The sequence below is a fragment of the Sceloporus occidentalis genome, unplaced genomic scaffold, assembly GCF_023333645.1.
Source record: "Sceloporus occidentalis isolate IW3139 unplaced genomic scaffold, rSceOcc1.0.p SCAF_527, whole genome shotgun sequence".
In the NCBI taxonomy this organism is placed as follows: domain Eukaryota; kingdom Metazoa; phylum Chordata; class Lepidosauria; order Squamata; family Phrynosomatidae; genus Sceloporus; species Sceloporus occidentalis.
Window position 1 is genome coordinate 1 of NW_028317507.1, and position 128,139 is coordinate 128,139.

Sequence of the window (128,139 nt, forward strand, 5' to 3'; positions counted from 1 at the left end):
CAGTCTCTGCGCCCCCCGCCAGGTAACAGCGAGGTCTCAGCGAGCAGCCCCCCAGCCTTCTCAGGAGAAGGTGGTCTTCAGAGGCTCAGTGCTCAGGAGAAGCGGCCCCCCCGTCCTCTGAACCATACTCCGTGTACTTCTTAGCGCTGCCCCGGACCCTGCATGCCGGGTACTTCCTGGCGTTCAGTTCCAGTTTCTGGAGCGCCGCGCGGGGCAGATCCACTCGGCATTTCTCCGCCAGCTCCAGGAGGTAGATGAGGACATCGCTGAGCTCGTGCGACAGGGCTTCACGCTGCGGCGCGGACCAGCCGGGCAGACCTTCTGGGACTTCTCCTTGCCACTGACTAGCGAGAGACACACAGTTACCCCATGTGGCCATGAAGAACGACCCCCCCCCCAATATACCCAAAGCTACGGGGCGATCGTACTCACAATAGCTCCGCCAGCTCCCCCACTTCCCCAACGAGCGCCAGCAGAAGGCTTCGGGGCTGATGGAACCGACTCCAGCTTCTCTCCTGGGTGAACTGCGCCTGCAGGCGGCGGCTGGACAGGGAAACGCAGGGTTAATACGCAGGTTTATATGGCAACGCCGCTGATGTACCAAGCAGAGCCTGGAACCTAAACCATCGTAGGAAGAACACCCCCCCCCCCCATTATATCAAGAATGACCCCCATCGTAGGAAGAATGCCCCCCCCCCCCCTACTCACATGTCCTCCATCGTCGGGGTGCTACTGAAGCTGAATTCATTCTGTGGGAGCTCTGCGGGACCGTGAGCTGGTGAAGAACCCTGCAACACGAACACGCGTCAAACATACTCCGGGGCAGGGGCATCAGGAGAGAGAGAGTATATATCTATCATCAACATGAACACGCGTCAAACATACCCCGGGTCAGGGGCATCAGGAGAGAGTATATATCTATCATCAACATGAACACGCGTCAAACATACCCCGGGTCAGGGGCATCAGGAGAGAGAGAGTATATATCTATCATCAACATGAACACGCATCAAACATACCCCGGGGCAGGGGCATCAGGAGAGAGTATATATCTATCATCAACACGAACACGCGTCAAACATACCCCGGGGCAGGGGCATCAGGAGAGAGTATATATCTATCATCAACATGAACACGCATCAAACATACCCCGGGGCAGGGGCATCAGGAGAGAGTATATATCTATCATCAACACGAACACGCGTCAAACATACCCCGGGGCAGGGGCATCAGGAGAGAGAGCGTATATATATCTATCATCAACACGAACACGCATCAAACATACCCCGGGGCAGGGGCATCAGGAGAGAGTATATATCTATCATCAACATGAACACGCGTCAAACATACTCCGGGGCAGGGGCATCAGGAGAGAGTATATATCTATCATCAACATGAACACGCGTCAAACATACCCCGGGGCAGGGGCATCAGGAGAGAGAGCGTATATATATCTATCATCAACACGAACACGCATCAAACATACCCCGGGGCAGGGGCATCAGGAGAGAGTATATATCTATCAACATGCGTCAAACATACCCCAGGGCAGGGGCATCAGGAGAGAGAGAGTATATATATCTATCATCAACATGCGTCAAACATACCCCGGGGCAGGGGCATCAGGAGAGAGAGAGTATATATATCTATCATCAACATGCGTCAAACATACCCCGGGGCAGGGGCATCAGGAGAGAGAGAGTATATATCTATCATCAACATGAACACGCGTCAAACATACCCCGGGGCAGGGGCATCAGGAGAGAGGGATAGATATTACACACACACACAGTATATTATATATATTTATTACACACACAGTATACATTATATATAACACACACGGTGTATCTCCGCCAGTCATAAGCTGTTTTTATAAAGCACCATCATATTCCGTAGCGCCGTATGATGAGTGAACAGACTTATAACGGTGCGGTAAGTGCCCCAAACTAGGCTATGAATGTAAACATCCCCCACCAGTGAACCCACACTCACCTCCATCCTCCCCACGTGGATCAGCAAACACTTTCAGCGTGGGGAAATGCAGCCAATTATAATCAAGCACTCACCCGCCAATCAAATGCGCACAAGCACTGTCCAATCAGAGGGGGACGCTATTTATTTTGAAACCGAAACTTTATTGACAACTTGGTAGAGGGCAAAATGGCAGTAACTGCACTACTCTGGTGCAGATTGGCCCCAGTCTCTGATACCTCCCGAGTGTCCCATTAGGGGCAGAACAATCCTGATACATCCTCCCAACATGTCATATGACAAGAGAGGGGCAGAAACAGGCGCTTTCCCACTGCTTCTCATTTGTGCGGCTTTTGTGTAACTGGGAGGGGCATTTATTAGAAGAATAATGGGGTTTATTTACAACGTTTAGTTTATAAAGCCGTTTCCTGCTGTTTCTATACACATTATCGGGGCTTTTAGGGCTGTAGAACCCTGCGATCCCCTCATACCCAGCAAACATTCTGACCTCCTAGAAAAGAGGGGCATCGGGGAGGAGAGAGGTTTGCAGTTGGACTGTCAGGCTAAACAGGGACACTTGGCAGGTATGCCTATTTGACAGCGGGTATAGTAACATAGATCAGCGCTGTGCCGCGCTCTCTGTGGGACCGGCTGACCCTGCTGCTCATGCACAACATTCACATACTATGTAGTGTAACTATGGCTGAGCAACTGGAGGGGGTTGTCTAATGTATAACCCCCCCAATCTGTTTTCTGATCACCCCCAAGTGACCTCTGACCCCCCATGGTTAAGCCTTCCCCAGGTGACCTCTGACTCCCCCATGATTAAGCCTTCCCCCGGTGACCTCTGACCCCCATAACCTGCTGTTTACTTTCTGATAAGGTTGTTTGCAGGTATCGGCGGAGTGAAGGGCCGGAGTCGTGTAAGAGACGCGTAAGTACAAGGCGCGGGGTCGGGACACGGATACATGTGACGTGTTGCTGCCGGCACAGGTATGTGATGCTGCCCTGCAGTGTATGGGAGTGGATGCTCGACACGGCCGGGACCTCCTGTCTGAATGAGTGCCCCACTCAGACTCCTGCATGTATTACTTTACTATCCTTTAACATGTGAAATATCCATACGTGCAAATAAACTACATCCATAAACCACGGACGGGATCCCCAGCTTTACATCCTGTACACTGCAGGGGGCAGCACTGTACATGCGCAGTAACACGGGAGATCCAGTCAGTGTGTGGGGTGGCACGCTGTGTGAGAGGGGCAAAGGTTTAGGGGCTGAGGGGTAGTTCCACCTCGAACCAAATCCCTGCTAAATGCTCTGGGCCCGTGGAGTGTTGGGGGATGGGGATATGTGTTTGGGGGAGCAGTATGATTTGTGGCTATTTGCAGTGTCTGGATGGGCTGTGGCCAGGTGGGCTGGATGGGCTGTGGCCAGGTGCGGTGTCGGGATGGGGAGGGCGGCCAGGAGCGGTGTCGGTGGGGGCTCTAATTGTCTTCCTGCTTTCTCGCAGCCAGACAGAAAGATGGCTTCTGAAGATCTTCCTCTTCTCTTGCCCCGCCCCCGTCTGCAGCAGCTGGCCCGTGATTGGCTGGCAGAGGATGCTCCCTGGTTGGATATAGCAGGATGGGCAGCTTCACATGGGAAAAGGGGCTGCCAGGAGGAGGCGGTATTACTGTGTAAATCTGCGGGGGTCCTAGCAGGGAGCCCCTTCTTCCAAGCGGTGTGTGAAGAGGCCGGCTGCCGCGTGACCTGGGAACACGCCGACGGGGAACAGCTGGAGCCGGTGACACGCGTGGCAACCGTAACAGGTGAGCTGGTATGAGTTCTGCCCTTAGATCGGCCCTTATTACTTATTGATATAGCTCCATCATATTCCACGGCGCCGTGCAGGACGTAATCACAGTTTGGGCAGAACATAAGAAGCAGCCAGGTTAGGGCAGGACACGTTCCAGGTGAGAGGGGGAGAGGGGTTGGTGATGTCTGAGGCCAAAGGCGGAGGTGATAGACGGGAATTGAGAGGCCAAAGTGCTGTCCTCTGCAATGTCGTTTAGACTGCTGAGCGTGGGCAGGTGGCGCATGCTGCAGGGCTTTACCACAAAGTGTGTCGGTGGCCGTCAGACCTCCATTAAACTCCACCCCCGGCCCTGTCTCCAGGTCACATCAATGACATTCTCATAGCTGAACGACCGGCCCTCAATGTCCTATCCCGGGTCAGTGGAGTGGCTACTTTGGCGCGGCAAGTGGCTCAAGAGGCGAAGGTGTCGGGATGGAAGGGGCAAGTAACTGGGACTCGGAAAACCACCCCAGGCTTCCGTCTGCCCGAGAAGTATGGAGTACTGGTGGGGGGAGCCGGGACGCACAGATATGGGACCAGCGACCTCGTCATGTTGAAAGACAATCACGTGTGGGCGATGGGGGGAGTTAAACAGGTGAGTGTCTCGGGATGTCTCTTCCCTTTTGGGCATGGCCGGGGTGCGCTCTCTCTCTGAAGCATGAGGCGCTGACGGTCTGTGAGTCTCTGCCCTGTTGCCAGTCTCTTTCTGTTAGCGTGTCTGTCTCTTTCAGGCCATGGCCGGGGTGCGCTCTCTCACTGGACACACTCTGAAGGTGGAGATTGAATGTCGCTCTCTGGAGGAAGCTCTAGAAGCTGCAGGGTCTGGAGCGGACATCGTCATGTTGGATAACCTACCCCCGGAGGTACCTGTAGATTTAGCGCTCTCGGTGAACGATTCATGTATGTATAGTTTAGAGACACACGGGGCAGTTAGAGTGCTGCTTACACACGTGTGTCCTGAAGGCAGTTTATTGTAGAGTATGTGGAGGGGTCTCTGTCTAACTGCTGTGTTCTGCTCCATCTCTTGCAGTTGCTCCACGAAGCTGCGCTCTCGTTGAAGACCAGTTACCCCGGGGTGATAGTCGAGGCATCTGGGGGCATTTCTCCCCAAAACCTTGTGCAGTTCCTTGGCCCTCACATTGACGTTGTGTCCATGGGATGTCTCACTCAGGGGGCTCCATACGTCGATTTTTCTCTTAAGCTTGTGAAAGGCTTGCGTGCCCCCCCCTCCTAGAACGATGGTGGCCCCCTGGCGGCCAGTCCCCCATCAAATTGTACCCCCGGTCACCCCAGACAATCTCATTCATACTGATGTCCTTCTCCATTGCCGGGGGTCTCTGCCCCAGAATTAGGGGTATTTGTATCTCTTTTAATAAAAAGCATCCGTCTCTCTGAATACGTGTTTAGAAATCCCCGGCTTTGGGGCAAGTGGTCGTGAAACGTAGAAACCCCGCTGGGCAGATACCGGAGCTGAGTCAGGGGCAGTTGAATAAATGGGGTGGTATGCAGCGGACATGTTTGCAGGGTTAGGCACTGTAACAAGGCGTTTTGGTGGTTACTGGATGGCATTTGAGGGGGTACAGGCAGAGGTGGTAGGGATCCTGGAGTAGATTATAGAGGTTGGCAAATGTGGGGGCTGGAGGGTCTGTTCTAGGGGATTGTGGGTAACGTTTGGGGGTTTGTGTTATCTGGGACAGGGGCTGCAGGTTAAAGTTTAGAAGATTGGGCTGCGGGGCCAGGAGTGGATTTGGTGGTTGTAGTTATCGAGTTTGGGTTTCTAGTCATGGGATTGGGGTTTATGGTTGGGGTTTGAGGTGGTGGAATTAGGAGGGTTATGGTTGGGGTGGTGGGATTATTAGTTATAGTTATGGAGTTGGGGTTCCAGGTAGTGGGATAAGGGGTTATGGTGGGGGTTTCAGGTGGTGGGATTAGGAGTTAGGGTTTGGGAATTGGTGTTCTGGGTGGTGGAATTAGGGTTTTATAGTTGGGGAGTTAGGGGTTCGGGTGGTGAGATTAGGGGGTTATGGTTAGGGAGTTGAGGTTTCAAGTGGTGGGATTAGGGGTTAGGGTAGGTTGTAGTTATGTGGGATTAGGGGTTATGGTTGTGGAGTTAGGGTTTCCGGTGGTGGGATTAAGGGAGTTATGGTTGGGGAGTTGGGGTTTATAGTTATGGAATTGGGGTTTCAGAGTTTGGGATTAGGGGGTTATGGTTGGAGAGTTGGGGTTTGAGGTGGTGGGATTAAGGGTTATAGTTATGGAGTTGGTTTTCCGGGTGGTGGGATTAGGGATTAGGGATGGAGTTCCAGGTGGTGGGATTAGGGTTGGGGTTCCGGGTGGTGGGATTAGCAGGTTATAGTTATGGAGTAGGGGTTTCAGGAGGTGGGGTTAGAGGGTTATGGTTGTGGAGTTAGGGTTCCGGGTGGTGGGATTAGGGGTAATGGTTGGGGTTTCTGGTGGTGGGATTAGGGGTTAGGGTTGGGGAGATGGGGTTCCGGGTGGTGGGATTAGGGGTTATGGTTGGGGAGTTGGTGTTCCGGGTGGTGGGATTAGGGATTATGGTTGGGGTTTCTGGTGGTGGGATTAGGGGTTAGGGTTGGGGAGATGGGGTTCCGGGTGGTGGGATTAGGGGTTATGGTTGGGGAGTTGGTGTTCCGGGTGGTGGGATTAGGGATTATGGTTGGGGTTTCTGGTGGTGGGATTAGGGGTTAGGGTTGGGGAGATGGGGTTCCGGGTGGTGGGATTAGGGGTTATGGTTGTGGAATTGGGGTTCCGGGTGGTGAGATTAGGGGTTATGGCTGGGGGGTTGGTGTTCCGGGTGGTGGGATTAGGGATTATGGTTGGGGTTTCAGGTGGTGGGGTTAGGGGTTATGGTTGGGGAGTTGGTGTTCCGGGTGGTGGGATTAGGGGTTATTGGTCACAGTCTGGGTGCCGTCGGGTCTCCTCTGTAATAAATGAAGAGAAACATCCAGCAAGTAGAATAAAAAGTTGACTTTATTGAACTTCAGAGATTCCAGTTTAAGACGTTGAAGAGCAAAGTGTGAGGGAGAAAGTCGGCGACGGGGCTCAGTCGCTAAATAGGGCTCGGTCGATAAACGGGGTTCTCCCTTCCACCCACCCCAAGAAATAAATTACAGTTGTGTCTTTGGTGGGATGAATTTACAAAATAAGACGCAATATACAGCAATTTGGGGGTGAAGCCGGATGCCCCCGGGCGCGGAGCCCCTCTATTCCTGGTCTTTGTCCTCGCCGTGGGTGATCACGTAGCAGATGTTCTTGTAATCGACGTTGCCAGCCACATCGGGAGGGAAGGCTGTCCACATGTTCTTAATCTGTGAGCAAAGAATGAAAGGGTGAGGGGAGTCTGTCGCCCCCAAACTGCCCCCGCGCCCCCCATACGTCTCCAGCACTTACCTCCTCGGGGCTGAATCTGTCACACTGTGTGGTGAGCAGCTCCTCCAAGCTGGGGGCAGATAAACGGAAGGAAGATGTCAGAAGAACGCGGAACATACACTATGACTGCGGGGTTTGCTTTATGCCCTATCCACCTGCCAGCCGCTTCTGCTGCAAGGCTGTTCCATGCATCTACCACACAGCCCCAGACCCTCTAGTGTTAGATTCTGGTCTCTTGTTGTAACTTCCCTCCTGTCCTTTGTTAAACCCCTTTATGTATTTAAATATCTCCCTTCTCCCCATCTCTCTCTCCCACCCCCTCTCTCTTCTCCCCGTCTCTCTCTCCCAACCCCTCTCTCTCCCATCCCCGTCTCTTTCTTCTCCCCGTCTCTCTCCTGTCCCCTCTCTCTTCTCTGCCCTCCCCGAGGGTTAATAAGAGCGCCGGGGCGCAGGGACTTACAACTGCTTCTTGATGGATCCTTTGCCTTCAGGGTCAAGCACCTTAAACGCTCCGGTGATCACATCTTCTGGATCAGCACCTTGGAGAGAAAAATGGGGTAAATGGTGGTGCTCGGGGGTATCTGTGACCAATGAGAAGCCCTATTGGGGCAACAACATTCAGCTGCCTCTCACCCTTCAGCTTCTCTCCAAACATGGTCAGGAAGACGGTGAAGTTGATGGGTCCAGAAGCCTCTTTAATCATTTCTTCCAGCTCCTCGTTCTTCACGTTGAGGCGGCCTGGAGCAGGAGAGTCGTGCATTAGAACAGGTAAAGAGACAGGGAACCGATGCCAGGCAGAGGGAGACCATACTGATCTTTGGAGCCGGGGGTCCCAGAAGCTGATATGATCTTTAAACATATTTGTGTCTAGCCGATCGGATCTGCCTCGGCACAGACAGGGTAAATATTATTTATACAATCTACCAATCAGGAAGCGGCGTCAGTGAGAGAGAGCTCGGGGGTCTCTCTGTTATATGTGCTTTTGTATCTCTGGTGAACATTATTATTAGTAGGTGACACCTTTCAGTAGGCCAACACAGAAACAGGTGGTCTTTCCGGACCTCAGAGGTCTCCCGCCGGCACCTCCGGGCTCTGAACTCACCCATAGCTGCAAAAGTGTCTCTCAGATCCTCCTTATCGATTATGCCATCTCTGTTCTGATCGATGACTGTGAAAGCCTGAAAAGAGACAGACAGGGAGTAAGATCAGCCAGAGAGAGAGACAGAGATCAGCCAGAGAGAGAGAGAGAGGGACAGAGATCAGCCAGAGAGAGAGAGAGGGACAGAGATCCGCCAGAGAGGGACAGAGATCAGCCAGAGAGAGAGACAGAGATCAGCCAGAGAGAGAGAGAGAGGGACAGAGATCAGCCAGAGAGAGAGAGAGAGGGACAGAGATCAGCCAGAGAGAGAGAGAGGGACAGAGATCCGCCAGAGAGAGAGACAGAGATCAGCCAGAGAGAGAGACAGATCAGCCAGAGAGAGGGACAGAGATCAGCCAGAGAGAGAAAGAGAGACAGAGATCAGCCAGAGAGAGAGAGGCAGAGATCAGAGAGAGAGAGAGACAGAGATCAGCCAGAGAGAGAGAGAGACAGAGATCAGCCAGAGAGAGAGACAGAGATCAGCCAGAAAGAGACAGAGATCAGCCAGAGAGAGAGACAGAGATCAGACAGAGAGAGACAGAGAGCGAAACAGAGATCAGCCAGAGAGAGAGCGATAGACGCGCCGGTAGCGAGGTTTCTGGGAAATATTCATTACTTTTCCGTTAAAAATGAATCACAAATTAGGAAAATGTAATTTAAAATATTTCACTGATTGATGCATTTTGTGCCCAATGTCTCGGGGGGTCCTGTCTGCCCCTGTCAATCAGGCTAAATTTGGCTCAGACTCTGACCCCCCAGCCCCCCTACTCCTACACACACCTGTCCCCCTAACCCCCCCTCGGACACACACCTGTCCCCCTCTGTCACGTTCCACTGAGTGTGAATTACGCCCCAAATGCACCCTGTTAACCTCCACTCCTGCAGGGTACGAGGGACCCCCATATTACAGGCCTGACTATAAGGGAAACCCCAAAATTACTGTCCTGAGTATGAGGGGACCCCCAAATCACTGCCCTGAGTATGAGGGGACCCCCTCTCACTCCACTCACCTCCTTGAACTCCTGGATCTGAGTTTGGTCGAACATGGAGAGGACGTTGGATGAGCCTCCTTCCGCTGCCCTCCTCTTGGCTTTCTTTGCTGGGGCCTGAAGGGAGAAAAGGAAACATGAAGACAAAGCTACACGGGGAGCCAAGGGTTAAACGGGAATTAAAGGGCCCCTAATATAGCCGGGCGCCTAATGGGTTAATTACACTCCCTTAGAACTGAGGGGCATTTACAGACCTTCCAACCCACGGGCCCTTTAGCCTGATTTAACTATACATTATACAGGGCTTTTCTTTATGAGCAGCACAGCCTCCCAGTAGAAGTGGTAAAGGGTAATACAGTGAGGGGATTAAACATGCATGGGATAGGCATACGGCTCCTGAATCTAGATAAATGTAACAGCCTCCCGGCAGAAGTGGTAGAGGGTAATACAGTGAGGGGATTAAACATGCATGGGATAGACATACAGCTCCTGAATCTAAGACGAGACAAACGACTGATTAAGGTTTCAGTCTTTGCATCAGGGGCAGACTAGACCCTCCCGTTCACAGATGGTCCCCGAGCCTCCAGATTGAGCCCCCCGAGCCTCCACACTGAGCCCCCCCAGTCCCCTGAGTCCCCCGAGCCTCCACACTGAGCCTCCCGAGCCCCGTCCTTCCTGCAGCCGCTCCTCGCCGGGTCCCACTTACCATGTCCTCGGGTGAGCTGGGTGCTTGTCCTGGTGTGAAGGAGAGAGTGGCATGAGAAGGAAGCCCCCCGGCGGGGATTATATACCCCTCCGGCACAAGACGCCGCTTCTAACTTTAGCCGCATCCTCAACTTTGGCTGCAAGGAGCGGGGAGGAGGAACGCGGACAAAATAGTCCCGACCAAAATAGCTGCGGAGTCTCAAGGCGCCTTCTGATTCCTTTCTTGGACACACAAGGAGCAAAAGAACAGCTGCTGGGCCGGGGGGCCGAAGTGGGATCTCTGAAATATACTCACATTAAAAGACTGTATGGAGGCCGGGAGGCATGGGGAGGAATAACTATACAGAGACTGGGGGGCAATAACTGCAGAGAGCGGGACCCCGGCCTTTCCTTATAATACGTATCGAGACCCCCGGCCTTTCCTTATAATCCGTATCGAGACCCCCCGGCCTTTCCTTATAATCCGTATCGAGACCCCCCTGGCCTTTCCTTATAATCCGTATCGAGACCCCCCGGCCTTTCCTTATAATCCGTAGCGAGACACCCGGCCTTTCCTTATAATCCGTAGCGAGACCCCCCGGCCTTTCCTTATAATATGTATCGAGACCCCCCGGCCTTTCCTTATAATACGTATCGAGACCCCCGGCCTTTCCTTATAATACGTATCGAGACCCCCCGGCCTTTCCTTATAATCCGTAGCGAGACCCCCGGCCTTTCCTTATAATCCGTAGCGAGACCCCCCGGCCTTTCCTTATAATACGTATCGAGACCCCCCGGCCTTTCCTTATAATCCGTATCGAGACCCCCGGCCTTTCCTTATAATACGCAGCGAGACCCCCGGCCTTTCCTTATAATACGTATCGAGACCCCCGGCCTTTCCTTATAATCCGTATCGAGACCCCCCGGCCTTTCCTTATAATACGCAGCGAGACCCCCGGCATTTCCTTATAATACGTATCGAGACCCCCGGCCTTTCCTTATAATACGTAGCGAGACCCCCGGCCTCTCCTTATAATCCGTATCGAGACCCCCGGCCTTTCCTTATAATCCGTATCGAGACCCCCGGCCTTTCCTTATAATACGCAGCGAGACCCCCGGCCTTTCCTTATAATACGCAGCGAGACCCCCGGCCTTTCCTTATAATACGCAGCGAGACCCCCGGCCTTTCCTTATAATCCGTATCGAGACCCCCGGCCTTTCCTTATAATCCGTATCGAGACCCCCGGCCTTTCCTTATAATCCGTATCGAGATCCCCCGGCCTTTCCTTATAATACGCAGCGAGACCCCCGGCCTTTCCTTATAATACGTAGCGAGACCCCCGGCCTCTCCTTATAATCCGTATCGAGACCCCCGGCCTCTCCTTATAATACGCAGCGAGACCCCCGGCCTTTCCTTATAATACGTATCGAGACCCCCGGCCTTTCCTTATAATACGCAGCGAGACCCCCGGCCTTTCCTTATAATACGCAGCGAGACCCCCGGCCTTTCCTTATAATCCGTATCGAGACCCCCGGCCTTTCCTTATAATCCGTATCGAGACCCCCGGCCTTTCCTTATAATACGCATCGAGACCCCCGGCCTTTCCTTATAATACGTATCGAGACCCCCGGCCTTTCCTTATAATCCGTATCGAGACCCCCGGCCTTTCCTTATAATCCGTATCGAGACCCCCGGCCTTTCCTTATAATCCGTATCGAGACCCCCCGGCCTCTCCTTATAATACGCAGCGAGACCCCCGGCCTTTCCTTATAATACGTATCGAGACCCCCGGCCTTTCCTTATAATACGCATCGAGACCCCCGGCCTTTCCTTATAATACGCAGCGAGACCCCCGGCCTTTCCTTATAATACGCATCGAGACCCCCGGCCTTTCCTTATAATACGCATCGAGACCCCAGGCCTTTCCTTATAACACATATGTTTATGTGTATGTATAGAACACGTATGTTTATGTGTTTGTATAACATACAGATTGATGTGTTCATATAATGCAATTTGTGCTTTTAAGGCCCGAGGGCTTGGCATGTTGCGTGTTGCGTGTCGCGTGACCCCCTGAGGTATTTTTGTCTGGATGGCAGCTTTGAGGGACGGTCTCAGCTGTCTCCTGCCCTGTCAGCTGTCAGCCCCCATCCCCCGCTGGTTAAATGAGGGGCAACTCAGAAAGAAAAGCCCTCAGGAAATCGGAAAACGGAGACCCCACGGTGGGAAAGGCCCGGGACACATGGTGGCTGCCACGGGGGGGGCTGTCACTCTGGCAAACATACCCTAATTCAGTGTCAGATTCTCAGGGTTTTTACCCCAGTCTCGGGGTGAAGGGGCAGATTCTCAAGGTTTTTAGCCCAGTCTCGGGGTGAAGGGGCAGATTCTCTGGGTTTTTACCCCAGTCTCGGGGTGAAGGGGCAGATTCTCTGGGTTATTACCCCAGTCTCGGGGTGAATGGGCAGATTCTCAGGGTTTTTACCCCAGTCTCGGGGTGAAGGGGCAGATTCTCTGGGTTTTTACCCCAGTCTCGGGGTGAATGGGCAGATTCTCAGGGTTTTTACCCCAGTCTCGGGGTGAATGGGCAGATTCTCTGGGTTATTACCCCAGTCTCGGGGAGAATGGGCAGATTCTCTGGGTTATTACCCCAGTCTCGGGGAGAATGGGCAGATTCTCTGGGTTATTACCCCAGTCTCGGGGTAAATGGGCAGATTATGTGAACACTGGGAACACGATCGGTTTATATCTGAGCGTCCCGATTGGTCCTTTTCTCCCTGCTATATCACAGATGGAATCCCTGCTTGAAGACAGGTGACTCCATTCAGAATATCTTTTTCCTCCAGACAGGTCACGGTTTCCTTCGGGATCTCTGGCCACCGGCTACTCCCCATAGATTGTATGCTCCCCGGGTCAGGGTCCTCTCCTCCTTCTGTATGTAAATTGTCTGTTCCCTACCGTAATAGCGCTACGGCATGTGCTGGCGCTATACAAATACCTGTAATGTAGCGTTTAGAGGGGAAGCTTAGCTGCCGAGTGGCCCCGCAAGCCACAACCTGCGCGATCGGCAGGAAAAGGGCGAGAGAACAAGCCCCAAATAAAAACTCAACGTACAGACAGCGGGTAGAGCCGAACCGGAACAGAGGAAGCTCAACCATAACGGGGAGCCAATAATCCCGTTACCGGGACTCACTGTATTCACCAAAGTGCCACCCTTCCGGCTCCCGCGGAAGCGTATCAACTACTCCTAAGCAGTATTGCGAGGTAATGCACCGCGGCCACCTGAACGTCCCTTCGCTGTCACGTGACAGGCTAATTCCTGCTAAAGGAAGATAAGACGACGCCCGTGTCCGCGAAGGTGACAGGACCGGCGCTCACACCGATACCGGCAGCTCGGCCTGTAGGGGCCCCGCAGGGCCCAGAGCTGCGAGCACTGGGAACACGATCGGTTCTACCCCCTCAGCCGCGAGGGCCCTGGGGGTACGGCAGGCGGAAGCTGACAAACCGGGAAGTGTGAGGTGGCACTCCGCACACGAGCGGCTATTAAAGGGTTAGAATGACATGTGGGTGACGGGGTAAATCAGGGGTGCGAGAGCCTGCAAACAGCACCGGCCCCCAGCAGGGGCATCACAACAGGGCAACCCAAAGACCACAGGCCGCCATATCATCTATACCGTGGGCTCATATAAAGCGCTCCCTCTGCGCTGTGTGGGGCACTTACTGCGTCATGCAACCTGCACACTGCAGGGGGCAGAACTGTGCAGGCACAGGAACACTCAGGGTTAATGTCCCTGACCCGGACTCCCGCCCACACCGGGGATAGAGCCCCGGCAAGTATGTGCCGATTCTTTTAAATAAAGTTTAGGAAGCTAACACGGCACGAGCTTGTCCCGCCTTCAGGTCCGGATTGGCTGTGTTCAGCCTCATTGGTGGCGCTGATTGGTTGAGGCTCCGCCCTTTGTTATCGGGCCTCTACTTCCCTTTCCTGGTTCCGGGCCCCGCCCTTGTGCACACGGCTCGTCCTCGCGAGGTGATTGGATGGAAGGTTCCCCAGTTTATCCAATCGCACATTACGATACATACATATCACGGATGCTGTTGGTGTTGCGGGACGTGATTGGTTGAACACCCGTTCTGCTATTAGACACTGCCCCGCTTTGATTGGAGAGCACGTCCGCTAGTCCCAGCTCCTATTGGTCAGCCGGATTCCCCTGTCAGTCTGTCCAGGCCGGTGAGCGCTGCTGCTGCCACCGGCCTGCACCGTTCCGGTAGTCACCGTAGTGAGTCTAGGGGATTGAAATGGAGCCGTCTCCAGGCCCCTATCCCCCGTCCCCGGGGCCCCGGCCCGTTCCTCCTCCCCGCAGGGCCTCTGGGGAGCGCAAGACCATCATCAGTGAGGAGCACAGGGGATTCTGGGAGAGCTGTACTGATACCAATGACAGGGGACCACTGGAGAGGAGAGCCCATGCTGAGGGTGGCAAAGGCCAGCAGAGGGAGGTGAGTGGCATTATGATGCAGATCCATGGGACGCCTCACGCAGAGGAGAGCAACAGGACAACCGAGCAAGACACGGGGCAGAGCCAAGCACCACGGCATGATGCGGCGCAGAGCCAAGGGGCTACCGTGCAAGACACGGGGCAGAGCCGAGCACCACGGCATGATGCGGCGCAGAGCCAAGGGGCTACCGTGCAAGACACGGGGCAGAGCCGAGCACCACGGCATGATGCGGCACAGAGCCACGGGGCAACCGAGCAAGACACGGGGCAGAGCCGAGCACCACGGCATGATGCGGCACAGAGCCACTGGGCAATCGAGCAAGACACGGGGCAGAGCCGAGCACCACGGCATGATGCGGCACAGAGCCACGGGGCAACTGAGCAAGATGCAGAGAATCACAGACCACAACATGATGTGGTGCAGAGCCGAGGCTCACCTGGGCAAGATGGGGAGCAGAGTCACCCACAACAATGCGAAGACACAGACCAGAGCTCTGGACAGACACAGAGCGCTGCCACCAAGCAAGACCACAAAGCATCGCAGCAGAGCAGCGCGGGTGACAGCCATGTTATATCGCAACCGCTACACAGGGTGCCTGCGCCGTGGTCAGCGGCAACACCGAACCTCAACACTTCGCAAGGAGACAGCATGGCAACAAGCCACAAAGCTGTACAGCATGAGAACGCCGTATGGAGCGATGGGGCATTAGAACAGGAGAGCCGTGGGCCATCGCAGCAGGGCAGTCTGCCCGTGACCCAGGGGCCATCGCAGCAGGGCAGTCTGCCCGTGACCCAGGGGCCATCGCAGCAGGGCAGTCTGCCCGTGACCCAGGGGCCATGGCAGCAAGGCAGTTTGCCCGATAGCTTCAGAATTTCAGAACTAGATGGGGCTGTCCATAGTGTGACTATGCAGGGCAATAAAACCCACGTGACACAGCAGCAAGGAAATGTGGTTCCTTATCCACTAAGTCATGACAGTTCACAGCAGGACCGGACAATACTCCACAATCAGAGCGCCGAGCCACAACAGGAACGTGTTGGGCCGGGCTTCATGTCGCTTGCAGAACAATGCACCATGGAGGCAAGAGTTGCGGAGAATGGTCTTTCGGCAAGTAATTCTGCCCCAAGAAGTGACGGCCCTTCGCTGGCAGCAGAGACCACACAGAAGAAAGTGTCACATGTTGCGCCTGTTATACAGATAAGTGTCACTCAAGAGGAACTGACCCCTCAACCACAAAGCAAATCAATCCACAGTTCCTCAGAGCAGCATTTCACGCCAGAGAGAGAGCCAACCACTGGGGCATCATTCTTCACTTCTCCAGGGGCAGCGCCACTGCAGGTTGCTGGCACATCATCTCAGCCCTGTCCAGGAGTAGCCCAGCTCTCCACTACTGGGACACCGTCTCAGCCCTCTCCTGGAGTAGCCCAGCTCTCCACTACTGGGACACCGTCTCGGCACTCTACAGGATTAGCCCAAGTAGCCACCACGGGGACACCATCTCAGCCCTCTCTAGGAGTAGCTCAGCTCTCCACTACTGGGACAACCTCTCAGCCCTCTCCAGGAGTAGCCCAGCTCTCTACTGCTGTGACACCATCTCAATCCTCCCTAGAGGCAACCTCTGTCTCCACTGCTGTGGCGCGATCCAACACCGCTGCAGCGGCAGCCTCGGTCTCCTCCCCTGTGGCACCACCTCGTTCCTCGTCAGGAGGAGCCTCCGTCTCAACAGCTGGGGGTTCCGCACTTTCTCCTGTCCGTGTCCTTGATACTTCTAGTCCACATAGGAATATTTCGTCGAAACCCCCGCTCCCTACTCCTCCGAGGTCCAACTTGTACCCTGGCCCTCCTCCTCCTGTTGATGCTGACGCAGCCTTTCGCCATGAAACAGCCTCGCTGTCGAGTTACAGATCTAAAGGGCCGGCCCCCGATACTCTTAGCTACCTGGACTCTGTCAGCCTTATGTCCGGCACGCTGGAGTCCCTCTCTGTATTGGATGATGCCAGTTCTGTGGGCTCAGACTCCGAAATCAATGGAGCCGCGTATCGCAAGACCGACAAGTATGGCTTCCTGGGCGGCAACCAGTACAGCGGTAACGGGTGAGTGAGATGTGTGTACCGCTGGCCAGGGGCGTGCGAAGCATGTGCTGAGAAACCCCCTGCAGTCTCCTAGTGTCAGGGGTCTCGCCTCTGCCTTCCCGGCATGCAGCGTGGCCTGGCAGTCTGGGGTCCTCGTTCTGTATGATCGATTAGCCAGAGGTGGACACGCGTGTGGTTTCTGTGTGTGTGCGGAGCAGACGCAGGGAGAGGGATACGTACGGGTTACACACGCGTATGTACAGATTGTATGTATAAATGGAGCATGTGCCCTTGGTGCTGAGTCATCAGAGGCAGGTATGACGGTGCACATGTATGTAAACTGCCTACCACCAGACAGATGCCGGCGCGTTACAGGAAAGCAAAGCCGTTGTGATTGGAGGTGTATGAAGCTCTTCACGTTGAGAATCGCGTCTGATTCCGCCTTTCCTTTGTTCTCTTCTGTAGGGAGATGTCTATTCCCGTGGAAATCTCCAGGCAGAGGGAGCTGAAGTGGCTGGACATGTTCAATCACTGGGACAAGTGGCTGAGCAGACGCTTCCAAAAGGTGAGAGAGCAGAATGGGACCAACTTGAGTGGGAGATTGGTGGGTGTACTGAGAGTGTGGAGAGCAGGCAGGGTGGGCGGGCCGGGCGCGTAGAGGGGCCGTGCCGACAGGGTGGGCGGGCTCTTGGTTTAGAGGGGCCGTGCCGACAGGGTGGGCGGGCTCTTGGTTTAGACGGGCCGTGCCGACAGGGTGGGCGGGCTCTTGGTTTAGACGGGCCGTGCCGACAGGGTGGGCGGGCTCTTGGTTTAGAGGGGCCGTGCCGACAGGGTGGGCGGGCTCTTGGTTTAGATGGGCCGTGCCGACAGGGTGGGCGGGCTCTTGGTTTAGACGGGCCGTGCTGACAGGGTGGGGGCGGGCCTGTTGTTTAGAGGTTCCTCTCCCAACCTTAACCCAACAAATCCCGTTGCCCTGCCCTTGCATTTATGTGGGAATTGGGGGCTTTCACTCTAATAAAGCGATAACATGGGGAGAAGACGATGTTTTATTAAGACAGAAGGTTGAGCTCTTAGCTGGAAGGACTGTGGGGGCTAGGGGGCACCTGGAGCAGCCCAGACAGTTGGGATAATCTAACGGGGGGGGGGGGTTCCCGTGCTGATTTTTGGGGCACACGGGGTGTTTCTAGCTGTACGTTTCTTGTCATCAGGTGAAACTCCGTTGCAGGAAGGGGATACCGTCTTCTCTGCGTTCCAAGGCCTGGCAGCACCTCTCCAACAGCCACGAACTTCTCGCCAGGAACTCCGGCAAATTTGAGGTTAGTAAGAGAGAGAATTGAGTACAGAGCAGGGCACCGTTTCACTGGGGAGGAATAACTGGAAGAGCAGCTGGTATAGACAGGGTAACAATTTTTGGGGGCCCTTTGCAGGAGTTGGAAAGACATCCAGGGGACCCCAAGTGGCTGGATGTGATTGAAAAGGATCTGCACAGACAGTTCCCGTTTCATGAGATGTTTGCAGCTCGCGGAGGACACGGGTGAGTACCGGGCGCCGGTGGTCTGTAGGGTGGGGGTGCGCCAGGTTAAGGTTAATCTTGTTCCTTATTATCTTACAGGCAGCAAGATCTCTACCGTATATTAAAAGCTTACACTATCTACCGGCCCGAGGAGGGGTATTGCCAGGCGCAGGCCCCTGTCGCAGCCGTGCTACTCATGCACATGCCGGCCGAGGTCACTACAGCTTAGCTTTACACTCCCTGCCCAACCTTGTCTCCCCCTCCCTCCCTGGGGTAACTGCACCCCTACTCTGCCCCATCCCACCTCCCTCCTACATTCTGGGGTAACTGGACTGCACCCCTGCTATCTGCCCCACCCCATCTCTGGGGTCTGCACCCTCGCTATCTGCCCCACCTCATCTCCCTCCACATTCTGGGGTGGCAGCCCCCCCCCCCCCCAGTATTGGGAAATAAACTTTGGTTTCTCTTGCAGCAAGCCTTCTGGTGCCTGGTCCAGATCTGTGACAAGTACTTGCCGGGTTATTACAGCGCTGGGCTGGTAAGTACCCCGAGTGCGAGTCCGCCGAGCCGTCGCCTCGCTCTGCTTCACCCTGGCACCTTCTCCTTTTTTTTCAGGAAGCCATTCAGCTTGACGGGGAGATCTTCTTTGCGCTCCTGCGCAGGGTTTGCCCCATGGCCTACCGGCACCTGAAGAAGTTTAAAATTGATCCCATCCTGTACATGACTGAATGGTTTATGTGCATCTTCTCCCGCACCCTGCCCTGGGCGTCCGTTCTGCGGGTCTGGGACATGTTCTTCTGTGAAGGTGGGTGTTGGGGGGGCTGGTATTGCTGATGCGCACCCTGTTTGGGGTGGCTGATATTTACCCACGTTGTGTGTGGGGGGCTGCTTTTTATGTTGCACGCTGTGTGAGGGGCTGAAATGACGGGTTGGCATATGGTGGGTGACGGGGTGGTGTTACTGATGCCCCTCGCTGGGCATTTTTTTTTCCACCCCATGCTAGGAGTGAAGATTGTGTTCAGAGTGGGCTTGGTGTTACTGCGGCACACGCTGGGCTCGGTGGACAAGCTGCGGAGCTGTCAGGGAATGTACGAGACCATGGAGAAGCTGCGCAGCCTGCCGCCGCATTGCATGCACGAGGATATCCTGCTGCCGGAGGTCAGGGTCTGTCTGGCGTGAGTCGTGCCGAATGTCACTGGCCGTTCACCCCGCGTCTCGCCGTGCCGTATACGTGCTGCAGCTTCTCACTTGGGGAGTCCCTCGGCCCTCACTCTCCGTCTTCTCTTCCCACAGGTGAGTTCTCTGCCTGTCACGGATGCTCTGATCGAGAGAGAAAGCAATACTCAACTGCGCAAATGGCGAGAGAACCGCGGCGAGCTCCAGTACCGGCCGTCCCGCCGGCTGCACGGCGCCCGCCAAATCCAAGAGGAGAAGCAGCGTCTTAACCCGAGCCTCAGCGGTAGCCGCCTCAGCCTCGCCAGCCTCCGACTCGCTTCTCCACCTCCCACTCCCACCGTGGCCACGCAGCCAGAGTCCATGGTGGTCTCTGAGGGCCTGCGGCCTGTGCTGCCCTCTCCCACGGCAAACAAGACCCCGCTGGGTCCACCCAAAGCAGAGACCAAGAAGACAAAGGAGAAGCAAAGGGAACAGGAGAAAAGGCGGGAAAAGGAGGAGAAAGAAGAGCGAGAGCGCCAGCGGAAAAGAGAGAAGGAAGAACGGGAACGAGAGAGGAAGCGAGAAAAGGAGGAGAAACGGGCCCAGAAGGACAAAGAGAAGGTTGACTCCAAGCCGAAGAAGGAAAGGAAGTTTTCTTTTAGGCGGAAGGAATCCTCTTCTCCTGCATCAGATCTGCCTCGTAAGGGTGGTAAGGGGCCAGCGGATGGTGAGGGGGGGGGCGGTCCATGACACCTACTTCTGAGACCACCTTTACCCCATTCCGCTGTCTCCAGGCCTCCTGTGACAACCCCCCCCCCCCCCCCCCCCCATATGTCCTCACCCTGTTTATCACTATGGCTGAGAACTGAGTGAGGGAGTGTGAGCAGGAACTCTCCCTCCCTCTCCACTAAAGGGACCTTGCACAGAATCCTCATGGGTGGGGACAGAATGCGAGTGACAAGCAGGACAAAGTGGAGTGTCCCCCACCGAAGGGAGCCGAGGGCACTGCCGCTGGAGCGCAGGGTCTGCTACCCATCGGTGTTTGTGTATATAACATGTAAATGCACAGGGACCCCCCGAACCAAACCCCTTACGGGGTGGATTCTAAGCCTCCCAGCCTGTCATAGGAAGCCCATAGGCTATAACTGGAAGCCCTTCATGTCCCATTCACTCTATAGACTGGGGCCATGCACTCTGGGAGCCCGAGCAGGGCTCAGCCTGGCTCCCGCTCCCCTGTGGCACTCTGCCTCGCTGTCGGTGTGTTTACAGATGTGGGGTCGGCCCCTAGGCGCAGAGGTCGGTGTCTTGCTAACCCCTGCGCCTTGCATGTTTTTGGGGGCGACCCTGCACCCCCTGCTCGCATTTCAAGTGTTTGATTTGTACATATTTTTGGTCTGTTTTTAACCCTTGACATCTCTGCACTAACTGTATAGCTGCTGCAGAGCATCACTTCATTAACCCTGGAGCTCCCTATACACAAAAAGCTCATAGTCAGCCTCCTTTATTCTGTCTGAGAAGAAGCTGCTCGCTCTGCAGGGCGAGTAAAGATGTGATGCAGCTCGGCCGAGAAACCCTGTGCATGTTCAGTGCTTCCCGTCAGAAGATGCTACAGCTTTTAGTCCGTTCCGTCCAGGCTGCGGCCGCTGCTCCCCTTCGGACTTATCGTCGATGTGCAATCATGAAGACTCGGAGCTGGCGCGAGGGACGGCTGTAAAATGTGCGTTATTTATATTTATGTTCTCCGGAGCTTTGAGGAGCAAAACCGCCACAGCCTGGAAGTCGAAGCAAGTTGGGATTTGCCTCCTGGGGTGGTGGTGGTGCAGAGCTTGGGGCCAATTTGCTCTGCGGGTTGGCCGGCGGCTTCTCCTGCACTGATGAACAGAACTGGATGACTTGGTTTCATATTCCGTGTTTGAGGGGATGCGGGGGGTTCAGTGTGAAACGGGGGGAACCCGATTTGCTGTTACTCTCCCCTCCCTATAATCATTACAAAAGTTTAACTCACATGAGTGTTTGTCATCTGTTGGGTCGGGGCCGAGTGTGTGTGGAGTGGGTGCGGAGGGAGTCTCGGTGCCGCCAGCTGTCTGGGATTAGGCCGAGTTAATGAAACGCGTGCGCTCTCCCAACACATTCCACAAACAGTCTTTTATCAGAAAGCCAAGATGGACAAGAGTCACGGCAGCCCAAATCTTTTTCAGGACCTCAGAGGTCTCTTATTCAGAGGGACTTTTCCCTTTAAGAAATTCAACAGATTTCCAAAATGTTTAGAAATGTATTTAAAAAATGGATAAATCCCAGCCCCCGTTAGCAGCAGCCGGGGGGGGGGGGCAAAATCATCTCCATTTTGTGGTTATGTCTGTCAGCGAGCCGGACCCCCGGTCCCAGCGCCACTCCGGCAGTGAATGCAGAATCTATTAATATAGGACACGGCTTGAAATTTAGTTATGTCATTATTTGATTTAGATAGCACCCTCATATTCCACGGCGCTGTACAAAGGGGGAACAGAACATAAGGGAAGGAGGGTCCGGCGTGGATGATCTTACAATACAGGAGCGTAAGCGAGAGGCTGGGAAAGGGTTGTCGGAGGGGATGGTGGGGCGTGGTGTCTGACCAGGGTTGCCAGCGGGGATGATGGGGAGCGGAGAGGGAAGGGGATGGTGGGGTGCGACTGGAAGACGGATAAACGTGATGGTTTTATTATTTCTCTTACAAATAACCCAAAAGCCCAGATTTACAGACAGATCGGCTTCGGCTACCGCAGCGCCAGGATTTCCTCTCCCAGGAACTGGTGCAGGACTCCGAACGCCTCCTTCCATACTCGCTCCTCTGAGGGCCGCTCAGGAGAGCTTGCGTTGTGAGGTTCCTTTTGCCCGGCTGCGAGGCTCAGGTATTGCCCCCGTAGCTCCTCCAGAATAGCCTTGGTGTAGCCGAGATTGGCGCTCAGTAACGCTCTCACCCACCGCTCCAGCTCCTGCTGGCACTCGGCCGCCATCTTGTACACCCGGGACACGGTGCAGAGGCAGAAGCCGAATTCCAGCCGCGTGGCCCTCAGATAGACGGTGCTTCCCTCGAGCAGGATGAGGCCGAGGGGCTGGGGGTCCTCCTGTCTCTCCCAGTATAAGAGCAGATTCCCACAGAGCTGGAACCAGCGCCGGTGGTAGGACGCATGGCGGCCGCCCCTCTTCAGCAAGTAGCCCTCCTTCTGCGGGAGCGACAGAATCAGCCGCTGACTGACCTTCAGCTTCATGCGAAGACCTGGAAAAGTCAGAGTTTGGTGAATGAAACAAAGGCCTTCATCGGGGGAAGGGTTGGAGGCGTCACTCACCCACCAGCCACATCTGCGGCCAATGAGGGACAAGCGTTGTGTTCCGGGACGGCGCTGACAGGGAAGCAAACGTTTGCAAACCGGTCTCTCCTGTCCTGGGAATTTCCAGGCGACTTCCCTCTCCGGAGGTTTCCCTGGCGGCCGCTGCCGGTGAGCACTGTGTAACCCTGCGTTACTGCATCCCGGTTACCCACAACCCCCTCACTAATAAATCCACCCCGAGGAGCTCCAAACGACCCCCTCGCATCCTGCAAATAACGGCCGACGAGCGTGGCGAGAGGCAGACAGACACCGGGCAGCGAGAGGGAAAGAGACAGGCGCCGTGCAGCGAAAGGGAAAGAGACAGACGCCGCGCAGCGAGAGGGAAAGAGACAGACGCCGTGCGGTGAGAGACGCTGAGCGACCGATAGGGAAAGAGACAGACTCAGCGAGAGGGTACATTCTCCTCATCCCCGAGTCAGCCTAGGAGTCTGCGGGGCTGCAGAGCATCTCACCTGGCACTTCCTGCAGCTCGGAGTCTCAGGGACACGGTGAGATCGGTCTCTCACACAGCGACTGTCCCTCGCCTGCTCACATGTCACCTGTGTGACACACCTATGGGGAGAGACGCAATGCATTCTGGGGCGCGTAGTTTCATGTTGGGTTAAAGGCTGAATCACCTTATCCGGGGACCCTCACTCCACCCGCCAGGTTGAGCCCCATGGCTTGCGGGGTGTGAGGATATCACAGGGCCCCATAATGTCCATAGAAACAGCAGGATATGGGTCAGTTGGCAGGGGAGCGTGCGGCAGTCTATTTGCTATGAGGGGCGGCACAGAGCCGGTCCTGTATAACGAATAGATTAATAAAAGCGTTTCCCCACGCCCGGTTTTCAGTTCGGGAGGAGGGGAAACACGCTAACGTTTAACACAGGAACCGGCGGAATCTCCGCGTCTCACTCCGTGTCGTGAGGCGAGGACTGAGAGCCCAGCGGATTGAGCGGAGGAAAAGGCTTTCCTGCCTGTGCCCGAGGGAGGAGCTGATTGGCTTCCCGCTCATTTGCTCTACATGCATCTGAGGGGCGGGGTTAAGAAGCGAGGCTTTGGGCTCCTCCTGCCGACTTTGTATTTTTCGCTTTATATTAATGAGGGTGTGTCAGTCGGGATCCCCTCTCTGATTGGCTGCCATTCCAAGTGCGTCCCTCCCGGTCTGCGGTCCCTCACTTCCGGCGCGTGTGTTGTCGTTTGGTCTACGCCGCTACAACTCTCGATTCGGCCAGGTAAGTAACCCGGTCAAACACCGGCGGGTTACGCTAACCCTCCTTAACTATCCACAGATTACCCCCGCTAATAACCGGTACTAACCCTCCTTAACTATGCACAGATTACCCCCGCTAATAACCGGTACTAACCCTCCTTAACTATGCACAGATTACCCCCGCTAATAACCGGTACTAACCCTCCTTAACTATCCACAGATTACCCCCGCTAATAACCGGTACTAACCCTCCTTAACGATCCACAGATTACCCCGCTAACAACCGGTACTAACCCTCCTTAACTATCCACAGATTACCCCCCCTTAATAACCGGTACTAACCCTCCTTAACTATCCACAGATTACCCCCGCTAATAACCGGTACTAACCCTCCTTAACTATGCACAGATTACCCCCGCTAATAACCGGTACTAACCCTCCTTAACTATCCACAGATTACCCCCCCTAATAACCGGTACTAACCCTCCTTATCTATCCACAGATTACCCCCGCTAATAACCGGTACTAACCCTCCTTAACTATCCACAGATTACCCCCGCTAAAAACCGGTACTAACCCTCCTTAACTATCCACAGATTACCCCCCCTAATAACCGGTACTAACCCTCCTTATCTATCCACAGATTACCCCCGCTAATAACCGGTTCTAACCCTCCTTAACTATCCAGTTAATTACCTTAGCGAGTGTTGCCCGCGCCCCCTGAGGATGTCGAAGAGGAAGGTGACGTTCGAGGACGGTGCTGGTGACGAGGAGCCCAGTAAAAGACGGGTGGGTAATGGAGATGATGATCGGGGAGCTCCGTGATAACCGGGCCAGAGCCGGTTAACGGTTTGCTCTCCTGTTATATGATTGGCTCCTGTGCTGTTAGACCCCTCCCCCGGTAGACGTTACCATCTCCATTCCTTCCTCCAGTTGGCTGAGGATGTCGGCCGCCCCGGGAGCCGCTTTAAAGGGAAGCATTCTCTGGACAGCGATGAAGAAGAAGATGAGGAGGAGTGCGGCGACCCCGGTAAATACAACATGCTGGCACCGGAGGACGTGGAGGGTGAGTTGCTGAGTGATCCTCAGCCGTGTGTGTGTGTGGTCCAAAACACAGGTATTCTGGGCTTTAAATGTAAATGATGGGAATGTTTTAACGCACGTTTAACCCCTTGCAGGACAAGAGAGCGCAACCATAGAGTCTGAGGGGGGAGTGCGGATTACTCCATTTAACCTGAGCGAAGAGATGGAGGAGGGGCACTTCGACTCTGAGGGCAATTACTTCCTGAAGAAGGAGGAGCAGATCCGGGACCACTGGCTGGAAAACATCGACTGGGTAAGGCGTCCGCTCCTGCGCCGCGGATGGTTCAGTCCGGTAAGAATCTAAAAAGGTGTCTCCCGCCGCAGGTCAGAATCAAGGAACGGGCTGAGCCCACCCTGGCAGAGGCCGACGAGTCCGATACCGATGAAGGCCGAGCTCCTCTGGGAATGAAGGCTCTTCTGGAGGGGATATTGGAGCTGCTTCTTCCCGGAGAAACCGTTGCCAAGGGCATTCAGCGGCTTGGGGGGTCCGGGGAGAGGAGAAGAGGGAAGGGGAGGCGAGAGAGAGGAGGCAGGAGAGTGGGACGAGGGAGAGGACTGAGGTCCAAGGAACGTGATGACAGCCCGTCGGAGGAGAAAGGAAGGGCAGCTTCGGAAATGGATGTTGAAGAGAGTGGGCCTGATGCGGGGCAGGAAAGGCACGATGTACCGGGGGGGAAACAGGAAGTGCGCGGAGAATCCACAGAGGGGACAGAAGGCTGTCCGGAGGGGCAGAAGGTCTCCGAACCCGCGGTGGAGCCCCTGGAGCAGCTCATATCTCTGGCCGATCAGATGGTGGCCATCGGCGTGTATGAGGTGTATCAGGACACGTACGAGAAGCTGGCCTACAGGCTGCGGGGTCTGGCGCCCCCACGCGCCGTCGACATGTTTGCGGAAGAGGAGGAGGCCCGAGAGGAAACAAAAAGAGGTGAGAGTCCGCGTGAGGGCGCACTCACCCAACCCCCCCCCCCCCCGTGCTGCGCAGGCTTTAGTGAGGTTGTAAGCTCACGTGCCCGTTTCTCTCTCAGCCTCGCCGTCTGCGGATGACGTTCTTTGGGAATATAAATGGGAAAACACAGAGGAAGCGCAGCTGTACGGCCCGTTCACCAGCTGTCAGATGCAGGTAAGCCGCTGCCGGGCCGGAGGGGGCTTCTCTGCTCGGGGGGGGGGCTCATGCTTCCTCTTGTTTTCTCTGTTCCAGGACTGGGTAGATCAGGGGTATTTCCAGGACGGGGTATACTGCCGGCGGCTCAGCAGCTCAGGAGGGCAGTTCTACAATTCGCAGAGGATAGACTTTGATCTGTACATGTGATACTCGGCGTTACTAAAGACTGCCGCCGTGTGAGTGTGAGTGTGGGTAGGCGGAAGTTGTAATAAAATACTTTTATTTCGGTTGGGAGTCTTGATGCTTCTTGTTACCCCGCAGTAGGAGTCGTTCTTTCTCTCCACCACTAGGTGGGGGGCATGGAGCGTCTGAGTGCGACACGCATGTTGGGCCCAAGAGCTTGCGCTTGATAAAACACAGTAACATGTCGTTAATGGGAGCATGGAGGCCCCGGGACGTTTTCTTTGTAGCCATCGTGCGGCCGTTGTTTGAAATTAGAATATAATTATAGAATAGGAGACGTGGGGTGAGAATGCGGCTCCGGGAGCCGATGCGATTTCTCAGCGTTTCGCCGCGGCGTTTCATTCGGTTACCCTACAAGCTGTCAGAATTAGGGGTAAAATATATTGTTATAGCACCATCATATGCTGCAGCGCTGTATACTGTGTCCTGGGATTGGCGATCGGCTGAAAGGCAGAGAGTTAGAAATGGAAGATTCTCACGGGATGAAGGTGCTAAGCGGAGACCTGGGGGGGGAGGGGTCCGTGCCGGGGGTCTCTTCTATTTAATTGCATGATGAGCCGCGTCTTGGGGTTTGCTGATCACACAGGTCGGGTAATACAGCCTTGGGGTATAAACAAAGGGGCTTTTATCCAAAGGCGAGGAAAAGGAGCGATGACAGCGCAGAACTTCTATGTAACGAGCGGCCCATCCACATGCCTTCGCAGATGCAGAGTAGGCATTCCTTCGCAGATGCAGAGTAGGCATTCCTTCGCCGATGCAGAGTAGGCATTCCTTCGCCGATGCAGAGTAGGCATTCCTTCGCCGATGCAGAGTAGGCATTCCTTCGCCGATGCAGAGTAGGCATTCCTTCGCCGATGCAGAGTAGGCATTCCTTCGCCGATGCAGAGTAGGCATTCCTTCGCAGATGCAGAGTAGGCATTCCTTCGCAGATGCAGAGTAGGCAGGCACAGCCCAGCAGTGCAAACAAGTGAGAGGCGTTGAAAGCGCCTTAAAGGACCTTTGGGGCAATTTCAGGCGGGTTGCACGGCTTGGCTGAGCTCCGGACTCAGCGGGGATCAGGAATGTGGACGGTCCGCTTGTTCCTTTCGCTCCGTGGTTCTGTTTTTCTGGGAAGTCGGGTGGCTGCTGGGGGGGGGGGCTTGTTTGTTGTTGTTGCTATTATTACTCATCGCTTGTTTATTTTTGGGTTATTATAGTCTGTTTGATCTGCAGGAGGATTTAAACAGTCTGCTTCGGGGCTGCCCGTTCTACAAAGGACTATAAAAGTGATGCTAGAAAAAGTGTCCGGGGGGGGCTACGGACTGAGTGCGGGGGGGCTACGGACTGAGTGCGGGGGGGTGGGGCTCCAGACCGAGCGAGGGGTTTGGAAGATCTTATTTGTGAAGAGAGACTAAAGAGTTGCATCTATATATATATATATATATATTTACTTATATTTATATATAAGTATCTGAGAGGGGATATTATAACCCTGTATAAATATCTGCGGGACCGATCTAAATACCCCCCAGTGACCCGTTCATTAACTGTACAAAGAACGAGGGGTCGCCCTCTGAGACGGGAAGAGCGAAGATTTCCAGAACAAAGGAACTAATCCACTGCGGAGAGGGGGGGGGTTCTATCAGATACCCCGGCTGTCCCCAAAGGGGTAAAAGCAGAGCATGCAGGGTTAGGGTTAAACGCAATAAACAGTAATATTTACGGCGTCTCCATCCAATCCCATCAGCCTTTTGGAGTCAAGAAGGATTATTTTCCCCCATGTTCCCCCCCCCCCCCCCTTCCTTTCGGTAAAAAGCATGACTGATCAGTAGCCGGCACGGCTGCTTAGTGTGTTCTAAGGTCAATACATTCATATTCCGGGGCTCTGTAATACCCCTCAGGATGGCCGTAGAGATGCGGTTAGACCCCTGGCCCCCGTTGGCTCGCTCGTGTGTTACAGGTGAGGAGAGGTATCTCGGTCTCCCAAAAATGCTATTGCACAGTGAGGGCAGAACCCGTGTGTGGCCAACGCTGGACCCCAAGTCTGAGGTTTAGTGGGTGCTGGTGCGTGATCAAGTCAGGTGGGTCGGGAGGACCCCCCCTGCGCTGCTGCAAATTCGGCTCCTAGATGGTGGAGGTGACATCGGGCGTTCTGATAGGAGGGCGGCGAGAGAATGCTGCGCTGGGGAAGGGGCGCTCATCACCCCCTGCTGGGGCAGTCTCTGTTATTGGGAATTACCCCCATTTGCCCTCGAGGTTTAGGCCTGTGATCCATGCTCTGTAACGAAGTGCATTTAATGTGTGTGCAGTGGGGGCCGCGATGACCCACTCTTTGTCTCCACCAGCTGTGCGGCATTTGCCCCCTTTACCCCTCCCCCGGGGGGGGCATTTTATAAACCTTTTTGCATGCCGAGAAATTGCAGGATTTCCTGCCTCTTCAGCTGAAAAGGAACTGCCCAGAGTGCCCACACAGTGGATCGGCTGCGCCGGGACACCGGGGGTCGCTCTTGTGGAACCCGTTTGATCGTTTTGGCCCCCCCTCCCCCCCGCGACATGTTCTGCCATCGATGCACTCACTCACTCTCTTTCACTCGCACGCACGCTCAGTCATTCACTCGCACGCACGCCCACTCTTATTCACGCTCACGCACACTCACACTCACTTTGCCTCACACAGTATAATGACACAGATGAGCGAGTTTAAATGTGTGCTTTAATTGCAAGCGGCAAAGTCTCCCGGCCCCCGAGTCCTGCTTCCCGCGTCTCCGACTGCATCGGTGCCCCTGTGTCTCTGCGGCTGTGTTTGTTGCCCCCCCCCCCGCGTGCTCAGGCGTTGCAGAGGGGTTCGGTGCAGCAGGTCACCACCGTCAGCTTGCCCTGCTTCTTCTTCGCAGCCTGGCATTTCTCCATCGTGGTGCAGAGTCGCTCCCAGACTGTGAGGAGAAGAAACAGGGCGTCACGCGGTGATATCGGGGCGGAATAGGGGGCACAGGGGGGGGTTTCACTTACCCATCACCCCCTTGGTGGTGCTGGCGTAGTCGTTCCTGTCGTTCTCCGTGCCCGATGGATCTTGGATGGCGCGGTGGGTCCGTTGGCACACGTTCTCGCCGGCTTTACAGTTGGCCACGTTCCATTTCTTACAGGCGGGGGGGCCGACGCAGCTGTGGCACTGAAATCCTGGGTACGGAGAGGGGGGGGGGACGTTCAGAGGGCGCTCGCACGCTACATTCTGCCCCTTGCCAGGGGTATCTAGGGTGGGCAATGCTATTTTAACAACTGCATACTTTCTAGGCTCCATCTTTAAGGCGCGGCGGACAGGAGTTATTACCGCTGGGCGGCGGATTATTGCCCCCTCCAGATGTGGCACACCTGACCCTGCAGTAGATCATGATGTAATTGGTAAGGGCCCCGTGTGATCAGGACGTTTCTCACTTACCGGGTTTGTTTGCAGCCGCAGTGATCTCTGTGGAGAAAACGATCAGAATGAATGAGAAGCGGAGCTGCGTCTCCCCCCTCTCCCCGAGCAGTCCCGCTCCGTCAGTCTGTCTCACGGAAACGTCTCGTCAGTCCTGTCTCTCTCCTCCATTCCCCTGCCTCCCTTTTGTCTCTCCCCGTCGTCTCTCTCTCTCTCTTTCCCCGTCGTCTCTCTCTCTTTCCCCGTCGTCTCTCTCTCTCTCTTTCCCCGTCGTCTCTCTCTCTCTCTTTCCCCGTCGTCTCTCTCTCTCTCTTTCCCCGTCGTCTCTCTCTCTCTTTCCCCGTCGTCTCTCTCTCTCTTTCCCCGTCGTCTCTCTCTCTCTCTTTCCCCGTCGTCTCTCTCTCTCTCTTTCCCCGTCGTCTCTCTCTCTCTCTTTCCCCGTCGTCTCTCTCTCTCTCTCTCTCTTTCCCCGTCGTCTCTCTCTCTCTCTCTCTCTTTCCCCCGTCGTCTCTCTCTCTCTCTTTCCCCGTCGTCTCTCTCTCTCTTTCCCCGTCGTCTCTCTCTCTCTCTTTCCTCCCCGTCGTCTCTCTCTCTCTCTTTCCCCGTCATCTCTCTCTCTCTCTTTCCCCCGTCGTCTCTCTCTCTCTCTCTCTTTCCCCGTCGTCTCTCTCTCTTTCCCCGTCGTCTCTCTCTCTCTCTCTTTCCCCGTCGTCTCTCTCTCTCTCTCTTTCCCCGTCGTCTCTCTCTCTCTCTCTTTCCCCGTCGTCTCTCTCTCTCTCTTTCCCCGTCGTCTCTCTCTCTCTCTCTTTCCCCGTCGTCTCTCTCTCTCTCTTTCCCCGTCGTCTCTCTCTCTCTCTTTCCCCGTCGTCTCTCTCTCTCTCCCTTTCCCCGTCGTTTCTCTCTCTCTCTCCCTTTCCCCGTCGTCTCTCTCTCTCTCTCCTCTCCCTTTCCCCGTCGTCTCTCTCTCTCTCTCCCTTTCCCCGTCGTCTCTCTCTCTCTCTCCCTTTCCCCGTCTGTCTCACCTAGGATCAGGGCTGCCAGCAGCAGGACACACAGGACGGCCGCCTTCATGTTTCTTGCGCTCTCGGTCTGTGTTCTCTCGCGCTGTCTGTCTCTTTATATGCGGCTGTCCCACGCCCTAACCCTCCTCCAGCCGCTCACACCCAGCCTCTCCCTGTCCCAAAAACAACACGGGCAGTCACGTGCGAGACACTTACCACCTGAGGGATGGATTAGCCTCTACCACCTCTGCTGGAAGGCGGTTCCACTTACCTCCCTCCCTCTCAGTAAAGTAAAACTCCCTTCCATTTCTTCTCAGCCTCTGACTCTCTAGCATTAGATTCCGGTCTCTTGTTTTCTCCTCCTTTGAAATAAATTCCCACCTGTCCTTTAGGTATTTAAATGTCTCCCCCAAGCCGCACATATTGAGACCCCTCCGTCTCTCTCTTCTCTCTTTCTCCTCCGTCTCTCTCTTCTCTCCCCCAAGCCGGACATATTGAGACCCCTCCGTCTCTCTCTTCTCTCTCTCTTTCCCGTCTCTCTCTTCTCTCCCCCAAGCCAGACATATTGAGACCCCTCCGTCTCTCTCTTCTCTCTCTCTTTCCCGTCTCTCTCTTCTCTCCCCCACGCCGGACATATTGAGACCCCTCCGTCTCTCTCTCTTTCCCGTCTCTCTCTTCTCTCCCCCAAGCCGGGACATATTGAGACCCCTCCGTCTCTCTCTTCTCTCTCTCCCCCCCCGTCTCTCTCTTCTCTCCCCCAAGCCGGACATATGGAGACCCCTCCGTCTCTCTCTTCTCTCTCTCTTTCCCGTCTCTCTCTTCTCTCCCCCAAGCCGGACATATTGAGACCCCTCCGTCTCTCTCTTCTCTCTCTCTTTCCCGTCTCTCTCTTCTCTCCCCCACGCCGGACATATTGAGACCCCTCCGTCTCTCTCTCTTTCCCGTCTCTCTCTTCTCTCCCCCAAGCCGGACATATTGAGACCCCTCCGTCTCTCTCTTCTCTCTCTCCCCCCCCGTCTCTCTCTTCTCTCCCCCCAAGCCGGACATATGGAGACCCCTCCGTCTCTCTCTTCTCTCCCCCAAGCCGCACATATTGAGACCCCTCCGTCTCTCTCTTCTCTCTCTCTTTCCCGTCTCTCTCTTCTCTCCCCCAAGCCGGACATATTGAGACCCCTCCGTCTCTCTCTTCTCTCTCTCTTTCCCGTCTCTCTCTTCTCTCCCCCAAGCCGGACATATTGAGACCCCTTCGTCTCTCTTATCTCCCCCCCCCCCCCCCGTCTCTCTCTTCTCTCCCCCAAGCCGGACATATTGAGACCCCTCCGGCTCTCTCTTCTCCCCCCCCCCCCGTCTCTATCTTCTCTCCCCCAAGCCGGACATATTGAGACCCCTTCGTCTCTCTCTTCTCTCCCTCCCCCCGTCTCTATCTTCTCTCCCCCAAGCCGGACATATTGAGACCCCTTCGTCTCTCTCTTCTTCCCCCCCCCCGTCTCTCTCCTCTCTCCCCCAAGCCGGACATATTGAGACCCCTCCCTCTCTCTCTTCTCCCCCCCCCCCCCGTCTCTCTCTTCTCTCCCCCAAGCCCGACATGTTGAGACCCCTCAGTCTTTGTTGATTATTTTTATTCTGTAATCTGCTCCCTGTTTTCGCTATCTCTGAACTCTCTCCAGAATGTTGATATCCTTCTGTAGATGGGGTCTCCAGCACAGTATCCACTACCTCACATGAGGCATGTTGAAATTGTGCTTTTTTCCCTCCCGTTAATTTGTTGCTGATGAAGGGGATGTGAGTTGGCTTTTGGATGGGGCAGCTTTGGGGTAATAAGCAGAACCCTTACAATACCCAAACGGTAGTTGATACCTGGAGTGGAGCTCCAGCATGCTCTATTCTGACGATTAATTAGATGCGATGCAGTGAGGGTTGGCGTGGGCCCCGTGTGTCCTGGCACCCGGCGGCTGGAGCGGCCCCGGTCGCTGAAAGGTATTTTGGGGGACTCGTCGTCTGCTTAGTGAATTCTTTTTTTTCTTAGCTAGTTTCACGTTAAAGGCTTTTGGAATTATTCCTCCCCGGATTTAGGGATTACACGGCTCTGCCCTCCCTAATTATTGGTCCTTCAGAAGTCATCAGCACTGACAATGTGCGTCACGAGTCCCGCGGCAACTAAACCGCCAGGATTACCGGAGTCCATCTGTAACTAGTCCTCTCTAATCCCCACGGCAACTAAACCGCCAGGATTACCGGAGTCCATCTGTAACTAGTCCTCAACTAAACCACCAGGATTACCAGAGTCAATGTTTAACCCCACGAGTGACTCCTATTCCCGGTGTCGCAGCCGTTGCAGCCCCCCGTGTTGTGCGGCGCAGCTGTGTCGAGGGCAGGGTGCGGTGCTCAGAGAGACTGAACGGCGTGTCCCTAACATGTTAACACATGTAGATTGCAGGCATGGCCGTGGGCACAGGTAGCCGTGGCAGGCGTGTTCGCACACGTGAACGGCCCGCTTCATTCCGTGGACTCTGTTCCATCGCGCTCTTTGTTTATTTGTTATTCAGATGTTTGGACAGAACAGCATATAGTAGACTGGGCCCACGGATGCCCCGTCGTGTGTGTGGCTCCCACTGCGTGTCCAGGGGCCCCCGCTCCTGCTATGGGAAATGTTATTGGCTTTTCCCTGCACCGGTTAACCTCTTGTGCCAGGAAAGGGTTAAGTAGCCGCGGTGTTTTGTTTTTTTGGCCCCCGGGTGCCGCGTCCTCGCCCTGTATGATTCATGTAACAGCAACCCGGGCCAAGAAACATAAAGTCCCTGAGAAACCGGCCGCTCTCCGGAGGAAACTCCCTGTTTATTGGCCGCCTGATCCCCCGCGCCCCGTCCCTGTGCCCCCCCTACACGCCCGCCATGCGTAAACATCCCCCACAAAGCGGTCATTCATTGGTCTGCGCGGCGTGTGTGTGTCTGTACGGCGTGCTGCCTGCGCATGCTCACAATCGCCCCTTTATTCCAGGGCTCCCCTCACAGTTGCCCCCTGCAAGGGGTAGCTTCCTAGCGAATGTCCCAAACGGGCAGCTCCGGGGCTTCTGCTTCTCGTTTGCCCAGTGCGAGCCTGTGTTCCGGGGCTATATCCCGATTTGCCCCCGCGTGGGGTATGTGTGGAATAAACGGTCCTTGGCTGCCGGCAGAGCCGCTGTCTCCTCGTTGGGTATCCGGCAGCGACCCCTCCTGGCCGCGTGGAAGACGGCAGTCACCGTGGGCTGAGTGCCCCCTAGTGGTAGGGGAGAGGTTTCTGTCACTGGTGGAGCCCCCGGTGCCTGCTGGCCCTCTGGACATGTGGAAACCGATAATAATGGCCCCCAGTTTCTCCAGGTCCAGTAATCCCAGCCGCCCTAACTAATGCAAGGGGGGGGGGGGCAAAGCTGCTGCCGTATGTGGGGGATGTGTAACATGTATGAGATGTAACGTGTGCGTGTATAGGACGTGTGCTGCGTGAGACTGTTTATGTTGGGTGTCGTGTTACATGTTAGGTGTAGTCAGTGACAGAGTCTGCGTGGGCAGAGCTGGTAAATTCCCCATCGTGTTTCACGGGGTCCGGGTTCCTCTGGATATTGTCGGTGGTTGTGACGCAGAATCAGCTTCACGACCTGCTGCTTGTGGAGAATTGTGCCGCCCCGCTTATAATGGTACGGCCCCCGCTGCTGCTGCTTGTGGAGAATTGTGCCGCCCCGCTTATAATGGTACGGCCCCCGCTGCTGCTGCTTGTGGAGAATTTTGCGGCCCCCGTTGCCCGTTTAAATAAAACAGACGAGAACCCTGTACGAAACAACAGCTTTATTTAAAAAGGGAAGAGTCCGCTGCCGCCCCGGCAGTAATACTGACGGCCAACCCCGAGATTTACTATAAAACTTGTCCCTTTTACACACAAGCCGTGGGGCATGTAAAGTCCGTGATAACACGACACGGGATGTGAGCCGTCCCCAGCGCTCTATCCCAGGAGACGTCCCCAGCGGATAAAAGGATGACAGAGGGCGCCGGGGCCGGAAAATTTTTGCAGATCGAGTGTTGGGGTTATTACGAGACTTAGCGGGGGTCTCGGCTTCATCGTTCCGTTCCTGACCAGGAGAGCCAAGCTGTGGACGGGGCAGCCATGTTCCTTCCGATCCCTCTGGAGGCCGTGGGCTATGCGTCCTCCAATCGTGGTGCAGGATGCCGTGGGAGGCGATCTCAGCCAATCGCAGAATTCCATGGGGTGGGTGATCATCACAGCAAAGGATCTAGGCGTTGTGTAAAGATGGACAGACAGGCGCATGCCCGCCCACTCCCGGGATTAGATCGCGTATGTTCCCTGATCTCGCCAGGCGAGACACAGAGGTCTCCTTCACGCCTCAAATTTCTGGTAAATGGATTCAACGTACAGAAGAACTTTCTGCCAATCAGGTCCCTGCGGCTGCAGCATGTGATCCGGGGTCTGAGGGAAGAGGTCGTCGGTGAGTGAGGCTGGACGGTGGGGAGAGGGACAAACTAAGAAGATACTAAACTGCGGACTTCAGGTCAATCTACAAAATAACCACCTCTGACTGGGCATACTCCATGCGTGTACCACACCTTCTCTGATCTAGTCCCCACACTACTCCACTCCACAGACAGGACTGGTTGAGTGTTGTATGAGAGAGATCCTTGGCTCAAATGACCGGATCAGACTTCACTGGATGTCTTAATGGTGGTAGTGGCGTTGGCTCTGGGGCAGCGAGTCTCATGCATTAAGGGGCGGGGTCAGGGGGAAGTGGGTGTGACTGGGAAGTCAGACTCAGTGGGGCGGGGTCAGGGGAGGGGCGTGTAACTGGAAAGGACTGGGAAGTCAGACTCACTGGGCCGCACACACCAGACTGGTCATCTATCAGAGCGCACTCGAGTGGGAGTGGGGAGTGGGAGGTCTTACTAACCAGCAAGGACGGGATCCCCGCGCTCTCCGCAACCTGCAAGGCCAGCTGAAGATTCCTCCTCTGAGGAAAAGAGAGAAAAAAGAGAGATCGCCGCTAGCAACCTGCCGGCAGATAAGATTCATTCGCTCCGCCAGCGACCTCACGCACGGCCAGATTCCCTCAGTGTATTAACCTCTACCACTTCTGCTGGATGGCTCTTCCATGCACACACCACCACTAGTATAAATGTCTATGTGTATCTCTCGCAATATAGCACAGATCAGCTCTGCATGCTGATTGGATGCTGATAATGAGGATCAGCATGTTGTCTGGATCCACTGGCCAGCTTGGACTGCTGATTGGCTGGCGATGGCATTTATATGGAGGTAGTACCTTCTCCAGGGGGCGGAGCTGTGTGTACGGGATCCTTTCTGGAAGGTAGGAGTGCAGAAGGGCGCAGAGTGCCATGCCGTCCGCCCAGGAGCTGCTGAAGTTGGTGATAACCACGTGCTGAGAAGACAAAAATACTGCAGAGCATTTCACACCTCAAGGAACGCAGAGCGTCTCCCACCTCACGGGACGCAGAGCGTCTCCCACCTCACGGGACGCAGAGCGTCTCCCACCTCACGGGACGCAGAGCGTCTCCCACCTCACGGGACGCAGAGCGTCTCCCACCTCACGGGACGCAGAGCGTCTCCCACCTCACGGGACGCAGAGCGTCTCCCCCCTCAGTAGTGATGTCCGGATCATGAACGAATCGTTCATTTGATCCGATTCTTTTTAGTGATCCGGATGAATCGGTTCAGTAGACTGAACGATTCATTTGTAGCGGTTCAGTCTGTGAATCATGCAGCTGTAACCTGATCCTAGAGTCATCTGCAGAGCACTCAGACACAGACTCTGGGGTCAGGTTACAGCTCATTCATTCACAGAGGAACGATGACTCAGAGTCGTTCAAATGATTCGAATCTTACAGAGATTCGAATCATTCAGAGAATATTACTGATACCATACTTTTATAAATAAATACATTAATAATGTTCACACTGCCCCCAGGATTTAGATTCCCCTGAGTTTGCCCCCCCCCTTTACCTATAACTGCACCTTCAGTTAACTTTATTAAATTAATTAAATTAACCCTCAGTCATCAGCATAAAATTAACCCTTATACCCCATCAACCATAACTGCCCATAAATTAACCCTAAAGCCCCATCAACCATAACTGCCCCTAAATTAACCCTAAACACCCCATCAACCATAACTGCCCCTGAAATTAACCGTAAAGACCCCATCAACCATAACGGCCCCTGAAATTAACCCTAAAGATCCCATTAACCATAACGGCCCTTGAAACTAACCCTAAATACTCCATTAACCATAACTGCCCCTAAATTAATTGCATGTACTCCAGATAAATTACCTAATAAATTGGTATGGTTGATGGGGTCTTTAGTGTTAATTTAGGGGCAGTTATGGTTGATGGGGTGTTTAGGGTTAATTTAGGGGCAGTTATGGTTGATGGGTGTTTAGGGTTAATTTTAGGGGCAGTTATACTTAATGCGGTGTTAAGGGTTAATTTTAGGGGCAGTCATGGTTGATGGGGTGTTAAGGGTTAATTTTAGGGGCAGTCATGGTTGATGGGGTGTTTAGGGTTAATTTAATGGTGAGGGTTAATTTAATAAAGTTAGCTTAAGGTGCAGTTGCAGGTAAAGGGGAATGTAAATCCTGGGGGCAGTGATTATTAATGTATTATTTATAACAGTATGGTGATATTCTCTGAATGATTAGAATGCCAATGAAGGCAGAGAGTCATTCAAAGATCCGGATCTTACAGTGATCCGGATTTTACACTGATCCGGATCTTACAGTGATCCGGATCACTGTAAGATTTGGATCCCTGTAAGATCCGAATCTTTGAACGACTCTCTGCCTTCATTGACATCACCAGATTAGGCAGGCAGGAGGGTTCATTGACTATAATGAAAGGGGCGGGGCCAATCGTTAGTGTGCCTGCACGGAGGGACTGGGCAACAGTAACTCCTGTGAGTCACACTGAGTGATCCGAAGATTCGGATCATGAATCGGATCATTTCAGTGAACGAGTCTAAATGATCCGATTCACTTTAATGATCCGAACTTCCCATCACTACCCCTCAGGGGACGCAGAGTGTCTCCCCCCTTACGGGACGCAGAGTGTCTCCCCCCTTACGGGACGCAGAGCGTCTCCCACCTCACGGAACGCAGAGCGTCTCCCACCTCACGGAACGCAGAGCGTCTCCCACCTCACGGAACATTCCAAATGCAGAACGTCGCATCTCTTTGCTCACCTTGTAGCCACACGTCCGGTCCTGAGCCCAGCGCAGAAATACTCCTCTTTTAGAGCCCCCATAACGGCGGAAGAACGATCCGGAATCCTCTGTCAGATTCTCGCTGAAGGGGAGACATGGGGTAAGAGCAGAGGTCACAGGGTCAGAGGGCCTCGGGGTATTTATGGGGGGTGGGATGTGGCCCCTGTAGCGCGTGTCTCGTCAGGTACTCACGTGGCTTTGGACTCGTTTAGTAACGTTTCGAGGCTCCCTCTCCTCTCTCTGCGGGACACGGAACCTGAGAGAGAAAACACGGGTAAAAACCCACTTTATATGCTCATAGCTGCCGACTGTCCCTCTTACAGGTTAGCTATTAATAACCCTCTGGCACCCCGGCCACAGCACCCACAGGTGCCAAGGGTGACCACGTTTTTTTTCTGCCATTCAGGGACAAACAATGAAGCGGATGATATCACACACATGCGTATATTATACATATAACATATAACATAAATATATATATACATATAACATATACATATAACATAACATATATATACATATATACAATCATTACAGACATGAGCAGATTCAGAGAATTAACCCCTCTATTACCAGACATGAGCAGATTCAGAGAATTAACCCCTCTATTACCAGACATGAGCAGATTCAGAGAATTAACCCCTCTATTACCAGACATTACACACACAGTCACAGAGACACGCAGCTAAACACAAATACCTGGTGCTGGGTGCAGCTTACACTGAGTTGGTGTGAAGGAGGGACCCAGCCTATCAGGAGAGGCTTCTGAACCTCAGGCAATCAGGAGAGTTGAGAAGTCTCTCCTGATTGGCGGAGACCTCCTTCACTCAGACTTGTCATTCCTGGACAATGCATGTGGTCACCCTAACTTCCAGCACCCTCCAGCTCCACTTGTTACCCTGCACCCCCTAATTACACGCTATGCCCCACACATTAAAATGCCAAAGCCTTTACTCATCTGGGATCTCACCTGCCTCCTGTGGGGGTCGCTGGGATGGGGGGACACTCATTAAGCTGCTGGACTTCATAATTGGGTCCTGTAATGAAAGGTGAGTGATTGGGGGGTCAGCCAGTGTAGGTAATGCTGGAATGATCAATGTCCTGCCCCTTACAATAAGTGGCCCCATGCAGACCGCTCTCCAAACACTTTTCACCCACCCTTAAATCATCATTTACTCAAGTATGTGACCCCACTCAAATCTGTTCCTGCCCTGTGTTACAGTCATCTTGCGCCTTGTTTAACATGCAGGTCTGATTAACAGCGACTGCCTATGGGTCAGCCCCATAACATGTGAAACGTGCAGGCTCCTCCGCCGTCTCCGCTTTGTACTGTGACTGCCTGTGCTTGTGAAGAGCAGAAGCTGAGACCCTGGGGCCGATGTGTCAGGGCAGGCGCTGGCATGGTACCCTCACCCTCAAGGAGGACAGGATGACCCCACGAGGGAGGCTGTGATACCCCTGTAGGGATCCATTCACTGGGGGGGCGTCTGCCCAGTCCACTGAGTCATATCTGTGGAAAGAGGGTTATCAGGTTAATACCGATTAATTACCCCCTAATGCCTCATTAACCCCCGCCGCACATCCCTTAAAGTGCTGCTATCCCCAAATGCACATCTTCCACGAAGTAAAGTCATAAAATCTGTATGTGCTCGACATAGAAAAGACCCGGGGTTCCCCGAACCGATTTCTCACCCCTACCCTTTATGACTTATTTAAGCTCTGCCAATAACTGCCCCTGATCTGAGTTACAACACATCTCCTTATAGCAAATATGGCCTCAGTTGCCCCCACCCGGGGTTGTGCCCCACCTCTTGCTCCTCAGTCTCCGGTTCTCTGTCTCGGCTTTATCCAGTTTCTCCTGGGCTTCCTCGCGGAATCTCTCTGCCACGGACACGGCGGTCTGGAGATCGGATTGTAGGAGCGTCAGGTCCCGCACCTGGCCCTGCCGGAGAAGCCGGGGTCACGTGTGTGGCGGGTCATTAAGGGGCAGTATGTATAGGAAGGGGGTATAAGGTGTAGTATGGCACTATTTATAAATAAGAGGTAAATCCTGCCTCTCATTCTCTCTTTCCTCTTCTCTTGTCTCCTTCTATCTTAGCTTTTCCTTTCTTTCTTGTCTCTCATCTTTTCTCTTTATTCTCCTTTCTCTCACCCCCCCCAGGTCTTTCTGCTCCATTTTCCTTTCTTTTTTCTCTCTCTCATTATCCTTCTCTCCTTTCCCTTTTCTCCTCTACCTTTCTTTCTGGTCTCATCTTCTTCCCGTCTTTTACTTTCTTACTTGTCTCCCGTCTTTCTTTTTCTTCTTTCATAAGCAAAGTGTGCAGGAAATAGTTTGGCAAAAAGTGTTTAACCCCAGGGGCAATATCTATAAGAAAGGGGGACTTAGTATAGCTCGGGGGGCAGTAAGTATAGGGGAGGTAAGAAAGCGGGTGTAGGGTGGCTTATGATTCAGAATGAAAAAGGAGAGGGGGTATAAGGTGTAGGATGGGGGCAGTTTGGGGTACAGTTTGGACGGCCCTCACTTACCTTCAGCTCCATGAGGTTCTCCACTAAAGTTTCCTTTTCTTTCTCCAGCTGATAAATCCGATCTGGGGACAAAAATGAGACCATCTGGTATATCTGCCTGCGCTCTGCCGGTAAATGCTCTGCTTCCTGCAGATGTAAGCTCTGCTGCCTGCGCTCTGCCGGTAAATGCTCTGCTTCCTGCAGATATAAGCTCTGCTGCCTGCGCTCTGCCGGTAAATGCTCTGCTTCCTGCAGATATAAGCTCAGCTGCCACTGCTGGTATAAACTCTGGTGCCTGCGCTCTGCCGGTAAATACTCTGCTGGTATACGCTCTGCTGCCTGCGCTCTGCTGGTAAGTGCTCTGCTTCCTGCAGCTATAAGCTCTGCTGCCTGCGCTCTGCCGGTAAATGCTCTGCTTCCTGCAGATGTAAGCTCTGCTGCCTGCGCTCTGCCGGTAAATGCTCTGCTTCCTGCAGATATAAGCTCTGCTGCCTGCACTCTGCCGGTAAATGCTCTGCTTCCTGCAGATATAAGCTCAGCTGCCACTGCTGGTATAAACTCTGGTGCCTGCGCTCTGCCGGTAAATACTCTGCTGGTATACGCTCTGCTGCCTGCGCTCTGCTGGTAAATGCTCTGCTTCCTGCAGATGTAAGCTCTGCTGCCTGCGCTCTGCCGGTAAATGCTCTGCTTCCTGCAGATATAAGCTCTGCTGCCTGCGCTCTGCTGGTAAATGCTCTGCTTCCTGCAGATATAAGCTCTGCTGCCTGCACTCTGCCGGTAAATGCTCTGCTTCCTGCAGATGTAAGCTTTGCTGCCTGCGCTCTGCCGGTAAATGCTCTGCTTCCTGCAGATATAAGCTCAGCTGCCACTGCTGGTATAAACTCTGGTGCCTGCGCTCTGCCGGTAAATACTCTGCTGGTATACGCTCTGCTGCCTGCGCTCTGCTGGTAAGTGCTCTGCTTCCTGCAGCTATAAGCTCTGCTGCCTGCGCTCTGCCGGTAAATGCTCTGCTTCCTGCAGATGTAAGCTCTGCTGCCTGCGCTCTGCCGGTAAATGCTCTGCTTCCTGCAGATATAAGCTCTGCTGCCTGCGCTCTGCCGGTAAATGCTCTGCTTCCTGCAGATATAAGCTCAGCTGCCACTGCTGGTATAAACTCTGGTGCCTGCGCTCTGCCGGTAAATACTCTGCTGGTATACGCTCTGCTGCCTGCGCTCTGCTGGTAAGTGCTCTGCTTCCTGCAGCTATAAGCTCTGCTGCCTGCGCTCTGCCGGTAAATGCTCTGCTTCCTGCAGATGTAAGCTCTGCTGCCTGCGCTCTGCCGGTAAATGCTCTGCTTCCTGCAGATATAAGCTCTGCTGCCTGCACTCTGCTGGTAAATGCTCTGCTTCCTGCAGATATAAGCTCAGCTGCCACTGCTGGTATAAACTCTGGTGCCTGCGCTCTGCCGGTAAATACTCTGCTGGTATACGCTCTGCTGCCTGCGCTCTGCTGGTAAATGCTCTGCTTCCTGCAGATGTAAGCTCTGCTGCCTGCGCTCTGCCGGTAAATGCTCTGCTTCCTGCAGATATAAGCTCTGCTGCCTGCGCTCTGCTGGTAAATGCTCTGCTTCCTGCAGATATAAGCTCTGCTGCCTGCACTCTGCCGGTAAATGCTCTGCTTCCTGCAGATGTAAGCTTTGCTGCCTGCGCTCTGCCGGTAAATGCTCTGCTTCCTGCAGATATAAGCTCAGCTGCCACTGCTGGTATAAACTCTGGTGCCTGCGCTCTGCCGGTAAATACTCTGCTGGTATACGCTCTGCTGCCTGCGCTCTGCTGGTAAGTGCTCTGCTTCCTGCAGCTATAAGCTCTGCTGCCTGCGCTCTGCCGGTAAATGCTCTGCTTCCTGCAGATGTAAGCTCTGCTGCCTGCGCTCTGCCGGTAAATGCTCTGCTTCCTGCAGATATAAGCTCTGCTGCCTGCACTCTGCCGGTAAATGCTCTGCTTCCTGCAGATATAAGCTCAGCTGCCACTGCTGGTATAAACTCTGGTGCCTGCGCTCTGCCGGTAAATACTCTGCTGGTATACGCTCTGCTGCCTGCGCTCTGCTGGTAAATGCTCTGCTTCCTGCAGATGTAAGCTTTGCTGCCTGCGCTCTGCCGGTAAATGCTCTGCTTCCTGCAGATATAAGCTCTGCTGCCTGCGCTCTGCCGGTAAATGCTCTGCTTCCTGCAGATGTAAGCTTTGCTGCCTGCGCTCTGCCGGTAAATGCTCTGCTTCCTGCAGATATAAGCTCAGCTGCCACTGTTGGTATAAACTCTGCTGCCTGCGCTCTGCCGGTAAATACTCTGCTGGTATACACTCTGCTGGTAAATGCTCTGTCAGTATACTCTCTGCTGCTGGCTGTGCACTCACCTTGTAGTTTCTCTTTCTGTGCGCTCTCTTCCTTCTGTAGTCTCTCGTGTTTCTCTGCGCTCTCAGAGTCGTCCTGCATGGACTGGAAGTCCGTTTGGAACTGTGTTGTCAGACACTCTGTCACGTTCAACCGTTCCCGGCACTCTCGGCACAATCCATACCCCATCGCTACCCCAAACCATACCCCTTCCCCATCGCTACCCCAATCCATACCCTGGGTGCTACCCTTGTCCCTACCCCTGCCCCTACTACTGCATACTATACTTACACAGACTCTGCAGAGGCCTCCATATTGTGAATGGACTGGATAGGGAGATCTCCCCTGTGACCGACGTATTGGGCAATGGCTCACCAGGGGAGGGGGGTTTGGTACCCCAGGAGGGGATCTGCCCCCCCCCCCCCAGACCTGCCTTCCAAGGCCTCCTCTACAAACAGTCACAGGCTATGTCCCTCCTGCTGGTCCTCTATCTTCTCCCCATCTCTATTAATGTCTGTCTCTTTGGCAGTCTCTTGAACACTCTCACCTGGTTGTCTCTTGCACGTCCTGTCTCTTGTCCTCTTCTACATTTGGCACCTGAAAAACAGACATGAATAGTCCTAGAGGTGCCTGAGAAGGTCCGGTTCCTCCGGCTGCCTCATCTGGTTGGATGTCGGGTCCTAGAGGTGAAGCAGCTCCTACCTGCGCTCAGAGCCTCGTACTTGTCCTTGAGGCATCTCATTTCTTTGAGTCCGACGCTCAGATCGTGTCGCACCTCGGCCAAGCGCGCCTCCCATCCTAGGGCAGAGTCCATTATGTGTGGCCCCTCGCTGACCATTCTGAGGCTGAGCAGAGCGCCCAGCTGGCTGTGCATGCGCGCCAAGGCATCCGATGCATGCTGGATCCTTTCCATGGCCCGGCTGAAAGGGACACCCCAGGCCTCCTCTCCTTTGGACAGCTCAAAGTTAAGGGGCAGTTGGTCCGGGGAGGGGCAGCTGCCCGGGGGTTTCTGTTTGGGGCTTCCCGCTGGGGTGTAGAAGTGGTCTCGCGTGGGGGACGATGTAGGGGAAAGGTGCGGCTTGTAGAGGGCAGAAGATGAGGGCTCCTTGGGCGACTCTACAGGAAGAAAACCTGATTCTGCATCAACCGGACCCGGGCAGAGGATGCGTCGCCGCGTCTGCCCCGAACCCGAGAGCGGAGCACAATATTAGGACAGTTCCCACGTACGGTTATGTGTTTATGCGCGGCTCGCGAGGAGGTCATGGCGGCCGGGTTCAGAGAATTGCCCCGTAATGCACACATTGGGTCCCAAACGCCTACGCTTCCTCGTTAATATCAGCAGAGGGCCCGGCGAATCCTGCCCTACGCCACAACGCTGGTGCTGGTAGCCCAGGGGGCAATAGATACCCAGAACCTGCCGGCAGATCGGCCCCCATCCGGTCGCCCGTTTCTCCTGCTGTAACGACTCAAACCTTAATCAGTCGTTGGTCTCGTCTTAGATTCAGGAGCCGTATGTCTATCCCATGCATGTTTAAAACACCCGCTGTATTACCCTCTACCACCTCTGCTGGGAGACTGTTCCACCACCATCCTTTTTACTCCTGTACCCCAGTCTGTAGGGGAATTTTTGGGGTCTGTCCTAACCGTCCCACCTGAGTAAGAGTCGATACGAACCCCGTCCTCATCAGACTGCAAGTAAAGGTAATATAGAGAAGAGCGGGCAACCCGGCAGAGTCGTTACCTGCGTGAGCGTCCGTCGCGGTCTTTATGTTGTTGGCTCCCATAATGAACTGATGGATGCAAATCCAAAAACAGCAGGAGATCCAGAGACACCTGTACTCTAGACTAAGAACTCCCACTCACTGAGTGCCCCCACTCACTTTCAGCTCTAATTGCCCCCCACTCTCAACTCTTATTATCCCCAGTCACAGCTGTGCAAACCCCCACTCCCTTTCAGCTGAGTACCTCCACTCACTGTGCGCCCCAGTCTCTCTCTCCTTGTCCTCCCTTCGTACTCTCAGCGCGCCCTCCCTCTCGTCACCCTGCTTATTTTGTGGTCCCTCCTCAGAAAATCCTGTGTGACTGCATTACTGTTCACACCCTACTCGAGCGCAGGCCTGGCACCGTGACTCAAACTCACACACCCTGTGACAGGGACCACTCCCTGCGACATGCCCCGGCCTGCACAGCCACCACCGGGACCCTGCAGCAGGGAGATAGAAGCACTCGGCCATGAGGGGTCTCTTAGTAGCACAAGAAGCACCAATGACATCATCCGGCCCCCCAACGGCCCTCACCCCAAAAATATCAGTTGGGCTCCGCGCATCTGAAGGACACAACGCCATATGGGTTTCCTGCTCTTCTGCCCCAAGTAACAAAACCCAGGAACCTGCCAGCAGATCGGCCCCATTTGGCCCATCTAGTCTGTAAAGACTCAAACCTTAACCCTTTCAGTCCTCTTAGGTCACAGCGGTACATCCTAAAAGCCTGTGGCAAGAAGCCCTTTAGGACGTAGAGGTACGTCCTGAGGTCTATTGACAGCCTGGACTCTCCCGCCGTGGCTGGCTACCAACTGATCGTGTTGGCCCCGAGTGCCAGTACACCGTAAGTTAAGGGATCCCCAGTCACATGATCGGGCATTCCCTTCCGGTAGGCTGAGACCCACCCGAAGTTCACTTGAGGTCAGGAGACCCTCAGCAGGGGGTTTTTCTAGACCCGGCTTGGCTCTCCCCCTGCTGGCTGATCACAATTATTGCAATCGGCAATGCAGAACTATGGCGCCCTGCTCGCTGATCACAGTGTGATCAGCACAAAGAGAAGCAGCTTCTCCCCCTCCCAAAAAAAATAAAAGAAAAAACATAAAATGTATCAGATCCCCAAAGGGCTCTCCAGCCACACTGCCAACAGGGTAACAGTCCCAAAACACAAGAAAATTGAAAAGAAATATATATATTTCTATAAAACGCCCCTTAGTCCTCCTACTATAAATATTTAAAAAATCCATAAAAAATTTGTACGCGAGACCCGACTCATCAGGAGACGTTGCCAACACAAACCGGCGCGACGTCACACTGCGGCTTAGAAGCTTTGTATTTTTTTTTTCCGATTTTTTATCTCACTAATAGCCGCCCGCCCTTGTGCCAAACAAACCTTCATTTCACCCAAGGAAATATATTTATTATTTGCCTCTCTCTCTCACTTATGGCGCCATTCAGGAGAACTGCTTCCCAAACCATGCTGACCCTGACCCGATTTCAGGCATTATGCCCTATGGGCCAGAGAAACTACCCAGAGCAGAGTCTCCCACCCTGCAGAGGCGGTAACGGGCTAAGGATGACTGAGGTGCGGCAGTTAGACAGGTTCAGCTCTCACTCAAGTGTCTTCACCAAATTATTTCTTTGTAACAGAATTAACCCGGGACCGCACAGGGCCCTGCAGTCACCCCCCGGCCTGGAACCATCCTGAGCTGAGCAAAGGGAAGAGGCAACAAAATAATTCCACTGACTTAAAGGAAGGGAGCGGATACCCAAACTACCCCCGGGGGCAGAACAGGAGAAAGTTAGACTAAAATGAAAACACAGGGAGGGCTTTTACAGGGCAGGACAGGGAGACGAGGGGGTGGATAGGACAGCAAACAATTTGTTATGGAAATACAAAACCCACACATAGCGAACACTAACCCCATGAGCTTACACTCTACAACAGAAACGGGCAGGAAGCACCAGAGACGCAAAACAAGATTTATTGTGTTTAAAAACAAACAGAACGCGCTCAAAAAAACACTCTTCCCTCAACAAAAACAAAAAGGGGGCAATTAATCTGGAAAAGCAAGAAGGAGCCGAGGGGTGAGAGGGCATCGTTCCCCGCAGGGCCGCGAGAAATCTGCACTCGTCTTCATGTTGTCCCTTCTTCGGGTATGGGGGGACCACGTGCCGGGGGGGGGGTACATTGAGGTCTACATAGTTAAATGGGGTGCGAGCTATGGACCCCGTTAACCCCGTCACTTGCTGGAGGCACCACAAACATTGCAAAGTGCTGAGCTGCGTCGGGCCCCGGCAGGGACAGGGTTACATGGGGGAAACATGGCGGATGGGGGTAACATGGCGGGTGGTCTCCCAGGTCTCACTGCACAGCTTGCTCGTTCCCGCTGCCACTCGTCTCCTGCGGCTTCATAACGTCGGGGAGCTCCGGGGGGCTGGAGAAGGAATCCACCCGGAGGGGCTCGAAGGATTCGCCTACAAAAACAGGCCGGGTGTTACTGAGCCCAGGAGCAAACCACACAGGGTTAATGTGCCGGGGGAGACCCCGCTGGCTGCACAGGAGGGGGGTCACTCACCTGCGCTGCGGAAGGCTAGTCCCACCGTGGCTGGGGCCTGTGGGCGCGCAGTCTGACTGGTAAAGCCACAGTCCCCGAGGGTCTTGCTGTCATCCAAGAGCTGGTCGTCCTGAAAGAGAGGTGCGGGTGAGCGGGAAGCGGTGCATGCTGGGTAAGAAGGCAGTGGAGGGGGAGCTCACCTTGTACAGTCGCTGGTCCTCTGGGGGTCTCTTCAGGATGCCCTCGACGATCCGTTTCAGCTCGTACACCGTGGTGCTCTCCTTGGCATCGGTGAAGATCGTGGTTTTGTGGCGGCGGATCATTAAGAAGACATCCTGGGGAGACAGCGAGGGAAAAAGCCGCCTTCAGAGGACACAGGGGGTAAAGAGTGGAGGCACGGGGGCAGCTGCTGGCCAAAGAGCTAACCATCACCCCTGACCCATGGGGCAGGAATAAAGGGGTTCCCTCAGCTTAATGTATGGGGTACCCGAGGGGGCAGGGCATGGAGGGCTCCATGTATGCAGCACCCACAGGAAGGGGTATGGAGGGCTCCCTCAGCTCCATCTAACATGAGCAGCGCATGTTCTCCGGCTTCTCTACACGAAGCCGGACCCCTGAAGCAGCCGAAGCAACTAAACCCGCCCCAGGTAGAGGGACCAGCGATAGCAGCCACAACACAGCACACATTGGTGTAATACTCATGTATCACACTGCGCAGGGGCAGGAGGCAATTACCTCAATAATACCGGGGCAGGCAGTAATGCCCTGTATTATCACCATAGTGATATGGACACGTATGGATTGCAAGCTCCGCAGGTCAGTGTGACAAACGCCGCCAGCGAGATGCAAAATCCATACCCCTCACACAGCCTAAGAATTCTACATCCTGCCGGCCCCTTCATCTGACCCGCAGAGGAGCACACGTTCACCAAACCACCTTCAGAGGAAGCGAGGATTTGCCCCCAACCCAACGTGCCTGTGTAGGTCCAAGGGATGGAGTCAAAACAGCCATATTGTGAGGGGCAAGCTGTGGGCAATAAAACCGCCATCTTGAAGAAGGCAAACTAGACTACGAAATACAGCGCCATAGAAACGGATTCTCTCGAACAGTAAACCACCCAAACACCGCTCCCACGGGGCCCTGACAGCGGCACTCCCTGGACGCCTGGCTTGGAATACAAGTAGCCGCCATTTTGAGAAGGTCAAACCCACTCAACAGTCGAAGCGCATGTTTGGGCGCTTCCGGGTGAGGATAATGTCTATACCCCACTACCCTGGGTCTGGGTGGCCAGCGGCAACTTACTGCGGGTACAAGACATAGTTTATCAGGGAGTTGCCACCATCTTGGGAAGGTCAAGCACAGGCGGCCTAGGTACGCGTGAGTGATCTCAAACCAACTGTGAAAAGCTCACACTCTAAGCCGCAAACCCGGCACGACCGCCCTCTGGTCCCACAACTCACTCACCATCCCGATAATATCCGCCCTCGGTCCGTCTGACCCGGGCTGAGCAGCAACAAGACAAAGAGGAGCTGGCCGCGACTCCGGCTGCCTACACAGTGACCTCCCTCCCGGCGAACACCGCGTCCGCGCAGCCGCTAATTGAAGGAGAGGGCGCCATCTTGCGTATGGCAAAACGCCTATTTGCCAACCAAGCTTGGGCAGGTGAGGCTGTAGGCGGAGTCTTGGGGGGCGGTCAAACATGACGTAAACGACTCGCGACCGCTTGCGTTTGGCGCGAATTCTGAGTCAGTGACAGACGGAGCCAACGGATCCTTTGATCGCGTGGACCTCGCTCGGGTAGCTGCCCCCACCTCCCTGCCCGACCACAGCCCCAGTTACCCCATTTGATTGAATGACCGGCTGGCATTAGTGTCGCTAGTCTCTGTATCGAATGTCAATTGAGGAAAGGGGCCAGGGGGGTAACATGTTATGGTGGGGTAGAGGAGGGGGTAACATGTTATGGTGGGGTAGAGGAGGGGGTAACATGTTATGGTGGGGTAGAGGAGGGGGTAACATGTTATGGTGGGGTAGAGGAGGGGGTAACATGTTATGGTGGGGTAGAGGAGGGGGTAACATGTTATGGTGGGGTAGAGGAGGGGGTAACATGTTATGGTGGGGTAGAGGAGGGGGTAACATGTTATGGTGGGGTAGAGGAGGGGGTAACATGTTATGGTGGGGTAGAGGAGGGGGTGCATGAGGGGTGGTAATATGGCAGGCTCAGGGGGCAGGATCTCTTGCGTTGCTGATTGTCATGTATGTTTGTTTCAGTTTGACCCGAACGCTGGTACCCGGAAGAGGCCCACGGGTTCTGCAGACCGTCTGACTGGATCGAGAGGTAAGGATGCCATGTCTGCCCCTGGGGTCAGAGCCTCAGTGGGACCCGCGCTGCGCTCATCTTGCTCCCTCGCCCATAGAGTTCCTCGGCCTCGTTGGCCCATTTGGGATGGCTAGCACCGCGTTGGATGTGTGGTCGGTACCCACTCAGCCTGTGGAGTCTCATAAACTGCTGTCTTGGGGCTTTTCTGGGGATGCGACCCCCTAAGTTCTCGTTGTAAATGTCACATCTGTCAGTTAAAAAGGACCTTAAATCACCAAATGAGTTCCTCAGGAATCTTGGCAGCTACGGCGTCCACTGGTTGGTGGGATGGGAGATTTCTGATGAGGGGCTGTGGACGGAGGATTATCGGCGCTGCCATAAAGCGATCTGCACCTTGTGTGTGATGGGATGGGGGGGGATCGGCAGGTGAAGGGCATGAGCTATAGGGGTATAACTTTATTGCCCTTCCTTCCCGCAGGTTACATGTCATTGAGGCTGTTTGCTCCGAACGTTGGCTATGCCTGTTCCAAAAGACGAGATGGGGGAGCCCGCTCTGACACGCACCCCGATACCTGTGCCTGCGCACTTCCAACAGGCCGAGCAAAGCTTCTCGCTGAAGAAGAGGGGCCGCTCGCTCTGCTACACCCTTCCCCCGCGGCCGCCTGTAAAGAGCGTCCTTCCCGTCAGTCGGATCTTTCCCAACAGGCAGCGTTCGTGGAGCCAGCCTCGTCCGCAGAGCGTCTCTTTCCGCGGCCCCCAAACTGTTTCGCTGGCCAGCAAACTCTACGACCAGAGCAAAGGGGACACCTTCTTCAAGCAGTGCTTCCAGAGCATCTGCAAACTTGGTCGAGGGTCTTTTGGGGAGGTTTATAAGGTGAGGCCGGAGCCGCTGGAATCCTCGTCTTCTCGAAGGGGGTCTTGGGGGAAGTTTAACAAATAACATTCTGCCCTGTAAGGGGGCAAATCCCTCCCAATGCGTTTATGTATTGTGCCCCAGCCAGATCCTGATCTCTTGCGCACTCCATGAATATGGGCTCTGTATGCTGAGTGGTGCAAAGGGGTAAAGATGGAGCACTCTGTTGCCATGGTGATTGCCCAGCTTTATATTTAACACTCACTATTTGACTCTTAATACGCAATGCACTTGTTTTCCGTCCCGATAACTCCAGGTTAGAAGCCGCGAGGACGGCGCGCTGTATGCCGTGAAGCGCTCTGTTTCCCCGTTCCGAGGTGAGTCCGACCGCCAGCGAAAGCTGCAGGAAGTGAGGAAGCACGAACGCGTCGGGCAGCATCCAAACTGCGTGCGTTTTGTACGAGCCTGGGAGGAAAAGCGCCTCCTCTACCTGCAAACGGAGCTGTGCGCCTGCAGCTTGCAGCAACTGTCCGAAGAGGCCGGAGGGCCCTTACCGCCGCGGCAAGCCTGGAACATCATGTGTGACCTGCTGCGGGGACTCAAGCATCTCCACGACCGCAATCTGCTGCACCTTGATATCAAGCCGGCGAACGTCTTCATCTCCCACTCCGGAGTCTGCAAGCTGGGAGATTTTGGGTTGATGGTAGAACTAGACGGCTCGGATGGAGGAATTGGGGAAGCCCAAGAGGGTGACCCCCGGTACATGGCGCCTGAGCTGCTCGACGGCGTGTTTGGGAAAGCGGCTGACGTGTTCAGGTGAGAAGAGCTTTCGGTGCTGGGCTCTTAGGGCTTTCGTTGTGAGTTCCTGACTGATGTCTGACTTAATCTCTCAGCCTTGGTATGACTCTTCTAGAGGTTTCTTGCAACATGGAGCTGCCAAAGGGTGGAGACGGCTGGCAGCAACTGCGGCAAGGGCGCCTCCCGATGGAGTTCACCTCCGGTGAGTACCTCAGCACATCCGCTGCCTGCTGTCAGCACGTGGCCCCTGTACCATGGATACTTAAATCCCTTTGTAGTGCGTTAATACTCGTCCCATATTGTCCGACCTTCAGATCTGTCCCCGGAGTTCCTGAAAGTTCTCTCTGCAATGCTGGATCCGGACCATCGTCGCCGGGTAACCGTGGATTGGCTGCTTTCGCTTCCTGCTGTCCTGCGGGCCGAACGCTGGAGGAAGGCGGCATTAGCTACTCAGTGGACTTGGGGGAAGATTCTGGTTGTGTACCAGGTGAGGATGCTGTGGCACTGGATCCAGTGTGTCCGTGTTGCAGTGGCCCGCATTGTAACTGGCATCTCTCGTGTCTTCTCTCCCGCAGGTTTTGGTCTTGCTGCTTGCTGTTGTGTTTCAAAGTCTCACACGTCCTGTTTTGTGGCTTTTGCGCTCTGCGGGGCTAAGAATACCTGCGCGCTCCCCACCGTCCTCTCCTACAGCCAACCGGCTGGGTGACAGCAGCATCTCCAGCGACTGGGATGAGGACAGCCTTGGGGATGATGTGTTTGAGGTGCCCCCCAGTCCCCTGGCACCGGCCCGGAACCTTACGTACCACGGCCACGAGCTCCTGGGGAGGTATGAGTGTGACTCGCGGAGTGGCCCTGTCTGTATGTTCATAATGTTACAGAAGCATCTGTTCCTCATCTTTATTTACTTCCTACAGCAGCCGCCATTCTCCCGACCACTGCCTGTCACGGCCGTCGCTGGGCAGCACCTCGACCCCTCGTAACTTGTCCCCGGATTATGGAGTGAGAAGGAGGTGAGTGTGCCCGCTGCCTGTGCCCGCCTGCGCCTGCTGCCTGCCTGTGCCTGCTGCCTGCCTGCAAGTCTCCTGTGTCTTATTTGTATTTTTTGGTCTGACAGGTCGGCCCTCACCCTGACCCCGAATGTGAGCAGAATTAGCCAGGACTCTCCGGCCAGCGTGAAAACTCTCAGCCCTGACCCTAGCCCCAACTCGTCTGGTTTTGTGGAAGATGCCCCACGCTCTTCTTTTTTGCCCCGCAACCTCATTACGATGTTTGATGATGCCACTGAGCAGTGAGAGCTGTGGTGCCTCAGGTGGCCGGACTGTGTGCCTCTTCTCTCCCCTGTACATTATTGGACCTTTCCTCGGTGGAGGACGAGCTGCTTCTCATGGCCTCCGTGTGCTGTGGACGTAGTGCCCGGGGTGTAGTCTTGTCGTTGGGCATGCGCCGGCCCGGCAGGCCTCTCTATACTCTTTCATGTGCTCTCCTCGCAGATGCCTAGTGGCCCTCGGCTACCCTCCTCCAGTACGGCTGGTTAATGTCCGTTGGGGCGGAGGATTCGTGGGTCCAGCCCCAGCTTGCAATGACTGCGCCTTTTATGTAAAGCCGCCTGATTAATGCAGGAAACCGTTTGTTTCATTAATTGTAAAATATGCGTTTTATTTTTTAAATGTAAGGTGGTCAGACAGCGCGCCTTATGTCTTTTTTTTTTTTTTTGCCATCTTACCGAATGCGATCTGCGTCCTGTCTGTTGGGGGGGGGGGGGGGTCGGTCTCTGGCCCCTTATGGCTGCCTGTTGTTGGGATGCATGCGCAGGCAGGGCTGGACAGGCCAGCCACGGACTCCTCTTGGGTTTTCTCTGGCGGGAGAAGCCTGTAGAATTTACAGCTGCTGAACAGTCAGCTAAGAGAGACGTGGCTCTCCACACTGCATAAACCCGGCCGTCGTGGACAGCAACCACGTTGCATATTAGCAACAGCAACCTATAAGGCAAGTTGGAGGAGTGAATGGGTAAGATCTACCCTACCGGCCTTCACAAGGTGGCTTGTTGCGCCCAATGGTGCAGCCCCTCCTGTTACGATTGGATTAGCTGTACCCGCCGGTGCAGTAATAATGCGCTGACACATGCAGTAGCGGAACGCGTCTGGCTTTATTATTGCATTAATACTGGCCTCGTGCAGAGCCCCGTGTGATTGGCTGGCTGGGCTCCGACGCATCGTCTTTATAGACCGGACGCCTCCTCCGGCGGGAAGCGTTCACATTCCTTACACACGAGAACGGCCATTCTGAGCACATGCTGGGGCGGGATCGGGGCTCTGACCTTTCTTTAAACATAAGTATTTTAAATAATACATTCAAGTTTTTCTTACAAAGACATTCACTAATCTGAGCCCCGCAGGCCATTGCCTCGCACCCGGTCTCCCTTACCCCATTAACACCCTTTCTATCCCCAAAGGGCCAGCTCCGCTTACCCCTCTCCCTACCATCTTACAGTGTAAAATAAATGCAGCTGGGGAGGAAGAGCTGATTCCTGTAGGGAGAAGGGGCTGCTGGGTAATACCGGTGTTTTAATATGACATGGAGTGTGATGGCTGAGGCTGTAAATACTGATATGTTGTTAACCCGCAGAGGATCCTAACACCCCCCACTTTGGCGGCAGAATCTGTCCTCGCAGATGCGGCTTTCCATCCGGTAGACACGGAGGCAGGAGGCATCTACAAAGTGCTCTACAGCTCATCTATCCTAAACCTGATCCAGGAGAAAGTGGCTCTCCACCTCACTCCAGGGGGCAGGAGTAGCTTCCGATCCACGCGAGGTCAGAGGTCACCCCCCAGTGCAGGTACAGGATGCTGATCACCACTAGCACATGCATTATTTGGTGGCTGTTGCACCAGTAGTCAAACTTGCCCGGCCTCAGCCTCTCGGGGAGCCGGGAAATGTTGATGATCCCACCGAGCAGAGCCAGGCAGTCCATCAGGAGGTAGCAGCGCAGGGACGACGGGTGACCGGATCCCAGTCCTGCCCATCGCAGGTAGAAGAAAAGGAAGCGGAAGGCAGCCTGCCACGTGAAGGAGCACAGCCGGCTGACGTTGCTGTGAGCGCTGACGGCGCAGAAAATCACGTAACTGGAGAGGGCAGAATACGCCAGGAGCGCCAGGCTGCGCGTGGCCGGGTAGCACAGGAGCGTGCAGTAGATAATCGGAAGGGCACCTGTGGGGTAGAAGCTCATGATTAAAAAGGGAGTTTGCAAGACAGGAAAAGTCAAATCACGACGCGGAGTCGGGAGGAAGAGCGAGGCCCACGAGTTCTGCCAAGCGGTGCGTTACGCGACCAAACGCCACTGGGTCTGCTTTAGGCTCCTGCCGTGTCGGGCTTGGCTGTTTCTTTGCAACCATTTTTGGCTCCGGCTCTTAGATGCCCCCTGAGCGCTTCCTATAGGCGATCGCTAAACATTTTTGTGGGCTAGCGGGACTGCCCATTAGCTCGGCCGGAGTCTAACGCACACAAGACTCCCGTTAAAGACAGCGGCCTCGTGTTTACATCTAAACGCTTACAACGTCTCTGAAGCAGCAGCTTCTCTGACTGTATAATAAAAAAATCTGATCCCCGCCGGCTGTCACGGCGACAAACATCAGAAAAAACTCCCTGCTAAAAAGAAACCCCACCACGCTTTTTTTTTCGGCCCGGAAAGTGCGGTAACCGCTATCCACGGAACGGCGTCAGGGAATCGCTCACCAGCGCCTCGCTGCAGCTTCCTCCCCGGATCTACAACGTGCAGCTTCCCAGAGAGTGCTCACGTGGCTCCGCACGTTCTAATCCATGCAATTTATTCCAGAACTGACTGGGATCGCCAATAAAGGGACGCCCATTCCTGACCGTCCACCGACGCGCTCAGCCGCCCCAGCGTTTACACCACATACCCCAGATAAGAGCGGCACGGACTCACCTAACGTGTTCACCAGACAGATTCCGCACATGTCGAGAGTGAGAAGCTTCCGGTAAACCGCCGCTCCGCCGTGATGGTTCATGAAGAGATGATAGAGGACGCTGCCCAGCTGCGGGCTCACACACGCCAAGTAATGCACCACGCCGAGCCACGGTACCGACAGCTGACGCCATGGAATCTGAAGAGGGAGCAGGAAGAGGAAGCACAAGAGCGGGATCCCTGCAAGAGAAGCACAGCGGTCACTGCGCGTTTCGCCCATGTCTACAAGAGAACTTATACGTCACACACCGAGGAATCTATGCGCCTCATACGGAGAACACAAAGTGTCCGGTCAAAAGCATCCCACCGAAGCGAGCGGAAAAAAACGTCCGCTCTAGAGTACCGCGGACTCCCCATCGCGTGGTCAGGACTAACCCTGACAGGAGAAAGTCCTCCCACTGTTATCGGGCGACACGCGTTCCTACGGCTGCAGCACACGGAGATAATGCAGCTTCTAAATTATTCCTAAGGATGTTCGTGTCGGGTTCAGGTCTGAAGTTTTACACAAATGATGTGACCAAACCACAGCTCGGTGCCTGCAATCAAGAGCGTCGTGAAAGGGAGCGTCGCGGCATCACGAGCCGTGCAGATTTATTTGGCCCGTATGACGCGCGCACTCACCCTTTTATGTATTAATTATATATTTATATAAACGCACAGTCAGGGTGTACGGGGCCGCCTGCTCTCATGCAGATTTTGCAGGTAAGACTAGCTGAGTTTGCAATGTCCTCCTAATTCCTAGATCAGCTTTCTCATGAACCCGGACGCTTATCCTTGGCGATGGAAAGACGTTCGCAGCCATCTCCAGCTAGACCAGTTTACATGGAGCTGCCTCCTCGCAATACATCTTAATTTAATCGCTGTACACGTTTGGCAGGCAGTATGGCGGCCTTAAGGGTATCTAAACACTTCCGAAGGCCTCTGTCCGAGCCACTAGCCCGCCCCTGAACCGAGCAGAGGAACGTAGCTTTCGGGAGTCGTTGGGAGCAGTTTGTATAAAAGCTGCGTGGGATTTGCATTGAGAACCCTTTCTGGGGTTACAGAGGCCTCGGCTAACGGGAGCGCATGGCATGCAATCGGCCACCAAGCGGTTATTGTGCTTGGACAGGAGATTGCAGCTCCATCTACCGCGCTGCTCGACCTCCATCGCAGGGGCAGCCACCTCATCCCCAAATACACGCATTTCCCGTCCGTACATCACAGACGCCCTGGGAGACTAACCAGCAGCCCGCTGGGTATTGGAGGTGGACAGGCCAAGTACCCTTAGGCCCACAGCTGCTCCAATAGGAAGCTCCTGCTACACGACCCCAGAAGGAGCAGAGGTCACAGCAGACGCTCGTTACAGGCCTTCACCCCAAATACTGCTCAGCTACTAGAAGTTAGACGGGGCTGCCCACAAATCTAAAGTCTACCAGAGCAGAACCCCTGGCCATACGAGGGCCGAAGGGTACGAGGCGGCTGGAATCCAGGTCACGACTAAAGAGATTAGGACTTAGAGCTCCTTATGGGGACACTCCTCGTGCTCACCTTAAAGCTCTTAAGTACTTAAGACTTTGTAACCCTTTGATAGGAGTTAATGCTTAGACAGACGGAGGAATAAACCCAACAAGACTGCCCAAAGCGGCAGTCGGACGTAGTCCTTGAGCAGACACTCAGCCTCTGCAGCCCTTGGTCCAGAGGAATGAGCATATTACATGCACTTACATACTGCCTTCCAGCTTTACTAAACACAACACCCGGGACGGCATAACCTCATTTACACCGCAGAACACAAGCCTTTCCTGGGTTTAACACGTCTATGGGGTTTATTCACTAAACCGAGTTGTGTTTCTACGCTTTGTCTTCACAAGACATTATGAAGGGCCAACCCCAGCGAGCTTCTGCTGCAGGAAGAGATTAGCTGGCCCTGTATAATGTATAGTTAAATAACCCATTAAATTATACATGATGAGGCCAGCTCAGCCCGTGTTCGTTGGTTTATATAGATTCTGCAGCGCGGTATAAAGGGTAGACAGTGCGTAACAATTGGCATATAACAGGGGAGGAGGGCCCTGCTCACAGGAGCTTACAATTTTTTTGCTGGAGAAACCTATGAATCGTGGAACGAGGGGGCCGACGCCGCAGCTCTCCCTTTAGTGAATAAGCGTTAAGAAGGATTCGCATTCATACGAGGCGGCAGAGGATAACAAGGCGCAATCAGCCCAACGCAAAGTTACAAAGAAAGCATGCAATGTGGCTGGGTAAACGCGCAGCCGAGAAGGCGCATTCACTCGCCCTGCTGTCCTTACGCCGCTGGCGGCTGCTTTGCCGGTGCCCCTGGCTATAAGGCACATTTATGTTCCTGGATCCTCCGGAATCGCTCTATATGAATTCCCTTCGGTTTCTCGGCTTGTTAACCTCCGAGAGGCAGCATCGTATTACACGGCTTAACATATGCACAGGCAAAGCTTCTCTCTACCCCTCACACGCCAAAAGCTGCAGCCAGCAAAACGCTCCCCGGGGCAAAAAAAGGGAGCATTTATCAAAAAGCAGAAGGACCCTGTGATGAGTGCAGACAGGCAGCTCCACGGCCCGGCTAACGAACTGAATGACGAGAGGCTGCTTGGCTAAACACGCCGATATCGTAACGCACATCAGCCAGCGAACCGATTCCACCCATATAACCTCCGGCAGCAAGAGAGCACACAGAGAGGTGGCGCTCACCTAATACCCTATTGCCACCGCACGTTACACACATCCCTTCATCGCAACACACGGGATGCACTAATGCTGGCTGCAGATGTCACCGGCCCGTATTCAGAGACACGTCCGCTCACTGTGACCTTACATCCCCTTTACTGTGCCCCCCTCAGCCTCACCGTGGGTGTAGATGTTGCCCAGCTCATTGTGCAGGTAGAAAAGGCTCCTCATACACTCCGCTCCACTGGCCACCGGTCGATATCCCGTTAACACAAATTTATTGAACTGCAGATGCGGCGGGGAGCTGGCCCAGTCTAGTAGCCGTGGGCCATTCAGGAACGCCATATGTCCTGCGATCGCTCGTAACAGACTTCTCCTCGTCCCAAAAAACAGAGACAGTTCAGACATTTGTATTTCTAAGTCTTTCTAACCAAATGAAATCGTAGCAGCTCCGGCTTATTGGCCGGTAAGAGGGTAACGCCGGTGGCAGAATAGACTCTGAAAGCGGGTTTTAGGGACCTTTTCTTTCATGGCGGACGGAACACACTGGATTTTGTTTAACTAGAAGAAAAGTCCAAACGAAGGAGTCAGTCTCCCAACAGAGCAGCTTCCACAATATGAAGACATTCCACATGCTTTGCCCCCTTCTTTGGTGAAACCGGGAGGTTTGGAGTCCTCTTCTGGTCACCATCGGCTAAACCACATAACCAGCAGTGGTTTCTACAAGTGGCCAGAGAACTCTTTTTTGAATGAAACCCAAAAAACAACTTCTTTTTCAGTTAAGAGCCGGTGGATCTCCTTAGCAGCGATCCGGATTTATGGCCAGGACTCCAGTCATCGGGGGATTTATGGAGGTGAAGGAGCCCCACCTCCACACCTTGTCAATGTAAGAACCTCAGCTACACCAGGGGCATTTCTCCTCCATCGCATGCTATGGCTGCAGGGGCAATTACATTCATCTTGCCCGGACCCTGTCGCTCCTGTAAAAAGTCTGTTACATGTAAACAATACGGATAAATGGCTGGCAGGGCACTGGCCCTGTGTCTCTGGCTGCTGTCACTGCCCAGGGTTGTCATCTCTTCAGCCGCCAAGTCTGCACCATCCTCACTGTGCCCCAGCCACCAAAAGCTCTAGAGCGGCCTGTCCAGGGAATGGGTGCAGGGGCCAGACTGCCCCAAATGCCCAGGGAAGGGTTCTCTCTCAGGGCATCTGTCGGTAGGCCGGTGTGTGTGTGTAGGGGGGTCTCTGTTGGTAGGCGGGTGTGTGTGTGTGTGTGTAGGGGATGGGGTCTCTGCTCACAGGCTGTGTGTGTGTGGGGGGGATTTTCTGTTGCGAGTGTGTGCGTGGAGGTCTCTGCCGGCAGGCTGGTGTGTGTGTGGGGTATTTGCTGGTGTGTGGGGGGTCTCTCTCTGCCGTGTTTAGGGGGTTCTCCTTGTTCGTGGGAAGCCGCTCCCTACCTGTCGGTGCCTCTTGTGTAAGTGTTTCTCTGGGTGGGAGGCACGGGGTCGGCCTCTCTCCTTTGCTGAGGGGATATCCCGGCTACCGGCAGTTTACTTGCCCATCCTACATTCCCGGCCTCCTGTCAACTGCCTCCAACCCCTTCCCCCGGCCTTCCCACCCCTCCTCCGCCCGGTGCCCTCCGCGGCTCCAGCTCTAGACCTTTCCCGTGACAGGGACGGTGAACAGGATTACGGGACACGACCCCTCCCCACACACGGTAGCCGTTATAAAGCCTTCCCGCCCACAGCGCGAGTCAGCCGCTCCACAGTCCTTCTGCACGAGCTCTTACTGCGCTTCTACGAGTGGGGCGGAGCCAAGAAGCGCTGCACGATACGATGGTCCGAGGAAAGGGTGTGGCTGCAGCGGGAGGGGTTTAAAGCGTGTCCTTCAGCCTATCAAAGTAGGAGCCGGTTGTTAAGGGTAAAACCCAAGAAGCTAGAATATAAGGATGTCGCCCCGGATTCCCCGATCGGTGCGCAGCTCTATATGCAGCCCGCGCTTTCTGCGTGAGGAACGCAGAGCCCGAGGTGTATCGGGGGTTAGTAATGAGCTGCTCAATATAACAGCTCTAACCCTCTGTCAGCAATACCCCCGAGAGAGAGAGGGATATTACCCACCCTTAGAGAGAGAGAGAGGTATTACTCACCCCAAGAGAAAGGGGCTGCTGTCAGCCTGCTCTGTATAACCTGCCCCGACCTTCTATCAGCAATACCCCCGAGAGAGAGGGATATTACCAGGCCCGGACTGGGACAAAAAATAGGCCCGGGCATTTAACACTGAGCAGCCCATTTTTATTTATTTATTTATTTTTAAAGCCCACCCTTCATGTACCATCTTTGCATTTCCCCAAATCACTTAAACATTCATGATAGACACAAACACTTACTCATTCACACAAATCATTAACACATACTCATTAATGCAGTCTCACAAATCATTCAAGCAATTTATCCACACATGAATTCATTAATTCTCATACGCATTCACACAATTCATCCACACATTTATTCATTCATTCTTGTTCGCATTCACACTAACCCCTCTCCCTATCCCCTTCTTATCTGCCCCTTCTATGTTCCCCCTTATCACTATGTACCCCCTTCCCGATTTCTCAATATGTACCCCCTCTATCTCCCCCTTTCTATCTAACCCCTCTCACTGCACCCCCCTCCCTTACCCTACTTACCTTGTTGCCGGAGTAAGCAGCAACTGCGACCGGGTCTGCCACTCTTGGAGGCCGGGCAGCCCCCACCAGGGCCGGCCTTAGGGGTGCGCGGCCCCACAGTGCTTAAATTAAAACATCGGGGTTTTTTTTTTAACTTTTTTAACATCCTCCATGTTAAATAAAGTTAAACAAACGTCAGCAGAGGAAAGGGTTCTTCACAGTAAGAACAGTAGTAGTAGTAGTAGTAGTAGAATTCCATATTCCTACTGTTCTTACTGTTCTTCACAGTAAGAACAGTAGGAATATGGAATTCTCTGCCTGAGGATGTTGTATTCTCTAACTGGATAGTTTTAAGAAAAGTCTACAGCTGTTAAAAGGACAGTTATATTAGGTAGTTGATCCAGGGAGTAATCTGATTGCCACTATGGAATCAAGAAGGATTTTTTTTTGCCCTCTTTTGGATCAGCTTTAGAAGCTAGGTATGTGTAAAAGGTTGAGCTTGATGGACTAACGTCTTTTTTCAACCTACTTTACTAACAATTGGAGGTGGTTACGGTGAGGGAGCTCATTTGGGAACCCCGGTTTTATCACTAATCTTTAGGACTGGGGTTTGCTCAGGCGCGGCTATGGAACTCTGGCCCGGCTACTGCTCAGAATATTCCCGGGGACGTCATTTAGGATCCCAATGTCGGATCACGCTGCTCTTTGGAACACAGCATCTTCAGACCCTGAGCTCTCTATTGATCCAGTATTGATGCTGCTCCCTCGGAATCACCCCAAAATAGTGACTCTTTGTCGAGTAGATATGGTTGGCCATAAAAATACACGGAGGCTATGGGCTGTCTGGGCATCGTGTTTGGTTCATATGATTATGCTCCTTATCTGATATAATTCCGTATGTATGCATTGTCCCAATAAACTATTCCTGTTGTCACCTCAACATTAGTGCTGTCTGATGCTTGGGGTGGGCTGCTATGATAACTTATTGTCCATTTTAGGACAATAGCAACACTGGGTAGCTCAGCTTTGGCTAGCCACAGTGTCAGCAAGGCTCCATTTGATCTACGGTCCATCTCGTCAGAGCTAGACCTGTCCAGTGCTGAAAGGGTTAACCATAGAGTCTCGGATTGTGGGAAGCATGTTTTGGCAGGTACAGGTCATCCTGTCACAGAGACCCTTGGACAGAACCAGTTTATGGGCTCATGGAGGCTCCATGTGAGTGCTTATTACAGAGGTAACCCCCTAAGGACACGTAGCAGAACAGGTATCATTTATAAGGTCAGCGGTATGAGAGTGGCACCCGCTAACACGGGCCTGTGTGTTCTGCTATCACACATCTGAGATCATAATAAAGAGATGCGTTTCAGTGGCAGGTACTTTTTAATTGCCGTTTTTCTCGGGAGGTTTCATCACTCCCGGTGATTACACTCCTATAACCATTATCTGCGGAGTATCAATTATACGTCTTCCCGTTTCCAGCCGTGACGTCTTGTTCTGCACTGAAAGCTACAGCCGGTCCACCGCTCTGCTGCTGGTCTGTGCTGCCTGTGTAGCCCCGGGCCACAGAGCTTATGACACATTTGCTTCTGTTCTACGTGTGCCTGGATATTTGTGCCCTGTAAGCACTGGTTTCCAGGGCCTCTCAGCAACCTCCTCTGTCTCGGAGCTCATTTCCTTCTGTCTGAGAGGTTCACGGGCATCACAGCAGTGACCTCACAGATGTCTGGTTGACACAGGTGAGGTCTCCGCTTCGTCCTTTCATGTGCCTGTAAAGCATGGAGCAGGACGAGGGCCGCACACCGGCAGCAGGAGACAAAGGGATGCAACCCCAGGCTGAGTACCTGGAAAAACACAAAGAGAAAAGCATTCAGAGCAAACAGTCACGTATCTTACGACCAATGAACAAAGTGCTTCGGCGCATGTCTCACGTACCTCCGTATCATGTATCCGGCGCATAAAACCAGCAGGGACATGCTGGCTGTGATAAGTATCCAGCCTGTCATCAGAAAGAAGCATGGTGAGAGTGTGCTCCATTACGGTCCACGTTTACAATAACATGCACTCTGCATCCCACAAAATGAATTACAAGCACTTACTGGATACCAACCCCTAGACGCCTACTGCCAGAGGAACCCCTTTAGATGGTGGAGCCTTTGGCTGTTACATGCGCTGTGCATACTTTACAGCACCTTCATAGGGGAGCCGTGACTGGATTACTGCAGGGTTGTCTGGACTAACCTTTGCCAGATGCAGTGTGCTCTGTGCTGTGCGTTTCTGCTGTGTTGACTGGTGTCTGCAAACTGACGTTTTGTGCATTTAGGGAAACCGTGGCTGAATTTTCAGAATCTGGAGACGTGGAGACCCCTGGGGACGACAGCAACTCCAGACCTGGAGCACAGAGAAGACACTTAACCTCCATCGTTCCTTAGCACTGCTGCCCTCACTCCCTTGGCTCACCAAGAACTCTCACTCAGACTCTGCTACTGTCCCCCAGCTTCTCCTGCCCAGCTCCACTACTCATACCCCCCTTTTCTGTAGATTACGGTACAGTCCTACGAAGTGATGTGAACCACATATATGAAGCCCACCACCCTACCTCCCACAAGCATTACCTCTGTAGGCTATTGCGTAGCCTGGTCCACTATGTGCCCGATCAGCCTGGAAGGATACCTGAAGATGACCCGTTGGAAGTATTATGCTGTTTGGAGGCTTTTCCCCTCCTCTAATCTGGACAAGGAGGCCCCCATTGGTGCCATCTCTCAGCTCAAGAACATCACTGGGGTCTAGAACCTGGAAGGAACGGAACTGGAGCTCTATAGCGTTGCTGCTAGGTGTGTGGACTTCCCAAAAGCATGTGCTACCAGGTCGGTAATCGTCAGGGAAGTCTGGAGAATACAGAACACCATGGGGAGTGGAGAGGTTCCCACGGCATGCACCAACCCACACTGTGGAGAGATAGTATGATTAAACATGTATATGCTGGAAGCTCTATACGACTAAACAATGAGCTCTACTGCTATTTGACCTCATGTTGGGGAGCACTGCGCATTCTTAAGAATCCTTTACCCAGATTGCTCGCACTCGGCCTTGCATACATTGTTCTAGATTGCTTTACGTATTTTCTTGGGGATGCCTAATGGGTTCCCGCGTTTGAAGTCCATCCCTCTCGATGACCCCGCGGACTACCCCCCGTGGAAGAGAGGCAGAGCAGTGAACCTGGATAGTTGGGGACACTAATCCCAGTCAAAGATGGTAACCTGGGAGACGGACCCAGAATCAAGGAGGAGGCTGTGATCATACACCACGGAGACAGCGACACGCTAATCCCACGCCTGTATTCTGTAAGTGGATATATATACTCACCGCTGTACACGCTGATCCTGCCGTCTCCCCCGCACAGCTCGTTGGGTCTCCCAAAGCAAGCCTGGTCACACTGAGAACTGCTGCCCCGCTGCTGCAACCTGGACACGTCTGAGAGGCCACCACAAAAACAGGCGTATCCTGCCTCCACGCCGGCGTACTGAGTGGGGATAAAGTAATAAACGCTCTGAACAAAGAAAGAAAATTCTGCAAAAACAGAAACAACTCTGTGCCACCAGCCTGTGGCCCTCCCACAGTGTGGACCCCCCCCCCGTACATTTGTGCAGAGAAGTCGATGGCGTCTTTTAATTTGGAAATGTGTTTGCCCTTCGTGGAGTCTCTAAATCACGGTGTTACATTTGTGGCTGATTGTTTTAATACACGGTAAAGGAATCCAAGAAAGCTGTCCTGAATTTATAAGGAAAACGTCATTACGGTGGCTTTTTTTTGCCTCCTGTATGGATGACGCCTGAGGGCAGCAATGTAGCCTATTTTTTTTTCGCATGACGTGTGTATGGCCCCCTCTCGGCACACAGAACAGCCGTATCCCTCGGGGTATCGTGTGCTGGGCCCCCTGTGGCACCCCCACCTGGTAACCTTTCCTGCGGCAGAATCGGATGCAGGTCTGGACTGTCAGTTTGGCAGAGGTTGCGCTGGCGCCACTCAGAGCTGGTGGAGATCCCGAGTCCACAAAGCATCCAATGTATCCGGGCACTGCAGAGAGAGACACGGAGACATGTGTCATACATGTACTAGGCAAAGACGTGGAGCCAAGCCTCATGCATGAATAAAACACTAGCGGCGTTACATGTGTAAGAGAATTCTATTCTTGTCACTCAGCCTCCATCGCCAACCTTCAACCCCTAGGCCACCCAACCTCCATCGCCAACCTTCAAATCTGTAGTCACCCAGCCTTCAACCCGCCCAGCAACCCAGCCTCCATTGCCAGACGTCACCCTAGTTGCCCCAATCATGTCCCAAATTAACGGAGTCTAGAAACTAAATCTATATGTTTCATGTATATTTTAATGACATGGAATTCCAGACGTGGAACCCCCACGGAATCATTACTGCAGAACTGGCTGCTGCTGCCACCACTCACTGTTGCATGCTGGGATATCACAGTACTTCCAGTAGATCCCATCTTCTGTCTCCGATACGTAACACCACGGCTGGACATCGGAATCGGGGTTCCTGGAGGATTAAGAAAAGTTACTGGGCTTGGATTGCTAATTTTTACAGAGAAGGTGGTTGATGCCGGATCGATGGGGCTTCCAGCTAGGCACCGGAAATACCAAAGGCGAACGCCAGCTACCGGTGTGTCCATTCACGTGCCTAACACTTCAAGGTGTATTGTAATTACGCCACGTTCTTAAGCCACGTACCCCAAGACATGTGGTGTCACCCGGATTTGAGCTACAGATCTTGCAGGTAGACATCTCGCTGCTCCACCCCATGAAGGACATGTTGTAACCCAAAGTGATCTGCAGAGTTTGTGGATGCTGACACCACCCTCCCTGCCCCCCATATTCCCAGTACTCATCCTTCATCCCATTACCTGCAGTGGTTGTGGGTTCCGAGCCCCAGCTCCCCGCTGGGATCAGACTGGATGTTATACGTGTGTTGTGTGGTCTGGTTCCAGTAAAGACAGGGGGTGCGTTCAGGTCCCGCGTGGCTCACGGATCCCCGATAATCCTTCCCGTTCACCGTGTAGCATTCTGACAGCTCTGAAGTGTGAGACATTAGTCACCCCAAAGGTCTTCTCACGCCAGCACGTTATCAGACTAATTACATCGCCCGTATTCCCCAAGCTCCGTGTTCCAGTCCCCTTACTGTATGGGTAAATGCCCCAATGTGGCCCCAACGCATCGAGCACTTTTGCCCTTTGTGGAATATTATGTAGCATTTACAGGTCATGCCAAACTATGTCTGAAGGCTGTTAGTAGCCACAGACGGCTGCGTGAAACATGCCTCAGAGGGATGCAGGTGAGTTTTTACATGTGAAGTCCTGCGTCAATGGGCTTCAAAGAGACAGCTGCTCTCCTTCCTGAGACTCCCTCCTCTCTAAACCAGGACCCGCAGCTCCCTGCGCCAATCCCACTTCAAAGGACAGCCCGGGGGAGAAGCTACTCCCGCCTGAACACGCCGAGCTAGACACCCCGGGACAGGAATGTGATGGAGAAGAAGCTGTTACCGGGTTCGGGGTAACAATAGAACAGCACCTTAATCTGCCCCCCTCACTAGAGGAGCAAACTATCCCTCTCTAGGAAGCGTGTAAGGGTCAGTCTGTGACCTACAGACAGGGTGTAGCAGTGGCGCAGATGGGTCCCTGGACGTAAATACCCACTTACCTGGTGATGGGAAAACTGAGCCCACTCTCAGGGCAAGTTCCAGCAGCAGACACCTAAGCACAGCATCTAAAACCACTGAACAATCAGCCATGGCCCCAGCGAGACGTCACACTAACAACCCCCTGGATGCTCACGCGACAGCCCAAAAATGTCCATAGGCATGAGACCTGCCACCAACCCTTGGCAGAAAATGAGATGAACGGTCCGCAAAAAAAATCTGGTTTGGTGCGGTCAAAGTTTCTGCAAAAGACCTTACTCGGTCTAGTGAGAGTGTCTCTGAGGGGCTCTGTTTGCTTCCCCATTTATAAGCAGAGCACTGGGAGGGGACGCAGCCCGGAGCCGTCTCATGTTTCTACCTGTCTCAGTTCGAGAGAGAAGCACAACCTGCCGGGAGACGTCAAACTCATCTTTATTCTGAAAATAAGGCAATGCTCTTTCCTGTAGCACAGAAAGCACTCTGTCTCTCCAAGGGTCCTCTGTAGTAGGGGGTGTAGTATAAGTGCCCCCCAAAACATCTCCTTCCTCTGTAGTAGGGGGTGCAGTATAAGTGCCCCCCAAAACATCTCCTTCCTCTGTAGTAGGGGGTGCAGTGTAAGTGCCCCCCAAAACATCTCCTTCCTCTGTAGTAGGGAGTGCAGTGTAAGTGCCCCCCAAACATCTATCTCCCCTGTAGTAGGGGGTGGAGTGTAAGTGCAGAGGGGGTATGGACCTGCCACTGGCCATCCATATTGTTATACATTTTGTAAACCCTTAACCTGGCGCTGGTGCCTGGAATATCAGTAAATAGACCCTCAGACACAAGCAGAGTTACAGCATGTAAAGGTTTATTGAACTCTTGTAACCCACACCCTGCTCCTTGCGCACGCACACTCCCCACTTCTGACAACCCCTGGAGGACCCAGGTAACTCATAGAAGCTCTTCCATTGCTCCTTTGCAGCAACAAGTCCTCTGAAAGTCCCACCTTCACCACCTGAAGTCTCCGTCTGAACGGGTTATCAATAAATTAATAACTGAGGAACCTGGCCAATGCTTTTGTTTTCTGTGTGTGTGATGAAGATGATGACGATGATTGCAGCCAACAATTAGTCGTCCTCAGAGCTAGACTCGTCCTCAGATAGATCTGCCACTGGAAAACGTAAAATGGCGGCCACCCCAGTCAGTTGGCTCAGTTCTGCAGAAAGGTGAGAGGGTAAGAAGATAGTCCCCATGCTTCCATTGGCCGGCTTCTCTCCCTGTTTTTCCTCCACCCTTGTTTTATCATCTATGGTTAAACATCTCCACGCCTGGCATCCCCAACAGCCAACATCAGTTTCAACTCGCACGCAGCGTCCATACTTCTCTCCAAGCACGGCCCTGGCGGACATCATATTTTCCTCCCCCCGTTGCCCCATCCATTTCCCCACTGCCCCTCTTCCTTGTGTCACTTACGTTCTCCTGAGACGTGTAAACTGGAGAAGATCCTGTAGAAAAGACAGCGATTGTAATCCATCACTCACTCACAAAGTGCCTCGTCACCCCTCATCTTACCCCTGTGTATCATACACTACCCCACATGTGTCCGACTCGCTCACAAGTGTGGACAGAGGATACCTTATAGGACAAGCTGTGCTCCTATCTAAGGAGGCTTCATATAATGTAACCCGGAGAAGGCTTATGTGACTTGTTTGGTGAACATACTGACCATGCGAACATAACATGATCACCTAGAGCCCACAGTGCAGGCCTCGGGGCCACCATCTTCCCAGCCAAGAGGCATACTCTCCTCACCTCACTGCACCTCCATTATCCTTCACACTGTCCACGAGTCTCACATATCGGCTCCGTGTGGCCACGTCCTGGTGTCTGGAACAGCAAAGGGAGCATTAAGTCAAAACATACCACGGGAGACAGAAAGGAAAGAGACATGTAAAGGCAGTGTTTGGGTGAGAGAGACAGCAGGACAGGCGGTTGAGAGGGCGTCTGTAACACTCTCACCTGAACAACTCATCTGTAACAAGCAGGGTGTCGATGGCCAAAGCCTCATTAGCCTTCTCCACTTGCTTAATCCTGCAATGGCAAAGACCGCACGTCGTCATAAAACTCACACTCAGCAGGGTGACCGGTGACAGATCAGTACAGACAAACGGAAACAGCAGCGACAGAGTTAAGCTCTACAGGGTAACACGGGCACCCTCAGCCGGTACACCCCGGGGTAACACAGGCACCCTCAGCCAGTACACCCTGTACTGTGCCAGCTGCCAGATCCGCGGGTGGGGTGCTGATTGGAAGCGCAGATAAGGATCCCAACAGGATCTTACTGATTAAACCTCTGGGGTAACACGTCAAGCTGGAACCTGCCCCCGAACAGGAATAACAGGAAGCGGGCAGGGGCCCGGGGGACCGCGCGGGCAGGGGCCCGGGGGACCGCGCGGGCAGGGGCCCGGGGGACCGCGCGGGCAGGGGCCGATGCAGAGTCTGCTCACCCATAGAATGCGCGATCCGGTTCATTCTTTAGCATTTTGTAGAAATCTCCCAGAGCTTTTATCTCCGAGGCGGCCTGGAGAGCAACGAGAAACGTGAAACTTGGGCAAAAAGGGCATGTGCAGCCCCCGCGACACCGTACACACTTACCTTGGTGTCTGCCAGGCGCGCCGTGACCACCGGATCACACAGAACCTCTAGAACAGACACACAGAAATGTTAGGAACGTGCAAGCAGAGGGCGCGGAGAGCGGGCGAGCAGAGGGCGCGGAGAGCGGGCGAGCAGAGGGCGCAGAGAGCGGGCGAGCAGAGGGCGCAGAGAGCGGGCGAGCAGAGGGCGCAGAGAGCGGGCGAGCAGAGGGCGCAGAGAGCGGGCGAGCAGAGGGCGCAGAGAGCGGGCGAGCAGAGGGCGCAGAGAGCGGGCGAGCAGAGGGCGCAGAGAGCGGGCGAGCAGAGGGCGCAGAGAGCGGGCGAGCAGAGGGCGCAGAGAGCGGGCGAGCAGAGGGCGCAGAGAGCGGGCGAGCAGAGGGCGCAGAGAGCGGGCGAGCAGAGGGCGCAGAGAGCGGGCGAGCAGAGGGCGCAGAGAGCGGGCGAGCAGAGGGCGCAGAGAGCGGGCGAGCAGAGGGCGCAGAGAGCGGGCGAGCAGAGGGCGCAGAGAGCGGGCGAGCAGAGGGCGCAGAGAGCGGGCGAGCAGAGGGCGCAGAGAGCGGGCGAGCAGAGGGCGCAGAGAGCGGGCGAGCAGAGGGCGCAGAGAGCGGGCGAGCAGAGGGCGCAGAGAGCGGGCGAGCAGAGGGCGCAGAGAGCGGGCGAGCAGAGGGCGCAGAGAGCGGGCGAGCAGAGGGCGCAGAGAGCGGGCGAGCAGAGGGCGCAGAGAGCGGGCGAGCAGAGGGCGCAGAGAGCGGGCGAGCAGAGGGCGCAGAGAGCGGGCGAGCAGAGGGCGCAGAGAGCGGGCGAGCAGAGGGCGCAGAGAGCGGGCGAGCAGAGGGCGCAGAGAGCGGGCGAGCAGAGGGCGCAGAGAGCGGGCGAGCAGAGGGCGCAGAGAGCGGGCGAGCAGAGGGCGCAGAGAGCGGGCGAGCAGAGGGCGGGCGAGCAGAGGGCGGGCGAGCAGAGGGCGGGCGAGCAGAGGGCGGGCGAGCAGAGGGCGGGCGAGCAGAGGGCGGGCGAGCAGAGGGCGGGCGAGCAGAGGGCGGGCGAGCAGAGGGCGCGTACCTGTGAGCGAGTACTTGTGTCCCGACGAGCTGTGAACTTGGAGGAATTTCCCGCGGTTTTCCAGAAGGGTTTTGATATCTTGTTTTACGGCTCGAAGGAAAAGGAATTCACAAAACTGCTCGCGGACAAACCCCGGGGAGGCCACAAGAACGACCCTCACCACTGCGTGGACAGAGAGACAGCCTCGAGTGACACACTGCGCACACAGAGAGAGCGCGACTCTAAAACCCGAAAGAAGGCATTTAGAGAAACCATTGAGCTCGAGAACACTTACCCTCGAAGTTAACGTGTCGGAGAATTCCCTGCATCACCTGCTCATAGAACTTCTCCAGAGCCTGAAAGAGAGTGCAGTGGGGGCAGAGACCGTGTGTGAGGATGACTTGAGACACTAGAGCACAAGCACGGGGAGAGAGCGCTCCAGTGCAAGGGTGCCGGGAGACGGAGCAAAAGGTAAGGAGAGAGTGCAGTGCACGTGAAACGCAGGGGGGGTGTTTACTCCCACACAGTGGGGGGGGGGGCAGTTACATAGAGCCGGGGGTGTACCTTTTCATGTTGGGTGCAGTTACCCCTCCTCTTTCGCGGGATGTTGGTTTCTACCTTCGCCCGGAGAAGCGTCATACTCGGCGTCACCAGACAGATGTGCGCCAGCCCTTCCTGCATAACCACGGCGGCCACGTCAGCGCTGAACGCGGGGTCACACGCCTGTTCTGTATGAACGGCACACATGTGTACGCATCAGTTACCGGACAGGGGCCGTCTCTCCCACTAACCGGGGGGGGGGGGTTGCCTGGCTCCAGGGCGACCCGTCACCTGCTGGGGTTACCAGAGTGCTTAGTAAATACAGCACCACGCGGCGACTAGACAGCGATCGCTCTCACCGATCCTCTCCAGAACCACGCTGTCCCACTGCTTTTTCGCCAAAGTAAACTTGCGGTTCAGCTCCAGTTCGATAGTGTGATAAGCCCCCATCTAGAGAGAGACAGAGAGAGAGAGAGAGAGAGAGAGAGAGACACAGGTCAGGGGTTGAGAGAGAGAGAGGTCAGGGGGAGAGGCAAATAAGCCCCCATCTAGAGAGACGGTCCGAGAGCGCGGACAGAGGGCTCCTGCAGCCGCTATGTGTACTAACCACTCCATGCATTTACACGGGGCCACAGATACTCGTGCACGAGTGCCACGGATCTAATGAGACGCCCGCATATATATGCACAGAAAGTGCTCCAGCATTTGTCTATGAAAGTACTAAGTACCTCCGCGAAGCGGTCTCTTTTGGCCGTGTTCTGGGCGGGAAGCGGGGGGACGTATTATCAAGACGCACCAGCTGGGAATGGGTTCCTTTACCTTAACATACTGGTTTTCCTGGATATTGATTCCTTTGACCCTCAGCTGACAAGCCTGGGAGTCAAAATCGATGGTCTCGACACAGATGGTGAGGGTGGTCCGCACGCGGTTACTGCCCACGCTGCCAGTGGCCGACTCTGTCTGCACTTTCCTAGAGTGGTAGCGAGTAGAACGTGTTCACTGCCCAAGAACTGGCTCTTTACAGCACATAAACACACAAACATGTAATAAGCGCGCACAGAACGGACGGACCAATCAGGAGCCGCCGCTCAGTGCAACACCCCCTGACCTGATGGTGGAGGCGCGCAGGCTGTCGCCCACCTGCAGGAGGTTGTACGTGTGCCACATGTCCTCGGCTTCCTCGGGAATCAGCGTCACCTGCCTGGGAAGATGTCACAATCCATCAGCTGGAAGCCCCCCGGACGAGGGGATGCAGCGGACCACCCCTCCTAACGCACGCCGCGCTGGGCACTCCGGGCATCCTTCCCACCAATTACTCACTCTTCTGTCCTCGGGCCCTTTGTCACTCCGCAGGCTCCCAGCTCTGCCCCATACCTTCCCAGGGGCCTCAGCTCTGCCGCCGCGCTCTCACAGGGGGGACCCCGGCTCTGCCGCCGCGCTCTCACAGGGGGGACCCAGGCTCTGCCGCCGCGCTCTCGCAGGGGGGGACCCAGGCTCTGCCGCCGCGCTCTCGCAGGGGGGGACCCAGGCTCTGCCGCCGCGCTCTCGCAGGGGGGACCCCGGCTCTGCCGCCGCGCTCTCGCAGGGGGGACCCCGGCTCTGCCGCCTCCCTCTCGCAGGGGACCCCGGCTCTGCCGCCACCCTCTCGCAGGGGACCCCAGCTCTGCCTCCGCGCTCTTGCAGGGGACCCCAGCTCTGCCTCCGCGCTCTAACAGGGGCCCAGCTCACCCTGCATTGTCTTTCTCGATATCTTTGCTGATTAGCTTCATTGTGGCCCCGGTGCAGCGGGACTCCTCTTACAGCCGCCTCATTAACAAGTACAGACACTTAGATGGGTGTAGCAAGATGGCCGCCTGAGCACTTCCGGCCCCGTCGGCCGATGAAATCCTGTAGGGCCTGCGAACGGGTGACTTCCGCTCTGATGTACAACAGCCGCCATCTTTACTACTGGCAAATCTTATCTGATTTCCGTGCGGTAGGGGGCGCGGTGATACCATGTAATTACCGGACGAGCCGCCTTCTAGAAGAATAGCGGATAGAACTCAATGACAAGACTGTGTCTTTAGCTCAAGTCATTCAAACAAAGTGTAATGTCACATAAGCCTCTGGACCTCAGAGGTCCCTTCTTCAGATAAAATGAATGTTTCTCTCTCAGGAGTCTTTTGAGGTCCCGACAGTTTCTGTAAGAAAGACCAGAGAAGCAGTTCCGCCATTATCAGTAAGGGTTGGTGACCCGGCCACTGAGAAGCGTCACGGACCGTCGTATGTGGACCTGCCTCCCGGCGGGGATTCCATGACACCCTGGGGTGACGGGGATCTATTATGTGTGAGGCTCCGTAATCGCCACCCGAGGGGGTCACGCCCTGGGCGGCTTCCACATGCTAAATATGAAGGGCCCTGTACTGTGCCCCGGGGCTAACTGCCCTCATCGTTCTCCTGCGGCCGGGAAGGAGGCTTGGCCGGCTCCCCCCAGATGGGGGCTAAACAGCGCTAGGCCTCACGCGCCTAAACTACCCCTTGTACCCCGGGCAAGATAAGCTCCCTATTTTATAGGATAGAACAGGCCTACTTACCCCCCATGCCCTACATGCCCCACATGCCCAAGGTAACATTATCGCCCTGCTGTAAGGGGGAATTTTGGTGTCTGTGCAGCTGGATCGGTGTAACTGTTTCTGCCCTTAATACCCCATTCCTCTCTGCGGCGTTTGGGGGGCGTTCCCAGAGGAGTGTGCCCTCCCCATAGAGACCGGCTCCCGGGGGGCTTCCATGTCGGAGCGCGCAGCCCCCCCCGGCACCTTCTCAAACTGTGCTGGCTCCGGGCCCCTGGGCAGCCCACACCTAGAAACCCAAATCTTTCTGTCCGCCTGGCAGGAAGATTACTGCAAATAACAACTACATTCAATTCCCGTGTGACGGAAGGGAGGTTTCCCTTACTGAGCGAGTGGTAGATAAGTGGAGCAGCCTCCCAGCAGAGGTGGTAGAGGGTAATACAGTGGGGGAATGTAAACATGCATGGGATAGACATACGGCTCCTGAATATAAGACGAGACCAACGACTGAGTAAGGTTTGAGTCTTTACAGCAGGAGAAACGGGCGACTAGATGGGGCCGCTGGGGGCCGATCTGCCAGCAGGTTCTGGGTTTCTATGTTTATTTTCCCCGACCTCAGAGGTCTCTCTTAAGTATTTAGACGCATGACTCTGGGGCGAGTCTGGGGTATCTTTGGGGTATGAGGGCAGAATGCTGGGGAACACAGGTGCAGGAAGGTGATGTGGGGGGCACACGGGGTAGTTGGGCAGTACAGGGAGGTCTGTGTAGGGGTGGGTAAATTGGGTGGGGCAGTAGATGGGGGGCAATGAGGGGTTAATTGCTGCTATTGTTCTCTTGTCAGCAGGGGGGAGAACTCAAACAAACAGCCCATTCTTCTGTATCAATAGCTGCAAACAGCCCCTTCCTGCCCCCCCGCCCTTTGATCTTGTGTTTTTGCTATTCCTGCCCAATATATCTCTGTGTGGGATGCAGAGCATCACGTGCCAGAGCAGAGCGACTGCAGAGCGTTACATGTGAGAGCTGAATGACTGCAGAGGATTACGTGCAACTGCAGAGCATTATGCATGAGAGCAGAGCGACCACAGAGCATTACGCGGGAAAGCAGAGCGACTGCAGAGCATTACGCTTGAGAGCAGAGCATTACGTACCAGAGCGACCGCAGAGCATTACGTGCCAGAGCAGAGGGACCGCAGAGCATTACGTGCCAGAGCAGAGGGACCGCAGAGCATTACGTGCCAGAGCAGAGGGACCGCAGAGCATTACGTGCCAGAGCAGAGCGACTTTAGAGCATTACGCGCATCCGCAGAGCGTTACGTGCAACTGCAGAGCATTACATGCCAGAGCAGAGCAACTACAGAGCATTATGTGCAACCGCAAAGTGACCACAGAGCATTATGTGCCAGAGCAGAGCAATTGCAGAGTGACTACAGAGCGTTACATGCGACTGCAGAGCATTACGTGTGAGAGCAGAGTGACATGTATGTATGTATAGTAGGCTGTGTGTGAATATGGTGGCGCACAGTAAGTATAGCGGGGCAGAGTATGTATGGATGTGTGTATAACGGGGCAGAGTATGTATGGATGTGTGTATAACGGGGCAGAGTATGTATGGATGTGTGTATAACGGGGCAGAGTATGTATGGATGTGTGTATAACGGGGCAGAGTATGTATGGATGTGTGTATAACGGGGCAGAGTATGTATAGCGGGGCAGTGCACACCCTGCATCAATCTACCCCCCACTGACATTCAGATCCAGGTCTGAGGCCAAGAGCTGACACTCTATAGCAGGTAGTGATGTTCCCATCCCCCCCACAGGCAGGGGTTTCAGTGAAACTCCCTCCCCCAGGTACAGATTTTTGCTCCCACCTGGTGATGTTTGGATGATGATGTCATGGGGGAGGGCAGATCTCCTTAAATTGAGCTGCTGGGGGCAGATGGTACTCAGTCTTGCTGATCGCTGCTACAGGTAAGAGGAGGGTGGCGGTGGCTTGCTTGTGTGTTGCCCCGTTAATGGGGAGGGGGGGGTTTGCTTGTGTGTTGCCCCGTTAATGGGGAGGGGGGGGTTTGCTTGTGTGTTGCCCCGTTAATGGGGAGGGGGGGGTTTGCTTGTGTGTTGCCCCGTTAATGGGGAGGGGGGGGTTTGCTTGTGTGTTGCCCCGTTAATGGGGAGGGGGGGTTTGCTTGTGTGTTGCCCCGTTAATGGGGAGGGGGGGTTTGCTTGTGTGTTGCCCCGTTAATGGGGAGGGGGGGTTTGCTTGTGTGTTGCCCCGTTAATGGGGAGGGGGGGGTTTGCTTGTGTGTTGCCCCGTTAATGGGGAGGGGGGGGTTTGCTTGTGTGTTGCCCCGTTAATGGGGAGGGGGGGGGGTTTGCTTGTGTGTTGCCCCGTTAATGGGGAGGGGGGGTTTGCTTGTGTGTTGCCCCGTTAATGGGGAGGGGGGGTTTGCTTGTGTGTTGCCCCGTTAATGGGGAGGGGGGGTTCTGCCTGTGTGGAGGGGGGTGTTTTTTTTTTTGTTTTTTTTTTTTATCCCGGGGGGGGGTGGGTTTGATACTTTCTGGGTGAGTTTATGAAGCCATCTAAGCATTTGTTTGGGGTTTCTAGGGCTGTAACCCCCCCCCCCCGCATGTTCTGTTTTTAAGCAGGTTAATACGCAGTGGGGGTACTTGCTTTTGGGTGGGTGGGGGATGTTAAGTAATGCAGAAGGGCTGCATACCTGAATTGGTGATCTGGGGACCCTGTATAATGTATAGCTGGGCAAACCCGTTCTCTAATTGATGTCTGAGCCATAGAGCTTGCAATCCAATGCCTATCAAGCTCATTGACACTGGGATTATGGGGGGGGGGAATGTATAAAGTTGTATAACTTCTAGATGCGGTCTGAATAAGAGACCTCTAAAGCTCCAAAAGCTTCTGGAACCTTTGGCTGTCCCAACAAGTTACTAAATGTAATGGCTTTGCTTTTGGCTACTAAGTCTGTGGCGGGGGGGGGGGGTTGGTTACTGGGTACACGGCTTCTAATTGCTCTCTCTCTTCCAGACGGTAACAAGAATGACATCTACTGGTCTCCAGATCCTCGGCATGGCCCTGGCCCTCATCGGGTGGGTAGGGGCCGTCGTCACGTGCGCTCTGCCCATGTGGAAGGTGTCGGCCTTCATCGGGAATAACATCGTGGTGTCGCAGATCGTCTGGGAGGGCTTGTGGATGAACTGCATCGTGCAGAGCACGGGCCAGATGCAGTGCAAGGTCTACGACTCGCTGCTCGCCCTGCCGCAGGACCTGCAAGCCGCCCGGGCCCTCACAATAATCGGCATCTTGGTGGCCCTGCTGGCCATGCTCATCGGCATTGTGGGCGCCAAGTGTACCAACTGCGTGGAGGATGAGAATACCAAGGCGAAGGTCAGCATGGTGGCCGGCGTGGTCTTCCTGGTAGCCGGGATCCTCACGCTCATCCCGGTTTGCTGGTCCGCCAACACCATCATCAGGAACTTCTACAACCCGCTGGTTCCTGAAGCCCAGAAGCGCGAGCTGGGGGCCTCTCTGTACATTGGCTGGGCGGCCGCTGCCCTGATGCTCCTCGGGGGAGGGATGCTGTGCTGCTCCTGCCCCAAGAAGGAGAGCACCCCTTACACGGCCCGTTACACGGCCCCCACCTCCCAGCCGCGCAGCGACTACCCCAGCAAGAACTACGTGTGAGGACCACCCGGGGACACTTCGTGGACTCTCTGTGACCACATTGCCTGTCATGGCTGCCATTCCAGAGACTGTGGTGGGGGAGGGGATTGGAAGGGATTTTTTTATATATATATTTTTTTTTCCACTGGCATTACTCAATAAATACGTTTTTTATATGGTAATGCTGTCTGTTCTATAAGTAGCAATCATTGGCTGCAGGTACTGTGGGGGGAGGCTGGCCCCTTGGGAGATTCCTGCTTTAACACAGGTGAGCTGGTCACAGGTGTCATTCTATTGGCTGGAATGGAGGGGTGCGGCAGTAGCGTCTTTCTGCAGAGGGCAATCCCTCTGGCAATGGCTGGCCCGGGATTGCTGAGTGGCGTGTCTCTCTTACAGCATTTGCCCGCTGACCACACTGACTACTCTCAGCCAGACACTATCCTGTACCAAATTCCGCACGCACATTTCACATATAAGGGCCTAGATCTGCTTTCTTTTGATTTGTTGAAAGTGATTTATGGAGCTGGGCTTCCTCACAATGTTGACCATAACATGTGACCACAATTTACCCCCCCCCCCCCCCCCCCCCATATGTCTCAATGGGCTCTACCCCTAGCCTTAATCTGATTGGATCCCCTGCCAGATGGGACTGTCCGATAATTTAGGATAGAGCCCGTTGGACCCGCAGTCCTCTACCTTGGGGTTCCAAATGATAGATACCTTCATGAAGAGAGACATCACACGCAGATGGGGGGGGGTTGTATGTAGAATAAGATCTGATTATTACGCCGCGTTGTGGATGTATTTATCTGCTTATCACAAAGACCACAAATAACGCTCTATTCTAATCCAATCGTTTTACATAAAATGGCAGAATATTTACCAAATGCAAGGAGGAGAAGGCGGAGCGACATACTTGCGGTAGCTTCCAGAATGACCTTGCACCTGGTTTCAGCCGAAACGGCTTTTATCCGAAACACTGGGGTCCTGCGTATCAGTCCAAAAGTGGGACAAAGTCCATCCTGTATTCCTCCACAGGACCCAATGCTCTGTTCCCATAGAATCCCCTACATGCATACGTGATAGCATACTCTCCCGCCTCATTCCAACAGGCTCCCCTACCGTGTCCCAATAGCACCCCTAATCCTGTACCATGGGACTTCCCCTTGTCCCGTCTTGATGGTATGCCCTTGTCTGATGGTACCCCTCCCCTGCCCCGTCCTGATGGTATCCCCCAGTCTGATGGTACCCCTCCCCTGCCCTGTCCTGATGGTACCCCTCCCCTGCCCCGTCCTGATGGTATTCCCCTGTCCTGATGGTACCCCTCCCCTGTCCCGTCCTGATGGTATCCCCCAGTCTGATGGGGTGTCTTGTCTATAGGTCTAGTTGATAGTTATTTCTATTAAAGATTTAACCCCCTAAACCCTGATAATGTATTAAAGAGACTAACTGAGATGTGAATGATAGTTTCTGTCCCCCTCGCATCCAATCTCCCCCTCGCATCCTATTGCCCCCCAATCACCCTCCCACCCCCCCACACTTTGCACGCTATTTCTATCACCTCCGTGTGAGTATCACGTTCCGCTGTGAGATTCCTGCTCATGAATGTCTCGGCTTCCATCTAACCATCAATGACCCCGTACACTAGGCTTCTGTGACGTTAATAGATTGTCAGCTGTGTGACCGAGGACTGTTCTCTATTCCCGACAAGTAAATGAATGTGGGGTTCTTGGCAGACAGGGGCCCGAGCCTGGGGCTCCACGTGCAGCCCCTCCATGCTGAGTCGCCTTGCCCTATTGCCTTGACAAGGAGACCTGCTGGTGTCCTCCCTTCACGAAACCGATATGAACCCCCCGGGGCCGTCCAATGGGGAGTCCTGCATGGATACCTCAGATGGCCAACTCCTGCTCTGACACCAGACCCCGAGGGACCCCCGCCATACCCAGAACCCAAAGAAACAAGGGAGGCCGGGGGGCTTCACTCTGTATAACTTACTAAAACTGAAAGGATATCACCCCTGTGAAGAAATAAATACCCCTTGGGAGGGGTAACATTAACATAATCCTTATCAGAGGGCCCCTATTGGGCTACCACCTAAAAGATACAATGGGCAATTTACGGCCAGCCCGGTCATGCTGGCCCTGCGTGGCCCCTTCAGGCCAATCCTAATTTTAATAAATCAATTTCGGGTTCTGCACCCTGTGACCCAATCCGAGGTTCCACAACATGGTGTCAAGACCCACCTGGTCTAGCAATGTGGTGGACACATGGCATAGCCTTCCAGTAGAGCTGATTAAGGAAACCACAAACACAGAGCAGGGGATGACATAAAAACATAACTGCCCCTTACAAGAGTTAGTAGGGGGTCAGGACAGGGTTAATGAGGGTTAGTCAGGGTTTGTGGGGGCCAGTTCAGATGAGGGTTAGTGGGGGGTAGATGAAAGTTAGTGGGATGGTAGATGAGGGTTAGTGTGTGTGGGGGGGGGGTAGAGGAGGGTAAATAAGGGTTATAGGGTTAGTAGCAGTGACTGTCACTGGTTCAGACCTGTACGGTAGGAGGGGTCACGGCGCTGGGCTGGGTTAAGGTGGGATATAAAGACCCTCATTCATCTCGGCTCCTGTGTCCTCTCCCTGCTCATGATGCTGCCTGCGGCCGGTCTGGGGCTCTTCCTCATCCTCTCCCTCGTCAGGAGCAGCTTCCAAGGAGGTGAGTTCAGTCGCTTTATCGTATAGATTGTGTTTATTGCTATTTGTGTGGACTGTGGAGGGGCAAAAAACACTCACTTTGGGCTCAATTCACTAAACTGTGAGTTTTCCTGTCTTGAAGCATCAAAAAGTGCATCATGACAAGCAGTCCCTATATAATGTATAGATAAATCGGCGAGCCGGCCCCCCTGTATAATTTATAGATAAATCAGTGACCGGCCCCCTGTATAATGTATAGATAAATCAGTGACCGGCCCCCTGTATAATGTATAGATAAATCGGCGAGCCGGCCCCCCTGTATAATTTATAGATAAATCAGTGACCGGCCCCCTGTATAATGTATAGATAAATCAGTGACCGGCCCCCTGTATAATGTATAGATAAATCAGTGACCGGCCCCCTGTATAATGTATAGATAAATCAGTGACCGGCCCCCTGTATAATGTATAGATAAATCAGTGACCGGCCCCCTGTATAATGTATAGTGTCATGTGGGAGTGTTCACGCTCAGCTGTCACTGTGGGACCCCGGCGCACATCCCACCCATCTCACCCATGTAAGAAATCACACAGCAAGGTGAGAAAGATGGAAGGGGAGGTGAAGATTAAATTAAGCGGAGGGAAGGAGGAAAAGAGAGGATAGATAGGAGGAGGGAGAGGAGGAGGGAGAGGAAGAGGAGGAGGGAGAGGAGGAGGAGGAGCCACAGGCAGAAATGTTTATAGTTTTATTTCATCTTTATTTAAAGGATTAAAGCCTCAGCTTCACTCTGGAGGAAGTTCTGTCTACCAGCCGGAGTATGTGAGAGGTGAGCCACCAATCCACATCAGCCGGGCCCCCGATCACCACTACTGGGCCCCCAATCCACATCAGCCGGGCCCCCGATCACCACTACTGGGACCCCAATCCACATCAGCCGGGCCCCCGATCACCACTACTGGGACCCCAATCCACATCAGCCGGGCCCCCAATCCACATCAGCCGGGCCCCCGATCACCACTACTGGGACCCCAATACCCACAGCCGGGGGCCCCCAATCCACATCAGCTGGGCCCCCGATCACCACTACTGGGACCCCAATACCCACAGCCGGGCCCCCAATCCACATCAGCCGGGCCCCCGATCACCACTACTGGGACCCCAATACCCACAGCCGGGGGCCCCCAATCCACATCAGCCGGGCCCCCGATTCCCACAACTGGGATCCCAATACCCACAGCGGGGCCCCGACACCCTCATCCAGGCACCTGACTTTGAGCCATGCATTTCATACTGACACCCACAACCAGACCTCACACCCGCAGCCGGGGCGTCCCTCACCGGCAGCCGGGGCGTCCCTCACCGGCAGCCGGGGCGTCCCTCACCGGCAGCCGGGGCGTCCCTCACCGGCAGCCGGGGCGTCCCTCACCGGCAGCCGGGGCGTCCCTCACCCGCAGCCGAGGCGTCCCTCACCCGCAGCCGAGGCGTCTCTCACCAGCAGCCGGGGCGTCTCCCGCACATCATTTCCACCAGACTCTTCCATGTTTTTCACAAATTCCATTTTGTTTATCAGGAGCAGGGGCTGCACAGCCAGGAATTCCCGGGCCCCTGGGAGCCAAAGCAGGGGGTACGTAATGTTTTATAGCGCTCTTACACTCTCTTCCTCCTGCTGTGTCCTCTGTCTGTGGCTGATGCGTCTGTCTCTTTTTTCTCTGCAGGAAGTTACCCGCAGGTTCCCTCTCAGGGGTATCAGCAGAGTCCATCCAGTGAGTGTTGGGTAGCATTCTGGTTAAGGGGGCATTTGAGGGCAACTTGAGGCATTTACCTTCGGTGTCTGTTGCAGGTTTTCAGAATGGTTACGGAGGACTCGGCGCAAAACCTGTGAAACCCGGTAAAAGATCCGTCTGTCTCTCAGTATGTGCCCCTCAGCCACAAAGAGCCCCTCACCCCACAACAGCTGCCCCTCACCCCACAAAAACTGCCCCACACAGTTCTGCCACTGGAGCCAATGGCATATTACTGCCAGTGGCATAAAGTGGATATCAGACTCAATAACCCCCAGTGTGTGTTTAATGTGCAGCTCACCACTTAATAAACGATAACTCACGAGGAGTGGGGCACAAAGAGATCTGGGGCATTTATTCTTCTCCTCATCTTATCTCTAAATTTGAATATCCCTTTTCCTCTCCCTTCTCTGTGAGAGCCATTCTCTGTTTGCGTCACTCTCTCCATTCTCTCTTTGCGTCACTCTCTCCATTCTCACTGAGAGCCATTCACTCTCTCCATTCTCTGATTTTCTGTTTGTCTCTTGGAGTTCCCTTCTCCTTTTGTGTTTGCTCTTTCCTCTCTCCTTTCTCTCGAATTGTCATTAATTCTCCTCCCTCTCTGTGCCCTTCTTTCTCACCCCTCTCTGTGCCCTTCTTTTCCTCTCTGACCGTTCCTCTCTTCTAATTTATTCCCAGGTTACTCTGCACCTCAGCCATCCTATGAAAATGGTGAGTGTCTCTCTGCCTCGCCGACTTCGTCTCTAATTTAATACATAGGATTAAATACATTGACTTCTCTGGCATTAGTTGCAGGTCTTGGGCGATTTCCACAGTCTGCCAAACGTAAACCAGGTGATTATATGAACACGCGTTTGCATCTTCATGCATGTAAAAGTGTAAGCGTGTGTGTTTCCTGTGGATATAGCCATGTATGTATACAGAATTATTTTTGCTATGTTTACCCTGATGACTGATGTCTCTGCCATGTATTTTCCTTCCTAGCACCCCCCAATACTGCACCCATACTTTGCACCGCACCCGCACTCCTCTGCACTGCACCCACACTCTGCTCTGCACCTCCATGTTTTCCTGCACCCCCTTATCTTTCCTTTAACCATTTTTTTACAGCAGGTTATGGAAATGGAGCAGGAAGTTATCCAAGTAGCCTTGGCCAGAAAGGTAACCACTGGACCACAGGGTGTCACCAGCACTCACATAGAATGTGCCTGCTATACACACAGTGACCACAGGGTGTCACCAGCACTCACATAGAATGTGCCTGCTATACACACAGTGACCACAGGGTGTCACCAGCACTCACAAAGAACGTGCTGCTATACACACAGTGACCACAGGGTGTCACCAGCACTCACATAGAATGTGCCTGCTATACACACAGTGACCACAGGGTGTCATCATCACTCACATAGAATGTGCCTGCTATACAGTGACCACAGGGTGTCATCATCACTCACATAGAATGTGCCTGCTATACACACAGTGACCACGGGGTGTCCCCAGCACACACAGTGACTGCAGGGTTATATCCAATATATATATTAATTTCAATACATTTTATTTATTTTTTTTGTAGGATTTTCTGGAAAACCTTCCAAAGCAGGTACGCCTTCTTCCTTTTGCAGCCTCTGTTCCTCTCATTATTTTCTCTCCATCTTCATGTTCTTCCTTTCCCTGTAGGTTATGGAGCTGGCAGTTACCCGAATGCTGGGGCACAAACAGGTAACAACAACAAGGAAGGTCCCCGCATACGGCATCAAGATAAATGGGTTTCAATAAAATATCTCTGTTTAATTTGCTTTCTAACTTCTGCCCCATTCAGGTTATGGAGCTGGAAATTACCCAAATCCTGCAGCCCAAGGAGGTATTATCTGGAGCTAGCGCTCATTGTATCTCTTGCCATGTCTCCTCTTTGTCTGGGGCTAATCTTTCTATTTCACCTCCTTCGTTGTCTTTTTCTCCATATTACAGTTGTTCTCTTTCTCTGTATTACAGTCTTTTCTTCTGTTGTTCCTGTAGGATATGGAAACAGAGCAGGAATTTACCCCAGTAACGTCCCTCAGCAAGGTAACAAGCTGTACAGGCAGCCTTTATTTTACATTGACTCAATTTACAGCAATTCACACAATCTTAAGGTTTCCATTTAACATCCCACGTGGAACTGAATCATGGTAGACTCGGGCATATTGTTATATTGTCTTTTTTTTTTAAATATTTTTTTGTGTTCATTATAAGTAATCCTCAGTGTGTTTCTGTGTGCTATTATGGTGCCTGCCATTTTTACTGTATTATTTAAAGCTGAAATCCTTTGATTACCGTTACCCTACTTTTCAGTGAAAGGCAAATCCGTTTTACTGTTATAACAGCTAATAAAACTATGTGTTGGGACATTAGGCCAGGAGCATAACCCTATTTATATAACGTATTATATGTAAAATTCAGTATCAGTATTTTAGTTTTCCTGAATATAATTCTATGGTATAACATTGATAATGGGACACTTGCATAGAATGTGCCTGCTATAAACGCAGTCACCACAGGGTGGCACCAGCACTCACATAGAATGTGCCTGCTATACACACAGTGACCACAGGGTGGCACCAGCACTCACATAGAATGTGTCTGCTATACACTCAGTCACCACAGGGTGTCACCAGCACACACAGTGACTGCAGGGAATATCCTATATATTTATATACCAAATATTTATACCGGTGTATATATATTATTTGTAATAAAATGTGTTTTTTGGTAGGATTTTCTGGAAAACCTTCCAAAGCAGGTACACCTTCTTCCTTTTGCATCCTCTGTTCCTCTCATTATTTTCTCTCCATCTTCATGTTCTTCCTTTCCCTGTAGGTTATAGAGCTGGCAGTTACCCGAATGCTGGGGCACAAACAGGTAACAACAACAAGGAAGGTCCCCCCATACGGCATCAAGATAAATGGGTTTCAATAAAATATCTCTGTTTAATTTGCTTTCTAACTTCTGCCCCATTCAGGTTATGGAGCTGGAAATTACCCAAATCCTGCAGCCCAAGGAGGTATTATCTGGAGCTAGTTCTGCTTTGTCTCCACTTTGTCTGGGGCTAATCTTTCTATTTTGCCTCCTTTGTTGTTGCTTTGTCCGTATTACAGTCTTTCTCCCCCCCCCCTGCAGTATATGGAAATGGAGCAGGAAATTACCCCAGTAACCCCCAGCAAGGTAAAAAGCTGTGTACAGACAGCTTTTATTTTACATACTATACACGCATTAACCACAAGGTGTCACCAGTACTCACATAGAATGCAGCGGTAATTCATGCTATACCATGATGTGACCCAGTGTCAGGGACACCTATGGAATCCTGATATACCAAACTGTTTCTCTTACAGGATACGGATCAAAACCATCCAAAGCAGGTATAGATCTGTCTGCCACTTTCTGATGTATCTTGTAACCGACTATTTGTGGCTTTATTGTATAAGCTTAAAAAGATGTGCAGTCACATAAACTGTGGGCACCTCAGAGGTCTTTTTTTTGTTGGCTCAATAAAATGTATCAACTTCAATTTAAAGCTCAGCCATTTGTTGTAAACCTCAAGCTCTGTTTTCCTGTCTGCATTTCGGCTGTGATCCAACTGTGCCACGTCTGTGACCGGTTCCTGATCTTCCTTCCTCTGACCTCATCTTCTGTCACTTGCCATTATTTCTCTCTATCTCTCCTCTAACCTTGTATATTTCTCTCTATCCTACTGTAGAGTTTCTTGGTCTTATGCTCTTTCCTATTTTTCTTGCAGGCTATGGAAAAAGAGCAGGAAGTTACCCCAGTAACTTTCCCCAGCAAGGTAATAGACTGTGAAATACACTCAGTGGGCACCAGGTGTCACTGTATCATACCCTAAATATACAGTATACAATGCGCTATACAATGAGCGTGCACCAAGTGATGCTGTCGTAGACATATAAAATTCTTTATAAATAGTAAGGTGCCCACCAGGCATATTCCTGCTATACATCCAAAGTGACTGCAGGGAATATCCCGCTATATACGCACAGCGACTGCAAGGAATATCCCGCTATACATAAACAGTGACTGCAGGGAATATCCCGCTATACACACACAGCGACTGTGGGGAATATCCCACTATACACACACAGTGACTGCAGGGAATATCCCGCTATACACACACAGTGACTGCAGGGAATATCCCGCTATACACATATCGATTGCAGGGAATATCCCGCTATACACACACACACACAGCGACTGCAGGGAATATCCCGCTATACATACAAAGTCAGTACAGGGAATATCCCGCTATACACACACAGCGACTGCAAGGAATATCCCGCTATACACACACACACAGCGACTGCAGGGAATATCCCGCTATACACACACATCGACTGTGGGGAATATCCCACTATACACACACAGTGACTGCAGGGAATATCCCGCTATACACACACAGTGACTGCAGGGAATATCCCGCTATACACATATCGATTGCAGGGAATATCCCGCTATACACACACACACACACAGCGACTGCAGGGAATATCCCGCTATACATACACAGTGACTGCAGGGAATATCCCGCTATACATGCAAAGTGACTACAGGGAATTTCCCGCTATACACACACGCAGCGAGTGTAAGGAATATCTCGCTATACATACACAGTGACTGCAGGGAATATCTCGCTATACATACACAGCGACTGCAGGGAATATCCCGCTATACACACACGCAGCGAGTGTAAGGAATATCCCGCTATGCATACAAAGTGACTGCAGGGAATATCCCGCTATACATACACAGTGACTGCAGGGAATATCCCACTATACACACACGCAGCGAGTGCAAGGAATATCTCGCTATATACATACACAGTGACTCAAATATAACCCAACACACAGCCATTAACCCCTCAAATATAACTCAACACACAGCCATTAACCCCTCAAATATACCCCAACACACAGCCATTACCCTTCAATATACCCCAACACACAGCCATTAACCCCTCAAATATACCCCAACACACAGCCATTAACCCCTCAATATAACCCAACACACAGCCATTACCCCCTCAATATAACCCAACACACAGCCATTACCCCTCAAATATACCCCAACACACAGCCATTAACCCCTCAAATATAACTCAACACACAGCCATTAACCCCTCAATATAACCCAACACACAGCCATTAACCCCTCAAATATAACCCAACATACAGCCATTACCCCTCAATATAACCCAACACACAGCCATTAACCCCTCAATATAACCCAACACACAGCCATTAACCCCTCAATATACCCCAACACACAGCCATTAACCCCTCAAATATAACCCAACACACAGCCATTAACCCCTCAAATATAACCCAACACACAGCCATTAACCCCTCAAATATAACCCAACACACAGCCATTAACCCCTCAATATAACCCAACACACAGCCATTAACCCCTCAATATAACCCAACACACAGCCATTAACCCATCAATATAATACAACACACAGCCATTAATGTCTAACACCTCGGCAACAATAGTGAGTACACCCCTAAGTGGAAATGTCCAAATTTGGCCCAAAGTGTCAATATTTTGTGTGGCCACCATTATTTTCCAGCACTGCCTTAAATATTTACAAACATGTGAGGGGTGTACTCACTTTTGTGAGATACTGTATATATTGTTAATAAATTGTTTTGTTTTTTTTTTTTAGTATTTTCTGGAAAACCTTCCAAAGCAGGTACTTCTTCTTCCTTCTGACATCCTCTGTTCGTTCCTCTCATTATTTTCTCTCCATCTTCATGTTCTTCCTTTCCCTGTAGGTTATGGAGCTGGCAGTTACCCAAATTCTGGGGCACAAACAGGTAACAACAAGGAAGGTCCCCCCCATACGGCATCAAGATTAATGTTTTCAATAAAATACCTCTGTTTACTTTGCTTTCTAACTTCTGCCCCTGTTCAGGTTATGGAGCTGGAAATTACCCAAATCCTGCAGCCCAAGGAGGTATTATCTGGAGCTAGCGCTCCTTGTATCTCTTGCCATGTCTCCTCTTTGTGTGGGTCAATCTTTCTATTTCACCTCCTTCGTTGTCTCTTTCTCTGTATTACTGTTGTCTTTCTGTGTATTACAGTCTTTTCTTCTGTTGTTCCTGCAGGATATGGAAACGGAGCAGGAAATTACCCCAGTAACGTCCCCCAGCAAGGTAACAAGCTGTACAGGCAGCCTTTTTAAGCAGAGAACATGTTGGTGCGCTAAGCTAGTCCCAGGTTCAAATAATACAAATGTGTAAAGTCAAGCCTACCAAAAAGAAGTCAAGCCTACCAAAAAGCCTTTTTTTTTTAGATTGACTCATTTTACAGCCATTCACACAATGATAAGGGTCACAATTTAGCCACTTACAGGGCCAATTCTATTACAAAACTGGGTATTAGACTCTCGTATACACACAGTGACCACTGGGTGTCAGCACCACTCAAATGGAATTTGGCTGCTATACACTCTGTGACCACTGGGTGTCACCAGCACTGACATATACGGTAATGTGCCTGCTATACACACTGTGACCACTGGGTGACACTAAAATACATAATATTCCTGCTATAGCATGTAACCCAGTGTCAGGACACGTATGGAATCCGCATATGACAAACTGCTTCTCTTACAGGGTATGGATCAAAACCATCCAAAGCAGGTAAAAATCTGTCTGTCTCTGTCCTTTTGTCTCATAATTTACGAGAAAGCTAATGTGTCTGAAAATTGTTTTTGCGCCTGCATGAGGTGTTTCTATCCTCTGGCTGTGCCAGTAATATTTTACTCTCCATTCAGATAATTATAACTCTGTTCTCACCAACAGGTTATGGAGCTGGGAATTACCCTCAGGTTGGATCCCAAACAGGTATCCCAGACTAATAAAATTTGGGCTATATATTGCACCCCATGCACGGCTGTGGTCATTCTCTACATATACCCTGATTTAGTGCCCTCTATTATGTGATATGACCCTGCTCTTCTCCATACATGTCCTGGTCTCTTTACACACATTATCCAGCCCTGGTCTCTCATTGTTCATGTAATCCTACTATATGCGCTCTTCCTGAGTGCAGGGGCAGATTAACAGTGGGGCAAAAGACGCTACTGACATGGTGCTGAGTCATTTATATACATACCCGCACTTGTAGGCAGAGTGCGGCTAAGAGGGTATTTGGAGATATATATGGGGGGGGGGTACGGGACTGTTAAGTGCTCCGGAGGTCAGGGGATCTATTTTTTTTTTCTGGAGGGTATTGGGGGAGCCAGTGGTGGGACTGGCACAGAGGCCAGCAGATGGAGAGAGTGGCTAAAATGATTACTCTAGCAGAGGACGGGAAACCACAGGGGAGTTGGTTAGTATTTTTGTTTATTGTCTGTGTGAGGAAAGCACAGATCTGAGAGATGTTTTCCAGGTAAAGGCAGCAGGATCTGGTGAGTCCGCTATGTCTCTTCTCCTCTGCGTCTGTCTCTTGGGTCTCATGTGTCTCTGGTATAGCCTGACATTTCCCAAAATAACGAGGATCCTTTTTTCTTTCAGGTTACCCGGTAAAGTCTTCTAAAGCAGGTACCTCTCCCACCTTCTCATCTTCATCTCTCTTCCCCTCTCTGTAAGAAACCTTTCACTAAGCTGTTCTATGTCCACAGGTTATGGGGCTGAAAGTTACCCCAGCCCTGTGAATCAAGGAGGTAATATATTGAAATCTGCGCATTTCTGCCCTCCACGTCATACCATTTCCTCCTGTCTCCGACCCTCTTTTTGCTTGAACTCTTCAATATATAGCCCCCCTCTTAATATCTGCCTCCCTCTCTTCGTCCTTTTCTCCTCCTCGTGCCTGTATCTCTTTCTTGGATCGTTGGTTCCTTTCCCTTACAGTCTGTCATTACACCCTCTTCTGTGTTGCGTGGTGTCTCTCTGCTGTAACACTCATTTTCTTCTTCCTGCAGGATATGGAAATGGAGCAGGGAATTACCCCAGTAACTTCCCCCAGCAAGGTAACGCTCTGTGATATGAAGTGGGGTTTAAGGTGCAGTACACATAGGTAACACTAGGTGTTGCTATAATAGCAAAAGAACATAAACTGTTATACCCACATTAACCACAAGATGTCACTGTTACCTCCATCCACAGAAGAGACCTCCTATGTCACTTTACATCTGCCGTAGACAGCCCACTACATACAGTAGCCATAGACAGTCACCCGCCATATACAGAGTGACCGCAAGATCTCTTACTGTTATCGACATCATACTGTACATAGGAGCCACGGGGTACCACTGTCTCTGCCTTTTACCTCACATTCTGTAGCATTGTTAGAATGGATGAGAATGCAGTTACCAATAACACACACATTGTGACATCCTGATACAGGAGGAGGGTACGGCCCTACTCCTAAAAGCTTACAATCTATCAGGTTGCCCCTGAAAGGCATTGGGTGTCAGAGATCTTAGTGTCGAGATCCTGCTTCGTATAATCTGCGTGTGGCAGAGGATTATACCCCTGGGGAACAGACTGAAATATATTAAACACTCCGATTTCTTCTGTTTTCAGGAATTTCGGGGAAGCCTTATAAAGCCGGTACGTTTTTCCTCCAGTCTGCGGCTCGGTCACTCTGCCCCTGGCTCTACTCCTCCCTTTTCTGTTGGTCCTTCTGCTCATCTTCCTGATCAACCCTTCCATTTCTATAATGTGTCCCTCACCCGCTGGGTTATGGCCGTGAAGCACCTCCTTCCTCTGCCCATTCATGCAGTGACATCATAAGGACATCATTATTGATGAAGCTGTGGGTGATGGGCGAGAGTGAGTCTGGGTATCAACCTCCATACAGAGAAGACTCCATCACACTTCCAAATGCAACAGGGGCCGGCTCTTTTTGTTTGTTTCACTTGCACTGATTATGTATATGAAGTGATATTTATACCATATCTGGATCCTTTCTGTGCTCCCTCTGTTTTTTTTATTTGTTTTATTTAACACCTCTCTGTACATGTGTGCGGGAGAGGAGTCAGTCGTGCACACTGAGCACGATGTCAGCCAAATATATCCCAGGCCGTGATTTTAGTTGGGCCACTTTGCTGGACTTGCCCCGCTGGTCACGGGGCAGAGAGTGACATGCATGGTTGTAAAATTCTCTTCTTTTACAGAAGCAGGAAAGCCTCCTAAATCTGGTATGTGATCTCTTATTCACCCCCACCTGTACGAACGCACAGGATATTTACCCCTTCGCTCTCTTTCAGGTCCCACCGAGTTAATTATTTACATTCTCTTCCCTTATCGGCAGGCTATGGAAATGGAGCAGGAAGTTACCCCAGTAACTTCCCCCAGCAAGGTAATAGACTGTGATACATTCCCACATGTTACAAGGATATAGCGTTATAGCGGGCTAAACGTATCATGACCACTAGAGGGCGAGCAACTATAGAACGCGTTATATATGACACACACAGAGACTTCTGGGAATATCCCGCTATACACACACAGAGACTGCAGGGAATATCCCGCTATACACACACACAGAGACTGCAGGGAATATCCCGCTATACACACACACAGAGACTGCAGGGAATATCCCGCTATACACACACACAGAGACTGCAGGGAATATCCCGCTATACACACACACAGAGACTGCAGGGAATATCCCGCTATATACATACACAGAGACTGCAGGGAATATCCCGCTATACACACACACAGAGACTGCAGGGAATATCCCGCTATATACATACACAGAGACTGCAGGGAATATCCCGCTATATACACACACAGAGACTGCAGGGAATATCCCGCTATATACACACACAGTGACTGCAGGGAATATCCCGCTATATACACACACAGAGACTGCAGGAAATATCCCGCTATACACACACAGAGACTGCAGGGAATATCCCGCTATACACACACACACAGAGACTGCAGGGAATATCCCGCTATACACACACACACAGAGACTGCAGGGAATATCCCGCTATACACACACACAGAGACTGCAGGGAATATCCCGCTATATACATACACAGAGAATGCAGGGAATATCCCGCTATACACACACACACACAGAGACTGCAGGGAATATCCCGCTATACACACACACAGAGACTGCAGGGAATATCCCGCTATATACACACACACAGAGACTGCAGGGAATATCCCGCTATATACACACACAGAGACTGCAGGGAATATCCCGCTATATACACACACAGAGACTGCAGAGAATATCCCGCTATATACATACACAGTGATGCTGGGAATATCCCGCTATACACACACACACAGAGACTGCAGGGAATATCCCGCTATACACACACAGAGACTGCAGGGAATATCCCGCTATATACACACACAGAGACTGCAGGGAATATCCCGCTATATACATACAGTGACTGCTGGGAATATCCCGCTATACACACACACACAGAGACTGCAGGGAATATCCCGCTATACACACACAGAGACTGCAGGGAATATCCCGCTATATACATACACAGAGAATGCAGGGAATATCCCGCTATATACACACACATCGACTGCAGGGAATATCCCGCTATATACATACACAGAGACTGCAGGGAATATCCCGCTATATACATACAGTGACTGCTGGGAATATCCCGCTATATACATACACAGAGACTGCTGGAAATATCCAGCTATATACATACACAGAGACTGCAGGGAATATCCCGCTATATACACACACAGAGACTGCTGGAAATATCCAGCTATATACATACAGTGACTGCTGGGAATATCCCGCTATATACATACACAGAGACTGCTGGAAATATCCAGCTATATACATACACAGAGACTGCTGGGAATATCCGCTATACACACACAGAGACTGCAGGGAATATCCCACTATACATACAAAGTGACTGCTGGGAATATCCCGCTATACACACACAGCAAGTGCAGGGAATATCCCGCTATACACACACAGACTACTGGCATTATCCCGCTATACATACACAACGAGTGCAGGGATTATCCCCGCTATACACACACACACACACACACACACACACACTGACACTGATTGTATTTGGTCCCCTCAGGTCTTGGAACAAAGCCGTATAAAGCAGGTAAGAAATCTGTATATGTCACCCAAATTTCCCTTTCTCTGATTCTCCCACTTACAGGGGCAGATTACCTGTGGGGAAACGGGGTATTTATTGCCTTGTCCTACACAACAGGAGCACAGTGGTTGTTTTGCTTGGCCCAGATGAGGACACTTTGTGCGTGTGGCCCCTCTTCTACACTAGTATTTGCAATAACGCAGGAAGGCACCATTGCTGGAGTGTGATAAGTGCTGCCAGAGAGAGCTTCTCTTTTCCAATTAGGGGCATATCTAGAAACCACAGGGCCCTGGTGTGAAAATTGCCCCTGGGCCCCTTAACTTCACCAAGCAACATGTTCCACAGTGCCACCTTTGCCCCAAACAGCCTGCCTGCAGTGCCATCTTTGCCCCAGCTTGTAAGTGCCCCAAACAGCTGGCCTGTGCCATCATTGCTCCCAAACAACTTCTTTGCCCCCTTCCAACATACACTCTGACACACGTGTAAACACGCTTACACAAATTACACATGCTAACACGCACACTCATACCCACTAACACACTTATACATAGACATCCATGCTCACATGTGCTTGCATATAGACATACATGCCCAGATACATACAAACATGTATACATTAATAGCCCCTCCTGCCCGCGTACCTCTCTACCTCTGTTCGGCTGCTTGTGGGCAGCCTTGGTTTCACCACGGGGTCACATGACCAGCCCATCTCGGAAGGGTCCATTCTAAGCTATCTCCGCTCCTGTGACCGCACTAAGTGTGTGTACCTGGCGGTGTGTGTCACTAGGTCTGTGTACCTGGCAGTGTGTGTCACTAGGTGTGTGTACCTGGCAGTGTGTGTCACTAAGTGTGTGTACCTGGCAGTGTGTGTCACTAGGTGTGTGTACCTGGCAGTGTGTGTACCTGGCGGTGTGTGTACCAGGCAGTGTGTGTCACTAAGTGTGTGTGTACCTGGCAGTGTGTGTCACTAGGTGTGTGTACCTGGCAGTGTGTGTCACTAGGTGTGTACCTGGCAGTGTGTGTCACTAAGTGTGTGAACCTGGCAGTGTGTGTCACTAAGTGTGTGAACCTGGCAGTGTGTGTCACTAAGTGTGTGTACCTGGCAGTGTGTGTGAACCTGGCAGTGTGTGTGTACCTGGCAGTGTGTGTGTCACTAAGTGTGTGTACCTGGCAGTGTGTGTGAACCTGGCAGTGTGTGTGTACCTGGCAGTGTGTGTGTCACTAAGTGTGTGTACCTGGCAGTGTGTGTGTACCTGGCAGTGTGTGTGTCACTAAGTGTGTGTACCTGGCAGTGTGTGTCACTAGGTATGTGTACCTGGCAGTATGTGTGTCACTAGGTATGTGTACCTGGCAGTGTGTGTACCTGGCAGTGTGTGTACCTGGCAGTGTGTGTCACTAGGTGTGTGTACCTGGCAGTGTGTGTCACTAGGTGTGTGTACCTGGCAGTGTGTGTGTACCTGGCAGTGTGTGTCACTAGGTGTGTGTGCTTGGCAGTGTGTGTGTACCTGGCAGTGTGTGTACCTGGCAGTGTGTGTCACTAGGTGTGTGTGTACCTGGCAGTGTGTGTACCTGGCAATGTGTGTACCTGGCAGTGTGTGTCACTAAGTATGTGAACCTGGCAGTGTGTGTACCTGGCATTGTGTGTCACTAAGTGTGTGTACCTGGCAGTGTGTGTCACTAGGTGTGTGTACCTGGCAGTGTGTGTCACTAGGTGTGTGTACCTGGCAGTGTAGAATGCTGTGTTAGTGTAGGACACGTAGCATCTGCTGACTTGCAGTAATGTGAGTTGTGCTTTTTCTTTAGGTGTGAAGTCTGCATTCGGAGCCTATCAAGGGCCAACTGGTGAAAACTCCAAACGAGGTGAGTGTCCCCCTTTCTGAGTGTGCACTCTTACTCAGCCTTACTCAACAGTATTCAGTATTAACATTTGTTCTGCCTCCGGTAGGTGCCCTGGGGCAGTTTCCATACAAATCTCAGTCTCCTCCGGCTGACAGTCTTGGATACGACCCCAAATCTGTGAAGGCAGGTGGGTAGCGAGGCTCAGTCCCTCTTTTGCTGTTTCCTCCCCTGGAGATTCCTGATCTGCCCTGCTCGCTCACTCTCTCACTCGCTCACTCTCTCACACACTCTCTCGCTCACTCACTCTCTCACTCACTCTCTCTAATCTTTGTGCTGTTTGCAGGAGGATCTCAGCTTCCCTACAATCCTCAGGCAGCGTTCCCTGACCCCGCCGCCGCAAAATACGGTGAGCTCTCTGACCGGGAGCTTCCGTGGGGTACATGCAGGATACTAACTGCCAACAGACGTGTGTGTGTGTGTGTGTGTGTGTGTGTGTGTGTGTGTGTGTGTGTGTGTGTGTGTGTGTGTGTGTGTGTGTGTGTGTGTGTGTGTGTGTGTGTGTGTGTGTGTGTGTGTGTGTGTGTCGTACGTGTGTGTGTGTGTCGTACGTGTGTGTGACGTACGTGTGTGTGTGTGTGTGTGTGCGTGCTTCTCACCCTAATAAAGTTGGCAACAAATATATAAACATAATATAAACGAGAGGTTTATTAGGGTGAGAAGCGCAGACAGTTTTTGTTTTTTGTATACATTGTACAGCCAACACACTGTTTGGTAGGCCTCGTATTACACATATTGTATTATTTGAGCCTGAGACTAGCTTAGCGCACCGACATTTTTTCTTTTCCCTGTTTGCACATATTTGAGGTTGTTGGCTCCTCAGTCTGGTTGCAGCTTGCTGTCCAGGGGTTAATAGGGAGGAGGTTTAATTGCACCTCCCCCAACACATTAATAAGGTTTTGGTAGCCGTATAAACTGCTTTGTGTGCCCACTATGTAGGAGGTGAGAGTCGGTTCTCACCCTATTGAGAGTGCGCCTTGACGTGGCGGGTGAGCTTAATTATGCTTTGGCCAATTCATATAACCAAAACCTCTCATTTATATTATGTTTATATATTTGTTGCCAACTTTATTAGGGTGAGAAGCGCAGACAGTATTTTGTTTTTTGTATACATTGTACAGCCAACACACTGTATTTGCAGCGGCTCACACTGTTTAGTAGGCCTCATATTACACATATTGTATTATTTGAGCCTGAGACTAGCTTAGCGCACCGACATTTTTTCTTTTCCCTGACATATTTACCAAAGGAAAAGTGTTCTGTGGGGTAACAAGGGGTAGTTATTATCATCACGAACCCTCTAAACGAAGGCCTTGGAGCGGTGATGTCACAGAGTGAAATGTGAACAGAGACCGATGAGGCCTCGTCATCATGCGGGGGATGTTCTCAGACGGAGGAAAATTTTTGTAAATAACGCAAACGTCTCTTCATTACAGCTGGCGCCTCTCAGATCCCGTACGGAGGGGAGCCGCTCTCGCCAAACGCCATGGAGGGTAACGGAAATGCTGAATCTCCTCCATACTCTGCCTGCTCGCCTGTCGCTCACTGCCCCCTGCTCGCCTGTCGCTCACTCCCCCCGCTCTCACTGCTTACTTGTCGCTCACTCTCCCTGCTCGCCTGTCTCTCACTTCACTGTCCGTTTGTTTCCATTTCTCTCTATTCATCTCTCATCCAACTTTTCTTTTCACAGAGGAGATCAGCCCATCTGCTCCTGTAGAAGGTATGTGATTAGCGTGTCACACGTGTAGCAGGGCATGTCATGACTGTTGTAGCTTCGATCTTCCGGGCTAGGCATACTCCCCCCTTAAAACCCCAATAATGACACCGCACACCATAGAATATGGATAAGAAAAGGCCACAGCCAATTTTATTTATTAGAGTCATTGTCACGCCAAAACCTGGAACAATAAACATCGGTGCGTTAACAACGACAACGACTCAAACACCAACATGTAAATATTTACAATAAACACTCAAGCTTGCCAAGTAATCCAGGTAGCATAACCAAATACCACTTAAGGAAGGGACATACCGAGATGCCCCCACCCTGACCTGAGGTTCCAGCACTGACAGCCAAGAACCTCCCACCAGATGTTACCAACCATTCACTTACCACCACATTAACCCCCTGGATACCTGGCAAGCTGCCGCCCCACAGACTGTGACAAACGACACAAACCTACAAACAACAGAAAAAAGGGGAGGGAGGGTGGGACACGCAACCAGGTAAGCTAACCACAAAAATGGTTCCTGAGCCCGGGAAAGCAGGCACTTATATAATCTTCCCCTAACTCCACCCCCGAAATTCCCGCCAAAAAAGCCTACCCCTCCTCCGCACAACAGTCAAGGCCCACTATAGCCCATGCTGGCCCCCCCGTGGGCATCATGCCTGCACTCTAGAAATGTATATTGTGTTCATGTTGCATGCATGTTTGTCATGTATGTTTCTGGCATGTTCTGTTCATGTTGTCATCCATACGCTATCTCTGAGACACGTATGCTGAGCGTCCTCCCGTCTAACATCCTCACGCAGCACTAACATGTAAGCGTGTCAGGGACCCTGTTCCATGAGACCCCACAACTGACCTCAGACCCTGTGTGTGCCCCCCCTGTGTCCACAAACCCGTGTGTAGACGCACACAGACACACGCGTGTATATCTATATATTCTTGGATTCTTCAGGAACTGAAAGTGTGGCAGTGGGGGGCACGGCTCCCCCGATCACGACCGCTTCGCCCAGAACCCCGAAAACCAAAGCCTACAAAGGTACAGTCAGGGTGTCCCAAACCTGGGGGACAGACGGGGGCTCTGAGCGGCCACAAGGCGCAAAAGCCTCCTGTTTGGGGTGAGATTAGGAAACAATGGGATTAAAGGAGGTCTTGGAGCGGGACTGCACTGGGAGGACCCTGAAGCATGGGGGTATCTTCTGTACCTACTGCCCCTGAATCTGTGCAAACTATTTCTGGGGCCACAATACTTAGATTTCAGATTTTATATTCAGTATTCAAAAGGGGCGAGGCGTTCCCTGGTCGCGGCGCTAAATTTTACAGAAAGAAGCTATTCTGCAGCTTTTTCCTTCCACGCCTTTACACTGCTCCCCTCCCCCCTCCCAGCGCGCGTACACTGCTCCGCTCCCAGCGCGCGCGTACACTGCTCCGCTCCCAGCGCGCGTACACTGCTCCGCTCCCAGCGCGCGCGTACACTGCTCCGCTCCCAGCGCGCGCGTACACTGCTCCGCTCCCAGCGCGCGCGTACACTGCTCCGCTCCCAGCGCGCGCGTACACTGCTCCGCTCCCAGCGCGCGCGTACACTGCTCCGCTCCCAGCGCGCGCGTACACTGCTCCAACACCCAACCACACTGCTCCGCACTCTCTCGCTGGCCCTCCCTGTGCTGCTCGCCTCCTCCCTGCTCCCATTCACTCCCAGCACTCCCAGCTTTCTCTGAATAATTGAGTCCTTTTCATTTTGCAGACGGATACCAGCAGCTGGGAAACAGACAAGGCTCCTGGCCTTACGGTAAGTGGCCCTTCCATTATACGAGCGCATTAACCAGTATAATACCCTGAGGGGGGCATGTGGCAGAGCAGAGCCGGCAACATTCAGCCCTGGGGGCCATTTCCAGCCAGGCGGCCTAGAAATGAAGCACACTTTGAAGATTTTGCCCGATGTTTACCATCCAGTCTGGTCTAAAACTCAGAAATAACAAGGGAATGAGAGAGCGTACATAAAGGGAACACGGAATGGATCCAGTCAATGAACCTGTTACTCTAGATACCCCAGTGGCCGTATGTGTCCCCAGTCATCTTACTCTATGGCACGGCAGCGAAGGGCTTATTGTCTCTGTTCTTACAGCTCCTGAGGAGTCTGCGCATGGTCTGAATGGGTTCTATGGCAATGGCTACAGAGGTGAGACGGGGCAGAGAGGGTTCAAGGAGGATGGGGAGAGGCACAAAGAGGGTTTGGGTGAAAGGAGCCGATAGGTAATGAGCTGCACTGAGTAGAGTAGTCGGGATTAGGCTGAGGGCAGCTGGATGTGGTGGCAGAGGGTAATAAACCGGTGTGTGGGGCTGATTCCTCTCTGTCTCCCCCTACAGGTTGTGCTGGGAAATGCTGACCTTTACGTGTGACCCTTAACCCTTGTGCTGCGGAGCGTGTCGGTGCGGGGTTTGGATGTGTGTGTATATATATATATATATATAATGGGAAGGAAAGGGTGTGCTGTGAAAACATCAATAAACCAAATGCCACAGAAATACGTTGTGCTTGTTTTAATTGCTTAATGGGGGGGGGGGAAGCACTTAGGGCTTCTTACCACCTCGGCCTGAGGACCGGCACTTCCGTCTCTTGCTCTCCGACCCCCGGGGAGCGCAAACTTTGGTCTAACGTTGCCTTCAGTGGGAGTTTTTCCTTCTTCTCTAGTTAAACAAACTGGCAAGTGAAGAGTTAATCTCCAGGAAATTAGATGAAATATTTTCAAAATGTTGGTTGTTTTTTTTTGTAACGTTGGAAAAAGTCCGCGCTCCTGGAGAAAGTGCCCGGGGGCCGTATTGCTGTGATAAGGGGGGGGGGGGAGAAGAGGGTTAGAGGGCTGCGTTTGCACTGAAATGATATCAATGTATGACGAAAATAAATGGAGTCCCTCATTCACTCTTTCATTCGCACAATCATTCATTCTCTCACTCGGTCACACCAATCATATACACATATTCACCATTACATATACACCATGCATTCACACATGTATTCATTCACTCTCTCATTCACACACAATTCATCCACACATTAATTCATTCTCTCACTCATTCTCACTCTTTATTTATTTCAATGTTTTTACTATCCCCCTTCTCACTATCGAACCCCCCCCATTTGTAGTTAACTTACCCTGACTGAAGTCCCGCAGTGGGAGCGCGAGGCTTATGTCTCACTGCTGTTCCCCGGTTTATTACAGAATAAACATAATCAGGAGAGACTGAGGGGGGGGTCTCAAGATGTCCGGCTTGGGGGAGAGAAGAGAAAGAGGGGGGTGGAAAGGAGAGCGGTGAAAGACGAAGGGGTCTCAATAAGTCTTGCTTTGGGGAGAGGAGAGAGACGAGGGGGGGGGGAGACATTTATATACATAACGTTATTTAGGACAGGAGGGAATTTATTTCAAAGGAGGAGAAAAGAGACCGGAATCTAACACTAGAGGGTCAGAGACTGAGAGTAGTAGATAAATGGAACAGTGACCTAGCAGAAGTGGTTGAGGCTAATACAGTCAGGGAATCATGAAAAATGGGCGGAATGGTCCTCGTTGTTTGTATGTAGTATGAAGGAGGGGAGCGTATGTACTATAAAGGAGGGGAGCGTATGTACTATAAAGGAGGGGAGTGTATGTAGTATGTACTATGAAGGAGGAGAGCGTATGTAGTATGTAGTATGAAGGAGGGGAGCGTATGTAGTATAAAGGAGGGGAGCGTATGTAGTATGTACTATGAAGGAGGGGAGCGTATGTAGTATGAAGGAGGGGAGTGCTGGGACACGTATGACATATCGTGACGCTGCCCCACTGAATAGCATGAATAACGGTCCAGCTGCTCCGTGTCGATGGGCCTGGATTTGGCTCAAACCGCCTCGGATATAAATAAGTCGTGTCCTGGATCTCTCCCAGATCCATCCGTGGACCTGACACGGCGCCAGCTCGCACGATTGGCCGCCCGGGATCACGTGTCACAGTTAGCAATCTCAGGTGACCTTCAAAGTCCGACACGAGCACCCCAACAGACTACACAGCATCGGTTTCAGGGTCCGGCATGGCTGATCCGGGGGTCCGGCTGTCAGGCCTTCTAATCAGGAGACACATGGCGAGCGGGTCCCACGGACAGAGTCACGGAGCCGGTGGTGAGTGGCATGGAGAAGACCCTTCATTACCGGCCAGGGCCCTCCACCCAACCCTCACTCCAACTCTGTAACCCCGAGCCTTACCCCCACGACCCTCTAACACCCCTCGTGTCACCCACCTTCCCCTAACATGGCACACGCGTGATCCGTGACGTCTCTCTGGCAGCGCGCACCTGGAAGATCCTGGCGTTCGTGGTGGCGATCCCGGCCGTCGCCGTCTGCATGCTGAACGCTTGGCTCCAGAAGCAGAATCATCCACAAGAGGCTCCGGAGTTTGTCGCCTACGATCACCTGCGCATCCGCACCAAGGTGCTCCCCCTATCTACCTCTGTATAAAGAGCCCCCCGTATAACACGCAGTCAGTGTATGGGACAGGCTCTCTGTATAACACGCAGTCAGTGTATGGGACAGGCTCTCTGTATAACACGCAGTGTATGGGACAGGCTCTCTGTATAACACGCAGTCAGTGCATGGGACAGGCTCTCTCTGTATAACATGCAGTCAGTGTATGGGACAGGCTCTCTGTATAACACTCAGTCAGTGTATGGGACAGGCTCTCTGTATAACACTCAGTCAGTGTATGGGACAGGCTCTCTGTATAACACTCAGTCAGTGTATGGGACAGGCTCTCTGTATAACACTCAGTCAGTGTATGGGACAGGCTCTCTGTATAACACGCAGTCAGTGTATGGGACAGGCTCTCTGTATAACACGCAGTCAGTGTATGGGACAGGCTCTCTGTATAACAATCAGTCAGTGTATGGGACAGGCTCTCTGTATAACATGCAGTCAGTGTATGGGACAGGCTCTCTGTATAACATGCAGTCAGTGTATGGGACAGGCTCTCTGTATAACACGTGTTCTCTCTCTATTACAGCGGTTCCCGTGGGGTGATGGGAATCACAGTCTGTTTCACAATCCTCACGCCAACCCCCTGCCCCAGGGCTACGAGCCGAGCGGCCAGAAGCACTGACTGTGACGGGCAATAAAGAGCATTCTTCTATCTCAACGTGTCTGACTCCCTTGTCCGACTCCCGTGTCTGCGCCGAGGGAAGGGGCAATATTAAGACAAAGGGGCAGTTTTTTGCCAGGGGGTAGTTTGGGAGAATTGTGTATAACACAGAAACACAGAATGTGTCGGCAGATCGGGACCTTTCAGCCGCCCCATCCGCCAGGGCCGGCCTGGAAACATTTGGAGAGCGGCCCCGTATAGTTTATCTGGCGGTCGCGCTCTTATACCCACACGCACCCCTTATACCCGCGTCACACTATTTACCGTACAAATAACTAAAAACATTCTTTTATCGCATTATTTGTTTTAAAATGCCAGAAAGCAAAGTGTTAAACGGCCCTAATAAATGAAATACATTAAATATAACGGAATCAAAACATTTCCTACCGCAAACATTTTTAGATGAAAAAGTTCCATTTTATTCAGAGATCGCATTATTCTTCACGATATTCCTGTGAGAAACTTTTATTTCTTTATTCATTCATTCATATTTAAGAAAAGCTGTGATTGAGACATTTTTGGTTTTTATTTCCTTTTATTTGCCAACCTGCCCCCCCCCAGTTATGCACATCTGCCCCCAGGCTTGCCACTCTGCCCCATGATATGCCTTTTAACCCCCTTTATGCCACTCTGCCTCCAGAAATTCCTTATACCCCTATATAACCCCCCCCGAGGCATTTCACGGGGCAGAGTGGCATAAAGGGGGTTAAAAGGCATATCATTGGGCACTCTGCCTCCAGAAAAGCCTTAAGCCCCCATATAACCCCCCCCGATTTACCGCTGCTTCTGGTGTCTGCCTGGTGAGGGCAGCGGGTAGAGGCCGGCATTCATGAAGGGGCGGTGTTCACGCACCGCGCCGCCCAATGGCCGTGCATCAGCTCTTCATCCCACCCTTTTTAAGACGTGGAACAAAGTGCTGAGGCACTGCCATTGGGCGGCGCGGTGTGTGCACCGCCCCCCTTTAACTTCATTATGCGCTGGCGGCGGCCCGGGTGCCGCTTTCACTCTCATTCACTCTCTCATTCACACACAATTCATCCACACATTAATTCATTCTCTCACTCATTCTCACTCTTTATTTATTTCAATGTTTTTACTATCCCCCTTCTCACTATCGAACCCCCCCATTTGTAGTTAACTTACCCTGACTGAAGTCCCGCAGTGGGAGCGCGAGGCTTATGTCTCACTGCTGTGCCCCGGTTTATTACAGAATAAACATAATCAGGAGAGACTGAGGGGGGGGTCTCAAGATGTCCGGCTTGGGGGAGAGAAGAGAAAGAGGGGGGTGGAAAGGAGAGCGGTGAAAGACGAAGGGGTCTCAATAAGTCTTGCTTTGGGGAGAGAAGAGAGACGGGGGGGGGGGGGGGGGAGACATTTATATACATAACGTTATTTAGGACAGGAGGGAATTTATTTCAAAGGAGGAGAAAAGAGACCGGAATCTAACACTAGAGGGTCAGAGACAGAGTAGTAGATAAATGGAACAGTGACCTAGCAGAAGTGGTTGAGGCTAATACAGTCAGGGAATCATGAAAAATGGGCGGAATGGTCCTCGTTGTTTGTATGTAGTATGAAGGAGGGGAGCGTATGTAGTATGTAGTATAAAGGAGGGGAGCGTATGTACTATAAAGGAGGGGAGTGTATGTAGTATGTACTATGAAGGAGGAGAGCGTATGTAGTATGTAGTATGAAGGAAGGGAGCGTATGTACTATAAAGGAGGGGAGCGTATGTAGTATGTACTATGAAGGAGGGGAGCGTATGTAGTATGTAGTATAAAGGAGGGGAGCGTATGTAGTATGTAGTATAAAGGAGGGGAGCGTATGTAGTATAAAGGAGGGGAGCGTATGTAGTATGTACTATGAAGGAGGGGAGCGTATGTAGTATGTACTATGAAGGAGGGGAGCGTATGTAGTATGTACTATGAAGGAGGGGAGCATATGTAGTATAAAGGAGGGGAGCGTATGTAGTATGTAGTATAAAGGAGGGGAGCGTATGTAGTATAAAGGAGGGGAGCGTATGTAGTATGTAGTATAAAGGAGGGGAGCGTATGTAGTATGTACTATGAAGGAGGGGAGCGTATGTAGTATGTACTATGAAGGAGGGGAGCATATGTAGTATAAAGGAGGGGAGCGTATGTAGTATGTACTATGAAGGAGGGGAGCGTATGTAGCATGTAGTATAAAGGAGGGGAGCGTATGTAGTATGTAGTATAAAGGAGGGGAGCGTATGTAGTATGTACTATGAAGGAGGGGAGCGTATGTAGTATGTACTATGAAGGAGGGGAGCATATGTAGTATAAAGGAGCGTATAACCCCCCCCCCGATTTACCGCTGCTTCTGGTGTCTGCCTGGTGAGGGCAGCGGGTAGAGGCCGGCATTCATGAAGGGGCGGTGTTCACGCACCGCGCCGTCCAATGGCCGTGCATCAGCTCTTCATCCCACCCTATTTAAGACGTGGAACAAAGTGCTGAGGCACTGCCATTGGGCGGCGCGGTGTGTGCACCGTCCCCCTTTAACTTCATTATGCGCTGGCGGCGGCCCGGGTGCCGCTTTCAATACCGCTCGCAGCCCCTCAGCGGCTGTTTCGAAGGTTTGTCAACCGCGACCGGCCCACCGGGAAATTTCCTGGTATCCCGGTGGGCCAGTCCGGCCCTGCCCCGACCCCGGAATCCTTTCCTTATTGTCCGGCCTTATCTTATATCTAGGAGAGCCGTATGCCGATCCCATGTATGCTTAACTCCTCCGCTGTACTAAGCTCTACCACCTCTGCTAGGAGCTACTTCATGCATCCACTGCCCACCCAGTAAAGTAATAATTCCTGATATTTCTTTTTAGACGGCTGAAGTAGGACCTCCTCCTCGATAAACTCATGAGGTCTCTTTATTTAATTTTTATCTGTAAAAACTGAACAGAAATAATCGTTGAGGCCATTGGTGAGGCCTTTCTCCTCCTCTACATCGAAGCGATCCGCGTTCTGCTTTCCTTTTCTCGTTTATGGATTTGAAGCGTTTTTTCCCTCCTTTTTTCCCGCTCTCATCACTGGCGTTGCCTCTTTCTGCTGCTCTTACAGATCTGTTTTCAGTGTCACTACCTGTCGTTTCTCTTCTCTATCTCTTTCATCTCTCCATCATTCCTTCCTGTTTTTCTTCACCCTGACCACTTCCTCTTTCCGTTCTGTGAAATCGTTGGAGTAACCGATCGGCCCCCCGGAGCCCAAGTATCGCAGGTTATTACTCTTTACGGCATTTATTTTGCTCCTTGAATATTTTGAAAGTTTGGAGGTCGGCCGGCTCGGGGGTGGCCAGGACTTGGTGACTCCTTCCCCGAGCAGAAGGCTCCGCCGCCAGCACCTGCCACATTCACCGCCAGAGACAGCCAGTGGCGAGCTCAGGCGTATGACAAGGATGGAGACGAGACCCCCGTGGCTTCTGAGTGTCACAGAATTTATTCTCTGACTCTGGGACGAGGCCCGTGTGAATTGTTGGACTTTCCTGCCCAGGTGCTTTAATGTCCCCCATCAGGCCACTGGCCATGAGTAACTGGTGCTAACAGCCTTACTGGTCCAATCACCAGAGGATCAACCAATTGATAGAGAGAAAGGTAATGATCAGAGGATCAACCAATCGATAGAGAGAAAGGTAATGATCAGAGGATCAACCAATCGATAGAGAGGAAGGTAATCATGAGATCAGCCAATCGATAGAGAGGAAGGGGATGTCCTGTGCGTTGTGTTAACGGCTCGGTGGGTTTCCGGAGGCTTCATTCACGTGGCCTGTTTCTTGCACTTTTCCCAGCATGCACCTCTCTGCATCTCCCTAATTGGTTGATTCATTTGCTCTCAATAAATCTGCGTACCGTGCGGCGGGGGCTCCCGGGCCGACTGTGTGAGGGGCCCGATAAACGGGGCGAGGCAGTTCAGGCAGCGGGGCCGGAATTGCGGCTCCAGTGTGGGGGACTTACGAGTGACACATGCGGGGCCCCTGGGCTCTCATTTTTTGTGTGGCCCACAGGAGCCTGTCTGTGAGACTTATGGCCCCCACTCTGCCACCCCTCCCCCACTGCAGCAATCTGCCCCCCACAGATAGGAAGTGTTACTAATTTCAGACTCCATTGTTTGCTGTTAGAGTCGGAGCTCTGCGGCCTCCATATCCGTCTCCTCTGCCACGTCCTGTGGGGCAATACTCTGTGTTACTCTACAACAGCTTCCGACTACCTCCTACTCTGAGAGGGTGGTAGATAAGTGCAACAGCCTCCCAGCAGAAGTGGTAGAATCTAATCCATTACTGATTAAGGTTTCAATGTTTACAGACTAGATGGGCCGCCTGGGGCCGACCAGCAGTGCCGGGACGCGCAGGCACACAATCCGGCTCTGGTATTCACTCTTAACCCCTTTCCTCCTGCGCTGCGGGTAGGAAGCGAGACACTGGGGTTAATTGCTCGGGCGAGGGGCTGTTTGATGTGTGACCCCAATTATCTCGCTACAAAGAGGCCTCTGTGACATCATGGTTTTGATCATTAGACCCCTATATTATCCACTTGTTCTAGCAGTGTCTGAATGCCAGTTCATTTATGGTCCTAGAGGTGCCCCTGGACATGAATGAGCCGCCCAACCTATGCCCCTGCGTGGGCAGTTCCCAGGCTCTGCGCAGCTTATCGCCCTGATGCTCCCTCCATGATTAGGGATGAAAACTGCACCCCCCCTGCCTGCAGCCGTACCCCAACCCCCCCCCCCCGGCTGCACCCGCACCCCCCTCACCCGCACCCCCCATGCACCTGCCGGCCGCACCCACCACAGCTCACAGTTTGGTAACGGAAAGACGTTTATTGGGGTTTTGAAATCAGATAATGCAATATTTGTGAGAGGAGAGAAGGCGAGGGTGGGGAGCGGTGACGGCGGACGCTCCCTCCTCATCTTACATGTTTATGCATATAGCGCCAGCAGATTCCGTAGCGCTGTTACAACACAGTCACTGAAATCTCAGGGACACGGAGGGTAAGGGCCACACACCTCTAACTGGAAGTGGGCAGAGTTGGGGCGGTCGGACTACAGACTGTTGGGGTGACGGCACGAAGGAAACCAGCTATAAAGAGTGAAATCCCACTGACAGGGATCCACGCAGTGGAGTGGGGTGAGGGGCACTGAGTGGACACTCACTGGAGCCAGAGCCTGGTCACTCATCGCATTATTAATGGCCAACAGGATGTCTCCTAGAGGTCCACGCGCACTCTATTCAGGGCTAACGGTCCCCGGGGGCCCGGCGCACAGATCAATAACGGATGATAAAGCGGATCGCGGTGGGGGATGGGCAGCAGGGGGATCCACCATCGCCCTCACTATCTGCTCCTCGCTGGCTTTATCTGCCGGTCTCTGCCTCGGAACGCCACTACCCCCCATTCCTACATATTATACATGCTGGTGCAAAGAAGGTGGAAGGGGCAGCAGGGGGTGGCGGAAGGGGTAGCAGGGGCAGTAATATTCCTTCACACAGGGACAGCCAGGTAATGGTTACAGAAAGGGGGTTTCCATGCACAAACTAACAGAACCCCCACACAACAGCCTGAGAAGCCCTGATTAGACAGGACCCCATAACCAGGTACCCCAGAAGCCCGAAAGCCACCCGGCACCAGCATGAAAGCGCAGCCTCCGGGGGTGACTGCTGGGGGGAGGTGAGAACAGAGCCAGGGTGGGGTCTCGCGGAGAGACGGAAAGAAGAAACAGGCAGTGGCTGGACCAGAAGCCTGAAAGAGAGAGGGGGTGTGTAAGAGAGAGAGAGAGAGAGAGCGAGGGAGAGAGACACTGAGATAGAGAGAGCGAGGGAGAGAGAGACACTGAGATAGAGAGAGCGAGGGAGAGAGACTGAGAGAGACACTGAGATAGAGAGAGCGAGGGAGAGAGAGACACACTGAGATAGAGAGAGCGAGGGAGAGAGAGAGAGAGGGGGAGAGAGAGACACTGAGATAGCGAGAGCGAGGAAGAGAGATTGTTCAGGTGCAGCAGGGAGCGCAGATGTTGCTGAAGGTCTGGATGCTGTGGGGGAGTCTCGCCCTAACGGGGTGCACTCCCAGCGCAAAACACATCAGCCAAGGAGTGGTGAGTTACTGGTGGGGGTCAGCCCCGGATGGGGTGCAGTGTATTAATATTACCCATTGATATATAATCATCATTAGTATTGTTTTATCATTAGTATTATTACCTTTATTATGTTTATTATTACACACTGATTTATAATATGTATTATAGTTATTATTATTATTAGTAGTATTGTTTTATTATCAGTCGTATTATTACTATTATAATATTTATTACACACTGATTTATAATATGTATTATAGTTATTATTAGTAGTATTGTGTGGAACCGAGTCAAACGCGTCGGCAAAATCCAAGTAGATTCCATCCACCGCGACCCCCTGATCTACGCTTCTACTTACCTCTTCATAGAATGCAATTCAATTAGTTTGACAGGACCTATGTTTTATAGCTTAACTTCTGTGCTTGGGAAAGTATTTGCAGGGCTGTTTAGGGATAATATTCAGGAATTCATTGGGAAGAACAGTATTATTAGCAGAAATCAGCACGGAAGTTAAGTTCACAGGTCTATAATTTCCGGGCACAGAGTTTGAACCCTTTTTGAAAATAGGAGCCACATCTGCCTTCCTCCAATCCTCCGGTACAATTCCTGAAAGAAAAATCCCGGAAGATTAGAGACCGAGGTTAATTTATTCCTGACTCAGCATCCCGTACTTGTGGGTGAAAACCGCCAGGCCCCGGAGCGTTGTTATTAACTTTCGTTAGTTGCTGCAGCGCCTGTCCCGAGCCGTCCAATCACAGTCTGAGTGTATTTTTTTTTCAGTGGTCCTATGTATATCCGTTGCCGTAGATTCCTCCTTTATACTGAGGAAAAATAGTCATTTAAAGTTTCTGCTTTTTCCTGGTCCTCCTTGACCAGCACCCCCCTCTCTGTTTTTAATGAACCTACATTCTCATTTTTTGTTTTTTTAGATGCATTTAAAGAATTTTTGGGGTTAGTTTTGCTCTCTTTGGCAATCACTCTCTCATGTTCTAGTTTAGCCCATCTAATCACCTTTTTGTATGCTTTATTGGCTTTCTTATATCTTATATAGGATGCCTCTGATTCTTCTGATTTAAATGCTGTAAAAGCCATTTTCTTTAATTTTCTGCTTAACGTCCCCACTAAGCCCCATCGGTTTCAATTTGTTTCTTTTATATTTATTTCCTAGCGGTACGTACTGAGAAGTGCACCCTGCTAATATTTGTTTGAAAATACCCCATTCTTCCTCAGTGTTTTTATCCCTGAAGAGTTTATTCCAGTCAATAAGTTGTAAAGCTGCCCTTATCTTATTGAAATCGGCCTTCTTAAAATGATACGTTTTAGTAATCACCATGGGCAATTTCTTTTTTGAGTTTATTTCACAAGACCCCATATTGTGATCACTATTACCCAAGTGCCCCCCACTTGAATGTTTATCACCAGATCCAGACGAGAATCCTTTCTGGTTGCTGCTGGTACCGGTTGTGACATGAAGGCGTCATTTAACAGATTCACAAACCTCAATCCCCTTGCAGAACTACCAGTCCCTCTATCCCAATTTATGTCGGGTAATTAAAATCTCCAATAATTAACGCGTTACCCAGATGTGCAGCTTTCTCAATTTGCTCTAACAGCGGCTCTTCCTCCTCATTATTAACATTAGGTGGTTTATAACGTATCCCAACCAGTAGCTCATTTCCTTTTTTTTGCCCCAAGTTGATATCTACCCATAAAGCTTCCACATTTCCCTTGTCGCATTCAAGATGCTTAATATTAGACTTTAGCTCGTTGTCATGGTAACATACAAGCATTCTCCACCTCCCGTCCTGCTTCTTCTGTTCTTCCTATATAACGTGTAACCTTTTAAGTTAACTGCCCCGTCAGGAGTCTCATCCCACCATGTTTTGTTATGCCTATTATATCAGATTGCTTAGTGTGTGCTATTGCTTCTCGTTCCCCCATTTTGTTATTTAGGCTCCTTGCATTAGCAAGCATACATTTAATATTACCCTCAGTCTCTTGAATTTTATGAGAATTTTTAATAATACCTCCTCTGTTCTGATCTGAAGCCCCTCTCCTTTCTGGGCTATCTCCATTTTCAAGATCTCTGTGTCCCTCCCCCTACCACTAGTTTAAAAACCCCTCCAGCCTTCTAGCCGTCCTCTCCCCCAGCACAGCAGACCCTCTTCCGTTTAGGTGCGATCCATCACCGCTATAAAGATTGGACCCAAGCGCAAAATCAGCCCAGTGCTCTAGAAAGCCAAACCCTCCTTCCTACACCATGACTTCAGCCTCGCATTTACCTCCCTGATCTCCCGCTGCCTTTCTGCTGTTGCGCGTGGCACAGGTAATATTTCTGAAAATACTACCTTGGAGGTCCTTTTCTTCAGTTTATCTCCTAATTCCCTGAAATCATTCTTTAGGACCTTCCATTTTCCACTGACTTTGTCATTGGTACAGATATGGACCATGACAGCCGGGTCTTCCCCAGCCCCTCCCAATAATCCATCCACTCATCCAGCAACATGCCGGAACCGAGCACCCGGGAGACAGCAAACGGTCCGGCTGAGCCTATCAGAGCGGCAGATTACCCTATCTACTCTCTTAATAATAGAGTCCCCTACCACCACAACCTGTCTAGCCTTTCTTACGCTCTCAACCCCACTCATACTAGAGGGGCTGTTCCCTCGGCTGTTAGGAGGAACAGCTTCCTCCAGTACTGCTACTCCTGAGCTGATGCACCCAACATCTTCACTCAAGCTGGCAAATCTGTTAGGCTGCACAAGGTCAGGACTGGCTAAACCTTTCCTCTTCCCTGCCCCTCTGCTACCGCGTGTAACTGTCACCCAACTACATGCCTGTTCCCCAGCTGACATCTCCTCCCTCTTCACTACCTGCACCCACTACACTCTGCTCAGTGAGCAGCAGACTCCTTTCAAGATTGTCTCTCTCAAAGTTGCAATTTGCTTCTCCAGATCTCTAATATGAGCTTCCAGAGAAGCAACTTGCTCACACCTGAGGTATGGACCCTGGACGGATTCATCCAGGCATGCATACATGAGGCAAGATGTGCATTATTGAGTCAGATCATCAATCTTGCTAACTCCCATAACCATACTCATAATCAAGAATAAGAAAAAAGAAATAAATGAGAAATCTACAAAATAACAGTTAAACAAGAACAGCCGTCACAAATAAACAGTTAAAAGTACAGAACTATAGTTCAACAAAAACAGTCCAATAAATATCTAGCAGTATAAATACATTACCTTGTGGAACTCCTGTTTCTTGTTAACTTGTAAAAGAGACTATCTGAATGCAGAAGCAATTCAAGTGAGCGAGCTCTGTGAGGTAGTTGGGGCTTTATATAGAAAAACCCACACAAGTGGAACTAAGTAACCCCTCCCCCGAATAAACCGAGCTGCAGCACACAGAAAAAAACCCAAAAACCACCAAAACTCTCAATGCAGAAGCAACTCAAGTGAGTTATTATCAGTAGTATAATTACTATTATAATAATAATTATTTTACACCGATTAATAATATATATTATAGTTATTATTAGTATTATTATATTATTATTATTATTAGTATTGTTTTATTACCATTATTATATTTATTATTACTGTCACAAACTGGGTCCATGCAGACGACTGTAAAGACCCAGAGCGCCCAAAGACTGTGTTCAGGAGTTACGGTGCAGTAGCGGAGTTGGACAGGGCCCGGTGCAGGGCGACAGCGCTCTCCCGGTGGGCATCTAGGGTTGTGCAGCCACATACCAGCGCCCTGACATAGCAGCGGATGATGACAGAACAGAACATGGAGATATCCTGCAGGCACCCTACTACAGCCTCTGCTGCCGGCACGTCTGCAAGATGTGCTTCAACAATCTCCCTTGCCGGGACTCCCCTCGTGGGAATTCCCGGCAAGGGAGATTGTTAAAGCACATCGAGCAGACGTGCCGGCAGTGGAGGCTGTTTACGCGCATCGCCGCTGCCGGTGAACGCCTGCACAACGCGCTTAGACAACCTTCCGTGCCGGCACTCACCCCGTGGGAAGTGCTGGCAGGGGAGGCTGTCTGAGCGTATCAGAGAGTAGGATACGGGTCCCCTGCACCGCTGCGGGGGATCTGTATCCTAACCCTGCTGTCTGCTCGGCGCCCGGAACTGCATGTCCCAGGCGTCGGGCGATAGACCCCGAATATAGACCTCACCCCCACTTTAAAGACTTAAAGTGGGGTAAAAAAGTGCAGCCTATATTCGGGCAAATACGGTATATTTTTTGGGTGTGGGAGCGGAGCCCAAGGAAATGCTTGCCTAGAACCCAATTTTTCAATATTGAAAAAAAAAATGTTGTTACAAAAATTAGCTGTTTTTTTCCTATATTTAATGTATTAAACGTACGTTATTTTTACCAATGTTTCAAGTTATATATTATTGTACGTTTTTGCAAAAAAAAGATGGGAAGAAAGTGGGGATCTGATGGGAGAAAATGCTGTCCCCCCAGATTTTTAGGGGTTCCTACGCCCATGCCTCTACCGGGGTTACAAGACAGGACAACAAAGCACAGAGCTGACAAGACTGACCAGGCAACACATGACAAGAATACACAGAAACCACAGGACCAAACAGGACTAGCCTAGGACTACAAGATAACTATTGGAGATTCTGTCACATCTTATGGCCATTATATAGACCACCACTACGCCAAAGTACTCCAATGACGGTGGGTCCTAATACTAAAGCCTGCCTACAAAGGAACTAAACATGAACTCCAAACACATATCAGAGAGACATACCTGTAGACTGCAGACTGAGACAAACAGAACACACGGTGGGGCACACCTTATAAAGGAAACAGGAGCTGAAGCAAAGAGCAGAACTGGAATCCAGGAATCAGCGGTTCAGGACAGAACATCCAGAAATCCAGAAATGGATCACAGCAAGACAGGGAAACAAAAGACATGCAGCTCCGCAGCCTGGATAGAGGGTGACAATTACACACTGATTTATAATATATATTATAGTTATTATTATTATTATTGTTTTATTATCAGTAGTACCCATTGATTTATATTCCTGGTGATGTACACGCAGCATGTATCTGCAGCACCCCCCCCTCCCCACGCAGGTCTGGGGTAGTTTCCACACGACTCCCACCTGGGGAACTGATCCTCTCATATACCACCGCATCCAGTTAGTGTCAGGACCCCTGAGTAGCTCATGTTGTAGAGGTTTGGGTTTGAGCTCCACTCAATGTGAGATGGTACGGGAGCTGTGGTGGGGTGACTAGCTGACGACGGATTAACACTGGGTGGGCTTATAATATTAGCTTTTTTAACCAACTCTAAAGCAATTTACATTCATTTTGCCAAATTCTGCCATTCTTGTCCCATCTCCAGGACTGGCTGACCCGATACGGTTACCTCCCTCCGCCGGACCCGTTTTCGGCCCAGCAGCAGACACTGGACGCCCTGAAAGAAGCACTGAGGACCATGCAGATGTTTGCGGGGGTTCCTGTGACTGGGGAGATGGGTAAATAAATGCAGATTGATATATATCAGGGGCGTCCAACGTGCGGCCCTCCAGCTGCTGCAGGACTACATCTCCCATAATGCTCTTTTGGCTAAGGGGCTGGCTGAGGAGTATGGGAGATGTAGTCCTGCAGCAGCTGGAGGGCCGCACGTTGGACGGCCCTGATATATATGCTGGGATGTACGGATACCCAGTACGTCGACCATATATACCCCACATATATCCCCACACGTGGAAGGTGCCACGGATGATTTATGTGGCTGATCCGCTTTTCCTTTCAGATGATGAGACTTTCAGGATGATGCAGAAGCCACGGTGCTCCCTCCCTGATGTCATAATGTCATCCGAGGTGCCCAGGCGTCGCAGGAGAAGATACGCATTCAGTGGAACCGTGTGGGAGAAGAAGGAGCTGAAGTGGAGGTAGGGTCAGGGGGCAAATTCTTGCTCCAGCTTTGAGCATGTGGACAAAAAACATGATGTAGAGGGTAAAGATCGGGTTTTCCAGACAATAATGAACAGAAGAAAAATGGTACCTAAGGACATAGGAAGATGTTGAAACATCTCTAATACTCTTCACCAAACTGCTGTCCACGTCTGTATCTTGCAGGGTCGAGAGCTTCCCCGATACTCTCAGGCAGGACGAAACACGAGAACTGATGGGCAGCGCGCTGCGTGCATGGAGTCGGGAGACACAGCTTACCTTTTATGAGACCCATGGAGAGGCCGACCTCCGAGTGGGCTTTTTGGGAGGCTCTCATGGGGATGGCTATCCATTTGATGGTCCTGGGGGAACCTTAGGCCATGCTTTTTTCCCAGGAGTGGGGTCTAGTGCTGGAGATACACATATGGATGCCGACGAGCATTGGACATATAATAGTGAGTTCCAGAATGTTCCAGATCCGACAAAAGTGGCACGGGGGTTTCAGATCATTCCAGATCTGATAGAAGTGGCATGGGGGTTTCAGGTTGTTCCAGGTCATGGCACGGGGTTTCTGATTGTTCCAGATCCAATAGAAATGGAATGGGGTTTCAGATTGTTCCAAATCCAATAGAAGTGGCACGGGGGTTTCAGATTGTTCTGGATCCGATCGACGTGCCATGGGGTTTCAGATTGTTCCAGATCCAATAGAAGTGGCATGGGGTTTCAGGTTGTTTCAGATCCTATAGAAATGGAATGGGGTTTCAGATTGTTCCAGATCCAATAGAAGTGGCATAGGGGTTTCAGGTTGTTCCGGATCAGATAGAAGTGGCATGAGGTTTCAGATTGTTCCGGATCCGATAGAAGTGGCATGGGGTTTTCAGATTGTTCCAGATCCGATAGAAGTGGCATGGGGTTTTCAGATTGTTCTGAATCTGATAGAAGTGACATGGAGGTTTCAGGATGTTCCAGATCTGATAGAAATGGCACAGGGTTTAAGATTGTTTCGAATCTGATAGAAGTGACATGGTGGTTTCAGGTTGTTCCGGATTAGATAGAAGTGGCATAAGGTTTTTAGATTGTTCCGGATCTGATAGAAGTGGCACAGGGTTCCAGGTTGTTCCGGATCAGATAGAAGTGACATGGGGGTTTCCGGTTGTCCTGGATCTGATAGAAGTGACATGGGGTTTCTGGTTGTTACGGATCTGATAGAGGTGGCATGGAGTTTCTGGTTGTTCTGGATCTGATAGAAGTGGCACAGGGTTACGGGATGTTCTAGGTTTGATGGTGAGGTGCGTGGGGCTCAGGGTATTTTCCATGGAGGTTTGCTTTGTCTAATTGCCGCCCTCTGTACCGCAGATGATCAGGGTACAGACCTCTTCGCTGTGGCAGTTCACGAGTTTGGACACTCGCTGGGACTGTCTCATTCTTCTTCTGAAGACTCCATTATGAAGCCGTACTATCAGGGCACGGTGGGAGACCACAGAAGGTACAGACTGCCGAAGGATGATGTGGACGCCATCCAGATACTGTATGGTAATTACCTGGTTTGCTCACCAAGACTCCGTATATTTGTGATCATTTTCTGTATTAGTTACTTTTTCTTGTCTTGTAGGTAAGCGGGATGAGTATCCTGGACCAGCACCTGCACCCCCTGTGCCAACCCATCACTTTATTCCCCCTCGTGGACCAACTTACAAGTAAGTGCCCTGACTACTTACCCCAGACCACGTTAACCCATGATAACTCCACTAGTCGTAAGGCACCAGTCACTCCCAGTGTGTAACCGTACTCTAGGCAGAAGATCGTCATACTTGGGGCAGATGACGATATCCCCAGCCACCCATAGTTACCGCTAATCCTATGGAATTCCAGAGAACAACTTAAGTCCAACTCTCAGCTAGAAACAGGAAACTCTGGCGCCCAGGGGCCACATCCACAAATCCACACCACCCATGGTTACAACACCGAATGGTACTTACCCCACCTAGATTCCAAATGCAGAACTTAAACAAACGTGTCCATTTTCAGTTCTCTTGTCTTATTCTTACCCCTCCCCCTTTCCTCTATTGTAAAGTGAATGCTAAATAACTCCACCCCCTTTTACCCAGGCCCCGCCTTCCACTCGCAGACCGCTGTTCTACCCACTTTGATGCCATCGCTAGTATTCGAGGAGAGGTGTTCTTCTTTAAGAGTAAGGATCACCCACCAATATTATCCTATTAGTGAAATATCATCTGTGGTCCCTTACGCCCCGTCCGCTTGCATCCTCAGATAAGTACTTCTGGCGAGTGCAGTCTTCTGGGCAGTTAATCTCGCTCTCCCCCGCTCACCTGAACCGCTTTTGGCTCGGCCTCCCGTACGACCTCCTGAAAATAGATGCCGTCTACGAGCGCGCCAACGACAGCAGAATCGTCTTTATTGCCGGTGAGTAGTACAGTGGGCGCGTTCCACGAGGTAATCACCGATGGTCACTGTGCTTGGCGAGCGAAACCCCGGAATCTGAATGCCAGACTTAGCTGGGCTTACTGACTAAACCACGAGAAGTAGAGAAGCTAAGATGAAACATTTGGACTCCCCAACTCTTCCTAGTTTCCTCTTACACCCCGTGGGTCTGTTCCCTGACCCCCTCATCCCCCTTCATTAACTGAACTACTCAGAATGTAGTATATGGCACCGAGCGATATGGTCAGTCGTTTGGCTCTTCATGGTGAGACCTTTCACTCATGGTAACGGGAAGATGACCCAGAACTGGCCAAAGCCTCGATAAATCCGTCCATCTGCACATTCGGGTTGGGTTTGGCGAGTGCCTTTGTGTCTGGTTTAATGTATAGAGCATGCCGTTTGGTGAATAAAGCCCTTTGCGTAGTTTTGTAGCTTCCGTGGACTCATCACTCCAGTGATCTCTCCCCAGGGAACCAATATTGGGTGTTTCAGGAGACCAAGGCTCTACCCGGCTACCCCCGCCCGGTGTCAGATTTCGGACTCGGTACAGACGGGATCGATGCTGCTTTTGTGTGGAAACAGAATCGGAAAACATACTTCTTCAGAGGGAGCAAATTCTGGAGATTTGATGACAACACCCAACGGCCAGACCCAGGGTATCCGCACGACGTCAGCCTCTGGCAAGGACTGTCTCCCAACGTAGACGATGTCATCAGCGGAGAAAACGGTGAGATGCTGAATACACGAGCTGGCAGAAAGGTGGCCTTTGACCCATATGGGTAAAAGCCTCTATCTTCCTCCCCGTCGTACGACCTACTTACTGGTCTGTAGTTACCGGCGTACGACTTGCCAATTGTAGAAATTGCCAACCTCCAACCTCCGGGAAGCGGCCCTACCACCAGCCAATGGTTAAAATCAGTCTGTCGGTAGGTTTGCCAGGAGCCGCCAGAGCGCTTTTAATAACTTGGGGTGAACCCCATCAGGCCTGGCGGATTTGTGTGTAAAAACATTCACTGCACCCCCTCTATTTATCCTTCGGTCAGCTCGAGCAGAGGATGGCAGCCATAACCCCAGTAGTAACATTTGCGTTCTCCCTGCCAGGCAGCACCTATTTCTTCAAAGGGTCCGAGTACTGGAAATTCCAGCACGGAAAGATGGAGGCCGAGCCAGGGTACCCCCGCAGCATCGCCCGGCACTGGATGTACTGCCACTCCGACACAGAACCCGAACCCACGGAGCAACCAGAAGGTCGCGGACAGAGGGACTGTTACTGTCCGACAGGGAGAAACTCCGCTGTTAAAGCTAGCAGTGGAGGGACTGTCTGGGTGGCTTTGGTCTTCCTGGTAGCTATTTGTACATGTTGGTGATGTGGAGGGACAGTCATACAGATGCCTCTGTTGGATTGACCCAAATGGTGCCTTTTTTTTGGGGGGGGGGGGGGGAGGAGAATAAATCTGAATTAAGGAGAAAACGTCAGCCACCCCAGCCGGGCAGCCTACGGGTCCCCGACGAGCCCAAAGCAAGCGCATGAAGAAACCACAAACACCGTTCCGTACCCTGGTTTTGCCCAATCTTTTATTGACAGAAAAAATTCTTGCTGTACAGATTACAAAAAAACCCAAAATTAAACACATAAGATTCACTTAATTCACTTCTTACGAGACTTATGTAGAACAAAAGCTGGAGGTGACATCACCGGCTGACATCACCTACATAAAAAGGGGGCTCCTATCATTAGGTAAATGCCCTCCGCTGACAGGGGGCAGGGTGACGGGGGTGAAGTCATTTCGGGGAAGGGAGCTTCAAATTCACATTACAATTTTTCTGTGTCCAGGATTTGCAGAACAGAGGTGAGAGGGGTTGGGGGGGTCCATGAGCCGCATCGCTGGGCAGGAGAGGTATCAGTCTGAAAACCGTCACCTTATCCGGGGGGGGGGGGGGGGGGGGGGATGAGAATGAGAAAGAAAAGAGAAAAAAAAGTCAACTCAGCTGCCTCAGACCCCAAAAAGCAAAACCAGGGGTGCACTGAATACAATTATGATCGGCATCTCCTGAAGCCCCTCGAGAGAACCGCGAACATCTCCCAAATGCCTGATATGAGGGGGGCGGGAAGGAAAGACCACCAGGAAAGGGGAATCACGGCGACCTGTCCGGAACAACAGAGAACAGAATGAGAATCGAATATGGGGGCCACTCCTCCATCAAATAATGCATTATACCGGGCCTTTTCCTCCCCACGTACCCCAGCATCTTACCCCCCTGACACTTCAACGTTCTGTTTGCGCTGCGCATGTCTAAACTCGCATTCGTTACGCACACACTTATTTTTAAATAAAAACAATAAAAGGCAGTGGCTGCGTTTTTTTTTTTTCACGTCAGAAAACCATAAAAACACAGTAATGATGATCAGCGCTACTACGTCAAATAACTTCTGCTGGGGTTTATTCTACATAGTGGGGGCCGCGGCTGCTCGGCAACATGTCATGATCAGTCATACCCCACATACAGGTTAATGCCCCAGGGGGCCACATCCGCCCCTTACATATCACCCTGCAGTGCACTATTTCTAATAAAAAGATTTAAAAGGTTTGGGGACAGCGAAGGTTTTTTATTATATATTTTTGTTTACTTGTATTTCTGGGGGAAAAAAGGATATCGGCACTTTCTTATTAAATAAAAACAGATGTTTTTCTTTGTACTGTTCCCAGGGCCTTTGGGGATTCTGACATCATATAAAAGCAAGTGATGTCACGGTGACATCACTGATCTCCCTATATATTTTACTTGTAATTAATCTTTTTTTTTATAAATATTGTTTCTTTCGCCGTTTTTGGCAGTAAAGGTAGTCACCGCACCTGGAAGTTCTTCTGTGAGGGTATTTGGAGCTGGGCGAGTCCCGCCGGCGCTTCCTCTCGGGCGACTCCAAATTCCTCCCAGAATCCCGCTCTCTAGAACGAACAGAGTGCATTTCAGTGCCGCATCTGACGAACGAGCAACCCCTGCGCGGTGGCGGCAGAGAAGGAGACTTACCTCCGGCGCGTTGCTGCTGGGGACGTTCGCCTCCGTTCCGCCGGAGAGTAGCTCAGGGAACGGGAGTCTCGCAGGGAATCGATTGGTTTGCGAGGGCTGCGCGACCTGCTGATAGAAACAGTCTTAGTGACGCTGCTTCCCGGTACATTGTATCAGCACACAATAACCGCACAGCCATAGACCGACGGCGCACCCCCGACATCCAGACCCTAAAGGAAGAGTCGTGTCATGTAGACTGACAGGGCTCCTCCATTACTGCCCCCGCATCATGGTCCCTCTCCTGCAGGAGCCCAGTCATACCCCTTTCACCTCGCCATGGACGACAGAGCGTCTTACCTCCGGGGTGCTGGAGAAGCATCCTTCTTGCTGCTGCTTTTGTCATGTGACTGACCCGATGAGGAAGAAGACGGGGACGATGAGGAAGAGGACGATGAACTGGAGGAGTCAGAGTCTGACGATGAGCTTGAGGAGGATGAGGAGGAGGAAGATGAGGTGGAGGAAGTGCTGGAGCTTCTTGACCGCCGTGCTCCTTCCTGAACCGTAGAGACTTCTGTTTTGGGTTCTTCCAATGGGTGTGGACTAGGAGTCCTAGAAGACGGCAAAATATGAAATGAGAGAGGCAAAAAACAAAAAACATCCGCAACTGAACGGTTTAGTGGATCTTCCCAACATCAACACATCTAAAACGGAACTGAACCGACCGGCCGAACCGTAAAGGAAAGTCACCGTAAATAAAAGATGTAAATCCACGGCATCCGAGCGGCCTGACAGACCCAGCAATGCCTGGACAGAAACGGGCAAGGTTTCCATAACCCTCCTGTCCGTTACAGGAAAATCCACAAAATGATGTCACAGGGGGAGGGTGTGAGGCAACCCAGTGTCATGCTGCGAGAAAATAAGAGGAGACAGCCCTCGCAGCAGACCGACAGCGCATGGTGGTAATTACAGACTGTACCCCATCCAAATGCCCCTTTGACACGAACCCAACGCCTTTCACAGCTGGGTACAGAGATGAACGTGGCTTGGAGTAGCCAGTTTTACACAGGTCACAGCAGGCCTAGTTTCTAACATCCAGGACTGATATTTACAGCAATTGTGAAAAAATTGCTTGCTGTATTTCCTCGAGCCCTGGAAACCCAGAAAAGGCCTCAAAAACAAATGGAAGAAAGGCTTAAAAGGGTGAAACCAGGATTTATATATCAGGTTATAGTTTACCTAGAAAGAGCCTTTTACGTGTAAAAGCGAGGCCGTCGGTCTGTAACGGGCATTAACGTAACACGAACTCACCTGGCAGTTTGGGTTTCGATATCCTGGTCTTCTGGACGCTCGTGAACGCTGGCTTCGGAGTCGGAGCTTGAGGAACTGTCTGAAGAGCTCGACCGTCTCTTCTGCTTCGGTGGGAGAGAATCGTGGGCATCCTGTTCAGATAAACTCTCAGGAGGCTCGAGGCCTGGCGGTGTGGAGGCCTTTGATTCCCCATTTTCCAGGCTTCCTTGCATAGTGCAGGTCGTCCCTTCTGCCACCGGAGATGGCACATTAGCCTTCATCTCATGAGACTGTTCCAGTAGTGTGACTGTTTCGGAACTGTCCTCCCCACTCCTGGACGTTGGAGGCGTTTCTGGGGCTGTAGGTACCCTTGGTGGGGGCGACTGGCTGCCTTCAATCAGAGCTGGACTCCTGCTGGTTACAGGGGGCTCCGTATCACCCCTTTTCTCTTCTGCAAGCCCTTCCCTTGGCAAAGCCTCTTGATTACAGAGGCTTCTCGTGGGCTCATCCATACGCTTTTCCGGCTGTGGGGGAGAAGGGGACATTACCTTTGCTGAAGTATCTGTGTTAACTTTCATTGGGACTTCTGGACTAGCAATCTTAACCGGTGACAAAGGAAACTTTTGGGTGGGAATAGGTTTCTCCGATTTAGGTGGAGATCTCCTTTGTCTTGTTTGAGAACCCTCTCCGTGAGGGGAAGACGGCAAGAGGCCACCACTGGGGGACGCCGGTCTCCTACCGCGCTGTACACATCTGTCAGGTGAGCGAGACCTGGCCTTCCTAGCAGGCGACCGCGATTTCCTTGTTGGAGTTCTGGATCTCCGGCGTCTGGGTGAAGAGTTGGATCTTTCACGGCGGTAGTAACTAGTCTGCTTTTCCCTTCTACGAGGTGACCGGGATCTTCTCCTGGGGGATGATCTAGACCTACCACGTCGTGGATAACCAGAATGCTCACTCCTTGATAACGACCTGGACCTGCCTCTCCAAGGGGAGGACCCCAGAATGACGACGGCGAGAACGCCAAGACCTTTCTACGCGGGAACGAGACCTCCGAACGGCCCCTTCTGGGTGAAGGAGACCTACGACGGATCCAGCGCCTTCTTTCATGCCAGGAAGGAGACGGGGAAGCACCACGTCTTGGAGAAGAACGTGAACGGTCTCTACGGGCTCTCCCCCCTTGTCCTAGACCTAGAACGTGATCTGAAAGCTCTAGGAGGAGTTCTTGCCTTACGCCTTGGAGGAGTTTTCGATCTTCCCTTTCTGGATGGTGAACGTGACACAGATCTTTTCTGCAGACGTGACTCTCTCTCTGATAAACGTGAGCGGTCTGTTTGCCTTCCAGGGGATCTGGTAGACGAACGACTTCGTCCGATATCTTTGGGGTGCCCCTGTCTCGATGTATCCCTGTCTTGGAGAGCCAGACTTTTGTGTCGGCGATGCAATACGCCTTATAGGTGGTGGGGCCAGTCACTTTGCCCCTCCGGGCGGGAGATGAACGAGCCTGGGTAGAACGCCCTTCAGAAGCACTGTGCTGACTTGAAGAATCAGAACTACTGTCCTCAGAAGACGAGTCAGAACTGCTGTAATCTGTGGAAATATCCTTTTTCCCCTTTTCCAGAGGACTAGAAGTTTTACTTGTGGGAGGAGGTGGATCTTTAGATGATTTGGGCTTGTGAAGACTTTTAGGAGAAAGGGATGAGAGTCCGGGGAGAACTGCTTTGTATTGGTTGCCAGCGAGGTGGGGACTTTGATCTGCTCCGTTTTAGGAGATAGACTCTTCGTGCGCGCCGGAGACCCCGACCGTTTTGGACCCGTGGCAATAACTTCCATTAAGGCCTTGTCAACGGGTGAAGCATCTTCCCTTGAGGAATCATCTGCTATTTGATGAGACTGGGAATTTTTTCTTTCCAGGTGACCCAAGCATTTCTACAGGGGGTACAGACGAGTAACAGGTTCTTTGTGCTGTAAAAGGCTCCCCGTCAGCCGGCATTGGAGATTCTGATTGGCTCCTTGATAGGATTCCTGAATATTTGCTGGACGCTTGAGGTGAAGGTTCTGCTACAACTTGTTTTTCAATGGCCATCCCTGCTTTGTGACTTGCAGGTGACTTTGAATGATCTGCATTTTCCGGAGATTTGGGTCTTATTGTCGGGGGCGAATGTGAATCAGCCTGGCTTTTTTTGAACTTCTTCGGTGGAGGGGACAACGCTGGCATATTCTGTTTTGGTGGTTCATCTTCCTCTTCTGAAGAGGACGAGGACGAGCTGGATGATGAAGATGATGAGCTGGATGATGAAGATGACGAGGATGACGATGAAGACGATGACGAAGACGATGAGCAAGAACGAGATTGCGTTCTTCTAGGCTGACTTCTATGACTCTCTCTTTCGGCTACCGATGTCTCAGATTTTTTGTTCTCTGCCTCAGAAAAAGCTCTCTGTTCACCAGAAGATAAGTCTTGCAGGGATTCCTTGTTTGACTGGGCAGAAAAGCCCTTTGCTTCACAAACAGCTTCAGGTAATTCAGACTCTGTCTCAATTGATCCTGAAGCAGATGGTAGTAGACATTGTAGAGTGGTTCTCTTTCTCCTTAGAATACTCTATAGGAGACATCTTTGATTTCTCACTTTCTTGAGCTGAGGTATGCTCTTCCAACAAAGGTGGTCTTCTCTCCTTCCACCCAGCAGGTTGAGGGTTTCCCTGACATGGATCCCTCAGTACTTTCATGTGATGATCCATCCAATTGTGATGAAGACCGGGGACGGCTCTCTCTCCGAATAAAGTCTTCCACTAAACTGGGGAGTCTTGAGTCTACTTTCCTGTTCAGAACCAGTTGGAGGGATTTCAGATCTGAATTTCTGCTCTGAAGACGGAGGGTCATGCGAGGATACATGGCCAGACGAGTCAGTTTTGTGAAGACGATGTTCACATTTGTCACGTTCAGTAGATGATCCAGAACTAGCTTTTCTTTGAGACTCAGACCTCCTTTCTTCAGTTGAGGACCTAGAACTTGCTCTATGTTGAACACTTCTAGGTTTAAAGTCTCCAACCAATGAGCCAATAGTTTTTGGAGACCGAGATTTAATTTCACATTCAGACAAAGCAGAGCTTGCTCTTTGTTGGTTTAATTTCGTCTTAACAGAATCACGTTCTGGCGAGGACCGCAAACTGCCTTTGTGTTGAGAGGCGCTAGGTAGCTGTTCAGAGGCGGCGGCTGAACTAGATTTTTTTTGCGGTGGGTTAGATTTTGGTTTCCTTTCCGTAGAGCTGGCAGAACTTTCTCTGCTGTGTGCGCCGGCCTAGACTCAGATTGCCTTTCAGACGATGAACTAGAGCTTGTTCTATTGCGTGCTTTAGGTTTTTGTTGCCTTTCTGGAGAAGATATAGAACTAGATCTTTTATGGTGCGTTCTTGATTTTGCTTGTTCTGGCGATGACTCTGCCATACCTCTATCAGATGCTTTTGATCTTGGTTGCGGCTCTGGGGAGGACGCTGAACTAGCCCTGCTTCTTGGCCGTCTAGTTTTTGCTTGTCTTTCCAAATAAGACCCAGAACTCTCTCCGCTACGTGGTGCTTGAGATTTGGATTGCTCCTCATAGGATGATCCAGAATGCTCCCTGCTACGGATTGACCTAGGCTGTGGAGGGCGCGCGCAGGGGGAGAGTGGTGAACAAGTCCTGGTGTGGGAAGGTGGAGAGGTTTGCTCTCGTTCGGAAGATGTGCCAGAACCGGTTCTTCTGTGTTGCCTAGACCTTGCCTGTTCCCTTTCAATAGATGATCCAGAATTAGGTCTACCCGTGGGTGGTTTCAATTTATGCTGCCGGTCTGTGGATGACCTAGAAACTTCTCTACTAGGCGGACGTTTGAGTTCAGACCGTCTTTCTGTGGACGATCCTGAACTTGCTTTGCTTTGGGGATGTTTAGATTTAGGTTGTCTCTCTGTAGAGGACCCAGAACTTGTCCTGTTGCGAGTCCGTTGCTGCTCTCCTGATGAACCCGAAGTGACTTTGTGTTTTGACGATTTACTTTGCCGTTCCGAGGATGACCCTGAACTAGATCTAAGTCTAGATTTCAGTTCACGGTCCGAGGGATGGCCTTTGACTCCTCAAGCATCTGCTTATGATGGGATTTTGTAGCTTTAACGTAACGCTCAGATGGTAACTTGGACTTCACATTCTGCTGAGATTTATCCATGGCTTCTTGTTCTTTGGGACCAGATCGAGTAGGCTTCCGAGACACTTTCACAGTTTCCTCATCTGAAGATGACAAAGAACGATCTCTGTCTGAAGACCTACATTTTGCTTCACAGTCGGAGCTTGACATGCTTTTTTGTTTAAGATGTTTCGATTTATAGTCGCCCTCTGATGATGTACCCGATCTTTTTTTGTGTTGAATGGGGCTAGATTCTTCATGTTCTGATGACGAATCGGATCTAGTTTTGTCCGGGCTGTGAAAGATCTGAAGATTTACTCTTCTGCTGAGGTGATTTCTGAGAGGCTTTACGCTCCGAAGAGCCCTCAGACCTATCTTTGGGCTGCAATATTTTGGATTTACTTTTATGCTCTAATGAATATCTTGACTGACTTTTCTGTGGAGGCGTCTTCACTCTGCTCTCACGTTCTGAAGATGAACCAGAAAGGCTGCGCACAGGGGGCAGTTTTAGAATGTGCAGATCCTGCAGTTGCTTGAGAAGTCTTGGCATCAGACGAAGACCTTGACGAGGGTCCTTTCTGAGAAAGTCTAGATTTGCTCTCTGTATCCCGATTCTGGTGCGATAACTTTGACGTCTTCGGGGAAGTGGACTCTACATCATCTGCTGATGTGCTTCTGTGTGAGGTTTCCGACATTGGTGACCTTGACCATCTCCTTCCTATTGGAAGCTGTGTCGGTTCGTGATGAAGTTCTGAGCGTTTTTGTCTGCTCAGAAGACAGCCGAGTACTTTGCTTACCTCGAGGCTCAGGCGAAGAACTGTACCGTTTTCCACTGGAACTTCGCTTTTTGGGGTGTTGGTGATCTAGAGATCATTTTCTTTTGATTTGCTATTGACCGTGCTCCCTTCAGTCTCTCTTGGGATCTGGAACGTGACAAAGAACGCCGGGATGCACTTCTTGAACATGACCTTTTTCATAGGAGACACCGATCGAGATGAAGATCTTTTCCTTGAGGGCTGGGGATGTGCCACTGTTTTAGAAGATGTTCTCTTTTGTACAGAATAAGACTTTGGCTTTCGGGGCACGGAGCCAAACTTTGTTCTCCGAGGGGATTGGGAAGGAGATTTTTTCTTTGAAGAACGAGAGCGGTGACCTAGAGTGCCTGGACACGACCTTAGAGCATGATCCCCAAGACCTTAACTGGAGTCTTTGAGCGTGACCTAGAATCTCTAGGTGTTAAAGGAGTCCTTCCTCGACGTCTTATTGAAGTGGAACGTGACCTGGCTTTTCCACGCGGGGTAGCAGAACGTGACCTTGGCCATTTCTGTTGCGACCTTGATCTAGATCTTTTCCTTTGCTTCGTTGATTGGGAACGTGAGCCAGCCCCTCTTAATTGGAGATCGTGTTCGAGATCTTGCCTTTGTGTAAGGGGACCTAGAACGTGACCTGGCCTTCCTTCTTGGAGAATACACACTTGATTTTCTGTGCCTGAATGGAGATCTAGACTTTGATCTAGCTTCATTCCTAGATGAACGAGATTTTTGAGGGATTTCTGCAGGAGACTTAGCCCGTCTCTGTGGAGATCTCCGTTTTCCATATCCTTGTGGTGATCTGGCTTTGTCTTTACGGAGATGCAAAGATGCAGACCTTTCCCTACGCTGTGGCGTTTTTGACCTAGTTCTTTTGGGTGGACTGTCTGAGGGAGACCTCGCTTTTTTCGCCATACCCTTGGGGGATCTGCCCTTCCGTTGAGGAGTCTTGGACCTTGCCTTTCTTTGGGGGCGTTTTGGGGAAGAGGACCTCCTCTCTCTACGTGTAGGAGTTTTGGATTGTGCCTTATAGGATGACGACTCAGAAGGTGACCTTGTTTTCTTTGGTGGACTTTTTGATTTTCGTCTTCTCCTGGGACTTTTTGACACGCTTCTTCTTGAGGACATACCATGGCGGACATTTTCTGTGGCCGGTGACCTCTTCGATCTTATTTCCGGTCTTGGAGTTCTAGATCTCCCATGCTTCTCTCCTCGATCTTGCTCTGCTTTGGACACTCTTTCTTTCCTATCAGTCCGGGCTCTACCTCCACTCTCGACCTGTATGGCTCAGATTTTTCACTCTCTGATTCGGAGGAGGAAGAGGAGGAGGAGGATGAGGATGATGAAGATGAATGGGCGCTTGAAGGCTTCTTCCTCATAGGTTTTTCATGCCTTGGCGTCTCTTTAAGTGCTCGTTTTGGAGACTGTCTTCCTCTGGATAAACTTCTCTCTTTCCTTGAGGTTTTGGAGGCCTGCTCCTTGTTAACAGGAGACCTATGCCTAGGCGAACCTGTTCTTGAGGTGCGCTCAGTGGGTTTTTCCTTTGAAGCGCGGTCCTGTGGACTCTGGCGGCCCCTTTTCCTTGCCGTTCTGCAGACAGCAGGTGACTGTTCCCGAGCTGAGGGGCGAGATACATTCTTTTCAGCTCGAGAATCCTTTTCTCTGTGATTATCTTTTCTAGCGTACTCCTCCAGTTCCTTGTGTCTTTTCGGAGAAGATGACGATCGATCCCGGCTATCAAGATCTTTCTTTGCCGTTTTCTATAAAACAAAAACAAATTTTAAAAAATACCAAGCATTTATAAATATAAAACAAAAAAGTGATTTCACTTTATATCTCAGTAGCAACAAGTTATGTTGCAAATTCTGAAGGTGCTATAGCTGTAAGAATTATTTCCACTTTAATAAGTACATTAATGTAACTTCTCCTGTGAGATTGTAATAAACTTCCCCGAACAAAGCCTGTAACTGGTTTTAAAAAATTATACGTTTTTACACTAAATACGATGAAAACTAAATCAGGCGTTTGAAACCACTGGAGATTTGCATGAAGGCTGAAGTCATGGTGTAGGAAGGAGGGTTTGGCTTTCTCGAGCACTGGGCTGATTTTGCGCTTGGGTCCAATCTTTATAGCGGTGATGGATCGCACCTAAACGGAAGAGGGTCTGCTGTGCTGGGGGAGAGGACGGCTAGAAGGCTGGAGGGGTTTTTAAACTAGTGGTAGGGGGGGGAAAGGGACACGGAGATCTTGAAAATGGAGATAGCCCAGAAAGGAGAGGGGCTTCAGATCAGAACAGAGGAGGTATTATTAAAAATTCTCATAAAACTCAAGAGACTGAGGGTAATATTAAATGTATTTAAACGCATTAATTATTGGAGATTTTAATTACCCGACATAAATTGGGATAGAGGGACTGGTAGTTCTGCAAGGGGATTGAGGTTTGTGAATCTGTTAAATGACGCCTTCATGTCACAACCGGTACCAGCAGCAACAGAAAGGATTCTCGTCTGGATCTGGTGATAAACATTCAAGTGGGGGGCACTTGGGTAATAGTGATCACAATATGGGGTCTTGTGAAATAAACTCAAAAAGAAATTGCCCATGGTGATTACTAAAACGTATCATTTTAAGAAGGCCGATTTCAATAAGATAAGGGCAGCTTTACAACTTATTGACTGGAATAAACTCTTCAAGGGATAAAAACACTGAGGAAGAATGGGGTATTTTCAAACAAATATTAGCAGGGTGCACTTCTCAGTACGTACCGCTAGGAAATAAATATAAAAGAAACAAATTGAAACCGATGGGGCTTAGTGGGGGACGTTAAGCAGAAAATTAAAGAAAATGGCTTTTACAGCATTTAAATCAGACGAATCAGAGGCATCCTATATAAGAAAGCCAATAAAGCATACAAAAAGGTGATTAGATGGGCTAAACTAGAACATGAAGAGAGTGACAGCCAAAGAGAGCAAAACTAACCCCAAAAAATTCTTTAAATGCATAAATTCTAAAAAAACAAAAAATGAGAATGTAGGTTCATTAAAAACAGAGAGGGGGGGTGCTGGTCAAGGAGGACCAGGAAAAAGCAGAAACTTTAAATGACTATTTTTCCTCAGTATAAAGGAGGAATCTACGGCAACGGATATACATAGGACCACTGAAAAAAAAATACACTCAGACTGTGATTGGACGGCTCGGGACAGGCGCTGCAGCAACTAACGAAAGTTAATAACAACGCTCCGGGGCCTGGCGGTTTTCACCCACAAGTACGGGATGCTGAGTCAGGAATAAGTTAAGCTCGGTCTCTAATCTTCCGGGATTCTTTTCTTTCAGGAATTGTACCGGGAGGATTGGAGGAAGGCAGATGTGGCTCCTATTTTCAAAAAGGGTTCAAACTCTGTGCCCGGAAATTATAGACCTGTGAGCTTAACTTCCGTGCTGGGAAAGTATTTGAAGGGCTGTTTAGGGATAATATTCAGGAATTCCTTGGGAAGAACAGTATTATTAGCAAAAATCTGCAGGTTTTATGAAACATAAGTCCTGTCAAACTAATTGAATTGCATTCTACGT

The 128,139-nt window shown here is 52.0% G+C and overlaps 15 protein-coding genes across 16 annotated transcripts; 7 read left to right on the forward strand and 8 right to left on the reverse strand.

Moving 5' to 3' along the window:
- Positions 1-85: 85 nt before the first annotated feature.
- On the reverse strand, positions 86-2,001 carry LOC149271374 (dCTP pyrophosphatase 1-like). The gene is made up of 4 exons (XM_089507495.1): positions 1,996-2,001; positions 709-788; positions 433-543; positions 86-344 (listed from the first exon to the last, which is right to left on the reverse strand). Exons 1-4 carry the CDS (start codon positions 1,999-2,001, stop codon positions 86-88), a joined length of 456 nt encoding a protein of 151 aa, XP_089363621.1.
- A 1,499-nt stretch (positions 2,002-3,500) lies between these two features.
- LOC149271375 (nicotinate-nucleotide pyrophosphorylase [carboxylating]-like) lies at positions 3,501-5,046 on the forward strand. The gene is made up of 4 exons (XM_089507483.1): positions 3,501-3,786; positions 4,133-4,407; positions 4,544-4,675; positions 4,843-5,046. The coding sequence occupies exons 1-4, from the start codon at positions 3,501-3,503 to the stop codon at positions 5,044-5,046; spliced, it is 897 nt and encodes a 298-aa protein (XP_089363609.1).
- Positions 5,047-6,785: 1,739 nt separating this feature from the next.
- LOC149271376 (myosin regulatory light chain 11-like) lies at positions 6,786-10,085 on the reverse strand. Its single transcript, XM_089507494.1, has 7 exons — positions 10,036-10,085; positions 9,351-9,446; positions 8,305-8,380; positions 7,836-7,940; positions 7,663-7,741; positions 7,224-7,272; positions 6,786-7,141 (listed from the first exon to the last, which is right to left on the reverse strand). The coding sequence occupies exons 1-7, from the start codon at positions 10,036-10,038 to the stop codon at positions 7,037-7,039; spliced, it is 513 nt and encodes a 170-aa protein (XP_089363620.1). The 5' UTR covers positions 10,039-10,085; the 3' UTR covers positions 6,786-7,036.
- Positions 10,086-16,422: 6,337 nt separating this feature from the next.
- Positions 16,423-20,053, forward strand: LOC149271377 (TBC1 domain family member 10B-like). Its single transcript, XM_089507484.1, has 10 exons — positions 16,423-16,601; positions 17,046-17,145; positions 17,789-17,896; positions 18,008-18,114; positions 18,193-18,307; positions 18,566-18,631; positions 18,709-18,898; positions 19,097-19,251; positions 19,387-19,957; positions 20,043-20,053. The coding sequence occupies exons 1-10, from the start codon at positions 16,465-16,467 to the stop codon at positions 20,051-20,053; spliced, it is 1,560 nt and encodes a 519-aa protein (XP_089363610.1). The 5' UTR covers positions 16,423-16,464.
- Positions 20,054-24,536: 4,483 nt separating this feature from the next.
- Positions 24,537-26,202, forward strand: LOC149271378 (CD2 antigen cytoplasmic tail-binding protein 2-like). The gene is made up of 6 exons (XM_089507498.1): positions 24,537-24,599; positions 24,744-24,876; positions 24,989-25,146; positions 25,218-25,818; positions 25,919-26,013; positions 26,092-26,202. The coding sequence occupies exons 1-6, from the start codon at positions 24,537-24,539 to the stop codon at positions 26,200-26,202; spliced, it is 1,161 nt and encodes a 386-aa protein (XP_089363624.1).
- A 2,741-nt stretch (positions 26,203-28,943) lies between these two features.
- On the reverse strand, positions 28,944-30,703 carry LOC149271379 (uncharacterized). The gene is made up of 4 exons (XM_089507485.1): positions 30,655-30,703; positions 29,654-29,680; positions 29,227-29,394; positions 28,944-29,150 (listed from the first exon to the last, which is right to left on the reverse strand). Exons 1-4 carry the CDS (start codon positions 30,701-30,703, stop codon positions 29,044-29,046), a joined length of 351 nt encoding a protein of 116 aa, XP_089363611.1. The 3' UTR covers positions 28,944-29,043.
- Positions 30,704-46,885: 16,182 nt separating this feature from the next.
- On the reverse strand, positions 46,886-47,407 carry LOC149271380 (elongin-B-like). The gene is made up of 3 exons (XM_089507499.1): positions 47,279-47,407; positions 47,100-47,208; positions 46,886-46,998 (listed from the first exon to the last, which is right to left on the reverse strand). Exons 1-3 carry the CDS (start codon positions 47,399-47,401, stop codon positions 46,886-46,888), a joined length of 345 nt encoding a protein of 114 aa, XP_089363625.1. The 5' UTR covers positions 47,402-47,407.
- A 2,506-nt stretch (positions 47,408-49,913) lies between these two features.
- On the forward strand, positions 49,914-52,339 carry PKMYT1 (protein kinase, membrane associated tyrosine/threonine 1). Its single transcript, XM_089507496.1, has 7 exons — positions 49,914-50,270; positions 50,566-51,065; positions 51,143-51,249; positions 51,362-51,534; positions 51,623-51,873; positions 51,965-52,057; positions 52,162-52,339. Exons 1-7 carry the CDS (start codon positions 49,914-49,916, stop codon positions 52,337-52,339), a joined length of 1,659 nt encoding a protein of 552 aa, XP_089363622.1.
- A 1,481-nt stretch (positions 52,340-53,820) lies between these two features.
- Positions 53,821-58,053, reverse strand: LOC149271382 (progestin and adipoQ receptor family member 4-like). The gene is made up of 3 exons (XM_089507497.1): positions 57,888-58,053; positions 54,991-55,209; positions 53,821-54,254 (listed from the first exon to the last, which is right to left on the reverse strand). Exons 1-3 carry the CDS (start codon positions 58,051-58,053, stop codon positions 53,821-53,823), a joined length of 819 nt encoding a protein of 272 aa, XP_089363623.1.
- A 4,019-nt stretch (positions 58,054-62,072) lies between these two features.
- On the reverse strand, positions 62,073-65,476 carry LOC149271383 (kremen protein 2-like). The gene is made up of 8 exons (XM_089507486.1): positions 65,292-65,476; positions 64,836-64,927; positions 64,323-64,447; positions 63,737-63,893; positions 62,986-63,318; positions 62,612-62,761; positions 62,306-62,369; positions 62,073-62,214 (listed from the first exon to the last, which is right to left on the reverse strand). Exons 1-8 carry the CDS (start codon positions 65,474-65,476, stop codon positions 62,073-62,075), a joined length of 1,248 nt encoding a protein of 415 aa, XP_089363612.1.
- A 1,691-nt stretch (positions 65,477-67,167) lies between these two features.
- Positions 67,168-72,041, reverse strand: LOC149271384 (protein pelota homolog). Its single transcript, XM_089507491.1, has 13 exons — positions 72,001-72,041; positions 71,381-71,473; positions 71,092-71,242; positions 70,632-70,722; positions 70,297-70,460; positions 70,028-70,088; positions 69,754-69,915; positions 68,696-68,742; positions 68,548-68,621; positions 68,060-68,131; positions 67,853-67,927; positions 67,514-67,545; positions 67,168-67,256 (listed from the first exon to the last, which is right to left on the reverse strand). The coding sequence occupies exons 1-13, from the start codon at positions 72,039-72,041 to the stop codon at positions 67,168-67,170; spliced, it is 1,152 nt and encodes a 383-aa protein (XP_089363617.1).
- LOC149271385 (claudin-4-like) lies at positions 70,741-76,515 on the forward strand. Of its 2 annotated transcripts, XM_089507493.1 has the most exons (2): positions 70,741-70,775; positions 75,870-76,515. In XM_089507493.1, the coding sequence occupies exon 2, from the start codon at positions 75,871-75,873 to the stop codon at positions 76,513-76,515; it is 645 nt and encodes a 214-aa protein (XP_089363619.1). In that variant the 5' UTR covers positions 70,741-70,775; position 75,870. The 2 variants fall into 2 exon arrangements, with proteins under 2 accessions (XP_089363619.1, XP_089363618.1); XM_089507492.1 differs by lacking the exon at positions 70,741-70,775 and having other exon boundaries at positions 75,871-76,515.
- Positions 76,516-99,764: 23,249 nt separating this feature from the next.
- Positions 99,765-100,825, forward strand: LOC149271386 (cytochrome c oxidase subunit 6A, mitochondrial-like). The gene is made up of 3 exons (XM_089507487.1): positions 99,765-99,852; positions 100,019-100,161; positions 100,730-100,825. Exons 1-3 carry the CDS (start codon positions 99,765-99,767, stop codon positions 100,823-100,825), a joined length of 327 nt encoding a protein of 108 aa, XP_089363613.1.
- Positions 100,826-106,931: 6,106 nt separating this feature from the next.
- On the forward strand, positions 106,932-116,680 carry LOC149271387 (matrix metalloproteinase-17-like). Its single transcript, XM_089507488.1, has 10 exons — positions 106,932-106,955; positions 112,318-112,450; positions 112,732-112,870; positions 113,058-113,230; positions 114,228-114,404; positions 114,484-114,568; positions 114,980-115,062; positions 115,143-115,295; positions 115,783-116,040; positions 116,415-116,680. Exons 2-10 carry the CDS (start codon positions 112,411-112,413, stop codon positions 116,678-116,680), a joined length of 1,374 nt encoding a protein of 457 aa, XP_089363614.1. The 5' UTR covers positions 106,932-106,955; positions 112,318-112,410.
- An 8,254-nt stretch (positions 116,681-124,934) lies between these two features.
- LOC149271388 (uncharacterized) lies at positions 124,935-125,697 on the reverse strand. Its single transcript, XM_089507490.1, has 2 exons — positions 125,141-125,697; positions 124,935-125,073 (listed from the first exon to the last, which is right to left on the reverse strand). Exons 1-2 carry the CDS (start codon positions 125,695-125,697, stop codon positions 124,935-124,937), a joined length of 696 nt encoding a protein of 231 aa, XP_089363616.1.
- Between the last annotated feature and the right edge of the window lie 2,442 nt (positions 125,698-128,139).

Excerpts from the sequence above, each read along its gene's own strand:
- LOC149271380 (XM_089507499.1), bottom strand. The coding sequence starts at position 47,401 with ATGATCCGCCGCCACAAAACCACGATCTTCACCGATGCCAAGGAGAGC. Across the intron at positions 47,209-47,278 it reads AGGACCAGCGACTGTACAAG|GACGACCAGCTCTTGGATGA; the intron begins GTGAGCTCCCCC and ends CCTCTCTTTCAG. Across the intron at positions 46,999-47,099 it reads ACTAGCCTTCCGCAGCGCAG|GCGAATCCTTCGAGCCCCTC; the intron begins GTGAGTGACCCC and ends CTGTTTTTGTAG.
- LOC149271377 (XM_089507484.1), top strand. The coding sequence starts at position 16,465 with ATGTCCGGCACGCTGGAGTCCCTCTCTGTATTGGATGATGCCAGTTCT. Across the intron at positions 16,602-17,045 it reads AACCAGTACAGCGGTAACGG|GGAGATGTCTATTCCCGTGG; the intron begins GTGAGTGAGATG and ends TCTCTTCTGTAG. Across the intron at positions 18,632-18,708 it reads GTTATTACAGCGCTGGGCTG|GAAGCCATTCAGCTTGACGG; the intron begins GTAAGTACCCCG and ends CTTTTTTTTCAG.
- LOC149271379 (XM_089507485.1), bottom strand. The coding sequence starts at position 30,703 with ATGAAGGCGGCCGTCCTGTGTGTCCTGCTGCTGGCAGCCCTGATCCTA. Across the intron at positions 29,681-30,654 it reads GCTGGCAGCCCTGATCCTAG|AGATCACTGCGGCTGCAAAC; the intron begins GTGAGACAGACG and ends TTTTCTCCACAG. Across the intron at positions 29,151-29,226 it reads CACCACCAAGGGGGTGATGG|TCTGGGAGCGACTCTGCACC; the intron begins GTAAGTGAAACC and ends TTCTCCTCACAG.
- LOC149271385 (XM_089507493.1), top strand. The coding sequence starts at position 75,871 with ATGACATCTACTGGTCTCCAGATCCTCGGCATGGCCCTGGCCCTCATC.
- LOC149271376 (XM_089507494.1), bottom strand. Across the intron at positions 8,381-9,350 it reads AGATCCAGGAGTTCAAGGAG|GCTTTCACAGTCATCGATCA; the intron begins GTGAGTGGAGTG and ends GTCTCTTTTCAG. Across the intron at positions 7,142-7,223 it reads ACAGATTCAGCCCCGAGGAG|ATTAAGAACATGTGGACAGC; the intron begins GTAAGTGCTGGA and ends CTTTGCTCACAG.
- PKMYT1 (XM_089507496.1), top strand. The coding sequence starts at position 49,914 with ATGCCTGTTCCAAAAGACGAGATGGGGGAGCCCGCTCTGACACGCACC. Across the intron at positions 50,271-50,565 it reads CTTTTGGGGAGGTTTATAAG|GTTAGAAGCCGCGAGGACGG; the intron begins GTGAGGCCGGAG and ends CGATAACTCCAG. Across the intron at positions 51,250-51,361 it reads CCCGATGGAGTTCACCTCCG|ATCTGTCCCCGGAGTTCCTG; the intron begins GTGAGTACCTCA and ends TCCGACCTTCAG.
- LOC149271378 (XM_089507498.1), top strand. The coding sequence starts at position 24,537 with ATGTCGAAGAGGAAGGTGACGTTCGAGGACGGTGCTGGTGACGAGGAG. Across the intron at positions 24,877-24,988 it reads GGCACCGGAGGACGTGGAGG|GACAAGAGAGCGCAACCATA; the intron begins GTGAGTTGCTGA and ends AACCCCTTGCAG. Across the intron at positions 26,014-26,091 it reads TCACCAGCTGTCAGATGCAG|GACTGGGTAGATCAGGGGTA; the intron begins GTAAGCCGCTGC and ends TCTCTGTTCCAG.
- LOC149271388 (XM_089507490.1), bottom strand. The coding sequence starts at position 125,697 with ATGTCCTCAAGAAGAAGCGTGTCAAAAAGTCCCAGGAGAAGACGAAAA. Across the intron at positions 125,074-125,140 it reads TCTCCAATTAAGAGGGGCTG|GTCACGTTCTGCTACCCCGC; the intron begins GCTCACGTTCCC and ends GAAATGGCCAAG.
- LOC149271383 (XM_089507486.1), bottom strand. The coding sequence starts at position 65,476 with ATGTCTCACACTTCAGAGCTGTCAGAATGCTACACGGTGAACGGGAAG. Across the intron at positions 64,448-64,835 it reads TGATATCCCAGCATGCAACA|TGCCCGGATACATTGGATGC; the intron begins GTGAGTGGTGGC and ends CTCTCTCTGCAG. Across the intron at positions 63,894-64,322 it reads GCCGCAGGAAAGGTTACCAG|TACGCCGGCGTGGAGGCAGG; the intron begins GTGGGGGTGCCA and ends ATCCCCACTCAG.
- LOC149271375 (XM_089507483.1), top strand. The coding sequence starts at position 3,501 with ATGGCTTCTGAAGATCTTCCTCTTCTCTTGCCCCGCCCCCGTCTGCAG. Across the intron at positions 3,787-4,132 it reads ACGCGTGGCAACCGTAACAG|GTCACATCAATGACATTCTC; the intron begins GTGAGCTGGTAT and ends CCCTGTCTCCAG. Across the intron at positions 4,676-4,842 it reads TGGATAACCTACCCCCGGAG|TTGCTCCACGAAGCTGCGCT; the intron begins GTACCTGTAGAT and ends CATCTCTTGCAG.
- LOC149271384 (XM_089507491.1), bottom strand. The coding sequence starts at position 72,041 with ATGAAGCTAATCAGCAAAGATATCGAGAAAGACAATGCAGG. Across the intron at positions 68,132-68,547 it reads CCGGATCGCGCATTCTATGG|GATTAAGCAAGTGGAGAAGG; the intron begins GTGAGCAGACTC and ends TTGCCATTGCAG. Across the intron at positions 67,546-67,852 it reads GATAATGGAGGTGCAGTGAG|GATCTTCTCCAGTTTACACG; the intron begins GTGAGGAGAGTA and ends TCTTTTCTACAG.
- LOC149271386 (XM_089507487.1), top strand. The coding sequence starts at position 99,765 with ATGGCTGATCCGGGGGTCCGGCTGTCAGGCCTTCTAATCAGGAGACAC. Across the intron at positions 99,853-100,018 it reads ACAGAGTCACGGAGCCGGTG|CGCGCACCTGGAAGATCCTG; the intron begins GTGAGTGGCATG and ends TCTCTCTGGCAG. Across the intron at positions 100,162-100,729 it reads ACCTGCGCATCCGCACCAAG|CGGTTCCCGTGGGGTGATGG; the intron begins GTGCTCCCCCTA and ends TCTCTATTACAG.
- LOC149271374 (XM_089507495.1), bottom strand. Across the intron at positions 544-708 it reads ACCCCGACGATGGAGGACAT|CCGCCGCCTGCAGGCGCAGT; the intron begins GTGAGTAGGGGG and ends TTCCCTGTCCAG. Across the intron at positions 345-432 it reads GGGGAGCTGGCGGAGCTATT|TCAGTGGCAAGGAGAAGTCC; the intron begins GTGAGTACGATC and ends GTCTCTCGCTAG.
- LOC149271387 (XM_089507488.1), top strand. The coding sequence starts at position 112,411 with ATGCAGATGTTTGCGGGGGTTCCTGTGACTGGGGAGATGG. Across the intron at positions 113,231-114,227 it reads GGATGGCTATCCATTTGATG|ATGATCAGGGTACAGACCTC; the intron begins GTCCTGGGGGAA and ends TCTGTACCGCAG. Across the intron at positions 115,296-115,782 it reads CAGAATCGTCTTTATTGCCG|GGAACCAATATTGGGTGTTT; the intron begins GTGAGTAGTACA and ends ATCTCTCCCCAG.
- LOC149271382 (XM_089507497.1), bottom strand. The coding sequence starts at position 58,053 with ATGGCGTTCCTGAATGGCCCACGGCTACTAGACTGGGCCAGCTCCCCG. Across the intron at positions 55,210-57,887 it reads GGGCAACATCTACACCCACG|GGATCCCGCTCTTGTGCTTC; the intron begins GTGAGGCTGAGG and ends CTTCTCTTGCAG. Across the intron at positions 54,255-54,990 it reads CTGTCTGGTGAACACGTTAG|GTGCCCTTCCGATTATCTAC; the intron begins GTGAGTCCGTGC and ends TCTACCCCACAG.